Source organism: Corylus avellana, chromosome 2 (genome assembly GCF_965113065.1).
Source record: "Corylus avellana chromosome 2, dhCorAvel1.hap1.2, whole genome shotgun sequence".
In the NCBI taxonomy this organism is placed as follows: Eukaryota; Viridiplantae; Streptophyta; class Magnoliopsida; order Fagales; family Betulaceae; genus Corylus; species Corylus avellana.
The window spans coordinates 20,474,274-20,610,066 of NC_142491.1; the positions used below are offsets into that span (position 1 = coordinate 20,474,274).

The following is a 135,793-nucleotide window of genomic DNA, read 5'->3' on the forward strand; positions in this document are numbered from 1 at the left end:
AAAAAATTGCATGCAATCCATCCATGTTGGATAGACTATGGCATGCAGCCAGCCCACATAGTTGTAGACCATCTATTCTTATGTCAGCATTGGACCAAGTGTTTTAGCTAAGTGGGCTGAGGCCTGTAAAAGGAACAAGAGAGAAGCAACCTGGGCGATCTTTGAAGGCCCATAAAACGAACAGTAAAAAGGCCACAAAATAAAAATTAAGGCAAATCTAAAGGAAATTATTTTTTTAATTTTTTTCAATAGGCTTGCTGAAGTGGGAATCAAAAGGCTCTCCGATTCCATTATTCCTTTTTAACAACTGCCCTAATGTCTTAAAGAACTAGCTCAATCGGCTGGGACCACGCTTAATAAAACGAAGGTCATTAGTTGGAGTCTCATTCCTCCCTCTTGTGCAGACATATTTAAAAAAAAAAAAAAAAAAAAAAAGCAGCAAAAACAAGAACAAGAAAACAACTGCCCTAATGGGTAACAAACTTTCACACGTGTGGAAAAGAGAGAATTAAACACAAGATCTTATTAGTGGCGGGTGGATGTCAGTGGAATAGATTTGATGCTTAAGTTAGTATAGTGTTTGAAAATGAAATATAAATGCACTATGTCGGAGTTTTAAACTTACGACCAAAAGTCTATTTTACTTTACTTAAGCTTTCTTTTTATAGTACTCTTGATGTAACTACTTTTAGCATATGTTTAAGCCTAATCGTGGGGTTTCCCCATGATAGCCTAGGTATTGGGATGCTGCGTCCCTAAATTAGGAATGTATTTGATATAATTAGACATTTGACGGCCAACACTTCACCCTCAATATTGAAGGTCAAATGTATTCTCGATCAAGAGTACATATAAGATTCTCAATGCCCAAGTAGTTGGACAAGTCAGCCATAAGAACGATGAGATAATTGTTGGGAATAAAATTTATCTAGGGCCTACTCAAGAAATGGCACAAGCCTATTACATGGGGATAACCACGCACTACATAAATTATAGATGAATGATACAGCCCTAACTTGGGGCCAATTTTAGGCCAACTTTTTTCTTATTTTTTTATTTAAAAAAATAATAAAATTAATTTTTTTTTTTTTGAATCAATAATTTTTATTTTGGTCCTTCTTTTATTTGGTATAAAAATACCAAATAAAAGAAGGACTAAAATAAAAATTATTGCTTCAGAAACTTTTTAAATTTTTAATTTTTTTATTTTTTAAATTAAAAAATAAGGAAAAATTTCTGAAGCGAAATACAATTTTTATTTTTTTTTAAATACCCAAAAAAAAAATCAAAATAAAAATTATTGCTTCAGAAACTTTTTTACTTTTAATTTTATTACTTTTTAAATTAAAAAATAAGACAAATTAGCCCAAAATTAAACAAAATAGTTATGTCTTTAACGTTATCCTAAATTATAACTGCATCCAAGATCTTCCTATGAAAATGGGTACACACCCCCCATAAGGACAGATCTCTATTCTCTCGACAAAATATATATATAAAACTCAAATCTCTCTCTATTTTTATACTTACGCTTATACTCGCCATGTTTACCTGAAAACTTCTTCATTAAGATTCTTTTTTTTTTTATAAAAAAAAAAAAAAAAAAAAAGGGACAAGATAAGGATGTAGTCATTTTCAAACTTCATCACAGTCAAACCTGGATATTTTTATAATTAAGACTATTGAAAAGTAAAATAACAAAGGGAAAGGAAGACCATGCTGGCAAAGTCATGTGGACCGTCATGGGTGATCGTAATCTTCTATTTTGTACATCTGTCATGTTTGTAGGGTAGTGGCGTGGTTATCCAGGTGCAGGGCACCAAAACTTAATTTCAACTTCAAATAGCAAAATAGTTTCCAGTCTACCCTGTGAAACACGCTAACCAATTAGGGTTGTGAGAATGAGTTGAAAAGTAGGATATGGTCATCTTCATGAAAGGTGCCTTTTGTGGCCTAATTTGATGGGATATTCTCACTTTCCTTTGAGCATATCCTGCTTTTCTTACTTCACTTTTATAAAGAAAATTCATTTTCCAAAGGCAATAGTTTCATGAGAATGAAGTGATTCTTTTGTCTACTAAATCTGTTAGTGTCTTGATGTTGACAAGGTGGTAATAAGCTACAATATATGATTTCCTCACAATAGTTTCGAATTGTATATTGAATGATAATGGGGCAAGAAACCATTGGTTTTCTATTCAATTAAAACCAAAATGAGCAACACTTTTCTCATCAATTTTCAAATTTTGAGGTTGCATCCTTAATTAATGCTGTTTGACACTTGAGATGCATGGAAAAATAAATCTTTTAGCCATGGAAAGCATTTGCGGTATCAAAAATGGCATCTGGCGGTTTTAGATTCTCTCCCTTTCTCTTAGATCGACACTTCCGCCCTTTCTCTTAGGCTTTTAGGGATTCCCGCCAATAAGTTGTTATTAACGTGGAGATTTTCTACCTCATTCTATTGGGAAGGGAAGCATGATGTGGGCATTTGGTTAGTTGAATTGGCAAAGAGAAAATTGGCTAAGAAGCATTACTCTTTTGGAAATTGTGTGCTTTGATGCTAACAGTTAACTAGGTTGTGGGTCGTCGGACTCTTAGGTCATCGGCTCGGTAATGACCCATGATTCTTCATACTTCTGGACATCAGTTGGCTTTCTGCTGGATTGGTACCAAAGAGGTCCGTCAGTATATATCGAGGCCCTCCATCAAGTATCATAATCATTCATTCTCCCAACACTCCGACTCTCATTCGTATAACAGTTCTCATCCTTTAGAGATGTTAGATGGTACCAAAAATCCCTTATCATCTTAAAACCTACAAGACCCTATCATCATGCACTTGCAAGTTGTACCCAACCATATAGATAGGTCTAAGATGGAAATGTGGACACTTAATATACTAGATATCCACTCAATCGACTAGTTTAGGTCGAAACTAGGAATTTGAGGACCCATAATTTGGGCCGATTCTGTGAGGCCCAACTAGTCCATAAGAGTACGCGTGCCGAAACATCAACTGCTTAAAGAACGCTGAAAGTGTAGCACAACGATGTGGCCTTACCCTATCACTAGGTGCCATATATAAGGAGAGGACATTCAATCATTTTAAGTATCATCACACAAACATTCTCTCAATAATCGCTCTAGCTCGCATCCTCAAAGTAATTCTCATCATTTACCTTTATTAAATTAAGCATTGGAGAGTTCTCCCGGCTGCCAACTCAGGACAAATTTCGGACCATTTTATTCTTTCTTTCAAGCGTCCATTAAGAACTACATCGTAGGTTGTACCCAAAGAAAAAAAAAATGTTTACACAATCATTTTTATAAAGGCCCAAAGATTGATATCCATTTGTGTTGAGTGCTGCTTTACAAGCTATGATAATGTTTAATATTTATCTAGAGTAATCATATACAAGAAGTTAAAAAGACTTTCAAAGCCGCCCATGTTCTCCTTTTTTGATCCTTTGTTTACTAGATAAGATGGTAAGTAGAAATCAGCCATCGTTATTGATCAAGAAGGTCCAAAACAATTAAAGATAAACAAACAAAAACTTTAATTAATTATCCCTCTCTGTCTCTGCCATCACCCCCTATAAATACCAAACCACATCAGCCAACCTCCTCAAACATCAACCAGAAACACAGACAAAAATGAAAATGAGGTTTTGGGTTTTGCCAATTCTCTCCTTATTGCTCTCCTCACTCCAAGAAGGCTCAGCTGAGCAGTGTGGAAGGCAAGCTGGTGGTGCTCTGTGCCCAGGTGGGCAGTGCTGCAGCCAGTTTGGCTGGTGTGGCACCACCAATGATTACTGCACCAACGGCTGCCAAAGCCAATGCACCGGCGGCGGAGGCGGCGGTGGCGGTGGAGACATTGGCAGTCTCATCTCAAGTTCTGCGTTTGATAATCTGCTCAAGCATCGCAATGATGGTGGCTGCCCTGCCAAGGGCTTCTACACCTATGATGCTTTCATAGCCGCTGCAAAGTCCTTTTCAGGCTTTGCTACCACTGGGGACACTGACACACGCAAAAGAGAGATTGCTGCTTTCTTAGGCCAAACATCCCATGAAACTACTGGTTTGTTCATACCTATGATGTTTAATATATTGTCGGCATAAACAAATTGTTACACAGATGAAATTGAATTAGATTTGTTTTGTACATGTAGGGGGATGGGCAAGTGCACCTGATGGCCCATTCTCTTGGGGATATTGCTATCTCAGGGAGCAAAACCCTGGATCATACTGTGCTTCGGATCCCAATTACCCTTGTGCTTCTGGCAGGCAATATTATGGCCGTGGTCCTATCCAACTTTCATGGTTAGTTAATTTACTATTAAAAATACCATTTATTATACTGCTACTGTCGTATGACATAACAATGCAAATTAGTTATTGATTTTTTTTTTTTACAGTGTTGACGTTAATCGGAAGGTTAATTTTCAATGTCACATCATCCAACTAGTTGTATAACGGTCTAATTAACAGAATCACAATAACTTAAGAGGCGGTTTTATTCATAAAAACGTATAATTTTGAGAGAATTTTTAAAATTTTGGAGATTACCGCCCTTAAATTATGCATTAGTTTGGCGTGTGATAGTCTAGTAAATAGCATTAGTTTTGCATGTTTGTTTGTACACTAAATAATTGTGGTGATGCAGGAACTACAACTATGGGAGGTGTGGAAAAGCCATAGGGGTGGATCTACTGAACAACCCGGACCTTGTAGCCACCGACCCGGTCATTTCATTTAAGACAGCACTCTGGTTTTGGATGACACCACAGTCACCAAAGCCATCCTGCCACAATGTCATCACAGGAAGATGGAACCCGTCTGAGGCCGACAAGTCGGCCGGTCGGAATCCCGGGTATGGTGCCATCACGAACATCATCAATGGCGGCCTCGAGTGTGGGAAAGGATGGAACGCTAAGGTGGAGGATCGAATCGGGTTCTATAAAAGGTACTGCGACATACTTGGTGTTGGCTATGGGAACAACCTTGACTGCTACAACCAGAGGTCTTTTGGGAATGGTCTCTTGGTGGACACAATGTAGGCCAATCGATGACTTTCTGGATATAGTTTCACTGATGGGAATAATGGTTCTTTGGTCAATGGGTGGTTGATCAAGGATTCGATTAGAGGATGTGTAAATTTTCTGCAATATATGCTTTTGTGAAATGAGAAATTAAGTAAAAATAAGTGGATTGCTGAAGTTATATTACTTGAAAGCCTTGTTATAGAGTGGCAGCCCATTGAATCCCACATCGAAGAGGATGGATATAGTTGCACAAATGCCAGGACAACTCAAAGAGATAGCCTTATTTAATATATACTTAAAGAAGTCATATGTTAATATTTTCTTGCTGCAGTAGTACCTAAGTGGATCTTGGAATTAACAATCAAGCCGTCCTAATTGAGTTTATATAGGAAAAATGAAGTTCAAACCCTATTGAAAAGCAAAATTAACCGACGCTAGTTGCCAAAACGCGATCGAACGAGTTAAAATCTTGTTCAAACAAGACCTTGCGATGAAGCCTTCGGCCGAAAGAGCTTCGACCAGCTAGCAATCGAATGTCTCAAATTGTTATAAGATGCATCATATCGGTCAAACGAACATCAACCGAGGCTTTTCGGTACTATATTCGTATTTCTTTTGACGGTCTGTTTCAACATAGTAAGTGAGAAATTGCAAGCAAAATAGACATGCAATTACAGTAAATCTCAATCTCATCTCCAGATGCCTTCTATTCTCGCACACCCTCTTTCTCCACAAGTTCTATTTGTCATCTCTTTCTTCCTCAACTCTTCTAATTATATGAAAATATAAAAAATATCGGCAACTTTTTATACGAACCAAACATCAAAAAATATTTTATAAATCATTTTTAAGACTACAAACATACAATAAAAAAAATAGTTCTGTTTTTTTTCAAAAAAAATATATATTTTTAACTTAAAATATTTTACGCCCAAATAAACTAGCAACATTTTTATTTAACCCACAGTCAAAATAAAAACCTTATTCTCCCTTTCTTGGACGAGAAAAACCACAAACATTAACAAGAGGGCCAGGGAGGAGGGCCCAGAGGCCCTTTGCTTTCTTCGGGTCTGGGGAGGAGAGGGGCCTTCAGTGGGCCGAATTAGTGAACACCAAGCCCAACTCAGGGTGAAATTTTTATTCGAGTGGACTGTTTCTTGTTTTTCTTTTTTTTTTTTTCTTTTTTTGTGTGTGCATAATTATCCAATTATAGTATTATACTCCTCACCAACCACTCTAAGAATAAACATTTATATCACGGTTTTGTCAATCTCAAGCACTTACTTCACATTTAAGAGCTTCTATAAATTCTTTGTTGAATTTAATATATATATATATATATATATATATATATATATTGTGGTCCGCCTCTATTGTCCAACCAACACAAATAAAGGTTCATTTAGAATTGTGGTTTTAATAAGTGAGATTTTAAAAATTGTGTTTTTAAAATCGCTACTTTGTAAAATCGCAAAGGCGTTTAGTAAAACATGTTCAAAAATATTTTTTTATAAAATATTTGTTATGTAAAATCTTGATTTTGGTTTAAATTTCCCCTCTTTTTTTTTCTTTTTTTTTTTTCAAATAAGCACCTCTAGCCTACTTATAGAAATTACATTTTTTTTTTCTATTTTAGATTAAGTATTTTTTAAATCGCAATGTCAAACGTTTTATATTTTACGACATCTTTTAAAAATTCAGACTATTCTTGTGAAATCACAATTCCAAATGCGCCCTAAATGACAATCAAATCCGAACACATAATAGAGTAGTCAGTAATTGGAAAATAAATGAAAAAGAAATGTAATCCTGAAATATAACTTGTTAAATTGGAAAATGCTCCAATTAAATTAGACATGGAATACAGACCCGTTTTAGTAGAGAAAAGACCAATTAATCTGTATCAAATTTAAGGAAAAGAATTATAAATGAGCCATTTATATATAGATAGAGTTTTCTCTAAATTGAGTCGGAGGAATTTTCTCAAACTCAATCTATAAAAATGACATGTATCCTTTGAACATGTAAAATGCACATGCTTTTTTAGTAACTCGGACACAGTTGAAATAAATTTTATTAAAAACTCATCTCGCATGTTAATAAGAAGATTAGTCTCCAAGAGGTAGCTCAATCGGCTAGGACCACATTTAATGAAGTGGAGGTCACTAGTTCGAATCCCCCTCCCCCCTCTTGTGCGGACATGTCAAAAAAAAAAAAAAAAAAAAAAAAGATTAGATTTAGGAAATTTGCTTCAACCCAATTTGAAGGAAAACTCTACCCTTTATATATATACCCATTTGATTAAATTACAAAACCAATCATTCCAAAACATATTATATATATATATATAAATATGTCGTTTAATTATTTTTGTAAAAAATTACATTTTAAAATCGCAAACTCAAACGGACCAAAAATAGAGAGAAATGTTATTTAATATACTATTATATGACTGTCATACAACTGAGATAACATGATAATGCTTGATTTTTTTTTTTTTTCTTTTTCTTTTACAAGCCCTTACTGATCCAAATGTTAATTTTTATTAGCACGTCATCCTAGCTGTATAGCATTCATATAACAGTCTATTAAATAGCAGTACTCTTAATCATATAATACTTTATTAAATAGCATTACTCTTAATTGTCCCACTGGCGGAATGATATGGCAATGTCCATAAGTTGTTGAATTTTTTGTTAACAATAGCTGATCCTAAGGTTAATGGGTACTACCATAATAGTTCAGTGGGAAGAGGTCGTATTACTCTAAATATAAATGATATATATTGCTGGTTTGATTTATAATATGACTTTACCACATAATGGCAAGGCTAATGTAAATAACATGCATCAATGAGCTAGGAATATTAGTCTAATTAACACATATTTCTCAAAGTAAGTTGAAATATGGTACAACAAAGAACAAATTCTTATTGATTTATGTATATATATATAGGAGGATCGAAAGATGCTGAAGAAGACCCATACACTTGGAGATGTTGCAACTTGAAGGATGAAAACACAAAATCTTTTTTACAAACCTTTTTAATTTGTAAATACTATATATTTACAAACTTTTTTTTTCTTCTTTTAATTTTGAAAAATACTTAGAATATTACAACTTTTGCTATAAGATACTTAACTCGAAGTGGCAGCCATAATTTGGTAAGATGATTAAACTCTTAAACTTACGTGAATGGTGAAAAGTGAAATTGCTTAATCATTTCATGAACTATTGTCTACTATGTCAAGTTTGAAAGGAGTTTATAGTAGAAGTTACAGTGCCCTGATGAACACTCTTTAAATTTAGAACAATGGTATTTAGTAGATTGTTAGAGCATTCTTAGTGAAATCCTCAAATAATAATTAAATTTTGAGGAGAGAAGTTCACTTTTTCAAATTTGAAGAGTCATTTTTAAAATAAACTAAATAGTAAACTCTTTATATATTTATGTACTTTAGTTAGAGCTGAGCGTCAGTCGGTAATGTCGATTTCGGTAGAAAATTTTTATTTTTGCCTTTCGAACCGATAATGTCGGTAAAGTCAGTTATTTCACCGACTTATTCCGTTAAATTTTATTTTATTTCGCATTTCGAACCAAATGCGGTCGGTAAAGTTGGTGTCGGTCGGAAGTCGATAAAGTCAGTGTCAGTTATGTGGAAAAGTGGCAAATTTATCGGTAAAGTCGGTTGGTAAAGTCGGTTCGGTTAAAAAACCTCTTCCGCCTACCGAACCGAAAAATTCGGAATAAAAAAAATCATGCCGCCTATTGTCCGCCATTTAGTCGGTGTCGGTCAAAAGTCGGTTAATCGGTAATTTGCTCAGCCCGAACTTTAGTTAAATATTATTTGCTATTAGTTTTAGAGTATGTTGCATTAAAGTGAACGGAGAGTGAGAGGAATTAACATTTAAAAAAAAAAAAAAAAAAAAAAATAGTAGGGAGTGGATTTTGGCTCTTCAAACGTGGGGTACTAAAAATAAAGAGGAGAATAGAAAGTTTGATGGAGTATGTTTTCTTGTAAATTAGCCCAAATTTGACCAAAAGTGGTATTCAGAAAGCCCATTGTGAATTAATGCTCTTATACGAGCCAGGGCTGTTATACAGCTTAATAATATAGCATTGAAAATCAGTCCTTACATCAACACTTCAAAAAATAATAATAATAATTAATTTTTACTATTATGCGATTACAATTGTACGATAGTCTTATAATTGTCTTTTACCTACCTTTTATATATTGTAATACCTTAAACATGCAAATTTTGTTCAAACATTATTGTCATGTGTACTAATAATTATGACAACTCAGGAACGTGAATTATGGGCAAACTGGAGAAGCCATGGGCGAGGATCCATTGGACGACCCAGTCATTTCATTCAAGACAGCACTCTGGGTGTGGATGACTCCGCAGTCAACAAAGCCACCGTGCCACGATGTCATCACCGGAAGTTGGAACGTGTCCGATGCTGACATCGGAGCCAACCAGTTTCCCGGCTATGGTATGGTGACAAACACCCTGATCAGCGGTGGCGTCGAGTGGGGAAAAGGTTGGAAGTAGAGTTTTATGTGACCTTCTTGAAGTAGACTATATATGGTGACAATCTTGACTGCTACCACCAGATGCCTTTTGAGAGTGAGCTCTTGGTGGACACCGGACACCATGTAGCTCAATTGATGCTCCTTGGATTTAAATGCAAACATTTAATTTCCTTGTAGCCCTGTGCTTAGTGGGTGATTAATGATCCTTTTGTAATCCAATAACTAGTATATCTCAATAGATTTTCAAGTCTAATAAGGATTAGATCTCCAATTGAGAGTCATAATCCTAGAAATTAAAGATCTAATCGTTCTCTCATGTAATCGGTAGTCTCTTGTTCTTCTATTCAAATGTATGGTGAATTATTATTTTTCTATAATACAGTTTACTATGTTTTGAATATTAAGGCTCCATCAAAATAACCATCCGCTCATATCTTTTTCATGTGTATGGGTGGTTGATCATGGGTAAACCGTGAGGATGTGTAATTTCTTTTTCTTTTCTTTTTTTCTCCTTATTGTTTCTTTTGGTTGTTCCTTTTTGATGTGTATGCTTCTGTTGATTAGGCTCTTGTGAAATAAGAAAGCATCCCATTTGGAATTAGATTCCATGCAACAAGGCAGCCTCATGTGAAAGATTGTCTGAACCCTAGCGCGCAGTTCCTTGACGAAGTTATCCAACAACACTATCATGCCTTTTTTTTTTTTTTTTTTTTTTTTAACTTAGGGCCCTTTTGGTTTGAAGAATAGACCCCTGAAATGGAATGGCTATTTCTATGAAATATTCAGTCTTTTGTTTGGTAGGGGTCTATTCCTGGGAATAGTTAGTCCCATGAGAATGACTAATCTCATACACACAGGAATAGTTATTCATCTAAAAAAATGAGTGGAATAGATATTACTTATGGAATTGAATAGATTTTTCAAAAAACCCTTATTATTTTTTATTTTATTTTAACCCTAAAATTTGTTTTTTATAATTTTAAAAAAATTTAAAAATAAAAAAGGAAAAAGGAAAACCTAGAATTTAAGGGGTGGCCACTGGCAAGACCTGGGGATGGTCGCACCACCCCCAGAGCACCTTAGGGTGGACCCCCGAGGTGCCCCTGGGGTGGTGTGACCACCCCCAGTGGATTTGGAGGTGGCCTGGCCACCGCCAATAGCGACGAGGGAGGCCACGGCCACCCCCCATGACGTTTAGGGGTGGCCACAGCCTCCCCCGTGGCCATCGGAGGTGGCCAGGCCACCCCCAAATCCACTACGGGTGGTGTGACCACCCCCAGGTCATGCTAGGGGTGGTCAGCCACTCTAATGAGGTTGTTGGCCATTCCTGCAATTCTAAGTTTTTGCCATTTTTTTAAAAAAAAAATGAGGTTTTTTTTTTTAAAGAAGGGTGAGGTTTTTGGTAATTTTGGTTTAACTTCAATTAGAACACATATGTTGTTACCAAACTATGGAATAGAAATAACTATTTCATTCCATTTTCCTCTATTCTTGATAATAACTATTCATTTTCCTAACGGAATACTAAATTTGCGAATCAAACGAGTCCTTAGTATTGTGGTGTTGTGCTCAAATATGTCAACCCCACATATTGGCCCTTGGTTTGTCTTCTTCAGAGTTACAAAATCGATTACAGCTTTGCGGTCACAAATTTGTTGGTTTTTTTTTTTTTTTTTTTTACTTCCTACCTGTCTTCGATGGTATAGAAGCAATAAAGAGAAGCAGGAGGCTACAAAATGTCAAAAACTAAAAAAAAAAAACAAAAAACAAAAAACAAAGCAAAACAAAAAAAATTGATATGTGGTTTCTTTTTTCTCTACCTTGCGATTCTTGGCTTACTCGTATTCATTACAAATTACCAAAGACGTACGGTCTTAATGGATGTCTATTTCTCTCTTCTCAATCACTATTCCTTAATGTGCAAGTGACTAAAGTTTGAGCTACCGTTGGATCGAACATATGTTTCACCATCGGAGCATCCTTATCATCACAATTTTTTACCCAAAGTAGCTGATGTCCAAGTTATGGCAATTGTAGCCGCTGCCTGCCAATGTCCATGTTCTAGCCATAACAGCCAATGTCAATCAGGGTTGTTGAAGTTCATGTTCCGTTCATGGAAGTAGATGTTCTAATTCATGTCATAAAAGTCATTGGTGGGTTTGTGGGGCATATTAGAACATAATTATTAGAGGATAAGAAGACCACACAAAAGTTCAATGTCTATTACGCTTCGGTTCGTTTCAGCTGTTACCAAAATCTATTCTACTTCATGTTCCAATGGTTATAAAAAATGAATAGTTTCAATTAATGTTTATTAAATACACGTGTAAGAATGACTTTATTTAAATGAATGAAGAGATATCCACCGTTGGTGGTGTGAGAGACAATTATAATCAAGAGTATCTTTTTGTTCTATTAATAGTAATGCAATAGGATAACTTCATTGCATGAAATCCCTGTCCATCCAATTGTATCTTGAGTAGTGCTAGAAGTCTATTTTTTGTCCCTTTCAAAAATGATATACCTCTTAAAATTATCATTGGGCTTGTGATTGATCATCATTATTGAATTTTAATTAAATTGTAATTTTAAAAGCCACATCATTTTAAGAGAGACACATAAAAAACTTCTAAAATTGATCTTGTATCTTAAATCTACATGTATTAGAAAATGAACAAATTGCAGAGGATGGCACATAGTTGCCAAAACGCCAGGATATACAAGTCTAGGAGATAGGCTTACTATTTGCATTGACTGTGACATGATGTTTATATGTAATATAACTATAATTAATGAACAAACTTATATCTTGTTGCGGTAGTAACCATCTTAGCCCTTTTTTTCTTCATTTATAAACAAGATAAAAATACAGAGAACAGAGAATCAAGGGGATGCCAAGGAAAGTCAGTAGCAAGGCCACGGTCCTCAAACTCTTAAGATAGAGTAAATACAGTCGTAGTCCTATTGAAGCACACAATTTAAGTCATTTTCCGGAACTAGAAACTTTTCCGGACGAGTAGTGCAATACTTCTCACCGTCTAGACTTGTTCCGAACAAGCTACCGAATGAGTCGAATGACCATCTCAGATCTCCTATAAACATCTCCTTGTCCAGAATTGTTCCAAACATGCATCTCGGATCTTCATGCTAAACGGCTCGTCCAGACCTGAACTGACCACCATTCCAATCAAAGCTCCCTCAACCCCTTCCTTTCTTTCTTCCTCCCACTAAACATTTTTTGAAATTGACAACCCATTTTGATCTAGTAAATGTTGAAATTGGAAAATATTCATGAAATAGACCTTTGAATAAGCTTCCCAACACAACAAAAAAAAATTCGTCCCATATTGGAATTTCAAAATATGACCGTTTTATTATGATGGACTTGCTTGAAACCTAACCTGCATCCTCCAACATGAGATAATTACAACATGACTATGAATAATAGTGATGCTATTCTTCACAGTATTCAAACTTCATACATCTTTTATTTACCTTCTCAAACTCAATCTCCATAAAAATATCATAAAAAGGATTAACTATTTCTTTCCCTTTAATTTTTTTTTTTTCCCACCATCATGCAAAAACCAACATCTAAATTATTATTAGGAGAACTTGATAGAATTTCCAATCTCAAGAAAATCAACAAAACTAATTTCCTCAAGACCCAACTAAGATACTTCACTCTTTGGAATTTTGTCAAACAAATGATAGACATCTTTCTCTTCAACAAAATTTTATGAGTCAACCGAAAGACTTACTTCCTCCAATGGATCCATTTTGTCAAAATATATATCATAGATTGGTGGAGATGCTCAATTGAAAAGTCTTCTTTATCAAATTTCATCTTCCTCCTCCACATGACATGGATTTGAGGCTTGCTAAGAGCAGTCAAGGTGAAGTACCCCTTGACCTAGTGCATCAAGCCTTACCTACTTTTATTGAAATTGTGCCTCTTCAATGATATACTCGTCATCCTCCTCCAAACGACGCGGATTTGGTTGACTACAGCAACCGTTAGCACCACCCATGGCCGAAAAGTGATCGATGAGCACCTCAAGTTGTGCACCAATTTGATCTCCAAACCACTCCAACTGATCATCAAATCAATAAACTTGCTCCTCCAACATTCCGAACATGTCATGAATTGATCATCATGTGTTGCCTTTTTTTCTCTTATGCACGTCTGTTTAAGCCTCAATGTGCTCCTCTTCGTGCCATGATAAGAAAGAAATCTTGGGCTCTAATGCCAACTAATGCAACAAGACATAGTGGGTCGCAGAAGAAACAACAATAGATTAACAACTTTTCCCAAAATCAAAATCAAGAACAAGTCAAGGATTTGAGGAGAAAAAATAGATTGGAAATCACCCATAGAGTGTTTCTTATTCAAACTAATGAAAATTACACAAATTTGTTGGCCTGTGCCGTCCTTATTTAGTTTATGGGAAAATTACACTTTACCCCTCCAAAGTTTGGGGCGATTTGCAATTCGATCTTCAAAGTTTTAATTTTGGCAATTCACCCCCCAAAGTTTCAAATTTTTGCAATTCAACCAATATTATCCCAAAATTTTCATATTTCTCCTAATTTTTATACTTTATTTTTATTTTTTATAAAATAAATAAATAAATAAAAACAAAAAAAAATTTAGGGGTACAAAAATTGCCAGATGGCCAAAGGGGTGGCTAAAAAAATTATGGGCAATATGGGAAGTCTTGAATACAATTAGTCAAATTGCAAAAATTTGAAACTTTGGGGGGGGGGGTAAATTGCCAAAATTGAAACTTTGGAGGTCGAATTGCAAATCGCTCCAAACTTTGAGGGGGTAAAATATAATTTTTCCTTAGTTTATATAGTAAATAGAATCGCAGCCCTACTGAAACATACAATTACTAACTCGTACAAACGAGCACAATAATGCTCCTCCTCCGAACTTGTTCCGAACAACCATCTTGGATTGGACGTAGTTTTCCTTCAAACTAGGTTGGATGAATTTCCTCCAATCTATTCTATAAAAATTTATGTGCCATTTTTCAAGTGAGAAATACATATTTTTTAAATAGTATGTAAGAAGCACATGCTTCTTAAATAAAATTTATTTCAACTTTGTCCTTATAATTAATAAAAAAATAAAAAAAAAAATAAAAAAAAGTGTTTCTCACATATGGAGGACACATGTCATTTTTATAGAATAGGTTGGAAGAATCCAAGGAAAACACTGTCTTCTCAAATCTCCATGCTAAACGACTTGTCCAAACCTTAATTGACCGCAATGCTGATCGAACCCCTTTCTAGTGTCCTCCTAGTAAATTCATCCAAACTTAATATCTCATTTTGACTTAATAAACGTTAAAATTGAAAAAATTTCATAAAATATGACTTTTTAAGCCTTTGAATAAGCTTTCAAATTCCAAAAGATTGCGTTCATACAATATTGGCATCTTAAGATATGACATTTTTATTATGACAACCTAGTAAATTAAAACCTGTCCCGCATCATTCATGCTCTAATATTACACCAGTAGAATCCACAGGAGTTGTTTGGTAAACACCATTTTACACCTAGATAATGTTCATATTTTGGTGGAAAAAGGAAAAAATGAGAGTAATGATTGGTATAGAAAAGTGAAAAAAGTTGTATTGAAAAGTGAAAAAATTTTATTTTGTAGTGATTTTTTTTATTTGAATAGTAGTAAAAAGTAAATAATGTAATATAAAAAATGATAATGTTTTAATATTAATTTTTTTTGCAAAAATATGTGATTAGTATTTAGGGATGGGATGGTGTTTAAACACCCTCTCATGGAGCTCTTGCTCCCTTCTTCTTTCCCCTCCCCCCCCCCCCCCCCCCCCTATTCCCCTCTTCTTTCCTCCCCCTCCCCTTCTTGTTTTTTTCCTTTCTTTTTTCAGTTTATTTTTTTGGTTTTTTTGACCAGTTCAGTTGCTCCAGCCATCTATTTGCTTATGTTGCGCTGCCTCCATCCGCCCTCCACCGTGTTGTGCCGCTCTTCGCCTTTCCGAAATCAATTGGGCTTTTCGCCTCCCTCACCTCAGTTGTTGTAGTTGTTCGCTAGTTTTTTATTGTGTTTTTGTTGTTTTTTTTAATAAGTGTTTGATTTCTCCTTAGATCTACTTTCATGAGTGATCTTTGGAGTGAAGGTTTTTGTCATGGCCTTTGGGTCGAGGAGAATTAGTTTCAGTGTAAGGGTTTTGCTCTTATGGCCGGAAAAATTAAAGTTGCGAAAATGGGCTAACTATGTATTAGATTGAGTCTGCCTAGAACAAATCTATTCTATAACTGAAGTTTTGACATGGGTTAGCAGATGTTGAAGTCATAGATAAGACTTGATTGTAATATTTTATATTTGTTTATATGACGTTGTAATCTCATAGCTTTAGCTATCATTTATCAGAGCTTTATGCTCTCTGATGTAAGGACTTTATGCTCTTGATCTTTTTTCAATGAATAAATATGAAAGATCCCCTAAAAAACACCCTAGATGATCAATAGTCTTAAACTAACAAAGATTTCATTGTGATTTTCTTTTATTTAAATTGAAATCTACAATAAAAAGTCCGTACAAGTTTCCCCTACAACACCAACCCCCCAAAAAAAGTTCTAACATAGTAAATTAATAAAGAAATGCAACCGCAAAGTAGATAGTAAATTAAGCAACTCTCCAACACCAGATTCCTCAAGACCCAACTAAGATACTTCACTCTTTGGGATTTTGACAAACAAATGATAGACATCTCTCTCTTCAACAAAATTTTATGAGTCAACCGAAAGACTTACTTCCTCCAATGGATCCATTTTGTCAAAATACATATCATAGATTGGTGGAGATGCTCAATTGAAAAGTCTTCTTTATCAAATTTCATCGTCCCCCTCCACATGACATGGATTTGAGGCTTGCTAAGAACCATCAAGGTGAAGCACACTTGACCTAGTGCATCAAGCCTTACCTACTTATATTGAAATTGTGCCTCTTCAATGATACACTTGTCATCCTTCTCCAAACAACACGAATTTGGTTGACTACAGCAACCGTTAGCACCACCCATGGCCGAAAAATGATCGATGAGCACCTCAAGTTGTGCACCAATTTGATCTCCAAACCGCTCCAACTGATCATCATGTGTTGCCTTTTTTTTCACTTATGCACGTCTGTTTAAGCCTCAATGTGCTCCTCTTCGTGCCATGATAAGAAAGAAATCTTGGGCTCTAATGCCAACTAATGCAACAAGACATAGTGGGTCGCAGAAGAAACAACAATAGATTAACAACTCTTTCCAAAATTAAAATCAAGAACAAGTCAAGGATTTGAGGAAAAAAAATAGATTGGAAATCACCCATAGAGTGTTTCTTATTGAAACTAGATGAAAATTACAGAGATTTGTTGGCCTATGCCGTCCTTATTTAGTTTATGGGAAAATTACACTTTATCCCTCCAAAGTTTAGGACGATTTGCAATTTGACCTCCAAAGTTTCAATTTTGGCAATCTACCCCATAAAGTTTCAAATTTTTGCAATTCAACCAATATTATCCCAAAATTTTCATATTTCCCCTAATTTTTATATGTTATTTTTATTTTTTATAAAAATAAAATAAATAAATAATCAAAAAAATATATATATTCTGGGTACAAAAATTACCAGATGGTCAAAGGGGTGGCTATGGCCACCACGAATTTTTTTTTTTTTTATAAAAAATAAAAAAAAATAAAAAAAAATTATGGGCAATATGGGAAGTCTTGAATACAATTGGTCAAATTGCAAAAATTTGGAACTTTTGGGGTGAATTGCCAAAATTAAAACTTTAAAGATCGAATTACAAATTGCTCCAAACTTTAGGGGGTAAAATATAATTTCCCTTAGTTTATATAGTAAATAGAGTGGACAAAGTTTTCCTCCAAACTGGGTTGGAGGAATTTCTTTCAACCTAATCTATAAAAGTGACATGTGTCTCTTTTTTTAATAACATGTGAGATGCATATGTTTTTTTAATAAAATTTATTCCAACTTTGTCCCTACTATTAAAAAAACATATGCATCTCACATGTTATTAAAAAAAGAGACACATGTCACTTTTATAGATTAGGTTGAAGGAAATTCCTCCAACCCAGTTTGGAGGAAAACTTTGTCCAAATAGAGTCGCAGCCCTTCTGAAACATACAATTACTAACTCGTTCAAACAAGTAGCACAATAATGCTCCTCCTCTGAACTTGTTCCGAACAACCATCTTGGATTGGACGTAGTTTTCCTGCAAACTGGGTTGGATGAATTTCCTCCAATCTATTCTATAAAAATTTATGTGCCACTTTTCAGGTGAGAAATACATATTTTTTAAATAGCATGTGAGAAGCACATGTTTTTTTAATAAAATTTATTTCAACTTTGTCCTTATAAAACATAAAAAAATAAAAATAAATAAATAAAAGTGCTTCTCACATATGGAGTACACATGTCATTTTTATAGAATAGGTTGGAGAAAATTCCTCCAACCAAGGAAAACACTGTCCTCTCAAATCTCCATGCTAAACGACTTGTCCAAACCTTAATTGACTGCAATTCTGACCGAACCCCTTTCTAGTGTCCTCCTGGTAAATTCATCTAAACTTAATATCTCATTTTGACTTAATAAACGTTCAAATTGAAAAAAAAAAATTATAAATTATGACTTTTTAAGCCTTTAAATAAGCTTTCAAATTGAACCCCTTCTTGTTTTTTTCCTTTCTTTTTTCAGTTTATTTTTTTGGTTTTTTCAACCAATTTGCTTATGTTGCGCTACCTCTGTCCGCCCTCCACCGTGTTGCACCGCTCTTCTCCTCCCCAAAATAGATTGGGCTTTTCACCTCCCTCACCTCGACTGTTGTAGTTGTTTGCTAGTTTTTTATTGTGTTTTTGTTGTTTTTTGAATAAGTGTTTGACTTCTCCTTAGATCTACTTTCATGACCGATCTTTGGGGTGAAGGTTTTTGTCATGGCCTTTGGATCGAGGAGAATTAGTTTCGATGTGAGGGTTTTGCTCTTATGGCTAGAAAATAAAAGTTGGGAATATAAGCTAGCTATGTATTAGATTGAGTCTACCTAAAGCAAATCTATTCTATAACTGAAGTTTAGATATGAGTTAGCAGATATTGAAGTTATAGATAGGATTTGATTGTAATATTTTATATTTGTTTCTATGAGGTTGTGACCTCATAGTTTTGGCTATCATTTATCAGAGCTTTATGCTCTCTAATGTAAGGATTTTATGCTCTTAATTTTTTTTTAATGAATGAATATGAAGGATCCCCTTAAAATACACCCTACAATGATCAATAGCCTTAAACTAACAAAGATTTCACTGTGATTTTCTTTTATTTAAATTGAAATATACAATAAAAAGTCCGTACAAGTTTCCCCTACAACACCAACCCTCCAAAAAAAAAGTTCTAACATAGTAAATTAATAAAGAAATGCAACCGCAAAGTAGATAGTAAATTAAGCAACTCTCCAACACCAGATTCCTGAAACCCCCTTCTCTCGGTAGAATATATATCCATGGTGTTTTCCCATCTTCAGGTCTTAAAATGTTAGTCGATGAAGCAATAGTTTTCATGTCCATTAGATGATTCTCCAGAGTCTTCCAATGTTCTTGAAACATATATAGAAGAACCCCATTAACAAAATCACAACTTTTCTTCAACCAGAACAACATCACCCTGCTCAGGAAAATGAAAAAGAAAAAAGAAGAGCAACACTTGATAGGGATGAAACAAAAGTCATGGCCAACCACCCAAGTAAACAGTCAGCAGGAATTTCCTTAATCCGGCAGAGGGTGACCGACAAAATTTATCTACAGAAACCTAAGTTTATTGTCTCCTAGGCATAATAAACATGAAGGAATCAGAAATTGAGGATGTTGGCATATGGGGTCAGATTTTGAAGCCAAGGGCTGTTTAACTGGGTCCAAAACGGGTCTTGGGTCCAATCCATGGTCAATTTGGGGACTTGGAGCTCCGGCAACTGGCCCCTTCCAAGTGGGATTTGCAGTGATGTGGAGGAAACTTTGGTTTCCACTCCTCTTTCATCCAATTTGTCTTGTAATCCCGACACTTCCTCTGCTTCTTTCTTGAAGACTATGTTGTGTACAGCAGGCATTGGTTGCTGCTGTAAGTGATGATCCTCTTGTTGGGTGCAGTAAAATGAGCCTATTTCAAGTGATGATGTTGGTGGGGGTGAAGGTGAAGCATGAAAGTTCTTCATCTCTTCCTCCATTGCTGCCCTTTGCTCAAGAACTTTCAAAGAAGTTGCCTTCCTATAGATCTTACACAACACTATGTCCTGCATTTACAAACATAAACAGATAATTAGGAACAAATCACAACTACCAAAAAACTATCTACTGTTTTTTTCTACCTACCAGTAGTGGGACCTATTCAAGCCACTAGGATATATTATTAATTATCTTCACACAAAAAAAACAAATCAATTACACTAAAATTTTCAAATTTTAGAATGTGAAAAGAATGTGGCCATCTTCTCACTGGGTCCCAATTACTTTTATCTATAAAATCAGGGGTGTACGTGAACTATATATATTCTTGACTTATTCCATCACAAACATTTTCATGGAAACTTCTCAATGAGCATTTAGTTTCAAGTCTACAGAGATATTTGTCCTTGAAAGAGATGTCTTCTTGGAACTTTGTAATCCTTTTCCAGTACTACATTTTCTGAAAAATTAATCAAACCCCACGATTTTTCCTGGAAATTAATTCTATGGGGAAGTTAAAAAAAAAAAAAACTGTGATGAAATTGAAAGGTAACAAACAAACCTTTGGCAAGGGGCATGAATCAGGGAAGCGATATTCGTTCATGACCCAATCGGTCTTGCTTCCTCTTGGTGCTCTTCCCCTGTAGAAAACAAGTGTCTTTCTTAAGCCGATAATCCGCTTTGGATCCGATATGCTCACGATTCTCCGGTCAGAACCGGTGGCTTTCCAGAATCCATTTTCAGTCGTCCGGTTTGGCCTTCCGCCACTGCCATGCTTCCTGTCTCTCGGCACAAAAAAGTACCATTCTCTTTCGCCAATCTTCGCCAAATCTATTACAACAACGATAATAAACGTAAGAGAAATGCCATTTATTAAACTGTTATTCAACTGTCATACAATTAAACTGACCGTAAAAAGAAAACTAAGGAAAAAGATTTATGTGTATATATATATATCTACCAGGCAAGTCCCAAGGATCGTGATGATAGATGTTGAGGAAGCCGATGATGTCAAAGCGCAATCTCTTTCCAAACACCATGTTCTTGAGGTAGAAATCAAGAAGTTCCTCCTCTGTGGGGTGGAAACGAAAGCCAGGAAGTTCAAGTTCCATTGTCATTTCATCAATGGCACTGGCCGCCATTTTGTGTAGTGATTGCTGATTACTGCTAGCTGCTGCTTGTTTTTTAAGGTTTTGGTGTGAAATGTTGCTACGTAGGTAAACAATAGACGGTGGAGGAACGTTTATAAGGAAGGCAGAATATGTTGTGGGTTATTTATAAGATGATTGAAAACAGAGGATTGAGACCAAGTCTTCGATGCTGTGGGGGGCATAAAAGTCCATGCAGTTTGGAGCTATTTGAGTCCATTAATGGTGGAACCCACACGGTTATACGTAAATTAATCAGCATAGACTGAACAGTGACAGAGACAGAGAGACATTGACAGGTCTTTCTTCTCTTTGCTTGAATTTTGTCTTTTTCTCTTAGTTTTAGACTTTTACCTGGAAATTCCAGAATATTTTCCAAGTAATGTTCTGCCAAATTATTTCATCTTTGATTCTGATCATGTGAATCGGATTATGGTTGTTTCAAGTTTCAAAGGCAACAAAAACGGTCAGAAAGTCTGAGGACTCTTCTTTTTTTTTTTTTTGTTCGTCTTTCTGGTCGTATGAGGACTCATCAATCCAGCAATGGCAGTTTGATTCAGTCTTACTAATTGGGTCGCCTCTTGTTTCTTGGAATCCAAACACTAATTAAATGAAACATCTCTCAAGACTCTAGTCTGCAGATCCCAACTTCACCGGTTGAGCATTTATGCATCGAATCTAACACAATTTCAAAGAAATTGGTGATTTTCAAAGTATGAAATTCATTTGGGCTCTTCTTTGCATTCAACGGTTTAAAAAATGCTTCCAAAGGGCTTCTTCTTCAAGTTTGAAGAGATGCTTCTTCCTCATAAAATCAAAAAAAACAGTTTCTTATTCAAAACTTCTTTATAACATAAGCGACCAAAAACTCAATAAAAATATACCTAATTTTCTTCGGTAACATAACACAATTTTAATAGGTAGTATTTTTCAAACCGTTTGTTGCACACAAAAGAAAAAAAAACAAAACAAAATAAAAAACGGCTTGAATTCTGTAATTTTAAAACCTACATGATTTCTTTGAAATTGTAGAAGATCTTTATAACTTGACTACTTAGTTCCAATCCAACGCTAAAGTCTTCTAATTAATCAATATTGGTATCATTTCATGCAAAGAATTTAAGATCCAAATAAACGGTAATACATGTCTCTCTCTCTATGTTAAAAAGTAAACATTTTATGGTTTAGATTTTGTTTTGTTTCATCTACTACATAGTTAACGTATGCACCATTAAATTTATAAAATTTAATTTGAAACATAAGATAGATTTTCTCTATTTTACTTTATATGAAAAAGTAATTAAAAGGATGTTGATCCGATTGTGTTACTTTTTTAACATCATTAGCTCATTTATGCAAATGGTTTGATGTGGTCATATTGTTAAAAGCTCTATCTTCATAGAAGTATCATATTGCGAAATTATATAGAAGTATTGAAAAATTGTTAGCTAAACATTTTAGCTATCTATTTTGCATAAACTATAAATATTGGAATATAAATATATGAAGGTAAATAGTAAGTGTCAAATCAAATAGTAATCATTAAAAACATGGTAAACAATTTTGTATTAAGTGATGTCGCCATCCGCCATCCATCATCCATCATCCACGATCTCGAGCTGAGCTCTATCGAAAAACAACCAGCTGGCTTGGCTTAGCTCGAATTCGAGTAGATTTCAACTGGCTCTTACAAAAAAAGGGGCAGAGAGGGGGAGGGGATTGTTTGGAGTTAAAAAGTATATATATATATTTGGCTCTTAGTACTAGCATCAGATGCCATATATATCATTCATTTCCTTATATTTAGAAAAAATTTCAAAAAAAATTATAAAAACTTACTCAAATCAGATTTCCTACATTTAACCAACCATCAACCATCAGGTTGGTATAGTGTTTCCCAATGTGTAGAGAACCAAAGTAGTTTCTTATACATTATTTTAATATAAACATTTAGAGAAGTGTTAGATAGTCAAACAAATGAACCCAAAAAAATTTCGAAACTCACGTGGATATGGTTTTTAAATTAAAAAAAAAAAATGCAATTCTCTCTCCCTTGTCTGCAACTCACGGTCTGCCACGTCAGTTTGAAAATTTTTCTGGGTTCATTTGTTTGGCTCCCTAGCACTCCTCAAACATTTATCTTTTCTCTCATCTTTCATCTTTTTGTCTTTAATTGGAGATTGTGTTGGGATTTTGTGAAAAAAGTTAGGGTAAGTAGAGAACTTATATTTTGTAAAGAAATAATATTTTAATGGTATAAAAAAATGTAAGGGAAGCTATTATAAAGTATATTTTTATAGGGAAGCAAAAAGTAGTTTTGTGTCCTAAACTAAGGAAAAATTAAAGGGAAGTTACTGTTAGTGGTCTAACACATTTGTTGTCCATCTTCCTACAAGATATATGCAAATTCACCATTAAATCTCTAAAAATTTCAAACGCATCTCAAAATCAAATAGAGTTTTATTATGTATCCGTTGGTGCATTATGTGTTTGTAACTTTGTATGAGAAACATTATACCCGTTGGTGGTGGTAGTGGTGGTGGCCCAAAAAAAGAAAAGAAAAAAAAGCCAAAAAAAAAACGATTGATGGTGAGTCGTTTCTTTATTTCAAAAAGTCATGTGACGGAGAGACCACAAAACAAGAAGAAAGAAGATTTTCCAAAGCTGTCAAATCAAAAAGCTAACAACAACGCGTAGTCACACTTTCCATACAATGAAAAAAATATTAAAGAACAAATGATGAGTAATTTTATTTGACTTGGAAGTCTTCCCCAAAGACCTGAAGAAGTCTTTTGCCCTATCAATCAACCAAATCACCAGAATCTCCCTAGAAATAACTTTCCAATCTTCTTCATCGCAATTATTATTTTCTTTTCTTTTTTCTATATTTGTTGCTTTATTAAAAGTATATTCGTACATATTAATTGTTTAAGAAAAAAAAAAAAACAAAACAAAACAATTAACAAGCAAAAGTTGCTTTCCTTGCTATTTCCTGGAATTTTCTCATGTATTTGGCAGAGCACTTGTTGAAATGGTCTACTGTCCCGAGTACAACTGATAGTTTTTCTTCCCTCTGTCTGACAATCTCATGTGATTATACTTTAATTATAATTAACCATATAACAAAGCTTTGCGTTAGATCTACCATGAGTAAAATTGACGTGTTAGTTTTAACCAATTTTTGAAACAGTTTTTTAGCTTTACTCTAGATTTACTATGATCGATATAGGGACTGAACCAAAAAAATTTCAGGGGGGGGGGGGGGAAGCATGAATTAAGAATTGGGCATAATTTTGATAAAGACTAAACTTAATTTTTAAACGATATATATATTTATATAGAGAAAACCTTTTATCAGGACCATCCTGATAACACTCATTTTACAGCTCCGAATCAATAACAGACACATAAGCAAAAATATAAAAAGTTCACAAAAATAAGTTGGACTAAAATACACAAGATTTTAGAGTGATAAAATTCCTAAATGGTTAACCTTTTACCACTAGATTTAGTTTTGAATTCAAAAACTAGTTTTGAGACATTAGAAATAGGTTTTGGGGCATTAAAAACTGGTTTTGAGGCATTAGAACCGGTTTTGAGGCGGGTCACGGCCAACAGGGTTTGAGGCGTTCACCGCCGGCCAGACTCGTGGGTCCGTGGGTCTAGCGATACCCACGCATGGGTCTGGCCTGGGTCTTGCCGGCTAGAGTTTTTTTTTCTCTGATTTAATGCGATTGTTCTCACTTTTATTTTTTTTGATGTGTCACATGGTAATTGGAGGTTGCAAAATGGGTGTTATCAGGATGGACATGATAGTAAGGGCTCTCATTTATATATATATATAAACTTAACACCCAAGAAATCACCCACCGAAGAAAAAAAAAACAAAAAACCCAAAAAATCTGGTGGTTCTGTTTATTATGAAAAGGTCATAAATTTGGAAGTAAATGAAAGAGAAAAATGACAAAAAGAAGAAGGGTGGTGTCCAGCATATTAACTTGACTAGAGAAGCTAAACTTCAGGCGCAAATGGAGTTGGAATTAATACTAGAGATTCCAGTACAACCCTCAATCCTCATTTGATCCAGATCGTATGCCTCTTTTTGTTCTTTATCAAATATTAATTTATTCCAAAATAAAAAATAATCAAGGAAGAATATTAAATTTTGAATATATAGACCTCCTGCCTGAGAATTTAGTTTAGAAAGGCTCATATACATTTCCATGGTTAATGCCGATTGTCCAGTTTTACAAGAAAATCATTTTTAGAGGGAACAAAAAAAAAAAAAAAAATCAAAATTTTATATAGTGCATTTACATACTTGTAATGCCACATAACTATAGGAGTTCTTCTAGGACTATTATGGATTTTACTACAAAATTGTTGGCTACAATCCATCATGGCACCCCAAAGGCTTATGAGGTGTTTCGGCCACCTCATAGTCGGCTAAAAGAGGTGGCCAATCACCTCTGATAGTCTTAGAGGTGGTTTGATCACTCCTAGAATGGATCGCTTGGTAGGTCAAACCACCTTCAAGGGCTCATGGGGTGGTTCGGCCACCCCATAATCGGCCGAGGGAATGGTTGGCTATTACCAATGGCCTTGAAGGTGGTTCAACCACCCTAAAACCGACCGTTGGGGGTGGTTCAATCACTCCTACTGTTAAGTTTTTTGTTTTAAAAAATTAGGTGTCAAAACATATTAGGGTGCAAGGTTTAGGTTTAGAATTGAGTCAATATCTAATGCAAATCAAGAAAATACTACAGTTGAAGTTTAGAAGGCTTCAATCGAAATTCGTTCAATCAAACCAATCCATCATGGCTCAATTCTAAAACTCAAGAGGTTCGGTCAAAAGGTGGATCGCATCTCATTCGAGCAAAGTGGTGTAGTGTGATTTTACACTTAAATTCGAGAGCCTCGATCGATTGAACTTAACCTTCGTTTGACCGAACTAGCTACTTCCAGTTTTAATTGTTGCTGACTCTACTTTAAAACCTTTACTTGTTTTTTTTTATAACTATACAAGCCTAATTAATGACCTACGATTTTCATATGACCCATAGCCTATTTTTCATTGTTCTTGGAGAGGTTCCTAAACACCTTTGAGCCTAAACAATTTGATTTCTTTTCTTTTCTTTTCATCAAACAAACCAAAGAAAATTTTTCAGCCACCTGAGTTTTGAGTTGTAGCAAACAAGATTTTTCGTTAAGATAATTCTTGTAGAAGGAGACCAAAGGTTCTGGAGCCACTGCGATATGAGGTGAACGAGTTGTTTGCCTGGATTACAAATTAAGTTGTGAGTTACAAAGGTTCTGTAAGTTGATCAATTTGTAATATATATCTTCTATAGTGGATGCCTTTGAGGATAGCTGGCTTGCATAGTAGTTTTACATTTTAAAAGTTCTTCACAATGAGGTTTCTACTTTGTCATCAAATGTTTATGTTGATTTTGTTTTCTGCTTATTTGGATTGTGTGATTATAAATGTGGTAATTTGCTTGTTCATTATTCCATTGGTTAAGATGATGAATAACAACTTCGGCTCTAAAATGTACTTTTCACTGATAATCATGACCACCCTAATGGCCTTGAGGGTGGATTAGCTACCCTCAAAATGGATTGTTGGTGGTGATCAAAGAGAGGGGGTGGTTGAACAATCCCCAAAAGCCCTTGGGGGTGGCATGGGGGACTCTTAACTTTGGTGCAGTGGTTGTGTTTCAGGAGATGCAAATGTGGAAATCGATGGTTGCATAACCGTGCGGCAATGGGTTGAAGGTGGCGAGGTCTCAAAATGGAAGAGAGGGTTAAGGCTATGTGGGTAACATATAAATGTCACGTAAATTGTCACATGGTTTTCAAAAAAAAAAAAAAAAAAGTTGTAATTCCCTGAAGATTTTCCTTACTATAGATGTTGTGAAGAAGAAGAATCTTGAAAAAAGTTATGGTTTTTTTCTTTGCCATCCAGACAACCGTGATTGAAGGGTAAATCAAGGGCAAACTGCATAGCACTATCATGGCAAGGGAGGGCAAGGAAACTAGCATTTGACAACTTTCCAATTATGACAAATAAGAGAAATATATTAGTTGAAAGATATATAATGGCATTCTTGGCTTGCAACAAAAGTGTATAATCTTAAAAAGGTTGAGAATTTTAAATTTTTGGGAAATTACAATATATAATCCTTAGTTTTTATCATTTTTCCAAAGGATCCATAGATTTTATTTTATTTTTTTAATATTAGTGTTGTTTTTAAATCATTTTTCAATCAGCCATCCAGATCCTATAAATTTAATCGTCAATTTCTTACTAGAAGAGATGTGAAATCTCAACTCTACCCTATATATATATATATATATATATATATATAAAAAATTAAATTAAATAATTAAAAAATTAAAAAAATTAAAAGTTGTTTGGAAGTATAACTGACAATATTTCACAGAATTTCTGTTAGGAAATTAATAGAAAATATGATGAAATTGTCTGATAAGTCTATTGAACATAAATTTCCTCTAAACTGGTTAGAAGAAATTTCTTTTAACCTATTATAATAAGTGTCAAGTGTCATCTCTCATATATTTTTTTTTAAGCCCGGTTAAAAGTGAAAAAGAGGCGGGCCGGGCTAAACTTGGTGGACATTTTAGTTGGGTTCGGGTCAAAAAATCTAAAACCAATCAAAAAATTGGACCATTGTCACGCAGTCCAAGAGAGGTGGACTGCGTGATCCACTATCGTGGATATTGACCAGACCCACGATAGTGGCTCACGCAGTGGGTCTAGTTACCCACCGACTCACCAGACCATTCCTTTAAAAAATAAAAAATAAAATTTTGTACGTGGTAATTTTCATGCCCTCTGTTGGAATTTAACCAAAAATCCTAACGGAGAATTGATATTAAAAAAATTTGAAAGTTGAATACAATCAATTAAAAGCTTTTACATTTTAAGAGAGGGGATTCAAAAATAATAGAAGTTCAAGAGGGTTATGTAAAGTTTTTTCTTTTTTAAAAAAAGGTAAATGAGCTATGGTAAAAAAAATTTTAGCATCGCAGTTAGGATTTCAAATATGTGACATTTTATGTTCGCTAACTCGATGTTGTAAACAATTTAGATGCAAGTTGATCAAAGTTTGTTAGGCTAAGTTTTATACTTGGGCTAGTTTCAAAATGTTGTTTTTTTTTATGGGAAAATTACCCTCTTAAAGTTGGCAGCGATTTTCAATTCAACTCCCAAAGTTTCAATTTTTGCAATTTACCCCCCCCCCCCAAAGTTCTAATTTTTTTTAATTAAACTATTCCGTCAATCAAAGCCGCTTTGACTGACGGAACAATGATCACATGTGACTCATGTGATCACTGTTGGTTTTTTTTACCCAAAATGCCCCCTTCCCATTTTTGTCTTTTTCTCTCTCTCTGGTTCTATAAAATCGAAGCATCACACAAAATCCATCTTCTCCTTATAATAAACTCTCTCTCTCTCTCAGATCGGTAGTATATAAAATTTGTAAATTGATTGAGTTTTTTTTAAAAAAAAAAAATCTTTGTTTGGTGGAAAGGAAAGAGGGAATGAAAATTGAAAATTGTTCAGTCCTATATATCCTTTTGCTGTGGTTCGTGTGAAAATTTGAATTCTCATTTGAAATTTTGTAGATACAGAATCTTGGGTTTGGTTAGTTGAGGAGGTGGACGAAAAAGGAAAGAGTTTAGGACGATTCAGAATGGGGAATTATGGTGTACCCATTTTCACCGTGCCTATTATTTATGCAGGTTCAATCATTTAGAACCCATTTTCATGGCTTCTTAGTAATCCGATGAGGTGCCCTGGGGCTATGCATTTTGTAGAAAGAAATGCTACTGTAACAGGCGTGCGTGTTTCTCTCTTTGCTCAGTCCATCAAGGAAAAAAGGGTAAAGTCCACTTATCCCCTTCAAACTACTACCCCAATGACAATCTACTCCGCAAACTATCAATCACGACAATTTACCCCATAAACTACCAAAACAATGACAATGTACCCTCTAATACTAGCAAAGTGATGAAATTACCCCTATATAATATAATTTTCAATAAGACAAAAATACCCTTAAAATTTTGAAAAAATAATAAATTTTAGTATTTTTGTTTTTATTTTAGTAAGGGTAATTTTGTCATTTTGTTAAAAGTAGGGGTACATTGTCGTTGTTTTGGTAGTTTGGGGGGTAAATTGTCACAATTGATAGTTTGGGGAGTAGATTGTCATTAATTAAGGTGATAGTTTGAAGGAGTTAAGTGGACTTTACCCAAGAAAAAATCATCTGAACTTACATTTGATGTGGGTTTGCAAAGAAAGGGTCAGGTCAGCCAAGAGGAAAGGCAAAGGGAGAAGCAATTACAGGGATGAGGGCATTTTAGGGGGGGAAAAAAAAAAACCAACACGCACGTGATCACTGTTCCGTCAGTCAAAACGGCTTTGACTGACGGAATGGCTAAATTACAAAAAATTAGAACTTTGAGGAGGTAGATTGCAAAAATTGGAACTTTGGAATTCGAATTGAAAATCGCTGCCAACTTTATGGGGGTAAAGTGTAATTTTCTCTTTTTTTATTGGAGAATTGAGGCACTCAGTTGGAAGACTTGTTCGAAGCTCAATCGAACAAGTAAGTTCAATGTTGAACTTTAAGAAATCCCAAGAAGCTCGGTTAGAAGGCTCGATCGGTATTTGTTCGAACGAGTATGTTTCAATGAATTTCAAGCTTACTCCCGAGAAGCTTGGTCGCAAGGCTCGATTGGAGAGCATCCAAACAAGGTCAAGATCGCAAAGAGGCAGAGAAGCTTGATCGAAGCATGTCTGATATAAGTCATCCATGAAACTCTACTAGCATTCGAACTGTGAAAATACAGACTAAAGAAAGAAAGTTTGTAAAGAGAAGAAGAAGAGAACACAAAGGACTACATTTTTATTCAATGATTTGAATGTTACAAGATAGAACAATATATAGGCATATGAAGGGAACACATCCCATATATCATGGCGTGAATCATGGGTTGTGATAGAGACTAATATGCAATCCCATGAAACATGGAGGAGTAAATCATGAGATTGTTGCCTTCCATGGATATGCTTGACTTGATTGATCAGATTTTATCTTCTAACACTCTCCGCAAACTGATGGTAGGAACTTCCTTCAGTTTGGTAAACAAAAACAAATAATTGACCGTTTGTCGGTTGAATCTTACCATAAACCACCGGGGGCAGTCGGATCTCGCCACATAAACACAAAGGGGTGGTTGGATCTCGCCGTAAAATACCAAGGAACATTCGGATCTCATTGCAAGTTTTCAAAGGACGGTTGAATCTCGCCGCAAATACCAAGGGGTGGTCAAATCTCCCCGCAAAACCAACAATGGATGGTTAGATTTCACCGCAATGACCAAAGGTTGATGTCGGTGTGCAGTAACTATGGAGAAGGAGTGAGCTTGCAACATGTGACTGAACAAACATATGTGATGCGGCTAAGGTGCTTGATGAAATGACTCAGAGAGACAGCGGAAAAGGAACTAGAATGACGTTAGTCGATTTATTGCTCTGATACCATGTGAAAATACAGACTAAAAGAAGAAAGTTTGTAAAGAGAAGAAGAAGAAGAGAACACAAAGGACTACATTTTTATTTAGTAATTTGAATGTTACAAGAGAGAACACTATATAGGCATATGAAGGGAACACATCCCATATATCATGGCGTGAATCATGGGTTGTGATAGAGAGTAATATGCAATCCCATGAAACATGGAGGAGTAAATCATGAGATTGTTGCTTTTCTTGGATATGCTTGACTTGATTGATCAGATTTTATCTTCTAACACGAACAAACTAATTTATTGGTTCAACAAACGGGTCATTTGTAAATTGATTATATAATTAATCTCATATAATGAATTGGTTTCCAAAGTTTGGCTGTTCGAAGTGATTTTACGTATAAAGAGTTTGTTTCATTTTGTCACCAAAATTGTTGTCTTTATTCTTTTTATTGATTTGATCACTTTTGGTAACTAATTATGTGGTTGCAATTTTCTTTTGATCTTATCAAGTGTTAGTTATTTGGAGTTGTTGGGAGCATTTCAAATTTTGATCTCATATCATTCACTCCATGATGATTGAAACCACAAGTGACCACCTAGCTAGTTAGGAATTAGGATACACAAAAAAGCCAGAGAGTAAATTAAAGATGTTGCAATTATTAATGGTATGCCCGATTACTATTTGAACTAAAGCTTTTGTTTGTGATTGAATCAGAGAGAGACTCAAGAAACAACTACAGCATGGCCACTCAGTCCCAGCTGTGAATCTTCTCAGTGTTGTCCACTTTTTCACTATTTGAACGAAAAAGTTTTACACAGACTTTTCACTATTTGAACTGATGTTCACAAAGGCTTTTCACTGTTTGAAAAAAAGCTTTTGTGGGGATTGAAGCTGCAGAGTAACTATTCAGTTTTGAATTAAAAAAAAAAAACTATTCAGTTTTGAATGGTGATCAGGTGTACGGCAAAAGAAAGGGAAGGAGACAGAGGAGTGGGGCAGATGTGTTGTCAGCTTGAGAATGGTGTGGGGGGGGGGGGGGGGGGGGGGGGGTGGGGGTAAATGCAGAAGACATGCATCTTTTACATCAGTAGTAGTTATCTACAACATTCTTCAACTAGTCTGCCATGGGAGTTGTTAGAGAGTCGTACCCATTGACAAGTTGTGAAGGAAGAGCTCCATCACTCATTCACTTGGTCTAGTTTGATAAGTTCTTCTCACTTCTTATTACTGTTTGCATGCAGTAATTAACAAATTAAATGGTCTCCAGCTAGAGATGACTGTTAACTTATAGCTTGTATAGTCAGATGTTCAACTTGAATAGATATCTTTTCTGGCCTCTGGCAGATGCTTTAAAACCTTTATATTGGTGTATGTTTAACTAATTTTGAAGCAAAATATTTAAAGAAAATAGAAAATCTGTTGAAGTTTGTATTGAAAAGCTATAAGTAAAAGAGAAGGATAATGCTTTCCGATTAGCTAAAATGCATAACGTTGCTGAAAATGCTATTATTCGTTAGCGGAAAAACCTGAAAGTGAGATGAGATATCTGCAAACTTTACTTGGAAAATTCAGAATGAGATTTGGAATCTAACAGAAAGCTCTGCAGAAGTTCATTGGAACCCTTTTGGGAATTCAGGGTGAAATTCTTGAAATGTTGACTGCATGCAGTTTACCTAGCTAGGAAAACTGATTCGCAATCCGTCCCAAATGTAAGCGATTCTCAATCCTCCAAACGCTCAACCTAATTTAGAGGAAAACTTTTATCTCCCATCGAATTCTGCTTTTTCATATGGTAAATTAGAATTACAAGTTAGTAGCATGGTCCCCCCCTTTTACAGTTGGAGCAACCACCCATCTCTTGCAGTTTGACCTATAATTATCAAAGTGCCATGGGACAAAGCCTTCAAGGGCGGCACTCAATGAATCATCATTGCCCTTGCAAAGGGAATGGACCAACACAAGAAGAAAAGGCAGGGCAAACCGGTCCCCAACTTGGTCACAATGTCCAAAAACCTGGACCTTAGCATACTGCTTTTGGTAACCCATTCTAGAGCTTTATACAAGCATTTATGGACCAGCCAGAGAGAGGATGGTACACAAAAGACCATCAATGGCTCCTTATCCAGAGGGCCAGTGTGCCCCCACATGTTCAAGGCCAACAGACAGCCGAGTTGCCCATTATTATCTCTACATTACATGAGGCTTATATAACATGCTATCACATTCCGCATTCTGCAACCCTACATTAATGGCTAGCTCTGGCTCATGCTATTGATACTGACTTGATACTAATCATTTCTCTTTTGGTTGCTCTATTCACGTATAGGCCGCGTCCTTTGTGATTCAACCACAAAGTTGCAATCTATTCAGTCCCACGTGAAACCTAGTTTTGATACTGAGAACTCAACCTTAAAAACTAGTTTGCAAAGAGAGGGTGCCTCGTTAAAATTGCACTTACGTCATGTGGAACACTTAATATCGTAACATAATGCAACTTTAGCTTAATGGGAACATCCTGCTTGATTGAATTCAGTTTTACAAGTTCGATTCATTAAACATTCCATAAAATAGGAACCAAACCAAGCAAGTTCCATTATGTACTAATGCTTAAGGCCCATGTCAAGAGAACTACAAGGCGAGGGATTAGCTTTATGTGCTAACAATATCAGGCCCAAAGTTCAATTTTGAAGACTTTCAAAACCTAAAATTTTGGAATCATTTAGCATACATAATCTATTAATTAATTAAACTATGCAATTATTACATTAAACTGATAGGATCAGCATCTTAGATGAGCAATGCAAATAAATAATGAAAAGTGCTCCATGCACTCTTAAATACATGCTTCCGCTTTCTAATGTGACAGTAAAAATCTATCACGTTAAAAAGTGTTTATTTGAAACTTAAAAGAGCATATAAAAATCTATCGCGTTAAAGAGTGTTCATTTGAAACTTGAAATAGCATGAATATTAAGTACTTGCATCCTATTACTTGGTGGGAACCATCATCAAGAATAGCTCTACAAGCAACTAAAATAAATTCATTCTTCGTGAAAAACGGCTAAACAAGTGTCTAATATTTTATTAAAAAAAAGCTCTAGACGAACACTTAAACAACCTTACAATATCACTTGCTTGCGTCATTTTCTCAACCATTAATCATTTGAATTTTGGTTCTCCTTGATTTTTTGTTTTCCAGTGGAAATTATTTTCCTGGAAAAAAGAAAGATCCAAACAGAATCTCATAATGTTTCCAACAGAATCTCTCATATTATTCCTATGGGATAGAAAAGATTCCCCATAAGAAAAACCATAGTCAAGTTAAAACCATTTTCATAGTACTTTCAAATAACAATTTGTCTCTTTTGAACATTTGTGTTTGTTAAATTGTCCCCAAAACGAAAGACATACAAAATAAATAAACAAATAAATAAAAATCTCTTTCTTCATATATTTCAAAAGAAATTGCTACAATGATTCTACATATATGAATAACCTCGTTTTATTTTATTCATTTCTTTAAGTCTAACAAAAACATTCTTCATTCTTTTTTTTCTTTTCTCTCTCTCTATTTCATTCTTTATTCTGTTAAAATACTCGCAGCTTTTGTAAAGAACCAAACAAAACTCAAAGACAAAAACCCATCTCAACCATTTGAAGTGTCTTATCAAAAACCACGTTTTTAAAAGCAAAAACAGAGTTACTGAAAATTTGTCACACACACACACAAACACTCCTTTCTTTAAGTCCCATACCCAAAAATACATAAAAGAAACTCCAAAGTCCCATCCCAAGAGAGGGCAGGGGACCTATATCCCACAAATCAACCAGTCACTGCTGAGAAGCCTATTGTCATTTCAAAAACAAGAAGGGGGATGGATAAGAAACCATGGGGGGTCTCTCTGAAAACTCGGAAAAAGAGTTCCGCAGGTGCCATGATTGGCCAGTATTTTTCGTTTTCAGCCCTCATACCTCCTTCCTTCCCCCTCTCTCTCTCTCTCTCTTTCTCTATCTCTCTCTACAGTGCTTTTTCAGAAAAAGCCTCCGGCTACAGTTCAAAATCCCTGTCCTTGCAAAATGAGCTGTAGGTACTCTACTACTAGCCTTTCATCCCCCCCATCAGGACTCAGGAGCAACACAACAAATCAAACAAGGATGGAAAAACCAAAAAGAAAAGGAAAAGGAGGCATACGTCCGCCCAAATAAAGGCCTCATCCAACGTAAAATCCCCACCACCAATACCATGAAATGAAAATGCATAAATCATCACACCCCCCACAAACAGTACCTTAAAAACTGGCAGAGCAAAAAAGAGAATTATAACACGCCACAGCAAGCCAGGCATGCATGCTCTTCAGCAAAGAAACGGAGAGAATAAAGCTGCAGCTAGTTTTTTGGATGCTACTGCTTGTTCTTTCTATATAATCTTTTTGTACATAATTCGAGGTTCAAAATACAGGCTTTAATACCCAAGATAGGCCTTCCTTTCTAATTCCCACCACACATACAAAAAGACCCAAATCTTTTGGTCAAACTGATTTTTTTTTTTCTTTTTTTTTTTTAGGAGTTGGGCTGCATCTCCCTTGGTCAATCGAACCCTACAATTCCATTATGGCATTGGTTGGTATATGACCCAAAATCTGAGCAAAAGCAAAGAGATTAATAAAGCACCTTTTCCCCAAACTTTTTTTTTTCCTTCTTTCTGTTCACATGTCTCTCTTTATAGAGCGATCTCAGTCTGCAAAGTAGTGGCATTGAACCCCACCTGTTGTTGCTGCTGCTGCTGTGGTGGTTGCTCAACCTCCCACCTTGCCTTTGCTATGACTCCATCATGCACAGGCACGTACTCCTAATCAAAACAAAACAGTGTCATCATTTGCAACAAAACAACACTCATAAGAACCTTACATCAAGATGGTAATCTGAGAAAGATTCCTTCTCTAAAACCCAGATTGTCTTTTTCATATATGAGAAATTTTCAAAATTAAAAAACACACCCAAAGAAACAAAACTGGCCCACCTCAAGTTTTTGAACAAGCTCTTTAGCATTAGGAGCAGACACTATGATGTGGCGCTGAGATGGCTTGATGAACCCATCATCCACTGCTTTGTCAATGAAAGTGAGAAGGTAGTTGTAGTACCCATCAACATTCAACAGACCCACCTTCAAAGTTTCAAAAATCGATGAAAATTAGGGTTTGGGGGAAAAAGAAAAGGACCCAACAACAAGTTTAATCAGTACTTATTGGGTACATATGCTTACAGGCTTGTCATGAATACCCAGTTGAGCCCAAGTGATGACCTCCAACAGCTCTTCCAAAGTTCCATACCCACCTGAAACCAAGGTATATGTGACAGAAAATTCCATTGATTTTTCAGGGAACAAAAAGGGTAAAGTGTATGTCTGTATAATATTAGTATCTCTTGGAGAGAGAAAAGAGAGAGAGATGGGACCTGGTAGGGCAATAAAACAATCAGAATGGCGGGCCATTTCAGCCTTTCTTTGGTGCATGTCGGCTACTGGCCTTACCTCCCCAACAGTTTCACCCGTTAACTGTGGCTCCACCACAAACACACAAGCATTCTCAGAAACTCCATGAACCATAAAGGTCTCAACTTTAAACCAATACTATAAACATTCAAGCATTTTCACAGACACAATGAAGCCTAAAATGAAATGAAAAAGAAAAACCCAGTACAAAATCCAAAAAGAACCCATGTGAGATCACGCACCTCTTTACACATTAGAGTCCTGGGGATGATCCTGGGAGCCAAAATCCAAAAAAGAAAATAGTGTAAGCCATGTGGAAAAAAAAACAAAAAACATAAAGGACCAACAAAATTTCATACATTTCAAGAAGATGACACAATTGGTTTGATAGTTGTACATACCCAAGAACTTTCCCCCCACCACGATGCACAGCTTGAGAAACCAGACCCATTAGCCCAATACTCCCACCTCCATAGACAAGCTCCAGCCTCCTTGACACCTTCACATTCACCCCAAAAACATGTGAAAAAGGGTTTCAAACGAAAGAGAAAATCAATAAAAATAAATAAAAGATAAAAAAATCACTGCATAAAGCGGGTAAAAATCAGTTTCATGAATCATTATGGAAGTAATCAAGTACCAGCTCTTGGCCTAACTCAATGGCAGCATCTCTATAGCAGTTTCTCTTCCCAGTACTGCTGCCACAGAAAACACAAACCCTCTTGAATCTAGAACTCACAAGTTTTCCTTCCATCTCGCTCCTCAGGATTCTCACTTGGGCGTTTGGTTTCCAAGCACAAGAACAAGAGTAAATGATGAAGATAAAGGAAGCTTCACCAACAACAGAGTACCGAGTGAAATGGAACAGCCACTATATATAGACTCCAAAAAAATATTATTAAAAAGGAATAGACTTTACAGAAATCTAAATACAAAAAAGCAAAAAAGAAAGAAAAAAATATATATATTAGAAAAAGCCTACTGTGAACGGATAGGATGAAGTAAGACAAAAAGGCAAAGCATAGAGACAGTGGTGTAGTGCAGGGAGCCCGTACACCCGTTGCCACCCTGTGGCACACACGTGGCTTCACAGAGTGGCAGAACACAGTGGATTCGTCCTCCACTCGGTACCCTTAGCATTCTCAATTGAAAACCATTGGAATTTTTCTCATCCTCGCACACCACCCAGACCTCCATCGTGTCTTTCTCTCGATCTGTCTCGTATTTAATGCACGCAATCATAACCTGATGGCTAAAACACGTGCAGAGCCTCTCACTGCATCAAATCAAGATTAACAACACTATAATATTAAATTATTAATCAAATAATATTAATATTAATAATAAATTGAAGTTATTTCTCAGGATAATTTGTCTTTTGGGTTCCGTACACCAATTTGCCGTTCCCATGAAGAAAAAACCCACAAAACCCAAAAAGCCTATCTATCTTCCCCCACTGCCCCCACTGGAGTAGCTTTTTAGCTTTTTGTCCACACACCAAGCAATGCCCTCTCACAAGAAATCCCTCTGAAAAAAGAAAAACAAAAATACCCACCATTTTTCTACAGCTGTATTTGTAAGGAGAGCTTCCATTTCAGGCATTTCAAGGGGACTGCAACAACAAAAAGTATACAAGTCTTATACACCAAATTGCTTAATGCTCTCGCAGAAGTTAAAATTATTTTTTTGCGTGTTTATAGAGTCATTAGCATTAGCATAATAGCAACAACTTTTACTTTTCGTTCCTTTTAACTCCGAGAGTCATTATTAACATGCAGAAGCTTTAAATTTTCTCTAGAACATTAACGTCATCATAATTAAATACTACGTACCATAATTGCCAGCTTCACGTTGATCTTTATGGTGTTGGTACCTTTATGTAATTTTTAACTGACCAATTTTCTAAATATATACCTTAAAAATTCATACGCTCGTGTCTTTTACTTAATACATTCTTTTTTAATTTCTATTTATTTGTATTGTTCGCTTGCCCAACTCTTTTTATTTATAATTTTCATTCCTCTCCTTCCCTTATTGTAATCTCAAGAAAATATAAATAAAAAATTACATAATTGGTGATATATATATATATATATATTAAAGTGTCCTATTCAGTATAGTAAAGGATTGCAGCGCCGCCCATCTAAATTACTTACTAATCTTTTAAAGCCAAAACCTATCTAGGAAAATAGTAGTTGGAGTTTTATAGAAATGGAGTCGAAAATTCCAATGAAAATGATGTGTGTAACAATCAATTGGAATTTGAACAAGTGGCGCCCACACGCTTTTACAAGGCACAATTTTGTTATTGGATGGATTGGGGCCGCTGTGGGACCCACTTTTCCCACTGGGTCGTTTTCTTTGAGCTCCCACTCCACGTAGGCATACATATGCCTTTATATTGATTGCGTCCCCTCCGTCCCCTTCTTTTAGGAAAATGATAGACTTCCAACTTACTTACTTGTCCAAACTTAACTTTAATTTTTATTTTATTTCTTTATTTTTTTTCAAAAAAAAATTAAATAGTAAATAAATAAAAAATGTGATTCAATAATTTTTATTTTTTATCTTTCTTTTATTTAATATTTTTTTTAAAAAAATGAAAATAATATTTCTTTTTTCATAAAAATTGTCATTTTTTTTTTTAAAAAAAATCATTTTGTATTTTTTAAAAAATAGATATTATTTCTTTACACATTTTTTTATTTGTTATTTATTTATTTTTTAAATAAAAAAATAAGGCAAAAGTTGAATAAGTTGAGTACCTACCATTCCTCCTTTCTCTATACCCTATAGCTTAGATTGTACACGTGTCAACCATCTAGCCGAAATAGCAGTGATAGAAGAGATAACTAAAGATTCAGGTAAGCCTCGGTAAATTGAATGTTTTGACGAGGTTGTGCGAGAAGGAAAATGCAACTTTTCTTCTTTCTTTTTCCTTTTATTTTTTTTCATTTTTTTAAAATTATTATTAAATATGTGTGATTAATCCTACAAATTTAATGATAATTTTAAAAAATAAGAAAAAGATGAAGGAAAAATATGTAGCACATCTAGTGGGAGAATGTCTCATGATCAACTCTCAACTACAGTAATTTAATTTTGTGGGATAATTACCTTTTACCTACTTGAACTACAGCGTCTTGACAATTTTTCTTCATGAACTATCAACTATGACTCATGATCCCATCAAACTACCATCTTAAGACAAAAAGCCTACTTCTGTCAGTCAAATGGGTTAAAATTGACCGTCAACGGTCATGTGCCATTTTAATTTTTTTTTCTTCCACTTTTGCCCTCATTTTAAATTGTTTTTATGTGTTGGATTAGAGTTTATGAGGATATAAGCATCATTTTCTTGGTCTAAAGTGAGGGTAAAAGTGAAAATAATAATAATAATAATAATAATAATAATTTAAAATGGCACATAACTTGCACATGACCGTTGATTATCAATTTTAACCCATTTGACTAACAGAATGAGGTTTTTTGTCCTAAGATGGTAGTTTGATGGGATCAGATGTCATAGTTGATAGTTCATGAGGAAAAAGTACTAAGGCGCTTTAGTTCATGGGGGCAAAAAGGTAATTACCCCTAATTTTGTGGTGTTAATAGGTATTTTATCCTAGTATTTAATGTTGAATAATGCTGCACCTTTTCTTTTTTCTTTTTTTTTTTTTATATGTTCTAGGGAAGAGGAGATTTAAACTAGTTATCTCATCTTCATGAGGCATGATCCCTAGAGGATTGAGGTATCCTTTGAAGACAAACAATGTTACACCTACTTTGACTTATTTATATAATTTTTTTTCACACCTATATGTAGCTTTTAAAAGCATCATTGAATATAAGATGGATCTTTATTTAATTTTGATCCAATTGCTATGGGACAACCCATCTCTTTGTTGAAGATTAGAGTAACTTGGCCAACCCTAAAAGCCAATTTGGGGGTGATTGAACCCAATGCCGACTCCACCATTAGGCGGCCACCTAAGGCCCCCTTCCCCCCCCCCCCTCCCCACCAAAAAAAATAATAATAATAATAAATATTAATTAAAAAAAAATTAAAGCCCTAATTATCGTTCATATTCTTTAATTAAGGCCTTCCTAATTATGATCAATAAGTAATTTAAAAAAAGCCCCCAATTTGATAAGTCCCCCACTTAATGAATATTAATAAAAACAATTTTCATAAACAAACAAATTATAGCCCGGAATAGGATCCTTTCTATTTCAAATGAAATTGAGAGTATCCATTTAGTATAAAAATATGGGTAATGATGTAAATTTTGTTCTTCATCTTCAATGTTAAGACAATATTATCTCTCATTTTACACTAAATGAGTATTAAGCTGCCAAAATTTCGGACAACAAAAAATTAATTGCCAACTGGATCCTTTGCATGAGAAATGGGTTGCTTCAACATTCAATCCTAATTATGCTACAAATGTCCACACACACATAAAAAAATATAAAATTTATTCCAACTTCCAAAATATAGGAATTATTTATCTTCTTCTCAATAATTTCATTATTTGCCAACAACTCACTCTTTAAGTCATTAAAATCATTCCATAGCCGATCATCGATAAAAATAAAAATAAAAAATAAAAAAAGTTAGTTACCAAAAACTCAATCAATCACTTACATTGTTGTTGTTGTTTTTTTTTTAAAAAAAAAAAAATTTACAATTAAGAACAACAAATTTATAACTAATTTGTATTTCTTTGCGCAAATTGAAAGTATTAGACCTTTACATCTCAAAACACCCTAGCCGCCATGGAAATATTATAGGAGGAAGGAATTTTTTCCCTTCTCCCCCGACTCTTCCTTCTTTTTTTACCTATATAATACAATGGTAAGTTTGGTGGCGCTTAAGCTCTGCAGTGATTCCAGTTTGTCTTCTTTGTAGATTTGCGTTCAATAGTGATCTACGGGGTGAATTTTTTTTTTTTTTTTTTTTTGGGAGGGTTTCGATTACGTTTAGTCGTTTTCCAAGGTTTTGTTTACACGAAACCTTTAGAGCAGAGATCTTAGATCTCTGGTATGTCTTTTGTTTACTCTCTAATTCTTTCATGACAACAAATCAATGATAGATGGCGGAGGAATTATCAAACATATCGAAGAATTGTCGCTTATTGTAGAAACAACGAAGAAAATTGCGTTTGTTGAATCCAAAAAATGAGTTCTAAATAAATTTGTTATTAGCAATGAACAAAATATAGAGTATAATTTAGGTGAAAAACTCATAAATTAACAAGAAATTCATAAAAAAGAATTAGAAGATAATGAAATAATACAACAAAAAGATAACATAATCATTAATTTTGAAAAGGGGTGTTAGAAAATCTTAAATATAAAAATTTAATCACTAATTTTGCATCTCAAGAAGTGATAAATAATGATTTTTAAGTAAAAATATAATATTTAACGATTTTAAAGAAATTCATATAATTTTTTAATAATAAATTAAAAAAAAAAAAAAAAAAGTTAAAAGTAAAAAAGAAAAGTAAAAGGCATGGAATGAAAGACGTGGACGTGATTTAATATACAGAAGTAGCATCCCAAGGGTTAGCGTACACCTTTCGATCTCGTAGTTTGGTACACGGCAACGGTGATCCGGATGGATGGATCATCGATGGATGGTGGTGGGATGATGTCCATGTCCATCAAGACAATGCGTATCGTAGGTGAGGTGAAAAGGCTTGAAATTAAGTTGAAAGGCATGATGATGATGACCATTCGAGATGGCCGCTGGCTGCCGGACGCCGGAGAGAGGCCACAATCATATGACGAGACCACAGTGGGTGGTGTTAAATGCCCCCCGTCGGAAAATCCTGGCAGAGAGAGTTGAAACTTGAAAGAGATGGGCAATGTGCGTAAAGTGGTGCGGCGCAATGATTTTCCTGCGCCGTCCCCATTTATACGCAGTGTATGATTGATTGTACCACCACTTACTGCCCCCTATGTTATCCTATAATTTCCTCGCCTTTTTTGGAAAATGCTACCTCTTCATCACCTCCCCCCTCCCCCTCCCCCTCCCCCTCCCTCCCTATTCTAGTGTGTCCATTTCCTAATCATAGGCCACGAGGAGAAGTTAAGCCACCTACCTTATCCCATCAAACTAATGAATACAAGATTATAATAAAATAAAATAAAATAAAAATTTATAAGATTTAGGGTCGGTCAAGATTTAACTTAATTTTCAAAAAATACCTAGGCTGAAAATTTTCAATTTTTTAATTATTTTCTTTTTAAAAACAAGAGGGTATTTCGACAAGATTAAACTAAGTATGAGGAAATTACATTTTATCTCTTAAAATTTGGAGCGATTTTTAATTCAACCTTCAATGTTTCAATTTTTGTAATGCGCCCTCAAACTTTCAAATTTTTGTAATTCGACAATTTTGACTTTTTTTTCCCCAAAATGCCCCCCATCCCAAGTTAAAAAAAATTTTAAAAAAATAATAATTAAGGGGTGGCCGGCCACGCTAGTTGGCCCTTGGGGGTGGCCGAACTGCCCTTGACCACCCCTTAATTTTTTATTTTTTAGTTTTTTTTTTAAAAAAAGAACTTGGGATGGAGGCATTTTGGGAAGAAAAAAAAAAGTCAGAATTGTCGAATTGCAAAAATTTGAAAGTTTGGAGAGAGAGTGCATTGCAAAAATTGAAATGTTGGAGGTCGAATTAAAAATCGCTTCAAACTTTGGGGTGATATAGTGTAGTTTTCCCACGAAATATTCTATCAAAGGGAAACATTGCAAAAAATTGAAAATTTAATATCCAAAACAGAAAGTTTTCGAACATTAAAAATTCATGAGAATTTTGTGAAGTTTTCTCATATATTTATCATGGAAGGTATATTTTTTTAAAAAAAGCTATAATTCAATTAATTTAGGAGAACTTCACAAAGGAACACTGAACTACCACGCGATTTAAAAGTATCCCATCGAATTTTAAAACTCCTCAATTTCACCCTTTAAACTTTTAATTTGCTGCAATCTATCTCCGTCAATTTTTGGACATTAAAAATGATAAAAATAACCTTTTTATATCCCTAAAACTTTTATAAAAATCCAAATTTACCCTTAATTTTAAATTAAATTTTTTTTTAAAAAAAAAAAAAAATTGAGAATAATTTGATCTTTTTAATAGTTTCCGTTAGAGTTTAACATAAAAAATTAACAGAAGGGTCAATTGACAAAAGCGGAGTTATCCCATTAATTTAATTTTCTCCTAAATGACAGGAATTTAAATTTATGGCATTTGCTTTATTATTAATTTCTCTTTTCTTTTGAAGTCCCTATATATAACCATATATGAGAATATCTTCAATAGGGTCGATGCACAAAACCCATGTTTTGTGCACACCATTCAGCAGTTGACACATCTGCCTATTATATAAACTTAAAATGAGAACAAAATACCATAATAATTCATATTCTCACCGTTTTTTTTTAAAAAAAAAAAAAAAAAAAAAAAAATTAGAAGTGGCAGCCTTGGAGGAGCATCAGCGCATGGGGGTGGCGGGTCACGGTTAGACCCACGGGTCTGGCCGTTTCTCCGACACCGCAGTTCTTTTTTTTTCCAACCTTTAGGGTGATAAAATCCTTAAAGGATTAACTTTTTACCTCTAATTTTTAGTTTTTAATCCAAAAACGAGTTTTGAGCCATTAGAATCCGATTTTGAGGTATTAGAATAAAGGATTAACTTTTTACCTCTAGTTTTTAGTTTTTAATCCAAAAACGAGTTTTGAGCCATTAGAATCCGATTTTGAGGTATTAGAATCCGATTTTGAGGCATTAGAATTTGGTTTTGAGGCGGGACATTACGGTTTCAGGCGGATCATGGCGAGACCCACGAAAGAGACCCAGCAGCCCAACAACCGCTGCTGGTGTTGCTTCACGATCCACCATTGCCAAGGACCTAAGCCACCCTATTAAACCTCCAAATTGGACTGCAACGCTGCCAATTTCCACGACCGCAAAGCCACCGATCCCTAGACAATTGGAGCCCCAGCCATGCTACATCGCCGATCGTCGACCCGCTGCATTGCCGGACCTCCAGACCTGCGGCATCGCTGATCTCCAAACGGCTGCAGCACCACCGGACCTCCAGACCCGCAGCATCTCGAATCTCCAAAACAGCCATAGCATCACCAGCCACCCAATGGCCTAGGGTGGCCGCGCGGTCCACCCTAGACGGCGCCATCCAGATCTGGCCGAGGGTGGCCGCGCGCCAGCCCAGAAGACTGCCGGATCTCTCTCCCTCTCTCTCTGTCGGGAACTTATCGGTGGATTGGGCATGGTGCCGGTTGCTGGGCGGGTTGGGCGGGCTGGGCGTGGGCTAGGAGGGGTGCCGGTGGGCTGGGTGGGGTGTCGGCGGTGGGCTGGGCGTGGTGGCGGTTGGGCGTGAAGGACAGTGAACTGGGTTGGGCGTGAAGGATTTTTCTTTGTTGGTTTTGATTTATGATGAATTGATGATAGTATAATCAGATGTATGCATACCTATTTTCTAATTTGCTACATGCTGAGTTGCCATTCATTGTGTGGGTTGCTTTGTGCAACGTCCACACAGAAGGCGCACTCAGTTGAGTTGTCATTCATTTTTCTTTTTCGGACGTTAAAAATTTTAAAATAACATTTTTATACCCCTAAAACTTTTATAAAAATGTAAATTTACTCTTAATTTTAAATTAAAAATTATTATTATTATTTTTTTAAAAAAAAGAATAATTGAGAATAATTTAATCTTTTTAATGGTTTATGTTAGAGTTTAACATTAAAAAAATTAACAGAAGGGTCAATTGACAAAAGCGGAGTTATCCCATTAATTTAATTTTCTCCTAAATGACAGGAATTTAAATTTATGACATTTACTTTATTATTAATTTCTCTTTTCTTTTGAAGTCCCTATATATAACCATATATATAGAGGGATGTGGAGAAGATTGATCAGACTCTCGAGGTCGAGGAGATGTAAGGGTTTGTGAGAGAGAAGACGTGACTTGATCAACGTTGGGATTTGAAAGAGCAATCAAGGCCGTGATTACCGCATATCATACGTCTATTACGTCTTGTACGTAATAAACTTCCTGCCAGTTTCATCTTTTAATGCTACATGCGACCTTATTGATAACTGTTCTCTCCATTTTATATTTCTTTCTTAGTTTGAATTTTAAAATTAATTTATCTAATTCTATATATAATTTCACGTTATTTAAATTCTTTTAAAAATAGGTTCTAACGTTGCCTAATTTTATATTCAGACCATGAGATAGATAATATCTATTTCATGAGATAGGTTTTATGTCTCGACACGACCTAAATTCGACATATAAACACGAATTGTCACTCCCTCGTGTCAAAGACTTTCCTCTCAAGGCCATTCCTGAAAGACTTACACTGATGAACAGAAATTTCAATTGACAAGTGAGGAGGAAAGCTCTTGGTCTTGATGGCTTTAACATCTATTTTTATAAAGAAGGCTCGGTGATTTGGCCGGTGTTAAGGGCGGTGAAATCTACCGAAAAAAGTAATAATAATAATTATTATGTAACCCTCTCTTAGCCTCTATCCTTTTTCTTTCTTTTCTTATTTTAATTTTTAGGTTTTTTAAGCAAAAATATGTACATTATGGTGATGTTAAAGATTTTTTTTTTTTTTTTTTTTTTTTTAAGGAAAATCATTCTTATCTTATTAATAGAGGAATCAAGAGTATTAAAACTCTTACAATCACAGAACATAACGTTCTGAAAAATTCTAGCCGAAGCTAAAAGATCAAAGTCATAACTAAAAGATTACACATCAAAGACGCCAAACACTCGCTAACCTATAATTAATATTTAGTTGGAATAACAGATCTGCGCTAGACAGACACAAACTAATGCATAGGATTTCCATATAAATCTAAATAAATCGGATTACACATAGTTCCCATGTAATTTATTATTTTAGCACATAAAGACATAAGATAATGAGATCATGACACATCCATTTGGATTCGAATTTTTGAAAGAAAAAAAATGCATAGGATTTCCATATAAATCTAAATAAATCGGATTACACATAGTTCCCATGTAATTTATTATTTTAGCACATAAAGACATAAGATAATGAGATCATGACACATCCATTTGGATTCGAATTTTTGAAAAAAAAAAAAAAAAAAAAGTACCTTTAAAGACAATAATATTATCTAATTCCAAGTTGCTTGCTTTAGAAATAATTTCAGTCTGATTTTGGTTTCATCAACGTAAGGTTCCACAACTTTTGTGCAAGGAAGGTGTTATCTAAATACGTGGTTGAAGTTTATCCTGAAGAAATTGGTAGGAGATGGGAAATATTTCAGATAAAATAATTCTAAATACTCCTTTTTTATTCCAGCCTTGTAAAAGAATTTGGTAGTATCCCTATGTCTTTAAATATATATATTTTTTAATAAAGACGAATCCAAATGCACATCAGCCTATTAATATAGAAGAGTATATAGTAGTATGATTTAGTTATGTAACGTACTCTCAATGTGAAAAATGAATAAAATACACATAAAACGGCTGAAAAAATTTAAGCCGTCATGATATAAGTACGTTGTGTCGGTTGGAGTGGTGGTTAGCTGCCCTATCGATCAGTGCACTTAGACCAACTTATTTTAATCCAAGTCTTATGGGTTTTATATGTAAACATCCTTCTGATCCAATTGGTGATCAGTGGTTTCCGACCCCTCAAATAAATTTTTTCTTTCTTTAATTTTTGATTTACTCATTAATCAACTTGGAAATTAATTATCCTAGAAGTACATGTTTATTTTTCAATTAATTTGATTGATAAGTGAGTTATATGGAGAATCAAGCCTAGCTAGCTAGCACAGCAAATCCTGGCCATCAATCTGGGAAAACTATCTGCCATTCAAAGGGCACTTCGTCTCCTTAAATTGATGGAACCCTTTTTTTTTTTTTTTTTTTCTCCTGTAACTTTAGCCAGGAGTAACGATAACCTGAACCATGGTCCCTAAATAGTAACCTTAGTTTTGTTCAAACCAAACTACCTCAGAACTCTTCTTTGACTTGCCTACATTTGAATGTGTCTGTCTGTGTAAGAGAAACATGGAATACTGTAGCTAGTGGCATGGTTTACGTATTCTACTTTTCCAAAGAAAAGGAATTCTAACCACCTTCCCATGAAGCATTAAGAAAAAACTCTCCCTCAAAAGATGGCTTTATTGAGAGATATTTGTTCATAAGTGGGTCCTTTTACTTTGATTCTTTGAATAATCATAAAGTTACTTTGCCTACAAATTGCCTTGTTCTTTTATTGGTGCAACGTGCCGTTAGCCAAACTTAAAGACTGCGTAATCACGATAGATTGCTATCTTAAGTGTTTCACATGATTTAAATACAATTTTAATTACGTGTATATAAGTTTTTGGACTCATTTTCCTTACAAATTGGTTTTCAAAGATGAGTTACATCCAAAGTTTATATCATTTGGTATTAAAATGTCTTTATACTATTGAATACTGATAGGTGAGTAGAACTGCTAAAAAGAGAAAATGCTACGATTGGATCAAAGTGAGTCGCTGTGAATGTCGGACACAAAGCGTGATAGTATGTTACGATCTTAAGTGTTCCATATGACCTAAGTACATTCTTAATAAGTTTTTGAACACCCTCTTTTTCTTGGCCAATTTTTAAAGATGAATAATAATGACTTGGGTAAGACCAAAAATTGACTTGTTCAAAGATGCCATGTTTAATGGGTGTTGCTACCTACCTGAGCTTAAAGTGAAGATAATGATGCCCAATTTGTTTCATACCTAATTTCAACTTTGAAACAGATCTGAACTTAGAATGTGCCCATAAACAGAGTTCATATGTCTCTTTCAATAGGGAATTTTAGGAATATTTTGGTATTTTACGTCATATGTGGCACCTGACCAAGCCAAACCCAACCATACAATTAATAGAGATGCAGAAAATGACTTTGTTTTAACTCATTTTTCGGTGGTTTGCTTCCGTGGAAAGTTAACTAAACTTTCCGAGATTGGCTCTTATCGGTGGAGGAGTCACTTGCCGACGGACGGCGATGATTAGAGCTATGCCTGTCTAAAACTAGGCATGCTTTTAAGGCATATGCAAACCATGGTTGATTTTTAAAATAGCGATTTTAATGGCTTTTAAAATTATACGTTTTCTAAAAATTCGCTGCTTGCTTGTATGCGGTTTTCAAATCGTTATTATTATTATTATTTTTTTTTTTCAAACGCACTAACAAATAAAATACTTTTTGAGATTTTGTTTAAAAACGTCCCTCTTGAGGATTCAAAGGAACTCTATGTTTCATGTGTTGTCAGGAAATCTAATATCCAAGTTAAAATCAGTCTTTTGTGGAACATTTACCTTGTTGAATTAGGATTCTCTAAATGAACTGGAGAATATTCAGTTAGTTATATTTGACGGATATTTTTGTCTTTCTTAAAAAATGAAATGACAAAAATATTCTAGGATACGGTTACTTCTTGTTGGTCTCTCTGAATGTATGACTTCTTTCTGTTGGTCTTATTATAAGTTAGCCCAAGCAGCCAAATCACCAATGGATCTAATGTTTTGGGTCATGCAAGTAGTCTGGGTTCTAACTGAACATTTTCAATACCAGTTGAAGAAAGAGAATTATTTGTTTTTTTTTTTTTTTTTTTCTCTTTTTCTCATACAATAATTTTATTATTATTTTTTTTAAAAAAAAATTAAGTGGATCAGTAGGGCCTACACCTTCGCTAATCACCCACGTGGGTTCTTCAGATTCAATTCTGATTTTTTAAAAAGTTGTATCGGAGAAGGACACAAGAATGACCTTTAGGCATTCTCTTGAAGAAATGGTATCCTACTAAAATATTTTTCCTACAAATTGAGTTGGAAAAAATTCTTCTAACTCAGTCTATTAAACTGATATCTATCCTTGAATATATACATTTTAAAAAATGTATGTGAGAATCACATTCTTTAAAAATATATGTTAGTTTAAAAGATTAAGCCTCCGTTTGTTTCGGTGTAAAATGATTTCTAAAAGAAAAAATTTCGTATTTTTTGGTGTTTGATGCGACGGAAAATAATAGTTAACGGAAAATATTTTATGTTTGACCGAAAAAGCTTATTTAATTTTCGTAAAATGGTTTCTATTTTTGAAAATCGTAAACCATTTTTCGAATTTGACATTCTCATTTTTAAATTGATGGATCCAACCGGGACCCCACCAGAATACGGTCGGGACTCAATGGGACCCTCTAATGTCCAATCAGTTTGAATGAAAACTTTGTTCTTATTCTATCCTATGGGCCTATGAAGACCAAGGAGATCCCAGCTTTTCTTTTGGGTAAGTAAGAACCATGCTCAAAAGGCCTTTATTCGTTTTTTTTGAAAGCCTGCTGAAGAGAGGAACCAAGTAAACTCACGAAAATGCCTTTAGGGACTCAAATATCTTAAGACCCAATTGCCCCAAATAATGCTCAGGTTAAGGTTTTTCTGCTCTAGCATAAAAAGAGGCCTACTACTTAACAGGTTGGGCTACTTCGATCCTGCAGTACAAATGCTCAACGAAGCCATTTCTTCTCCTTTTCCATGCTATTAAATACACCACATCCAACTACCACTTCTTTCTAATAAGGGAAAACCAGGGAAGGGGACTTACAAAGAGGCCCTTGCCACTCTTTATGCGAAGAAAAAAAAAAAAAAAAAAAAAGAGAATGTTTCCAAATACAAGGTGAGAAATTGTCCATTTAGCAATATAGTGTCCAACAAAGTTGACATATTTAGAAATCTTCAAAGCCTTCTAAGCCTTCTATTATGAGATGAAGAATTGAAATATCAACGACTATCGGTTCTGATCTCCCGTCAGAAAAGAGGCAAGGATCTTTGATGGAGAGAATAGGGATCAAGGAATCACCCTGATGCAGGAGAAAATTTATAAAACTTCTATTTTAATTATGCATGTGTGTTTTAATTTTTTTAAAAAAATATGGATTGGGAAGAGAGAAAGGAATCACCCTGATGTATGTGTGTTTTAATTTTTCTTTTAAATAAGGATTGGGAAGAGAGAAAATAATTTAATTTTTCATAATTAAAATAAAGTAGAAAAAGACAACAGAAAGATAATTGTAGAGAAGAAATTTGTATTTCTGATATGTGTTAAATTGTACAATAGAATGACCAATTTATAGTTGAATGAGGCCCTAAAAGAAAGGAAATACAATAATTACAAAATAATATAAAATCAACATATTTACAATAATGAATACGATATCAAATATTTCCATAATATATTGAGAATATTACGGGAATATAATATTGCGGAAATATAATATTCTAACATCCCCCCTTAAACTTTAGGGGGCGAAGCCAACTTGAGTTTGGAGATAAGATTATTGAGTCGTCTCGATGGATGAGATTTGGTAAAGATGTCAGCCAATTGATTTGCAGAAGTGACAGAATGAAGATGTAAAATACCATGCTGAAGATGATGGCGAATGAAATGACAATCAATCTCGATATGTTTTGTGCGCTCATGGAAAACATCATTATGAGTAATCTGTATGGCACTCTGTCACAATAAATAGGAGAACTAGTGGACTGAAAAACATCCATGTCGGACAAAAGCCATCGTAACCAGAGAAGTTCAGATGTAGTGTCAGCAAAAGCACGATACTCAGCTTCAGTACTAGATCGAGCAACAACAGATTGTTTCTTACTGCGCCATGAAATTAGAGAAGTTCCAAGTAAGAAACAATATCCAGTGGTAGAGTGATGATCAGTAGGATCACCAGCCCAATCAGCATCAGAGTAGGCCCGGAGCTTAAGAGATGAATGAGAAGAGAAGTGAATACTATGAAACATAGTGCCCTTGACATAGCGGAAAATGCGAAGAACAGCAGCATAATGAGTAGAACGAGGTGCACTCATAAATTGACTCACCAAATGAACAGCATAGGCAATATCAGGCCGTGTAACAGTAAGGTAAATGATACTACCTACTCGCTACCTATAGAGAGTAGCATCTGATAAAGGCTCACCATCCGTGGCTAGAAGTTTGGCATTGGTCTCAAGGGGGCTGCTCGTTGTTTTACTATCTGTCAGACCTGCTCGAGAAAGTAGATCAGATGCATATTTGGCTTGAAAGAGATAATAACCGTCATTACTCGAGGTAGCCTCAATACCAAGGAAGTAACTGAGTGTCCCCAAGTCCTTCATTTCAAAATTTTGGCTAAGGAATGATTGAAGAGCATGGATGCCTGAAATGTCATCACCAGTAATAATCACATCATCTACATAAAGAAGGATAAGGATAGTACCATTATCAGTAGTACGAAGAAAGAGAGCTGACTCATAAGAACTAGAAACAAAGCCTTGTTGAGCAACCACTGAAGTTCACAAACCAAGCACGAGGAGCCTGCTTGAGACCATAAAGTGCCCGACGGAGTCTGCAAACTTTGTGTGGCGGATGATGATAGCCAAGTGGAGGGTGCATATAGACTTCTTCTGTAAGATCACCATTGAGGAATGCATTTTTAACATCCATATGAAATAACTGCCAATGACGAACAACAGCAATTGCAAGTAAGGATCTAACAAAGGTCAATCTAGCAACTGGAGCAAAAGTCTCCTCATAGTCAATACCATACTCCTGAGCAAATCCTTTCGCAAGAAGACGAGCCATATAGCGTTCCACAGATCCATCTGCATGAATTTTAATTTTATAAACCCACTTACATCCCACTGCAAACTTCCTAGGAGGCAAATCCACCAAGTCCCATGTATGGGTTTTAGAAAGGGCATCTAGTTCATCAGACATAGCTTTCTGCCAAAAAGGGTCAGCACTAGCCTCACGATAAGAGTGAGGTTCATGAAGAGTAGCAAGAACAGAAAAACAATGACAATCATGGAGATGGGCAGGTGGTGCTCTTACCCTATCGGAGCGATGAGGTTCATGAGAGGGCGCGAGAGTGTGTGATGCAGCAGGAGGATCCGTAGTCGAATCAGGCAAATTAAAAGCAGCCTTAAAAGGTTCATCCAATGAGCTTGAGTTATCTGCAGATGATCCAGGAAATAAGACAATAGAGGGGTCAGTGAAGACAGAAGAATATGCAGAGGAGGAATGCGGAAAGTGCATTTGACTGGTGACATTTTATGTTCCTAGAACTCCAAGTGGCGAGAGATCCAAGTCGTCGGGCAATAGGGTCATAGCAGCGATAACCTTTTTGAGTGATGCCATAACCAAGGAAGCAACACAAGCGAGAGCGGGGTTCAAGTTTAGTACGCTCATGTGAAGGAAGAGTGACAAAACAAATACATCCAAAGACGCGAAGCAAAGAATAGTTAGGTGTGATACCATACAAGCACTCATAAGGAGTTTGGTTGTGAATAGTCGGGGAAGGCACACGATTAATCGTGTAAATAGCAGTGAGAACAGCCTCACCCCAAAAGCGTTCAGGAAGTGAGGCAGAGATGAGAAGAGCTCTTACAGTGTCTAAGATGCGATGATGTTTGCGTTCTGCACGCCCATTTTGTTGAGAAGTGTAAGGACAAGAACGATGAGAAAGGGTCTCATTTTGTTTAAAATTTTTTTGAAAAGATTTCTCATTATACTTCATAGCATTATCTAAACGAAAAATTTTGATGGTACGAGAAAATTGGGTTTGTACCATTTGATGAAAATTTTGATAAACTTGAGTGAGTTCAGAGCGATGCTATAATAAATATATCCAAGTATAACGAGAATAATCATCAAGAAAAATAACAAAATAGCGAGATCCCCCCTCAGTGGGAACAGAGGCATGGCCCCAAATATCAGAATGAACCAAATCAAATGGTGCAGAAGATGAAGACTTACTTTTATTAAAAGATAAATGTGTTTGTTTTTCAAGATGACAAGAAACACAATCAAAAGATTTTACATCTACTGATCCTATATGACCTTGAGATGCAAGAAGTTGGACACGTGGTAGAGAGGCATGACCCAAACGTGAATGCCATAAATTGGAAGAGGCAGTGAGTGTTGTGACAGTAGCTGCTAAGTGAGTAGGAGTTTGCAAGAATGAAAGCTTAAAAAGACGTCCAATCTTACAGCCTGTCCCAATTAGTTGACCCGTCTGTGGATTCTACACATCAACACCCTTGTTAGAAAATGTCAACTCCAAACCTAGTTCACAAAGTTGGCCAACTGAAAGAAGATTTACTGGCAATTAGGGAACAAGATATGTGTTATCAATAGACAAATTAGGTGAAGAAATAGATCCACTATGACTAACACGTAACCTAGAACCATCAGCAATATAAATGACAGGTTTGGGAGAAAGGGCAGACTTTTGGGAAAATAAAGTGGCGTCACGGGTCATATGATTACAGCAAGCAGAATCGATGAACTATGAATTTTTACCTGATGTGACGGACAAGGCAGTAGAAGAACGAGATAGAACCTAATGGATTAATGCCTCAACGTCAGATGCAGTGAGAGTAGAGGATTGAGATGGGTTCTCAGTGTAAGATGCAGATTCAGACGAACCAGATGAAACAATTGCGGCTGTTTGTTGGAAAGGAGCTCGTGATTGGCGTTTATTTTGGAGCTTATAGCAATTAGCAACAGAGTGACCAGACTGCTTGCAATAGTTGCAAATTATCTTCATGGATGAAGACTGTGGTGTGGATCGTCTAGGAGGAAATCTAGGAACACTCTGAGGTGTAGCAGCAACAACCATATCTGGAGAGTGCAAGTGCATAGTGGATCGTCGAGTCTCTTCAGAAATAAGTTCTGTTACAGCAGCTTCCAACATGGGAAGAGGATTGCGGTGTAAGAGAGAAGCCTGAGTGGGTTCAAAATCCGCACGAAGAGCCATCATGAAATGCATAAACTTTCGACGATCCCGATACTTTGCAAATATTTCCACATATTCAGGATGCTTCAGTTGAGGATTTGCAGCGGTTAATTGCTCCTAAAGACTATTAGTTTGAGAATAAAAATCAGCAATAGACTGACATGGCTCCTGACGTGTCTGATAGAGTTTAGTTTCAATCTGAAATTCTAGTGAGGCATCATAAGTACAATTGTATCGCTTTGCCAAAAACTCACAGGCAGCCTTTGCATTTCCAAGCTTGGGGAGCAAACTGTGAATGGAAGGAACTGAAGTATTGATAAACCAAGAAATAATCCTATAATTTGCACTATCCCAATCTTCAAATCGGCTGGCAAATTTGTCGGCTGACTCACCGTCTTTTTGTGTGGGTGCAACAGTTTCTCCACAAACATAACGTCATAATCTCCTCCCTCTAAAAAAAACTTCCATATTTTGAGCCCACAACATATAATTGGAACCATCTAAAATATTGTCAATGGGACGGACAATATTATCAAGATTGGTAGACATTTTTTTTTTTTTTGGAAAATAGAAAATATTAAATAAATAAACCTGAGGGCAGTAATCCGGTGTGGTGGAGGTGCAGGTACAGCCTCAGGGAGCGATCTGGTGTGGAGCGCGAACAACAGCTATGGTGCACCCGCGAGCAATGATCCAGTGTGACACGGTACACTGGAAGGAATGCCGACTAGCAGGCAACAATCTGGTGTGGCGCAGGACCATAGACCTGGCGCGTGGAGCGTGTGCGACACGTGTGGCGCGTGATTTTCACGCTCAAACAAGATCTTCGACGCGTGGCAGCACGTTCTGGGTGGTGGCGGCGCGTGGCGAACTTCGTTTCACACAAATATTTCGATTTTGAATAACAAGACCTCTACAACTTCCGTCACATACAAAAATAACCGCAACAAGCTTTTGGTGTATTGTTGAAATAGAAAGGAACCACAAAAAAGAACGCTCAAACGGAAAAACAAGAAAATTGTACGGACAAGGAACGAAGGCTTAAAAGAGGCACCAAGAAAAATGTGGCTTTGATACCATGTAGAAAAAGACAACAGAAAGATAATTGTAGAAAAGAAATTTGTATTTTTGATATGTGCTAAATTGTACAATAGAGTGACCTATTTATAGTTGAATGAGGCCCTAAAAGAAAGGAAATACAATAATTACAAAATAATATAAAATCAGCATATTTACAATAATGAATACGATATCCAATATTTTCGTAATATATTGAAAATATTACGAAAATATAATACTGCGAAAATATAATATTCTAACAAAAGTTATGTCGATTTTCTATCGTAAATCACACTCCCAACCACCACTTAGTGTTTGTTGTGTGAACAAACTAATTTAGTACAAATGTAGTGTGGTCTATTCTGCACTAGATTGGAGATCAAAGTGAAGTGAAAGTGACAAGTTGCAGGTAGATAGACATACTTTACTAGTATGTCAATTTCATACTAGGGTTGCTGCTTTGCAAAAATCATCAAAAAATACCCATTCAAAATTTCAAAGTAAAAACATCCCTAAAGGGTCCAATATTTTTAATCAAATTTTTTTTTTTTTTTTTTTTTTTTTTTTTTTCAATATCTTAGATCAATTTTTAATTATATTCTTTAACATTTTTAAGCAATAATTTTAACTCCATCCTTTAATCTTGCCCCCGTTAACCAAAATCCTGTCTACGCTACTATTAACCATATAAGAGAAAGAGTGGAATACTTGATTATAACATTGAAAGAAATATGTTAGACATGACATCAAGAACATTGTATGTGACACGTAAGGAATTGTCCAAAACGTACATTCCAAATTATTTATGAAGTTTGTATTTCCTAAACTTCTAAATAAACCAACCAATCAAGACCTATAAATATATGTATTCACAGTAGCAGTGACAAAAAGATCTCTCATTTCCAATTCCCATCATCACATGGAGAGCAACCCTCCTGTGCAATATCGTTGATTTGAACTCCTGAATCATATATCACCCCCGTTTTCCAGTCTGCCGGAAGGACATTTTTCCGTGCCCAAATCCACTTCCCGTCGTACCCGGCCGTCACTACCAACCGGAATTGCAGCGGCCCCGACGGCACTCTGCTTGTGTCCCACACCGCCCCATGATTTCGACTCAAGAAACCCCAGTTCGAAGAACCAACCTGCACCAATGTTACATCAGCACGTGTCGCACAAAAGACAATCACACACAATAACACCAAAATTTACAATATATAAGCTTTTGGCTCACCTGAGCTACATCAACACTAACAATTTCTGTTTGACCACCCTGATACAGAAATTTGATGGCCAAGTAGTTTGGCTTCTGGCTTGATTCCTCTACTCTCACGGCCAAATTTTGATTCTTGTATTGACAAGGCACCCTGGTTGATGCAAACAAATAAAGAAGTTAGATTTTTTTAGCTCCATGCATTAATGTTTTCCAAAGCATCTGATGTACAATCATATGATTATGTTATGCGTATTTGACCGTTACTGTCATTTAATGTGCTTGGTTTTTTGTCCAAGGGGACAGTGGATGACTTGGCTGGGCCTACAAGTATTATTTAATGTTGGTCCACATTTGGACTTTTGTATATGGTGGGTATAACAAAACCTTTCACTAAACCAATCTTTCTTTCTAAAAAGTCAAATCGATCTATTGTTTATGATTTTGGCCTATGATAGAGCTGATAGGGAAATCTCTTATAGTCAGTTTCGGATTGCGTTAAAGGGCTTATAAAGTAATTTTAATACTTTGTACGAAATAAAGAAATAATTTATTTTTTTTCTAGGACTTTCATATCCTCACCTCTTGTATTCCACGTCTACAATCCCAAGCTTCAAAATGTGCTGGTCCAGACCCTTTTGAGCCATAGCCGTGAAAGCTCTGCTGGTGAGAACAAAGTCTGTTTGGTTATTGTTATTGAGGTCGGTCAAAATCACTCTGGTCCCTTCTCTGCTACAAAGAGTTGTGTTCTTGCATCTTATCTGCAAGAGGGTGCCTCCGATAAAAAAAAATAGTAGATAAAAAAAGCATAATTAACAAACAAAAGAAAGAAGGTGTATTGTATAGGCACCTGAAAGCATGCTCCACAGCCAGCTCCATCTTTGTAAAGGGAAGGAACCCCAGCTGCAAGGTTTCCACCGTTGAAGCCTAATGCCAAGGACCCATACCCACAAGCCCCAGCTGCATCAAATCCACAAAACAAAAACTACCCACTTAAAATCTCACAAAAATATCATCTGGGTCAATGCCACTTCGACCATTTCAAGAATCAAATCAATCAAACAAATATGAGAGAAACTAAACCAGAAGCAAAGAAGAAGAAGAAAAATTGAATCTTTTTACATGAAAGTGCTGATGCTTTAGAGAAATAGGCAGCCCTGGTTTGGTGCACGCAACGATCACAAGCAGTTGCAGATGAAATCAGAAAGAAAATAAAGCAAACGAAGAAAGCCATTTTGCTGGTAATTTGATCAGAGAAAGAGTGTGAAGGAGGAGCAATATATAGACAGAGAGTAAACAAGCAAGTAGTTGTAGATGAGTGTGGACTCCAGGTCAGATCCTTTGATATGGTTCAAGGGATTTGAATATATTTATTTTGTCAGACAATTACGTGTGGGATGGATTAAAGAAGGAAAAGCATTTGTGTGCAAACGCGTTGGACAAACAAAAATGGGATGGGGCCTCTCACCGACTCTCTGCCTTCGCAAAAACAGCTGTGCTGTGGGAACATAAGACGGGTGCTGTTGCTGTGTGATTGGCATTTATGTGTCTTTCCGACTCTCTCAATGGGTGTGTTTCTGAGGGAACAAACTTTTTGCTGTTTGAGACAACTTTACTTCCCTTGTATTCCCCAAACTCCAACACTCTTGAGATTTATTACTACTTTTTATTTTATTTTTTCTTCAACTTTTCTTCTTTTAATTTCTTTTGCACCAGAGTGTTACCAATTTCTTTTGGGGTATGGCCCCTAGGCCCTCCTTAACTAGGGTGGCAAAAAAAGTACTTGGTGGGACTTGGGCAGAATTTCTTTATGTTTGGTGATTAGGACTCTGTTTCAAGTGAATATGTTGGTACTACATTTAAAGGGGGAGAAAACTTAAAAGAAAAAAAGTTGGGTGGTGAAAATTAAATTTTGCAAGAAACATACTTATAAAAACATATATTTTAGGGTTAAAATTGGGAGTGGCCGAAGGCGTAGCACCCATTAAGGTGTTTGTGCCCCAGGTCTAACCATTGCATGAAGAGGTAATATTTATATGATGACGTGAACAAAATAATTGTTATTTTATAACAATTGGGTTATGCATGACTCAACCCTAGAGATAATTTAACTCGGTGAAAAACGCCACTTCTACTGCTTCACAAAGCTATTTATCGTGTTACGTTTAAGTCGTGTGAAGGCATTGAAATAAGACTATATACGTTAATCATAGTTCAACCGATTTGATTAAATGAGTCAGACCTTTTAATCATAACCCGTTAATTTTGTGTCGGATTCGTTGGTTGTATAAAAGATTATCAACTTAGGTGTCGCGTGTCAGGTTTAAATCGTATTGATGCATTGATATCTTGATCCATTTAATTAAACGAGTAAAACCCCTTATTTATGAGTCGATCAAAACGCTCCGATGAGCGCTTGATTTTTCTAAGGTGCTTACGTGTATGGTCCCAAGAAACACAAAGAAAAGAAGAGTTAAAGTGGATAGGTTTGGTGAATAAGATGATTCTTGTTAATGGAGTGTTAAGATAAGAACAAAGTCTACACAAACCCCACATGTAAAGCAAGAATAATGCCAAACTTCAACAGCTGTGGTGGCCTTCCTAAGGGAACCTTCCATTTATTTATTTTTATTATTATTCATATCATCCTTCTGATTTTGGTTCCGGGTTATCAGGAATTTGCAAGCAAAGCAATTAATTAATATATAATATAGTTTAAAAATACATATAAAAATGTCTACATTTTTAACAGAGAATCACACCTACATTATTTCACAAGGGGTTTTCTGTGGTCTTTCCTTGAAGTCAAAGCTTTAAGGTGTCGGCGTTTTCAAAACTTTTTCAAGGACGGGTGGGTGTTGGTGGCATCAACATCATCATCATCATCATCACCACTTGTGTCAATGGAGTCTTGGGTGTATATCACTGCAAAGCATCATCAATTCAGAGCTCCAAGATCCAGCTGCCATTACTTTTTGGTCTGTCCCTGGAGACCAATCTTGTTCCTAAATTACATATTATATCAACTATTTAAATCTTTGATTCGGTTTGTTAATGCTTTTTAAATGATGTTTTTTTATTAATATTATTTGAAAGTAGTCTTAAATGTTTGTGTTTTTTATTATTTGTTAATATTTTTGGTTTTAATAGAGAAATCAAAAGCGAAAAGATCAAAAAGTTTATCACCATGAAAAATTGGTGTAAGCAAATAATACACTCATGAATCTCAACCTCATGTAGGAAAAATAAAACTAGAAGTTAAGGAGATTTCTCAGGGTGCTCTATTGTGACCTAAGTGCAAGATGTTAGGTTAGAATTCATTTCATACAGGAGAGGACCCAGAGTTTGTATTGTGGAGGGACGAACTTACATGAATACATAAACACATAGTATCTCTATATATGTATTTGTGTATGTTTATATAAATTAAATATAGATCAATATCGATAGGTCTTAAATTTAATTTCATAGTAAGTTATTATTGCATACTAAAGTTATATGTCTTAAAATAAACTAAAAATGATTTATAGGATAAAAAAAAAAAAAAGAGTACATTTAGTGTGAACTCTTTCTCATAACGGAATCACTTATAGCTCTTAAAAACACTAAAGTCAAGCTAAAATAATATTGTTGCAAACCAAAAATTACTAATTAATTTGGGCATTTTCAATTTTTTGAGACTAAAAGAGGGGACAAAACTAAAAAAAAAAAATTATAAGGGGGCAAAAATATAATTTTGGGGGGACAAAACTAAAAGAAAATTTTAAAAAGGGGGCAAAAATATAATTTTGTGGGAGTAAATTAAAAAAAAAAAATTAATAACATTTTCAAAAGGTTTAGGGGGGACGAATGCCCCCCCCCCCAAGCCTCTACATGCATCTGCCCCTGATTTCATAGTTTGGTTTGAATTTCACAGCATCTAACTGTGTATATGTTATCACATTATTTAAAAATTTTAAATAACATGGCACTAAGTAGTCATGTACACCGTTAAATGCAATGTAATATGATATTACATATAGTTCCGTCAATGAAACAAAAACAAAGATTTTCTTCAAAGGATTGTGACTTTTACATACTTTTTAAAAATGAATATAACAATTACATATTTTCAACATAAATATCAATTTAATAGATTAAATTGAAGAAGTTTTTCCGAAACTCAACTCCAAAGAAACTTTCTTTTCAAAACAAAACTCGGGGCAAAGTTGTGGCACCACACTTGAAGGTTCACGTGTTGAATTGTGTGAGAAAGCATCCACCATGCCATGATTTGATTAGGAAATTGGCATGTTTTGGAAGTGGAGAGAAGATATAATAATTATATAAAGGGTTTGTGGAAAAGACCAACTGTGGAACCTATAAAATGGCCATAACCAAAAAGCATGAAGCAATCGTAGAATATGATTAGAGTTTGATAATAGGGTAATCCTAGGATGACCCTAGGCCACATCAATAGAGTTGGTGAGGGGGCTATCGTGTCCTACTCCAACTGGTAACTTACAACCACTACAAAATGAATATATGGACACTTGTCCTCATCTGGGGCCAGTCCAATATTTGGTGCAAACTCCACCAATTTCACTCAGAAAGTGAACAAATGGCGATCAGTTTCTTTTAACAGTAATTCAAATGTGACTGGCGTTTTTCTTGGATTATAACGGTTTATCGTATTCTCGTAGTTGAATATACCATTTTCACTTGTTGAACTAACCCTGCAAGCATCATTTAATTTGAAACACCATGAAAGTATGATTGAATTTGATCACAGGTTAGAATGGAAACAATATTTGTCAAAGTTGGTAGCCTTTTATTTTTGAAACTAATAATTTTCCATATATAAAGTATCACAAGACCAAGACTTTTGAGGGCCTAGAACAAAACCATGACATAATGGAGTTGATTTTGGCTTGCTAACTGCCATGTCCTGTCACTAGAACCTAATTGTGTGAAACCAATCAAGCAAATCTGTACAGGCTCTACAATTTTTTTTTTCCTAGTCCAAACAGAGGAGGGTTTTGTCACAATCTACAGCCATGTGTGTGAGAGATAAACAAAGAATTGCTCTGCAGCCTTGAGGAGGAGCAAAATTTTTTGTCTTGTGTAAACTTGCCACTTAGAAAATGTCAGCTTGCCTTCTCAGTCAGGATTGAAACAAGCTCTGACTGTGCTTTTTCCAGAGCACTTGACAAATTTTCAGGCTTCCTGCCGCCTGCCTGAGCAAAATTCGGCCTGCCGCCCCCTCCCCCACCGCACAACTTAGCTATAGGCCCTATGAACTTCCCTGCCTGTACTCCTAAATCAACGACTCCAGGAGTGAATGCAGCAACCAGACTAACCTTCCCTTCACCTGGACAGGAGCCCAATACAACAGCTGCTGGATCTTCTAGCGCATCCACCAGATACTCCGCCGCGCTTTTTAGTGAATCAGCATCAGTATCATCCATGCACTCAACTAATACCCTGATATGAAAGGATTTCAAAGAGAAAAAGAAATAAAAATCATAATATTTTCTAAGTGTAAATGTTATTTTGATACTTTGGAGGTTATACTTTATATTAAACTTCGAAAACAAGAAGATAAGGAGACATTTGATGTATCAGGCTACTTCACATCTGTAGTGTTTGAGCTCACAAATGTTTTACTAAGAAACTATAAATGATGATGGCGAAATTAATACTTCATCAAGAATGTTAGGTTTCTTGGCCTATAATGTGCATACCTTATTGAATAACTTTATATTACGCTTCCGTCACTTCACATCTATTATTTCTAGGTGAGAACTTGTACATAAAATTTAATAGAAAACACGAAGATCTTCTCTTTTGGGGTGGGGGGTGGTCGGAGAGGGAAAACTTGAAGAATGACCATGTATGTATGCAGGCACATACCTTATCTTTTTTGAGGTTCCCACTAGGAATGCCTTGCTTGCAATAATTGATGCTTTGTATTCTGCTGCTTTTGATCGCAAAGCAGAAACTTCATTTCTTGCCATCCGTAACTCCTCTAGGAGGTTTTCTACCCTGGTTGTTACTTCTTCAGCTTTGACCTACAAAAGGAAACTTTGAAGTATATTAGAGATCCTAGTTCTATTCACAAAGGGAATGTTTTAAGCACTGGATAGCATTCAAAAGCTGGTGACCCGAAAAACAGAAAAGTGAAAACTAAGCCTACAGAATCCCTAGTACAATCAACTAGAATTAGAAAACAGCCGGAGGAAGACGGATAATGACAATGCTTCTATTTATTAGTTTCATAATGTCAGTAATTTTCAGTAGGTTGAGGATTTCAACAAAGTTTGAACTCACAATTAGAACACAGACAATAAAGCAATTGTTCACTTGCCGGTCGATGAATATTGTTTGAATGTCAATTAAAAGATTGAATTCATCATTTCCTGTCAACTTAATCTTTTAAGACAACTTATAATTTAATCGAGCAGTGGTTCTGAGTTTAATCCTGACTCCATAATTTATTTCTTATTTCAGTTGGATATTATTCTTATTAAGCTTCACTTATTAAGGAAAAGTTTGAGCATATATGTGAGTAAGAGTCTTAAAAATTAATTAAATGATTAAATTTACTATTTTCTATCATCTCAAGTTTTTTAAATAACCGGTGATTTAATGAATATTTTAAATGGTTCTCTTAAAACATACCATGCATTTCCAGCAAAACAAAGAGAGGATTGGCATAAGTTTTATATTTGATAATAAGAGAGTTCATAATAATAATTAAAAAAAAAAAAAAAAAAAAAAAAACTTACTTTGAGAGTCGAACATAGATTTTTCATATGGTAATCTCTAGCATTGACATATTCAATGAAAGCTTCACCAGCCACCGCTTCTATACGTCTAATTCCAGATGCAATACCCTGCTCTGAGATTATTTTGAAGCCACGTATCTCAGAGGTATTGCTAACATGGGTCCCACCACAAAGTTCCATTGATACTCCTGGGACCTCTACAACACGCACCTATAGCACATCAAAGTATTAGAAAAAAGAAAACTAATAAACTGGTTTTGTATTGCATGTCCAATATGTCTCCAAAATGTCCTGTTGAATGTTGAAATAAATATATATTGCCATGACACAACTACCTCTGGAATTTTTTGAAGTATAAAATTTATACTAAACAGATGCTACAGAAGAAGACATCATAGAGACAATTAGTTAAGAGCATTGAAGAAACACAACAATTCAAGGGAAAAGAAAATAAAAACACTACTGGCCAAGGGTTATGCTTCTGTAATCAGGACTGTTGATTGCTATGTCATCGTGCTCGTATAAACTATAAGCTGGTAAGATTGATCAAAATTAACATTGTTGAACCAAGAATTAATAAGAACAAAAGCATCTCAAGGAATAGTCTCGAACCCTTTTATTTTGTCCTAAGATGTTACACTTTCTCAAACACGCTCTTTATGAAGCATTTATGGAAGCAGCTTAGCTGAACTAGTACACAGGTAAGCCAGTGATGTTGGCAAAATTTTGTTATTAAAACATCGAAGAAGTTCAAACCTGCTCTCCATACTTTTCCCCAAACATTGCAATAGCCCCTGCACTTTTTGCGTCAGCAAGAGGAATGACTTTGGTTTGAAGAAGGGTTGCATCCCCAATCCATCTGTTGATTAGTCCTTCAATTTCCATGAGCTCACTGTCAAGAAGTTGTCGGTGGAAGTTGAAATCAAATCTGAGACGATCAAAAGATACCAATGAACCGGCTTGTGATGTTTCCTGCCCTACAACTTTCTTAAGTGCAGCTTGTAGCAAATGAGTAGCAGTATGATGAACCTGAAAAATACTAAAGAAATTTAGATAGCAAGCCAAAAGGTATGGCAGAACTCTATGCCAATAGTGAGTACCATCTATTAAACTTAGAATATTTTAACTTTTCTACCTTCCAAATCAATTTGAGGTTGAACAAAAGCGTCAGTGAATGATAACTAGTTAAACTCCCCTCTAAGTGAATAATAACTAGTTAAACTCCTCTCTAAGTCTGAAGAATGTGTTATAAACTTCATAATTTTTGGAAATAGAAAAGTTGAACCCACAGTTGAGGTTGTACCTTAGCTCGCTGCCTAAGTTTAGCATCTACCGCTGCTTCCACTTCTCTACCAACCTCTAGAACTCCCTCTCTAATAGTACCCTTATGAACAAATATGTTACCAAAGGATTTTTGGACATCTTTTATCTCTACAACAGCTTTCTGTAGGCTTTCACCATCGTTAAAATATAGAAATCCATGATCTCCAATTTGACCGCCTGATTCAGCATAAAATGGAGTCCTGTTTAGCAGAACTTCTACATCACTTCCTTCAGAAACCTGTATCACAGGGTTCCCGTTCACCAGAAGGCTTTCCACTACAGCTCTAGCAGAAAGGTTGTCATATCCAAGAAATTCAGTGTCAGGTACATTTTCTGCCAGGTCTGCACCATTTCCAACTGCAAGTTTAACAGCACTATGTGCAGCCTGAGATTGACGCCTTTGGTTCTCCATTTCAATATCAAAACCATCCATATCTATAATGGCGCCACGTTCTTCAGCCACTTCTTTTGTTATCTCAACTGGAAACCCATATGTGTCGTACAAAAGAAAAGCGTCCTTTCCAGACAAACAAGGTGCAGTTCCATTTTCTTTTGCACTTAATAATGCATTAGCAAGCATTTCATCCAGCAATTTTTCTCCTCTCTCCAATGTCTGTACAAAACGAAGTTCTTCCCTTCTCAATTCCTCAAGAATACGGGATGCTATGTTTTTTACATCCGCATCAATAAGGGTGCTTAATTCTATTACTTTTTCCGCAACAACTGGTAAAAATGCTCCTTCAAGGTTGCCCCTACCATCCCCCTTTATACCAAGCAACCTGCCAGTACGAACAGCCCTTCTGATGAGGCGCCGAACAACATAACCTCTCCCAATGTTTGATGGGAACACCCCATCTGATATGAGATATACAATTGCACGCAAATGATCTCCTATAATCTGATAACGAAAATAAATAATAGATCAATATGCCAAATAATAGATAAATATACAGAGGAGTCATGCACATTTCTTATGAAAAGAGAAAAAACATATATGTTGACACAAGAACTTGAAAGAATTTGCAGCTTCAGAACAGATAGCATACTTTAAGGTTCATCTTGGTATAATCATCAGCAAGAGCATACGACACATTTGCCAATTCTGAGGCCTTCTCTATAATGGGATAAATCAAGTCGGTTTCGTAGTTGTTTGGAACCTGCAGGAAAAATATGATTTCCATGAATAGAAGTTTTGCTGGCTGGACAAGGTCCATTGATTGAAAATTTCCACTCCCATTGAAGCAGTAATTTTGCATTGACATGAAAGGAAAGAGTGTCCATTCATTATTTCTGTAATGAGGCAAACACAATCAATACCTTCTGAAGGATGCGAGCCAAACGCTCTAGACCAAGCCCAGTGTCTATATTCTTCTGTTTTAAGGGATCGAGCGAACCGTCCTCCTTTTTGTTGTATTGCATGAAAACCAGATTGTAGAACTCTATGAACCTAGTATCATCTCCAAGATCCTGCAAATCAAATTCATCCCATAATGTAAAAAAATAACGAAAAAAAAAAAAAAAATGAAGAAGAGCCTATGAAAGAGTCACTTGAACTTATCCAATACGCACAGTGTCTAAAATTCCCCTCTCAGGATGGAAATCATAATAAAGCTCTGAGCATGGACCACAGGGACCAGTAACTCCACTATTCCAGAAGTTGTCATCTTCACCCATCCTCTTTATACGCTCCACAGGAACCCCCACCTGATGCAAAAGCCACAGTCATAGAGTTTACACGACCATAAGTTCATACAAAAAGAAAAAAGAAAGTCATGTTGGCATTTATGAGGATTATCACATTCTTCCCACCAAAAATGATAAGATACCAAAAAAAAAAGAGCAATTACAATGAGACTTTATCACGTCTCTTTGTAAAATACAGATTGAGATACATACAGAATTACATGGAAAAGTGTATGCACACCCAACAAATAATGTTAGAGCATATGGAGAGAAAAGCTTAATATGGGGTAATTACATATAAAAACATATAACTAATTATGATATCTTGTTTGACTGACCTCATCACGCCAGATTTCAAAAGCTTCATCATCGTCTTCGTAAACACTAATCCATACCCTGTCAGCTGGCAATCCAAATCTGTAACCAAATAAGTACTTAGTTAATGATTTTCTTGCAGAGAAAACTAAAGTATGATGAAATAATGTACTAACTTTTCCTTTTGTTCTGGCAGAAAAATAAAAAATGCCTGAGCACACACACACACAAATTGGATCTTAGCAAGAAATTGCTTATATCCTTAAGAAAGTCGAGCACATAACATTCACATGCACACACATTGGATCTTCGCAAGAAAACATTTATATCCTTGAGAAAAAGTCAAGCAAAGCACTTCTTTCATCAAGGACATTTCTGTGATGAGGACTTGATTTTCAGTTGAGACTGGGATGTCCCTGTTATAGAACATGAATATCCTGCCCTTGCTTAATTCAGCATCATATTCAATGTGCATGCACACACACAGACAAGTAGCCTGGATAATGTTTCTGTTGTATATACTAACTAGTGGGTGTGGGCACGAACAAACACACACACGCACAAGCAGCCTGGATAATGTTTCTGTTGTATACACTAACTAGCAATGAAACCTTCAGCATAACAACTAGAAATCATGCTTCAAGCAAGAAGCACAACGTATAAGTTAATGAACCATTAGTAGCACAAAAATTCATGCATACTCCACTGTTGAAAGCTCCCATGCCCATTTAATTGCTTCCTTCTTGAAGTAATCTCCAAAACTGAAGTTTCCAAGCATCTCAAAAAACGTGTGATGTCGAGTGGTTCGACCCACATTCTCCACGTCATTGGTACGTATACACCTTTGTGCAGTCGTAGCACAAGGAACCTGTCTGGGAACCTGAAAAGAATATGCCAACACTGTTTAAAAAAAATAAAACTTAAAAATCTCTTCAAAAGTCCTTCATTCCAATTAAATCATTTGATTCTGAGAGTTAATATTGCCTTCTTAGATTGTTCCTTTTGATTTCAATGGAAATATTTTGCGAACCTGACATTAGTTTAACAAGTTTCTGCTAACCTTTCCAAGGAATATAGGCTTGAATTGAAGCATTCCAGCAATTGTCAGTAGAACTGTTGGATCATCCGGCACCAGAGAAGCACTTGGAAGAACCTTGTGACCACGGGAAGCATAAAAATTAAGGAATCGACGGCGTATAGAATTCCCACTTACAGGTAGATCCTTGGATGCCTCCCCCATCAGTTCCTCAGTCATGGGCTGTATTGATGCTGAAAAATCATGCAGTAAATTTCATATGCTTCAAAGATGGAAGCAGAAGGAAAATTTAGAAGCCCTTAATAAGAAGTTATTACACTTAAATACAGCAACCTGATGTACTGCGAGAGTGAAATTGCATGCGCCGTGCTTCCATGAGATCACAATGACCACAGGGCAAAATACTAGGAGAAAAAAGGGTAATGGTTCTCGTAAAAAGACCTGCATAATCCCAAAGATCAATATCAAAAAACTCATTCATCAACCTGAATACCTTAGCAAAATGATTTGAAGTTCACATCAATTAATTATAATGTGCCACAACAAAATCAATTATTTAAGGGAAAGAATTATAGTGTAAAAGCAGATTCCTAAATACCAAGCAAGTACAGCAGAGAACACTCTCCATAGAGAGAAACCCTATTCTATAGAATTCCAAAGTTAAAGGGAAACAGTAACAATGACTCGATGAGCCCCACCAACCCCCCCCCCCCCCCCCCAAAAAAAAAAAACAAAAAAACTCATCCAATCTTTCCTCAGCTTCCTTTTCCCACAAACTACGAATCTGGGTGTTTTTTTCTTTTCTTTTTTTTCTCTGAATTACTTGATATACTACTTTTCAGTAAAATTTTCTAGTGGGTACAATATAAATTTTACATCAATAAAATGAATTCCAGTCTTAACAATGATTGACATCAAAATATGAAGAACACCAACTTCAAATTATGAACAAAATAAAATACAAAAAGTACATCTTTTATGGAAAAGAATAAAAAGCAGGACGGAGCTCATTGAGTAAACAAGCAGTTGATAGTTTTTGGTCAAGTGGGTCTGCCGAAAATGAAACAAATTAAGCTCAAACAGCAGTAGTTATAGTAAAATCTGTAATTGGAATGGTTTCTAATCAGAGAACGAAAGGACAAAGAAAAAAGAAGCAGAGTTGGAGAAGAAAGTACCCGTGGAAAGCGCAAATTGGCGGTTTGGCGGTTTGGGAGACAAGCTTGAAGATGGAAATGGGATGAGAGCCTTGCCTCCATGGCTGCTGAGTAAAGAGTGTGGGAGCTTCAAGCTTTCCATGGCTGTCTCCCTGTGGTTAGTTTGGCTTTGATTTTCAAATGGACGTTTATATACGTTGGTGCGGATGGAGGTGGATAAGCGGCTTTTGAGAGGTTCACATTTCCAGAGCTAATTCAATCTTACTTACCCAAAATAATAATAATAATAATAATAATAATAAAGAAAAAGAAAAAAATAGGGTTGTTTCTTTTTATTTATTTATTTTAGGTATAATGTTATAAATTGTATTTTTTTCCGATAATTATTTCACAATGCTCTAACAATTAAATTAGTCATAGTAAAAATAAAAATATTTTGTGGAGAAGAAGAGAAGCTTGACTGAGAGAGAGGAGCTGTGCGTGAGTTTTGAGCGTGAAGGGGAAGATTCCGTCGGGTTTAGGGTGAGTGTGTTTGAATGAGTTTGGGAAAAATGATTTACGAAATTAAAAAATGTAAACCGTTTTTCGAAAAATGTAAATGCTTTTTTATCAAACGGAAATCATCTTCAGTTTGCCTTTTATTTTACAGCACACCAAACACCGTAAAATGCCAAATACATTTTTTGAAAAATATTTTACGCCAAAACAAATGGAGACAAAGAGTTGGTTGTAGCTGTCAAATTAACGTTGTTAGATAATTGTGAAATATAAATATGATATATAGCATTTCTCTTATTTTTTTCCCCTTTTAAATTTTTTTTCCTTTGTTGTTTTTCCCCTTTTATTCTTTAATTAATAGAACTAGCTTAGAGCCCGTGCTACGTGCCGGGTTTTTTTTTTTTAATTTTGTAATTTACTCAAAAATTCTTTAAAAGATTATCAACAACAATTTTAATTTTCTTCTCTTAATTAACTAATTAGCTACTAAAAATGACAAATATTCATAAGATCCTTTTAAACCATACTTTTACTCAATACATATCTAATAAATTTAAAAATTCATAAATTTTAGTTCTTATAAACTTAAACATATTAAATATTTGTTCCCATATATGTAGTTTAAAATGAAATATAAAGGAAAAAAAATTCAAAATAAAAATATAGATTAATCAATTATACAAAATGATTGATTAATCATTTTATTCCAACAATGACACCACTTCTCCTCCACTACACAATCCATTATGGTAAACTTTTGTCTTTCAGGAGTTGAACTTTCTCCTCATAAACAATTTTTTTGAGAAATTTTTCTATTACACTAACAAAAATAAAGAAGTGTTCTAAAATATATGAGCATATTGATATTTGATTACAGTTATGTTTACTAATTTTGTAAACAAAAGAATGTTGGTAGTTTAATTTTTCTTTTTAAAAATGAAAGAGATAAAAAACATTGGCAGGAATATTGACATAATCTAATTATACATCGTACCAAAAATAATGATAGGAAATTTTTTCACTATCATTTCCCTTAATTCAACGTGAAATTTACAAAAGAAAACTAATCAATTTGAAAAAATAATATATAAATTAGTATAAATTTAAGGGAAAAAAATGGAAGAACATAACCAATTTTTTTTTTTTTTTAACAGCCATCCTTCACATATATAAAGTAAATGAAACTAATTTTAAGACATACAGGAAAACAAAGACGAAAAAATCTACACAATGAACATTGACATAATCTAAAAAAGCATCCTACACCGTACCAAAAATAATGATAGGAAACTCTTTCACTATCATTTCCTAATTCAATGTGAAATTTACAAAAGAAAAATATTCAATTTGAATAAATAATATATAAATTAGTAGAAAATTTAAGGGATAACAATGGAAGAACATAAATACATTAAATAAAGATAAAATAAAAAACTAAAATAAAATTTTAATATAATTGAAAGAATTGTCTTTTTCTACTGTATACGTTTCCCAATGAAACCTTAAAAACCAATGTCATCCATTAATTAAGCATGTAAACAGATAAAAAAAAATTAAATCACTCAATGAACAACAACATGTACAAACTAAAAAATTATCAACCAAAAATAACGATAAGAAACTCTCTCTCATTATTATTTCTTGAGTTCAATGTAAAATTTACCAAAGAAAAGTAATCATTTGAATCAAAAATAATATATAAATTAGAAGAAAAAAATAAGGGACAAAAAAAAAAAAGGAAGAACATAAGCACCGGAAATAAAGATAAAAAAAAAGGAAAAAAAAAAATACTAATTGAAAATAACTATTCTAGATTAAAAAAAAAAAAAAATTGTAGTATAATTTTTCATTAAGAAACAACGATTGAAAAATTGAAAAGAACTATTCTAGAAAAAAAAAATATGTAAAAAAAATAACTATAGTATAATTTTTCATTGAGAAGCAGCAATGCAAATCTCTTTCTCTCTCTCTCTCTCTCTCTCTCTTGTCTTTTTCTAAATTGATTGTAAAATTTACAAAGGAACATTGAGATATAAATAGAAAGTAAGAGAAGAAAAAAAAAATTAGAAAAAAATATAAGGGACAAAAACAAAAATGGAAGAACATAAGCACCGAAAATAAAGATAAAAAAAACGAATAAAATAAAAATACTAATATAATTGAAAATAACTATTTTACTCTTCATTGAGAATAGTATAATTTTTCATTGAAAAACAACGATTGGAAAATTTAAAAGAACTATTCTTGCAAAAAAATAAAATAAAGAAAAGAAATCATTGAGAAACAACGATTAGAAACTCTCTCTACCTCTCTCTTGTAGTCTTGTCTTTTTCCTGATTTGAGTGTGAAATTGACAGAGGAACATTGAGATATAAATAGAAAGCAAGAGAAGAGAAAAAGAAAAATAAACAGAGAGAGAAATAAAGAATTTGGGAACCTTTTGTTTTCTTCATTAAGACAATTAAATATATTACAAATAAAACTCATATATTTTAATTGTCTCATATTGAGATATAAACATAAAGGAAGAGAAGATAAAAAGAAAATTAAATAAAGAGAGAGAAATAGAGAATTTGATAACCTTTTGTTTTCTTCATTAAGACAATTCAATGCATTATGATGATGATGAATATATATATATCTCACATTAAGATATAAACATAAAGCAAGGGAAGATAAAAAGAAAATTAAATAAAGAGAGAGAAATAGAGAATTTGAAAACCTTTTGTATTCTTTATTTATTTATTTATTTTTTTTTGATAATGCCAAATTTCATAATAAATCAAGCAGCTAGAGCAAAATGCTCCAGGTGCAATAAGTCTCTGATACATTCTGGTGGGATCACCCACATTTGTTCCGCCTCAGTCTTAGTTGCATACTTGGCCAGTACATGGGCTATATTGTTATCTTCTCTCCTAACATAAGTCATCTTCCATTGCAACCCAGTGCACAGCTCAATCTTCAGGTCCTCCAGTACGATCCCCAGGCTGCTCCGATTGACCTCTTCACGATTTACCTCATCGACTACACCTTTTGCATCTCCTTCGAAATGGACTCGATCAAATCCCATCTCCTTGCACAACCGAATCGCCATCAATGCAGCCAACGCTTCCGCCACCAAAGGAGTGGGATTTCCTTTTCGGATAGAGCATTTGGCCACCACCAGCCTCCCCAAGTGGTCACGGACTACCACTGCACTTCCCATCAAGCCCTTCTGAAAGTCCAGTGATGCGTCCCAATTGGCCTTAAGCCAACCCGGTGAAGGGCCTGACCAACCAGTCAGTATCGGCTCCATCATAACGAGCAGAGGTGACTCTCGCAATTCTTGAGCTTGGGTATAATCTTCAATGGCTCTATGGGTAGTCTGCAGCAAGGACTGAGGAGAGGTCATAGACCCCCCAAAGACCACTGCATTCCTCCTCAACCAGATTCGTCTAGCTAGCCCCGCAAAAATTACCAAGTCCGCTTGATCACATTTTTGAAAGAAAAGCTCTAGCACTTGCCTGAAACAGGGCACTGCAAACGAACTCTTTTGAATCTTCATACTGCACATAGACCACACATCCATTGCAGATGGGCATTGCCAGAGGATGTGAAAAGCGGTTTCCTCTTCCAGGCCACACAGTGGACATAATGAATCGGGAGTGATCTTCCTTCTCCATAGATTCCCCTTCGTTGGTAAGATATCATGGCTGGCACGCCATAGAAAATTTTTCTCCGTATTGGGTATTGGCAGGTCCCACAACCTTTTCCAAAAACCAGATGAGTCCATACTTGAAGAGCTAGCAGCCAACTCACGGTTATTCACCTCCTGTTGTATAAAGTACGCACTGCGCACTGTGAATCTACCATCTGCCGAGCCCCTCCAAATGAGAGTGTCCGGTTGGTCAGTGCTACTGGGTGGTATAGACTGAATCAAACGCACTTCGTCCGGAGTAAAGATAGAATCCAATAATTGGCTATTCCACCATTTCGATTCCCCTTCAAGTAAAGCACTTACCGTCGCATTCGGGTCCAGAATGGACGGCGGAGAACAAATGCGATAAGTGTGGGGATACGGCAACCATTTGTCTTGCCAAATCCTAATTTTACAGCCATTCCCAACCCTCCATACGAGTCCCTCCTTTAGGAGAGCACAAGAGCTGTGAATGCTGCGCCAGGCATATGAAGCTCTTCGTCCCACATTGGCTTCCAACAAAGTTTTCCCGAGATAATATTTGGTTCTCATCAAAGTTGCCACCAAACTATCCGGGTCGTGCCATAACCTCCAACTTTGTTTGGCCAAAAGATCTTTATTGAAACATGCGAAATCTCGGAAACCCATACCACTGGAGGATTTGGAAGTACTCATACGCTGCCAACTCATCCAGTTAACCCATTTATCCTTCCCTTGCTGACCCCACCAGAAGTTCCTCATTTTCGAATTGATCTCCGAGCATAAGGTTTTTGGAAGGAGAAAGAGACTCATGCAGTAAGCAGGGATAGCCTGTATCACCGCTTTTAATAAAATCTCTTTGCCCGCTTGTGAGAGAAACTTCAACTTCCAATCCTGGAGGCGCTTTTGGACTCTTTCAATTATACCATTAAAAGCTGCAGTACGGGATTTACCCACCAAGGCTGGGAGGCCTAAGTAAGTGTCAAAGCGCTGTGTATCTGGGATCCTCGCCTCTTCTAAGATTGCTTCCTTATCCGCCAGTATGGTATTCCTACTAAAGAAAATAGATGTCTTATTTGCGTTAAGACATTGACCCGAGACTCCCTCATAGCACCTTAGCACACTTGTCAGAGAGTGCCATTCTGTCAAGTTGGACCTGCAAAATAAAAGGCTGTCATCCGCAAAGAAAAGGTGGCTTACACGAGGGCCCCTCTTGGAGGTAGGAACCCCTGTTAAAACCCCTTCTCCATTTGCCTTTGTTAGCAACGAACTCAAAGCCTCGGCACATAAAAGGAATAAATAAGGAGAGATCGGATCCCCTTGTCTCAATCCTCTCTCCGGAGTAATGGACCCATACGGTGTGCCATTCACAACTACAGCGTAATGAACCGTCGTAACACACATCATAATAAGATCAATCCATCTCTGGTCAAAGCCCAACTTTCTCATGACTGCTTCTAAGAATCTCCATTCAACTCTATCATATGCCTTGCTCATATCTAATTTGACAGCCATGAATCCCTTTTTACCGTGCATCCTAGTATGCATTGTATGCAAAGTTTCATATGCGACCAAAACATTATCCGTGATCAACCTCCCAGGAATGAAGGCACTTTGTGTAGGGGAAATAATGTGTGTCAAAATTTTCTTCAGTCTATTGGCTAGAACTTTAGAAATGACTTTATAGAGTACATTACATAGGCTGATAGGTCTAAAATCAGTCACCTTAGTGGGGTTCTTCACTTTCGGTATTAGAGCAATATTAGTCATATTCAACAAAGAGGGCATTGAACCAGAATTGAGAATACCTAGCAAGGCTTTACAGATATCATCTCCCATCACATCCCAATTTTTCTGAAAAAAGCCAGCTGGTAGACCGTTCGGACCCGGTGCTTTTGTGGGTGCCATTTGATGGAGAGCAAAATGCACTTCCTCCGCCACAAAAGGTTTGAGAAGTGCTTCATTCATTTCATCGGTGATCCTTCTCTCCATGGAGTTTATACATGAACTCATGTCCCCTGTAGAGGAAGCAGAAAATAAACTTTTGAAATAAGAGACAAAAGCCATTGTTACCTCCTCTTTCGAGTTGCATGTCTGATTATCTTGGTCCAAAATGCTTCGGATCATATTTTTCTTTCTACGGGTCGTGGCACACGCATGGTAGAAGCGAGTGTTACGGTCTCCACTTCTCAGCCAAACGGTCTTGGCTCTTTGCCTCCAGTGCATGTCTGCCCTCTCCATAAGCCCTTGTAGCTCACGTCTCAATGGGAGCACCCGTTCGCTACACGTAGCATCTGCACTGTCCAGCATTACCAGGAGCTGCTTATGGAGATAAGCAATTCGGGCAGTATGGGACCCCTGCTGTCGCGCCCTCCAATGGTTGAGTCCACGCCTACACTGTGCCAAATTGGACTCTATACACGCCCAACCATTTCCAGGATCAGACTGGTGAGTCCAAGCTCCTTCAATGACCTCCCTGTAGCCCTCATCCATTGCCCATTGAGCTTCATATCGAAAAGGTTTGAAACCTGTTCTGTCAACTCGTTCCGGCTCCAAACAAAGTATCAGAGGGGAATGATCCGACCAAACCGCCCCTTTTACTATTACTTCTGCGTCCGGGAACAGGTCCTTCCATCCCTGGGTTGCCATCCCCCTGTCAAGACGTTCCTTGATAAAATCCACTCCTTCCCGAAAGTTGCACCATGTAAATTTTGCTCCCCTATACCCAAGGTCAGAAAGTTGACAAACTTCTATCACTTGTTGGAAAGCAAGCATCTGACTTGAAGGTCTTGCACCCCCTCCCCATTTTTCAGATGAATAAAGTACTTCGTTGAAGTCACCGATACACACCCAAGGTCCGGGGTTCAAGTGTCTCAAATGTTTAAGCAAAGCCCAAGCTTCATGCCTTTTGGTTGGGTCCGGATGCCCATAAAATCCCGTAAAGCTCCATGGCTCGCCGCCCCCCGTCGTTTGAACCATTCCGGTAATGTGGCGTCGGCTAAAGTTTTGGAGTACCACGTCGACGTCGTCACCCCACATTAATGCCAGTCCACCACTTCGTCCCTCGCTATCCACTACTATCATACTCGAGTAGTCCAGCTTTGATCTAATAGCCTCCATTTTTTGTCTCCGTAATTTGGTCTCCATTAAGAAGACCATAGCAGGTCGCTTATGCTTCACCAAAAGGCAAAGCTCCCGAACTGTCGCAGGGTTCCCAAGCCCTCGACAGTTCCAACTTAGTATGTTCATTGCGGTCGGCGGGACTGCTCCGCAGCCACCGCCAATCCCGAACCAATACTATTTTCTTTGCTGTCACTCCGGCTCCATTCATTTTGAGACTCAGCATTTTGTTCTTTTTCAATTGTGTCTCTCTTCTTCCATTTCCCCTGGGCTGCTCTCAAATCATCTACTCCTTCAAGGTCCCCCTCAGCCTTTCTTTTCCATGAAGCTGCGGCTTTCATGCTCCCCTCTCGCTCCAACACAGCGTTGTCTCGCTCCCCCAATTGTTCTCCTTGTAGGACAACTCAATGCATTACAAATAAAAAATCAAAAAATTGGTTCAAACATAAATTATGGGAGAGAGAGAGAGAGAGAGAGAGAGAGAGAGAGATTTAAGACATTTAAGTGGAGAAAATTATGGGAGAGAGAGAGACAAAATTATGGGAGAGAGAGACAGTTAAGACACTTAAACCATATAATTAGTTTAGAGAGAGAAGAAAAGGTTCAAATATAAAATTATATTAAAAAAAAAACGGTTGAAACATAAATTATGAGAGAGAGAGAGAGAGAGAGAGAGAGAGAGAGAGAGATTATGGGAGAGTGAGAATTATCACAATTAATTAAAAAAGAATTCAGATATAAAATTATGGGAGAGAGATTTAAGACAATTAAGTGGGGATAGAGAGAGAGAGAGAGAGAGAGACAAAAAACGATTGAAACACAAATTATGGGAGAGAGTTAGCACAATTAATTAAAAAAAAAAAAAACTATTGAAACACAAATTATGAGAGAGAGATTTAAGACAATTAAGTGGAGATAGAGGGAGAGAGAGAGAGACAAAAAACGGTTGAAACACAAATTATGGGAGAGAGTTAGCACAATTAATTTTTTTTTTTAAAAAAAAACCATTGAAACACAAATTATGGGAGAGTGAAAGTTAGCACAATTAATTGTCTTAAACCATAGAATTAGTTTAAGACATTTAAATTGAGATAGAGGGAGAAAGAGAGAGATTTAAGACAATTAAGTGGAGATAGAGGGAGAGAGAGAGAGAGAGAAAGAGATAGAGACAAAAAACGGTTAAAACACAAATTATGGGAGAGAGTTAGCAGAATTAATTTTTTTTTAAAAAAAAAACGATTGAAACACAAATTATGGGAAAGAGATTTAAGACAATTAAATGGAGATAGAGGGAGAGAGAGAGAGAGAGAGAGAGAGAGAGAACGGTTGAAACACAAATTATGGGAGAGAGTTAGCACAATTAATTTAAAAATAAAAATAAAAAACGATTAAAACACAAATTATGGGAGAGTGAGAGTTAGCACAATTAATTATCTTAAACCATAGAATTAGTTTAAGACATTTAAGAGGAGATAGAGAGAGAGAGAGAGAGAGAGAGAGAGACAAAAACGGTTGAAACACAAATTATGGGAGAGTGAGAGTTAGCACAATTAATTAAATGTCTTAAACCATTGAATTAGTTGAAGACATTTTTCTCAAAAAAGTTTAAGACATTTAAGTTGAGATAGAGGGAGAGAGAGAGAGAGAGAGACGTGGGAAATAGAGTTAGGAGGACACGTGTCGCAATTCTAAGCATTCCCTACGTCAAAACTCGGCTTTTATATATATATATGAATATGATTATAACTAACCATCAAGCATCTACAAATGAAAGAGTTTCTCTGGATGGTGCAAGCTCAAATGAAGGGCCTATTCGGCTTCTATATGACTTTTTCCCAATTGAGAAATATAAATTTCTTTACACTTGACCCGAGTTCTTCTAAATTAAGGATATGAAAAAACCAATTAAAACACTTTAGGTGTTTGAACTATTTATTGTTGAAACTTAAGCATACTAACTTGGATATTGTCGACAAATATGCTGAACACACAAATGTAGAAGTGATAGGGCGAGATCCCGTGTAATATGATTGTCTTATTGCACTCGGATAGTCCTATTGCATGGGATCAGAATCCAAAGAGATCAGAACAAAACAACATAAATAACAAGAAACATTCATAGCCTACCTTGAAGTGTGGATTGCTTAATAGAAATCCGACATGCCCACAACCCCAACATCGGTTTGGTTTGGATAATCACATGGACATGCATTCTATCAACCTAACACAAGGGAAACAGTAGTTTGTGATGCTGTCTGGCCTTGTGGACATATATATATCATAGCCCTCCATGGCTTTCTGCAGACCACAAGATCAAGCAGTAAAACATCACCTCCATAGCTCCTCCTCCTCCTTGCTTGTTCAGATCACCCCCATTCTGATCTACAGCCATGATCAACCCGAAAAGGCTCATCGCAATGGCGAAGAAGTGGCAGAGAATTGCTGCTAACAAGCGCAAGAGGATTTCATATCCAAAGCTGAATTCTCAGAGGCTAATAAAGGTCATTTTGTTGTTTACACCACTGACAACAAACGGTTTGTCGTTCCCTTGGAATATCTCAGCCAAAACGTCTTCAGAGAGCTCTTGAGAATGTCTGAGGAGGAGTTTGGATTGCCTGGCAATGGACCTATCACGCTGCCCTGTGAAAGTGTTTTCATGGAGTATGTCGTTTCTTTGGTTCAATGGCGGATGCCTGTAGATCTAGAGAAGGCTTTGCTCACTTCTATGGCAACATGTCACAGCTCCTCATCATATTCTCTTGCTCTAAGACAGGGCCAACAGCAAACACTTATTTATGGGTTTTGAAGAAATTCTTTTTTGTATGCCAGAGATTTCAGTTTTGTAAATTTAGAAGCAGAAATTTTAGTCCCATTAAACGACATAGCTTACATCCTTCTGTAATCAACAATGTTCTAACACATTTTGTATTTAGTAAAAACAGAAATTTCTCAACATATTCGGCTTACAAAATGCTCCAATCTCCCACCCCAATTAACCCTCACTCGAAATAGGGTTGGAAAAATGTTTGGAGGCTGAAAAGCCACCACAGAATGAGGCCCTTTTGTCATTTCTCTAGGGTTCTTTTGAGGTTCTTTTGAGGCTCTCCTCATAGCCTTTTGACACAACGAACCTTGAGGGGTTCTCCATGGATGATTGGATTAAGAATATCATTCGGCCTTCCCCTTTCTCAAGGTAAAGGAGGGCTCATATTACCATTTCCAACTCTTAATCCCCCACCCATTTTGGTGGGTTTCTAACAGAGGCCATGTTAGTATTTGTTTGATGATGGGTGACCTTTTTTGCCATGCTAAGTGAAGAAAACGATAGCTCAGAAAATCGACCTAAAAAAGGAAGAAAAGGATAAACTTGTTCTAAGTGGGTAATCTACGCTATACATGGAGATGGAGAAAAGAATATTACGTAAAGACAACTGTTAAAATCGTAATGGCAGGAATGGATTTGCGCAAAAGTACATGAGAGAACACTAACAACTAGGACATATTGAGGCTTTAATAGCAGATTTGATTTTCTGTTATTGCTGATAGTAGATTTGATTTTATGGCATAGACAATAGTACTAAATCACAAATTATGGAGATGACAAGAGCACTCTTCAAATACCAATCACCGACCCAGCATGTCGTAGAGAAATCCATGTTCATTTAGCTATTTGGGAAAGCAAACTCGGGTCATCATCAACATCATTATTTGAAACTGATACAAACCTCATATAGAACACAACCTTGAAAACAACTTGCAAGAGGAGGGTGTCCAAGAGTATATATATATATAGTTAAGCTATGTAGAACACATAAGATCGTCACAAACGTTACCCACACATCCCCCACAAACACACAGCGCGAGAGGAAAAGAAGCCCCAGTATTTTGATCATATAGTCACTAATTGGTGCTAGTAAGAATTATTAATCAAACAAATATAAATAAATAATACCACAGAAAACTCAAACCAAAACTTGAGATAATGGGCCATAACACAAGCATCACGCTTTGCAGCTTCATTTCGAATAAAGCATTTCTCAGCATCAAAAACATAGAAAAATATTCTACACAACCAGAAAATGTAATACATTATTACCACATCAAACATCAAATGTACAGAGGCATTGTGCACTGTGCAGCATCTACTAGTCACCGTAGGTATTCCAATCATATTCTACAATTTGCAGCTGAAAAAGAAAATAATGCAATCACATGTTAAAATATGTTACTTGACAATGCATATATTACAAACTAGTACACCTTAAAGCAATGGGTTGGACTCTTCCCACTGTTAGGGAGAGGGCCTGTGAGGTCTACTTGATTCTTTTTTTACTTTAATCCAAAAGATAACATGAGTTTCAGAACCAAGCAGATCATGGATGAGATCCATACGATTGAAGAACCCCAAATCAAGGTAAGGAAGTAAACCAAAGGCAGGTGATACAAAGAAAATTTGACTGCTTTTATGATGAAAGTAACTGACACATCCAGGTATAATTTGGAAAAGCAGATATTTTTAGGCATTGATATTCTTTTTTTTGCCTCAAAGAGCTGAACCGATATGAAGGGCTAAAGGGGTCGTGAAAAGTAGAAAAAGTTAACTGTCTTAATGAACAAGTGTGTGTGTATATATATATATATATATATATACACTTGTATATATTTTCGCATAAGAGAATTGGTGTACTCACTGCAGTAGACAAACTGGTTGAGATCAAGAGTCACCCTGCCTTGCTTTGCTGTATCAAATGAATTGAATAAATTCCTGAAACAAACAAGATTATAAGAACATAACCAATGTGGCAAGTAGCATTATATATTTTAAGACTAGAATATGGTTTGATTTTAACTTATTTTTTCCAGATTCAATGGGTCTCACTCCAGGTAAAGCACCTCTAATGGCATAGGAGTTTACATGTGCCAATGTGGACAATTTGTTAGAATTAAACCTAGAAGAGTAGTATCAGACCAATCAAATATAAGTCTAAAACCAGCCATGGGCACCATGTATACCGACCACACAATTGCATTATATTATCACCCACATTACACTAAGTTTAAAAGATGCAATATCAAACATACACTTTGTGTGAACATAAGGATTATTTACCGAGCGGACTGTAAGAATATACAAAGAGATATGAAGTCATCCAGCCGAAATCGCCCATTCTTCTTTTGATCAAAGCTCTGAGAAATCAAGGAAAATCTTGTAAGCATTTTCAACTTAATCAAACCAACTTAACACTTGGATCTTTAGATCATATTCTCACCATTGGAAGTAGTTACATGGATTTTTTTTTTTCAGAGATAAACAAAAAGACATAGAAGGAAGTATTCTAACATAAGCCATTTTAAAATTGCACAACAGCTGAAAATTTAAAATGTGGAGAAACGAAAGGCAGAGCATTAAACAGTTAAAAGCATAATCAGTAAAAATTAAAAAGATCTGAAAGGTGCTTGCATGTAAATTCAAAAAAGAAGAATGAAAAAAAGTGTTAACATAAACATAACTGAGCTACAATTTCCAATATCCCTATTTTTAAAAATAGTAATAATTGAATAACCTCCCTAGTCCTTATCCTCTTCATTGGAGAAAAGATGACAATACAGGTCAAGAAAATAATTATGAATTAGGTCCAAAATCAAACTTCTGAATCATGATTATTTGAACTTAAGAATATTTTAGTTAAAGATATGCCACATGTAGCAATGATGTAGGACAAAGAGCATTGACACCAAATCAGATGTAAGATGGCAGGGACCAGATGTTTCTAGGGTTAAGGTTCTATTCAGGCTACAAACGTTCGAACTTTTTTGAACAATTTTAAAGGGCCGAAAATAGGAAGCAAAGTTGCAGGAGTTTCTGGGAAAGGAACTTGTTGTAGGGTTTAGGAAGAGGTAAGGTAAGGTTTCATGGTATTAAAGGTGGGTAAAATAAGGGAATCCAGGGTTTTTTCTAACACAGCAAGGTATAGGGTAGGGTTTGGAGGAGAAACAAAGAAAAAAAGTCAAGTTTTTGGGCTGCTATTCTGTGGTTGTGAACAGTAAGCTGGGAACAGTATGATTGAATTCTTTGGTAGTTTAGAAGCAATTTAATGCATAGGCGATTTAGGGTTTTATAGCTGGAATCTTAGGGTTTGATTGGTGCCTGAATCAAGCACTGAAAGATTGTGCCCACTCATTTGAACGTGTGCCAACATGCGCTAGTCTGCTGTGCAATGACTGATGCCCAAAGACATGAATGTTATGACTTCATCATTTCAAATTCCTATCATCAACCCAAAATTTATGCTATTCAAAAGATAAATCTCCCTAATACATTTCCTTGAGCAACTGGGGGGAAAAACTAACAGTACAAAAACCAAGACCCTTAATCAACATAGTTCTGGACATCATTTTTCGTAACAAAAGTTTCTATTCTTGTTTGTCAAAATATAAACTTTACCTCACAAACTGAGTAGAAAGCAGGCGAGTCCAATGAGAAACCAATCTTCACCAACGCCTGTAACCATTGAAGTTGACAAAAAAAAAATGATATTTTGGCAAAAAATATAGGAGGGGAATCACACTGTTTCTCATCAATAGCAACAAAATGAGGTACAAGGAAACCTCATTGATTCATCCAACCAATTGAGATTTTACATGTCTACAAGAAACTACCTCATTTACGTCACCCGGAACAATATACCCACGACCCCTGGAACAATGACCAAATATGACAAGACAGTTAGGGCAAAAAGATTATACTTCATTACATCACATTACATTAATTGATACTACAAATCATTTGAACATGTTAATACAATGTTGAGCACAAAACCGAATAAGCTTCTAAAAGCAAGAAAATCACCTCTCCAGGTCAGAGAAGGCCTGTTGAACCTGCGAATGACATGGATAAATACTGCAAAACTTAATAATCCAATTTGGTTAATGAAATGGGAAACGAACTGCTGTTAAAAAAATTCTAACACCTTAAGAAGGAACTTGTTGAGCGCAATGAATTCTGAGAAAAACACAAATTTACAACAATAGAATTAGAAAGACAATCAAGTTTAAAACTTAAGCACCAAAATGAATCAAAGTGCAAGAAAATCATCATCAATCATTTCGCTCACCATCGAAGCTCATCGTGCCGTTCCTATCAAAATCGTACATCCTGCATCAACCACAAAACAAATCAATCTTATACTATTCGTCCGTACACACATACATGTATATATATATATACACACACAGTAGAATCAGACCTGATCATCTGCTGAACGACGGAGAGAGAGAAGTCGAGGTTCCCAACCGCCAGAGCTCCCTGGAACGTCGTCGTTTGGGTTAAAATCAAAATCAATTGGTTAGTAAGCACAGAGGATTAGGGCAAAGAAGAAGAAGAACCTTGAGCTGAGGAGCTGTCAGGCTTCCGGTTTTCTCCGAGTCCACTCGCCCGAACCACTCCCTCAGAATCGCCGTGTTGTCCATTTCGGTGGATGATCTCCCTCTCTCTCTCTCTCTCTAGTAGTACTTCTAGTCTTCTATACAGTAACCGATTAGCTGTTAGTTATATTCATTGTCATATTTTTGAGATGGCGTTATAATAAAAATTAGTTTTTAATTTTTTTAAGTGTAAATTTAATGAATAATTTTTATTTTCACGTCATTAAGACGTATACTTGTATTATAGTAGTAAAATGGTCAATTAAGAGGAAAGCTAGACTTACAAACAAATTTTACAGAAAAGTTTTAACAATCTGATGTGGCACAATATGATTGGATATAAGATAATTTCAAATTTTGAAAAACCTAATCAGGTTGAGCCACATTAATTTATAAAAAAATTTCAGTAAAATTTGTTTGTAAACCTAGCACTCCTTGTCAACTAAATAACATTTTTTCCGTACAACAGATATACACAAAATGAACATGTATAGATCTCATTAATTCAAAGAGTCGGTAGGAATTACCACGTCAGTAAAATGAAATAAAATAATAGTTTCTAAACATTATTTCAAATAAAAACTGGATTTTATAGGAAAATACAATTTTGAAAAACTAATTTTATTATTAAAATTTCAATTTTGTAATGAAATAAACACTGCAATATTTTTATGATCTTAAACATTATATATTTAATAAAATACTTAGTCGATTTTGTTAGAGAATATGTGGGCTTGTCCCACATTGCTAATGTACGAAAGTTTCTCTCCCTTTGGCTTTTATATATTGAAACATCATATGTACTTTCAAATCATTAAATAAAAGTAAGATATAACTTATAAGGCTTTAATGTGTGAATATAGACATATAGTCGAACCACCTTAATCTTGTTGTCACTTTTATATTATTTATTATTCCGCTTTATATTTCCACATTATAAAATGTTTCAAACATTAGCAATGTGGAAGAAGCCCGATTTTTCATTTTCTAATTCTAATTCTAAAGCCCTAGCATCATATACTATCCACTACTTTTCTCAGTTTCTTCTTATGAATTATTTCATAGAAACTTGCTACATGTAAATCTCTGGTCTATTAGGTCTTCCGGATCCTATGGTTAACCAGAAATGTACTGAAAAGATGTAAGAAAAAAAAGAAAAGCATTTTCTATGTTCCACATTCATTTTTAGTTCTAAGTGTTTTTCCATTGTCACAGAGAAGAAAGATCCTGCTCTACTCATTGGCTATGGCAACTGTGGTAGACTTTCTGTCTCTTTACAACTTCGAGTCAGTGAAATGTTTTTTTCTTTTTTTTTTTTAAACTTTCACTTCCTCCATGAACTTACGCGCCTTTTGTAAATACCTCTCAATATTCAAAGTCTCTCACTTTCGTGTATCGAACTTTCGTTTCGTTCTAAATACCCTCTACCGTTAAATATTACAGTTAAATTAACGGTAGAGTGAGTAAAAAACCTGTATACCCCTAAAATTTTTTGAAGTTTCAAATTTGCCCATTATTTATAATTTTTTTAAAAAATATATATATATATATTTTTTAATAAAAAATAAGGGTATTTTAGTAATTTCATACTCATCTGTTAGGATTTTCAGACAATCCCAACGGAAGGGGAAAAGTGAAAGGAAATCAAAGTTCGATACACCAAAGTGAGAGACTTTAAATATTAGAAGAGTGCTTGCAAAAGGCGCATAAATTTATAGGGATAAGTGAAGTTTTTTTTTTTTTTTTTTTTTTTTTTTTTTTTTTTTTTTTTTCACTTAGCAAATATACATGTTTGTTGTTACATATGATCATCAACTTTGAAGAGAAAAATACCACAATGAAACAGATCTAGGCATTGATCAGTGGCATTTAAAGATACCCAATCCAAAAGGACCAAATCTAAAGAATAGAAATAGAGTTTAAGAGTTGACAACAACAGAAATCCACCGACACCCATATGGGTTTTAGCCATGACAAGCTTGACTTCCTCGAGGCAACTTCTGTTGCTACATACAAAGATACTAACTTTTGATCTCCTTTCAGCTCTGTCAAACATTTAGGAGAAATCGAGCTGGTTCAACTTTTGCTGCATAATCAAACTTCCATGAGCTGTACTTCCTATGAACAGCATTAAGTTTCCCAGTTTCAGCCTTCTGATGGAAAGTAACCATCAGTTTTGAGCATTCTCTGTTAGCACATATCAAAAGTAAACATCATTAAGAATATAGATTATATTTGATTTCAACACTAAAGTGTTCAAACTCAAAGAAAAGAAATCAGAAACAACTCACAGAAGCTGATCTTCAGAGTAGTTAGAATACCACTCGCTAGTTTTACTCCATTGCTTGATGGAGGGGAGGTAAAGACTACATTGAGCAGTGTAAATTGCTGCAGCAGCTAGCAGAGATGGTGGGAACTTGAGCATTTGGTACTCCACCAGGCATAGCTCAATGATGAAGAAGGATAGAATCTCAAGCTGATTCAGTTTCATGTTTGGAGTATATCTTTTTAGTATCATATTAACCAAAAAAAAATCTAATTTAAATCGATATGATCCATTTATTAACCTTTTTGTCTGATTGAGCTGCCTTGAGGAATCTTCTCATAAACACATATGGGGTAGGCACCGAGAAATCAAATTGTAAGGTGTTCACCATTAGCCTCTCCTATGGCCAAAGGAAATCATTATACACAGTTTAAGAGTGAGGAGGAAGAACAGAAAGTAGTGAGAAACATTGAAGGATATTACCATATCAAGAACTTCTTCTCTTGAATATGCCTGATCTGATATCAGAACAAGATCCTCCACCACAGGGACAGCAACCTCCTCATACTTGCAGGCCAATAGCATGGCTGTCACCCCAACCAATTGAAGCCTCTTTCTGGGAACTGTTTGGCGCTCTAAGAACCTGTCTACAAGGTTGACAGTGAGGAATAATGTCTCCTCCATAAGCTGAAATTTGTAGTGAACCTGTCAATTCAAGCAATCCCATCAGTCATATGGCCTTATCACGGGCAATGAATCCCTCTCCATGCATGTAGGAATTTAACTTGTTTTAAATGGCAATGGAAAGGCTTTCAAGTGCTATGTAAAAAAATTTCAGTCTCACTTAGATGGCCTTATCACAGGCAATGAATCCCTCTCCATACATTTAGGGAGTTATCTTTGTTTAAAGTGGCAATGAAAAGGCTTTCAAGTACCTCTATCTTTCCCTTCAAAGAAGCAAATCAAGAGCAGAATTGTTTACCTCAATAAGCCAGTCAATAAGGATAGCCCTCATTTTCTCGTTGATGTCAAATTGAAGGGCCATGTAATTTGGAGAAACACAGCTAGAATTCTGCATGATTAAAGTTCAGTGAATCAAAAATAGAAGATGCTAACCGCCACTTAACCACGTGCTATAGTAGATTATAAACTTTCTCATAAGTTGCTAACTCTCAAGAAGGATGCACTTCTTTTGCAAAACATTGATTGACATGGTGACAACCAATAAAGAGAATTTCAACTACATAAAAAAAGCGCACATTTACGCTATAACCCTAAAATGACTAGTCAAATTAGAACTTTTTTATTATCACTTCTAAAACCCAATTTCAAAGTAAGCAATGTGGGACTTCATATAAACTGCCCACTTTCTATGTGGATTATTTATCTTTCCAATATAGGACCAAGGTGTTACAATGTGAGAATGATCTCCATTCTCCACCTGCTTTACATTTTACAAGTATGTGTTTGAAAAAAAAAAAAAAAAAAAAAATAGTAAGTACAAAACTTACCTCATTTTTCCTATAGTAAGCAATTATGTCATCTATATACTCAACAACTGCAAGTGGATCTTTCAAATCGCTGCTGTCAATATCAATAACCAGGTCCTCTTCATATTCCATTTCATCCTCTTCCTACAGGAATTCAATGCAAAATTTGAGTAATTCTGCTTGGCCAAAAAAATATTTTCAAACCCATTTCAACAGAAAGAATGTAAGGATAACTGGATACACATATGGCATACCATTCGATCAACTTCATCTAGCATGGCTTCAGTGTGCTTCACAAACATTGGAACCCCATCATCACTAGCATCATCATCATACTCCTCCACATCAATGACTATACTATCTTCAAGGGTATTTGGGTTCAGAGCCAATGAGGCTAGTTTCTTAGTTTCCTAATAATAGAACAATTAAAAAAATCACAATTACCTTCTTTAAACTTTAAAGAACAGAAAAAACAAAAGAAATCAAAAGATCTTCTTGGTTTATACAGAGAGGTCTCCAAGGCAGTGCTGGACCGTTTGTTCTGCAAACTTCCTAAACAAAGAAAGGAAAAAAGTTAGCACTGATGAGAAATTATCAGAAAACAGCAAAATATCACAAGATTTTGAATGGTTCTTCTGCCAAAACAGATGAGTTCTTAACTTCTCATCACACATCTTTCCTAAACGTATACTGGAGTTTACCTGTCAAACTCTGCTTTATTGGGTATATGAGAATTTAAGGTAGCTCCAAAAACATTCTGATCAATGCCGCTTAGAGCTTGTCGACGATTGTGTCCCACTTCCTTCACAAACTTGGCACCCTCCATTCTTGGACTTTCTTTAAAAGTGGAAGATATATAATAAAGTTTTGCATTCTAATAACATGCAAGCAAGAGTAACAACAAGAAATACAAGAAATGTTGAATTTGTATTGAATTTTACCTCGAAAATATGAGGGCCGAATGAGGGTTGGATAGTTCTCCTTTGATGCATCCATTTTAATCACCTTCGAGATTAACAAACAAATTTTGAAAATGAAACAAACCCACCAATCTTCAACAACGAAGTTCCTTGTGTCCCTCAGCTTCAGCGTTTAATCACAAGACAGAGACGAAATATGTATGTGTGAAGAAGCAGAAATAAAGGGAAAAAGAAAATGGTAGAGAAACTGAGAAGCCTGTCTACACACTACTAATTTTTTTGAAACTAACGGCTACTAACTAATGGCCGTCGGATCTAAATATAATGAAAGGTTGCGATGGTTCGTCTAACGGTTCATTGCTTTTGTTTCGAATATTATTACTATGGGCCCAGCAAAAGTGAATTTAGTTGAGTCTTTTCTGTGGGGTTGGGCTTGCAATTAAAGCCCATTAACGCTCTTCGGCACTCAGATGTGGGGTTTCCTGAAAGCTTCTTCGAATTGGAATAATAATATCATTTTCAGTCTATATTGGATTGAAGAATATTCGTTTATGATTAGAACTATAAATAGGATACATGTCTACTAACAAAAAATAATACTAAAATATTATTTTAAATTTTTAAAAAATAAAAATAAAAAATTAGAAAATATTTTAAAAAAAACTAAGGGTGGTCCGGCCACCCCCTATGGCCAAATGATTTTTTTTTTTTTTTTTTCTAGTTTGGCCGTTGGGGGTGGCTGGACCACCCCGTTGGGCCCAACGGGGTGGTCCAGCCACCCCTAGGGCAAAACAATTTTTTATTTTATTTTTTTTAGTTTGGCTGTTGGGGGTGGCCGGACCACCCCCATGGGCCATGAGGTGGCTTCGGCCACCCAAGACCGGCTGGTCTGGGGTGGTCGAAGGCACCCCAAGCCAACATGGGTGGTCCGGCCACCCCCTATGAGCTGGCAGGCCATCCTTAGTTTTTTTTAAAATATTTTCTAATATTTTATTATATTTATTATTATTTTTTTATTTTAAAATAATATTTTATTATTATTTTTGGTTAGTAGACAGGTGTCTTATTTATGACTTTAGGATTTTTAAGAAAAAATTATAACCATAAACTGAATATTCTCCCGTCCAAAATAGACTGAAGAGGATCCTATTCCCTTTGAATTTGGTGGCACAATTTGTGCAAGATCTATGCCCTTTTTCTTTTTCATTTTTTCATTATTTATTTATTTATTTATTATTATTATTATTATTATTATTATTTTTAATGTTGGCCTCAACAAAATAGTCAAAAAGCTATTTTAGCTAGTTTTATAGCAAAATTTATCAAAAAGACCTGACATACAGCTTTACAAAATGGCTAAAGATTTTGTTAAGATTGTAGTATAACAAATCCTTAATTATATTAATAATAAAAATAATAATATTGTTCTTTTTCTTCTTTGGCAATAAGGAAAATAGTTAAAGAGATAATATTTTAAATGAAAAAGTAGAAAAGCGGATAGTTAAAATGCAGACGTGAGATACTTTAGAAAAGTTGATAACTAAATAGAAAATGTATTTTTTAACTAAATATTTAGATATGAGTGCTTTAAAATATTAATGTAAAGATTGATCTTACATGTTTTGTTTGTCTTTATCACGCACATTTCAAATTAGAGTAAATCTAAAGAGTCATCTTTCATCTTATTCACATACCTCCAATGGTTGATAGGTACTGTCACATTAGGCCAGTGGTATGGGAGTGGGATAAGAGACGAGTATGTAGCATGACACCTCAAATTAATAAGACAATAGTTTAGCGTTTCATTTTTTTTTCTTTTTCTTTTTTTGTTTTATTGGAAAATGCAATTTCAATTTTCCATAAGTTTTTAAGGCTAAAGTTTTCTTTCAAACTATATTAGAGAAAATTATTCCAACACAATTTATTAAACTGACATATGTCCTTAAAGTATATAATTCTCACATATATTTGTTTTAATCTTTCTATTCTATGGAAAAATAATATTTGTCTTTGCAAAATTTCCTGAATTTCCAACTTGAACCCAAAAAAAAATTGTAGTTACCAATCAACTTCATTAATAAGCTCTTTGGTTGTTATATAAAAAGTGTTCCCAAACATTACTCATATTAAAACATACATATAAGAATCACGTGTTCTAAGAATAGATATCAATGTAATATATGTAGTTATCAATCAACTTAATTAATAAGCTCTTCAAATGTGGTAAAAATTAAAATTGAGTCTCATCTAAATGTGGGAAGGGGGTTGATTTATTTTTATTTTTTTCTGAGCAGGAAGGGGGTTGATTACATCTAATTATATAATCCCTGAATTCAATAGACCTCTATTTTTTTTTTTATTAAAAAAAAAAAAAAAATCCCCATTTTTTTTCATCTTTGTTTAGTGGAGATTCGAAGGCAATCAATCGGTTAAAGACATTGGGAAACCTGATATTTTTAGTGGGTTCATGGATTATGGACCCAATGGGGCTTGACTTGGTAAACAAGATGAGTTGGCAGCCATAAATCAAATGGGCATTGCCACCCTTTTCTTTAATTGATGGCCCCATCTTCCCTCTTCTCCCACCACGAAAGGTCAAGGAAATGCCCCCCCCCCCCCCCTGACGGTGCATCCTCCACCACCCATTGTGGAAGATATACCTTAATTCACATCCTTTCATATCTACACTAGTCTCTCTCTCTCTCTCTCTCTATATATATATAAGTATAATATTTCATGAGTTGAAGTCAATATGACGTATAGACGAGTGTAAGGACAGGCTAAGTCAGGTGCCGGAGAGTCGTGCTCCGTTAATACAAAATGATTGATTTAATTATTTAATTAATATTTTAATATTTTATTTTATTTGTAGGACCATGATTGAAAATAATAATTGAAGAGGTAATAAAAATCTTAATTTAATTATGAGAGCTTAATTCCCAACAAGTGAGGAGCATTTCGTTGATGGTGATGTTTGGTGGTTTTTCCTGGAGCAAGTAAAGGTTAGGCAATTAAAGTTCGTAGCACTAAGGAAAAAGAATAAAGTTGTTGGTTGGTAGCGTTAAATATTATAAAAATATAACCACTTGTAAATAATCTTTGGTATTCTTGAAGGGTTTTTATCCTTTTATCACTGTTTTTTTTTTTTTTTTTTTTTTTCGATTTGTATTTTTTGCCTTTAAAGAAAATGAAAAGTAAAAGTATATATATATATATATATATATATATATAATTGAGAGATATGAGCCTATGTGAGAGAGAGAAACCATATTGATGAAAATCTAACAAAATGAACATGCAAGATTTTTAGATTTCAATATTTATCTAAAGTGTTAATTTATATTGCAAATAAAACCATTATTAATTTTATAATGGTGAACATTTAAACATCAGTTTATATATTATCTTAGTACATAAATCTAATAATAACCTTTGGATAAGGCTTGCGAGTGTCAGTCACGTTAGTAATTGGGGACGTTTGGCATCTTCAACTTACATTTTATGTGCATAAGCACATGACACAAATTAATACTGTTTTTAACGGAGTACTTTTAAACACCATTTTATATATTATCTTAAAAAATACAATGAGTGCACGTCACGTTAGTATTCGGTGATGTTTGGTATTCCTAGCTTGCATCCTATGCGCACAAACACATGACACAAATCAATACCGTTTTTAACGGAGTAATCACAACTTTTTGATAAACTTGAAGATAGGTTTAAACTTGAAACCTTTTGACAAACTTGAATCTAGCTAGCTAGGTTCAAGCTACAACCAATCCAAGACTTTTTCCCTACCAACAAAACCCAATTTTTTTTTTTTTAACTCAGAAAAACAGAGGCTCCCCCAAGTCCACCCTACAATTTCCTGGTCTCAAAAGTCATGCAGACAACACAAAAAAAGGGTCGGAAAGATTCAAGAAGGGGACCCATTTTACCCAAAAACAAAAGCGTGCAAGAAGAAGCAGGCAACCAATAATTGAGGAAGAGCAAATAAGGATGGATGAGAGGTAAAAACATTAACGTAAAAAAGAAGTAGAAAAGCAGAGTGGATAACAGTGTGGAATGGACCCTAACGTTGAAGAATCGAAAACCGCAGCACGTGAAGACGCGTCAACGTTGTCACGTAAAACCGCGTGAAGCCGCCCCATGTAACACGTATTAACTGTTTTTTCAAACATTTTCCTATATTTAGTAACCGCCAAACATAGTAACCATAATAACCGCAAAAAAAAAAAAAAATAAAAAAAAAAAATAATCCCCTCTAGCTATCAATGGCCTTTTAGTACCGCTCCACCATAATTGTTTTCTAGGGAAAATCAGAGACCCTTTTGAGAGATTCAAGTGGTGAGCTTAGTTGTACTAATTATTGGGTTTGGGTAGTGGAGATTATAGTAATGGAGGGAAGAGAGAAGGTGGGGGGGATTAACGTTTCGGTTTCATCTAAAGGTGGAGATGAAAGCAATGTGGTTAGGGAATTGATGGGAGTGATTGAGACCGTAGGATCGTACGCGGGGTACCGGAAAACGCAGAGGAAGGAGTGTTTGAGTTTGGTCAGGAGGTTGAAGCTGCTGGTGCCTCTTTTGGAGGAGATTCTGGAGCTTGGTACGCCGGTTTCCGGCGAGGCTTTGAATTGTTTGGCCGATTTGATGAAATCACTTCTTGCGGCAAAGAAGTTGCTCAAGCATTGCAGCTATGGAAGCAAGATTTATTTGGTCAGTGTGTTCTCTCTCTCTCTCTCTCTCTCTCTCTCTCTCTCCCTCCCTTTCTTTTAGTTCTCTGCTTCTCTTTTTTTATTGTTTATTTTTCCCATTTATCTTTTAACTCTAGCTGCATTGAATTGTAGGCATTGGAAAGTGAGGCAGTCATGAGTAGATTCCACGCTGTTTATGACAAATTAAATCAGGCTCTAGATGGTATGCCTTATGATGAGCTCGGGATCTCTGTTGAAGTGAAAGAACAAGTAAATTCCTCTCCTTTCTTGTTTTCTTCTTCTTCTTTTTAAGAGGTCTCTGCCTGTTGGTCAGATCCAATGGTTAGAGGTAAAGATTTCCACAATGCGGGTGACATACTTGTTTGGGATTGTGTTAAAAAAACACTTCTTTGACTTTTTTGCTCTAAAAAAGCCTAAAGTTGTGTTTAAGGGAAGCTTGAAAATGAGGCTTTTTCTAACAAGTTCTTTCTGGGTTTTTCTATAGACAAAAACTCTATTTACCAGCGCGGTTCTAAACGAGCTCTTAAGTATTTGTGCTTGACTTTATGAACTCCATATGAAGTGATAGTTGAGTTGCTCATATTTTGGTTTCTTTTCTGTTTCTTTTTAAGGTTTTGTTTGTGTTTTTACAAATTAGGCTGCATAAAGTTCAGTGTGATTCTTTTACTTAAACTAAGTAGGTAGCAAGTACTATAAATCAAGTTTGGTTTTTATATTAGATTTAGAGAATGTGATAGTGATCAGAGTGTCGCTTTTGAGACTTGATTGAAGAAGGAGTACTGATTTTCTTCAAAATCTCATAATACGTAGTTGCTGTGTATCCTGATGATTTTGACTGCTGTTAATTTGGTTGAGATGATGATGCTTAGATAGGATACCATTTGTGGATGTATATATATATCCTAAGCTGAATGTACTCTCAGAGAGATTTGATTCTTTAGTGGAACAAAAAGCTTTTTGGGACGGAATCTTTATCATCAGAAAGTGTTTGTTGCTGTGTCTGTGTGAAGATTATGCCCACTAGCTACCATTAAAAGAGACCTATTTGTATCAAACAGAAGATACACACACACACACATCATATATGTATATGTGTGTGTGTGTGTGTTTGTTGCTGTGTCTTGAAGACATTGAATGGACATTCTGTAGTTGAAAGGTGGTTGGTTTTTGACTTTTCCTCGTAGTGAAAACGTACTTGAACCTTTCAGTTGATTAATATATTATCACAATAGAGTCGGGATTTAAACTCAAAACCTTTGCTCTAAAATCATGTTTAATTACCGGTTGACTCAAAAGCTCAAGCCGATAAAAAATAGTGAATGTCTTTTTTGTGAAATTTCCCATTTCCTCATATATTTGCATTACTTATTTGCTTTAGGTTGAGCTCATGAGGATGCAACTTAAAAGAGCACAAAGAAGAGCAGATACACAAGATATAGAGCTGGCAATGGATATGATGGTAGTATTATCTAGAAAAGATAACAGGAATGCAGACAGTGCTATACTAGAAAGAGTGGCAATCAAATTGGAACTGCATACTATTACAGACCTGAATGAGGAGACCCTGGCTGTTAGAAAACTAGTTAAAGATCAAATAGGTGGTGGGCGAATTCCTGAGAACATCCAGCAAATGATAGATCTTTTGGGCAGATTAAAACAAATTGCAGGCATCAAAGAGACAATTGCACTTGATGGCCCTATTTCATCTAAAAGCCTAAGGAGGTGTCAGTCTTCATTCATCCCTCATGAATTCCTCTGTCCAATTACACTGGAGATCATGACAGATCCAGTTATTGTGGCAACTGGACAGGTAATCTCCCCTTGAAAATAACTATTTAATTACATGCATATAACAATTATTAAAAGTGAGAAAATCTTTATTAAACCTGTCTACAATATGGTCCATATTTTAATTTTCTGAGATAAATTTAATTGATCATATGCAGAATTGATCACCCTGTTCTAATAGGGCTTTGTTATGTGTACAATTTTCTGTTCATTCTAATACCAACATTTAACAGAGAGATCAAATTGCAACATCTAACACCAAGCCAACTTCTGTTGGGAGTCATAAAATGCTTCTGACTTCCAACCCTTTAATGCTGAGGCTTTTTTTTTTTAAAAAAAAAGAAGCTAATTTTCACTATTACATTGTCCCAGTTGTATGTCAGTATAGTAATATAATAAATAGCGTTATTCTAATTCTAAATTTGAATCCCTTATCATGCATGCTCTGGGACTGAGACAATTTTTTCTGCTATGTTTGAAGACATTTGAAAGAGAAAGCATAAGCAAATGGCTGGACTCTAATCATCAAACATGCCCAAAGACTGGACAAACTTTGGATCATTTGTCACTAGCACCAAATTTCGCCCTCAAGAACCTTATTCGACAATGGTGTCGGGAGAACAATTTTGAACTGCCCAAGAAAGATGCTTATGTTGGCTCTGATGCCTCTAAGACTCAACTCATAAAGGAAATCTCTCTCCTGATCCAAAATCTATCCTCTTGCCAGCTTGATGTGCAAAGAGAGGCCATTGTGAAGATACGTATGCTCTCCAAAGAGAACCCAGATAACAGAATTTTGATTGCAGATAATGGTGGAATCTCTCCTTTGGTTGAGCTCCTGTCCCATCAAAATTCCAAGATTCAAGAACACACTGTAACAGCACTTTTGAACTTGTCAATCGATGAGGCAAACAAACGAATCATAGCCAGAGAAGGAGCTATTCCTGCTATAATCGAAATCCTGCATAATGGAACAGATGAGGCTAGAGAGAATTCTGCTGCAACCTTGTTTAGCTTGTCCATACTTGATGAGAACAAAGAATTGGTGGGCATATTGAAGGGAATACCTCCCTTGGTGCATCTTTTGCAGCATGGAACACTCAGAGGTAAAAAGGACGCTGCTACTGCCTTATTTAACCTCTCTTTAAACCATGCTAACAGGTACAGAGCGATTAAGGCAGGTGTTATAGCCCCATTACTTCATTTGCTTGAAGATAAGAACTTGGGCATGACTGATGAAGCCCTCTCAATCTTGTTCCTCCTTGCATCGCTTCCCGAGGGCCGGACCGAGATCGGAAAGCTATCTTTTATTCAAACTCTTGTTGACATTATTAGAAATGGTACCTCCAAGAACAAGGAATGTGCTACATCAGTTTTGCTACAGTTGGGGTTAAACAATTCGTCTTTGGTTTTGGCTGCACTTCAGTATGGTGTGTATGAGCATTTGGTAGAGATTACAAGAAGTGGAACAAATAGAGCACAAAGAAAAGCAAATTCCCTTTTGAATCACATGAGCAAGTGTGAACATATTCCCTGATATTTCAACAAGTTGTTTTCTTTTTTCTTTTTGGTTCTTCTGGGTGATGCCTAATTATGCTTATGGGGAGCATACATCAAATTTCAAGTTGTGTGCTTTCTTTTATAATATTATGCCTTGGCTTCAAATTCAAACATACTAAGAATTGTACAGAGTTTAGATTTGATTATGTTATAAGAAGTTGTCGGTTGTTAACAAGTTAAACAAATCTACAAACTTTGATCACTTTATCTCTTTCTCGTTTTCACTAGAAGAAAATAATGAAATAAAACAAATCATGGACATTGCATTTATGTGTAAGACTCTCTAAAGTTCCCAAGATAGAAAGGAAGATGATGATAATGGCTAAATTCAAGTTAGCCAGGCCTCCCAAACTACAAGATAATTAAATGGCAAATTTCACATAACCCCCCTTATTCCACATGTTTTAAATCCTTAATGTAATTAACTCCATTAGTCTGCTCTAATTTGAATTAAAACCCAACTCCCCTCTATTGAACCCAATCCACCAAATTTGGGCTTCCAAATCTCAGTCCCAACCCATTGGCACTTGTAAAAACAGACAACTGAAATCACAACTCACCATCCAAACAAAAAAAAAAAAATCCACCCAAAGGATACAAAGTTAATATGTTAAGCACTCGAGAACAATCATCACAAGATACATACTAAGAACAAGCTCAGCTCATTGCTTAATGGAAGAGATAAAAAAAAACAACAATTTTTTTCTTCTTCTTCAAATAAGGCCAAAGACTTGATTTTTATTAAGTGAAAAATCTCCAATATTTATAAGTTACAACTTGTAATCCTTTACGTAGAACCATCAAACCCTAGAGAGAGAGAGCATAGTAGAGTTGGGGGAGGGAGTTACGACTCTCTCCTCCACGCCCCCTTTCCTTATTTCCCCTCATTTTTTTACCTTCACTGTAGATCGACCGGGGTGCATGTGTCAATAGCCCTTTGAGTGTTTTCTAGCGGCGCGTGGAACACATGAGGGCGTGTTGGGTTTTTGTTGTTTTTATGTAGTTATTGCATTTTCATTATTTTAAATAAGAATGTCTTCTCTTTAGATTTGCTTTTAATAGGGATTTATGGGACGAAATTTTAGTCCTTTTCTTAGATTTTGTTTTCACGAATCCTTAAGAATAATGGAATTAGTTTCCGGTTGGTTTTGTTGTTTTCTTATAGGTCCTTTTTTAGAGCAAACCATAGCCCAATAACTGAGGAGTTATCTGGTATAAAGAAGAATTGTCACTATAGTAGAGGCAGCAAAAGTGATTGTGTTTGATAAACCATTAGTAGTGGAAATGGAAAAAACCAGGAAATCAATGACTAACCCCTAACTCTTAAATTCTTATTAACAAAGATTCTTAATTATTACAAATAAAAATTAATAATCCCTAATGAATAAGGATTTCAATTTTCAAAGACTTTTAAAAACGAAAATACCTTTAAAAAAAGAAAAAGAAAAAGAAAAAGAAGACTAAATATATAGGCTTTGTTTAATAACGTTTGTTGAGAAATGTAATTGCCCTTTAGGATTATTATTTTTTTTTTTAAAAAGTATTAATAAGCAACTCCAAACACAAAATACTTATAAAAAAAAAAACTTAAAACTACTTTTACTTTTATATCACGTCAATATATTTATTCAACAACCAACCTATAATTTTGGTGATGAGCTTGAAATTATCATTTAAAATGTGAATTTAAAAAAAATCTTAATAATTATTTTTAATTAAATGATAGGCTATATTCGTTTATATTTTAGCCTTTTATCTATTTTTTTTTTTCAAGAAAAATGCATTAACAAACAATTTAAAATGCAAAAACTCCTCAAAACAATTTTCTTTTCTTAAAAAAAAAAAAAAACTCCTCAAAACACGTTAATTAACATTTTTTGTCATTTCATTTTAAAGAAATTCTTAATTTTTTTTTTTTTTTGTCAATTCATTATAGTATCTTATAATTTAATTAATTAAAGAATAATAGTAAATTTTGAGAGGCCCATCCCAAGGGAACAGAAGTTACCGTACAATAACCCAATCCTTTAGCTCGCAGAATATGCTAACCAAACCGTACAGAATCTCCATTTTCTACTCCCCCAAAAAAACAAAAAAGAAAGAAAATTAACGAAAAAAAAGTAAGAGAAACACACATCTCTGGTCTCTCACATTGGGCACTCAAACCCCACAAAAAAGCCTCGCTCTTTCTCTCTCTCTGTCTCTCTCTCTGTTCAATCCAAATCTTCCTCAATCTCTCTTGTGTACAAACAATTCTATTTTTAATTTTTAATTTTATTTAATTTTATTTATTTGCCATCAATTTTTTTGACCATAATCGTGTTATATATATATATATATATATAAAAAAAATTTCATTCGGTATTACCATTCGCTGCCTTCTAATTACACAGAGACAGGAGCATCGATTTGGGGGTTTTTGATTTGTTTTGGTTTTTCTAGGGTTAGGGTTAGGGTTTTCGCTTTCGCTTTTTGACCGATCGGATTAGTATGGGTGCGGAGGGTGATTCCAGCGAGCCGAGAGTGAGTGCAGGCGGGGGAGAAGAAGAGCAACAAGCGGTGGTGATCAATATCCGCTGCTCCAACGGTTCCAAGTTTACGGTGCGGACGAGCCTTGGGTCCGCGGTTAGCGCATTCAAAGTGGTTCTTGCTCAGAGTTGCGATGTCCCAGCTGATCAGCAGAGATTGATTTACAAAGGTCGCATCTTGAAGGATGACCAAACCCTAGAAAGCTATGGTACGTGTATCAATTGCTCGCTATGCCTGTGGAAGTTCTTGTTTTTTTTTTTTTTTTTTTTAAAGAATTATTAATTGGGTTTTTTTTTTTGTTTTTTTTAGAGTGTTTTTCTATTTTTTTTTCCCTGGTATTTATGCTGAATCTATGACCTTAATTTATCTTAGTGTATAATTTTAATTTTTTAATATTGGGTACATTCAATTATTTTATAGTTCAGTGACAATTGGATAATAGTTAGTTTGTTGTACCTTTACACTGCTGGGTTATCTGTTGAATGTCTGTATTGGTAGGAAAGTGGGTTTGTGTATAAGTTTGTACTTCCGCAAATAGTTTCTTTCTTTTCCTTTTTCCGTGTGTGTGTGTGTGTGAGTTGCACGGTCAAATGAATTGGTTTTCCTCGGTAATTTGTTTGAGCCTTATTTGCAGTAGTTTGTATATTGGGAATCAATAGAAGAGTTTGATCTTTTATTATTTTTTTTTTTTTCGTACTTTTGTTGAAGGCTTGAAAGCAGAACACACTGTTCACATGGTTCGTGGGTTTGCTTCAGCTGCGTCAACACCTGCTGCTGCAAATGCTACTGCTACTGCTAATGCTACTGCTAATTCTGGAAGCCCCAACAGTGCTCCAGGTGTTACACGGGGTGTTGGCTCAAACGAAGGTGGGGGCTTGGGAAATGCTGGTCTTGCTGCATCTTTATTTCCTGGACTTGGTCTCAGTGCGCTAGGCAGTGGAGAGGCACCTGGTTTATTTGGAGCTGGACTGCCGGAATTTGAACAAGTGCAGCAACAACTGACTCAGAACCCAAACATGATGAGGGAAATAATGAACATGCCCGCCATTCAGGGCCTAATGAACAACCCTGACTTAATGCGAAGCTTGATTATGAGCAATCCTCAGATGCGTGAGATCATTGACCGGAATCCAGAGCTTGCTCACGTACTTAATGACCCTGGCATTCTCCGACAGACAATAGAAGCTGCGAGGAACCCTGAGCTCATGCGTGAGATGATGCGAAACACTGACAGGGCGATGAGCAACATTGAATCGTCCCCTGAGGGATTTAACATGCTCAGACGTATGTATGAAAATGTTCAGGAACCGTTTCTGAATGCTACAACGATGGGTGGAAACACTGGAAATGATTTGGGTTCAAACCCGTTTGCAGCACTTTTGGCAAACCAAGGCGGGACGCAAGTCAGGGATGGTTCTAATAACCCTTCAACTACTGATTCTGAAACAACACCAGGGCTTAGTTCTCCAAATACAAACCCACTCCCAAATCCTTGGAGCAATACAGGTGGTAAGCTTTGCTCTTCTGTTCTCTTTCGCAGTTTTTATGTTCCAGCTCTGGCATTCGTATCTACTTAAGTAGTATTATAGAAAAGAAAATCAACACACAAAGGAGAGGCCTGTTGTCAATTGTTGAAAAGAGGATCTATAGCTTTGCAGTCAGACACATGGTTCTGATGCACCAAACAACTTTGGTTCTGCAAACTTAATTAATGGATGTGGAATGTCAATACCAATCTATTACTTGCCAATGCCACTCTATGGGCCCCCTGCACTCTTATCTATGTGGTACATGTTTCTTCTTGCGCAAATCTCAAATGTTATGTTATTGGATCTATCCACTATTCTTTTCACACTCGGTTAGAATATTGCAAGAGCATTATATTACCTGAATAACTCTCATGCCTTACTTGAGTGTTAGTGTAGTTGGGATTAAGCTGGACAATTGGGCAGACGAGAATATCTTACATTCCCAGTGGAAAATCGTTGCCTTTATGGAATTATTTTTCAAAATAGTTTGGGGTGGTTATTAGAATCTGTTAATTGTGAATGTCACTAGCCATATTTCTCATATGTATTAATGTACAAAATGTCAGGTGGTACTCAGACAACGACTACAAGGCCAAATGCTGCTGGGGAAACAAGGCCCCCTGGAATTGGCGGCCTTGGCGGGCTTGGTCTCCCTGATATGGAAAACATGTTTAATGGCCCCTCGGATGCTTCTCTTCTGAATCAGTTTTTGCAAAATCCAGCTGTATCTCAGATGATGCAAAGCCTGCTCTCCAATCCTCAATATATGAATCAGGTACTACAACTAGGAAGATTACTTGAGCTGATTATCATATTGTTTGAGAGTTGGGCTCTTTCATGTATTCAATAGTTTTTTTTAAAAAAAAATTTCAGATTCTTAGCCTCAACCCACAACTTCGTGGCATGGTTGATATGAATCCTCAATTGAGAGAAATGATGCAAAATCCAGATCTTCTACGTCAGTTAACTAACCCCGAGACAATGCAGGTACACTTTTGCAAACATGGTCTCAATCTTTGTCTCTTTCTCTCCATATATATATATGTAGAATCAGTAAATTTTTATGCATGAGTCTGGTTGTTTGTATGTGATATTTTGATTGAACTAGTTGATGCCACTTAATATTGAGATTGAGTTTTAGGTGGCAACAATCTTACATTTTAGGTGATCATGCTCTCTATATTTTCACTGTGAAGTTGAATTGTGATTCACCCATGCTTGACCTTCTTTTGCTCCTTTCCATGCTTCCTCTTGCAGCAAATGCTATCTTTACAGCAGTCACTTATGTCTCGGCTCAATCAACGGCAATCAACCCAGTAAGTGAGGATGTATCTGTCACTAACAGTGATTGGTGCTGTTAGTTTGTTTTTTCAAGTTTGTGATGGGTTCATGCAGGTTTTGCTCCCATACAATTACCTGATGACTTATCATGATTGTTCTCCAGATGATTAGTCAGTAATTGCTAGAAATTCAGTGAATTACTTTACGTGGCAACTGATTTCTGTCCCTCTGGATGTTCTGTCCCTCTGGATGTTACAAGCATTTAAATGAGTATCATGAACACTTTTCAAACAAACAAAACACAACACATTTTTTTGAGAACTTTTTGCACCTTATTGAAATATTTGAGAAAGTAGGTGCTTGTTATTTTAGGTGTAGAGCTGACTTATTACTTAAAAAGAGAGAGGTTGCCACACGGCCACCTCTGTCCTGGTCAGGGGTGGCCGCACGACCACTCTTTTCTTTCTTTTTATTTTTTTTGTTAGTAATAAGTCACCTCCATATTTGCTTGTGTTTCCTCAAAATAAACATGTTTAGTATTTGTTTCTTTGAAAACACAAAACACTTTCCAAAAAATTTACCATACAATTTTCATAAGTGGACCCCACATTTTTTTCTTCTCAACTTTATATCACCTCAAAAACCTTTTCAAATCACAGCAGAAAAAACACTTTTCAAAACACTCAACATGCATACACTTTGTCTTGATGCTTGTTATAAAAGGTAATTATTCTTGGGCTCTGAGAAATGGCCTCCTCTTTAGCTTAATTATATTGCCTATAGTGTCACTAGTCTACTCATATGCCCATGGACTCATTCAATTTCTCTGCTACTTGTCAAACACTCAACAAGCATACACATTGTCTTGATACTTGTTATAAAAGATAATTATTCTTGGGCTCTGAGAAATGGCCTCCTCTTTAGCTTAATTATATTGCCTATAGTGTCACTAGTCTACTCATATGCCCATGGACTCATTCAATTTCTCTGCTACTTGTCAAACACACCATTGTTTTGGATACTTGTAAAAGATCATTATCCTTGGATTTTAATAAATGGCCACGTCTTTATCTGAATTATAATTATAGTGCTACTACCCTATTCTCATCTCCTCCGATTGATTCAATTTTTCTGTGGCTTGTCAAACATTAGGTATGTAAAATTTACCGAATAATGTTACTCTTCACACTTATTTATCACACCGGCTGACGTGGTATGTTTTAATGACTTCTTATGTCAGTTACTTCAAAAAAAATTAAAGGAAAATCACTTACAAACATATCACGTAAGCATGTGTAAAATGAATGTAATAAATGGTTGTGATAAATAGCATTTCTCAATTTGCCATATGGCCTTACAAACTGTGCTCTTTGTAGACGTTTATTTGCATGACGTTGACCAGCATTTAAGAATTCATGTTGTTGCGCTCTTATGAATCATTTACTTGCTCTCTTGCAGGGATCGAGCTCAGACTGGTGGGACTACAGGTAATTCAGAAGACAAGGATTTGGAATTTATGTTTTTATTAATAATCATTCTTTTTCATGTTTTTCTATCCCAATAAGTTTGCATTGATTTAATCTCTTGCATTTAGCAGGAACACCTAATACTGCTGCTCTGGAGCTGATGATGAACATGTTTGGTGGTCTTGGAGCTGGCAGCTTGTCTGTTCCAAATAACCCCAACGGTTAGAATTATTGAATTGATCTCATTTTTTAGGTTAATCTAGCTGTTAGGTTGCTACTGAAAATTTATGTTTTGTTTCTGTAGTGCCCCCAGAAGAAATGTATGCAACCCAACTTTCACAGCTCCAAGAAATGGGTTTCTTTGATACTCAGGAGAACATCAGGGCACTGCGTGCTACGGCTGGGAATGTCCATGCTGCGGTAGAGCGACTTTTAGGGAATCTCGGGCAATAATTTTTAGGGTTTTTTTTACGTTTTTCATAGAAACTCATTTGGACTTTGTATGAATAGTATCTTCCAAAGGCATGCCATGTGCTGACATTCCATTTTGGGCGTGTTAATAAGCAAGGACACGCTGTGATAGAGCTGTGAGCTTGTGGATTATAAGCGTATGTGCCTTACCGGATTATTTTGGTGCCTCTCTTGTCTCTCGTGTACATACACAATTTTCAAATATGTTTTTGTGAGACTATTTCAATCAGATCTTGTTGGAATGTTGAATTTTTACATGTATCTTGGATTGGCGATAAGATTGTCACATTAGGCATTTGCAATTTTCAACGAACATTTTCTAGAATCCCCTTTTATAGTAGGAGTCATTTATTTATTTTTATAAGATGTTTACTCTCTATCTCTCTCTCTCTCTCTCTCTATGGATAACTTTGTGCTGAGATTTATACGCACTCTTAAAAGATTCAATGCAAAATTAGTGAGTTAAGATTAATGGGTTTAATCTATTTAATTAAATGAGTCAAGTTAGGGTTAACTTATATAGTTTTATGTTTATGTCTCGACACAATCTGAATTTAATAGATAAACACGAATTGTTACCCCGATGTATTCGTGTTTATGGGAAAGAAAAAAATATATATACTCCTCTCAAACTAATATTTTATTTGCGATGTGCCTCAAACAAAAGATTGCATCAATGTCGATTCTTCAATCTACCAAAAATTTAATAGGTCCCCTAATTTCAAAATAACATAAATACCCTTAATAATAAAAAAAAAGAAATGGTAATAGACTCATGGCAACTAATCAGATCTACGGTATTGTCTTGGGTCACAAGACTCACGAACACCGTGGATCTTCGACTCTTTGCAAAATCCATAGTCGTTGTGGCGCATAAGACCCACATTTTTTTTAAAAAAAAAAAAAAAATTAAGGGTATTTTTGTCTTATAACATTTTAAGGCATTTTTGTCATTTTGTTGGACAAAAGAGGTACATCGCAAATTTTTAGTAGTTAGGAACAGGGTGGGTGAGGACATTGATGCAATCTTTAGTTAGAGAAGGATATTGCAAATTGAGCGTTAATTTGAGGGCATCTATGTACTTTTCTCTATAGGAAAAATGTCCAAAAAAGTCTTTGAGTTTTTGCCTCTATACAAAAAAGGATATGAATTTCTAATTTTGATAATTAAAAGTCTTGAGTTTTGCTTGAGCCTTTTTGTCTAATTTTTAACTGAAAACTTGTTACTTGTCATATTGTCTACGTCAAACCAATGAAAACGTCACACATGTATTCAGACATACGTCATCTTGCCATGTAGGCAATTACACCAAAAAATAAAATACACAAATAAAAAATAAAATAAAATAAAAAAAGAAAGAGAAGAGGGAATGGAGATCCACCCAATTGCCACCCTATACCCCCACAAATGGAGGCATTGTATTGTGGCTTCACGTCCATAGAGAGGGGGTTGGGTGGCTCCACCCCCACTCGCTTCATAGAGGGGGTGATGAGGGTGGCTCTACCTCCGTCCATCCCCCATAGAGAGCTGGCTGGGTGGGAGTGAATTTGTATGAGATACATAAAAAATTTAGTTACGCAATAAGAAGATAGATTGTTCACATTGAGTAGATGGATTATAAAGTTACTTATGGGTGCTAAATCTCATATTGATTCCTTACAAGTTAAGACTAAGTTTTATTGGTGATTATAGGGAGCTCCAAATGTAACTTGACTATTACTTTTGGAGCAATAATGCAAATGTGCATATTGCTTTTCTTAAGTTAAATAATATTATAAGAACTTAGTAACATTATGTTGTATAGAGATAATAGGTATGAAGCCACCTCATCTATGACAATGTAGAGTCACCCCCACATAGGTGTGTGGAGGTGGAGTTCATTGCCCCTTTATCACATGGGCGGGGATAGAGCCACCCCACCGTTACGTTATGGGGGCAAAGCTACTCTCCACTACTTCTCTCTGTGGGGTGAAAGGTGACAGCGGAGATAATCTCTATTTTTTTATTTTTTTATTTATTTTTTTAATGTTTTTTTTTGGTGTACTTAAATACATGTGTCATGTTTTCATTGATCTTACCTTAACAAATTGTTTTCATGTTTTTATTTGTGACTCAAGCAAAATTCAGGACTTTAATAGTGTAAATTCAAAATTCGGGTCCTTATCTGTCACAAAACTAAAACTCAAGGACTTTTGGCAATTTCCCGTGTATATATATAGCCTAAACTTTCGAGGCTGATTGTAATACTAAATAATTTCAGGACCAGTCTCAAAATTCGTAAACGTACAAACCCGAGGGACTAACTGACAAATTCTCATATTGTTAGAGCGAAAGCTACCAGCTTTGAAACATGTTATTCTCTTTTTCGCACAGAGCGCTTCCAATGAGCTAAGGTAATAATAATGCTCTTCGTTCTCTGCTTTGATCCGAAATCTTCTCCAATTCGTAGTTTTCCTTTCTGCGTAGAGGTTTACTCTGTTGAATTGGTTGTTTCATTTTGTTGGTATGCATATTTAGGCGTTTTTGTGGATGATGATCAAGAATTTTGATTGCATGTGAATCTGTATGTGGGAAGCTCATTTTGAAAATTCATTCTAATGGGTATTGTCTATACTTGATTTTAATAGAACCCGTGTTTCAAAATTTGGAAATTTTATGTTTAACAAAGCATTCTGAATGATGGGTATTGTGTTTTCTGCATTGTTGTCTTGAATTTACTGAAAGATCGAAAATGGAGTGATTTAACATGAACGGAGATAATTACTGGACTATTCTATGAGTCCTTGAATTGGTACTTCCCTGAAAACAGTGTGCATTGGTGTATTGGAGCGCGTAACGGTTCAATTGTTCGGTGCTACAGTAATTCCATGTAAGGGATTAGGGATTTTCTTGTGGTGTGAGTAAGTTTTTTTTGTTGCATTTCCATTTTATTACGTAGAATTTAATTTTCACACCAGGAAAATGAAAAAAAGAGAGAATTCATTGGCCAATGCGTGCTTAGCCTATGCCATTGACGGTGTTTCCTCAATTTTACTCATTAATAGCTTGATTGTGTCTAGAAATCCTTAATTGTTTCCATTTGTAATTACCTTGGCTGTGTAGAATAAAACTTGTTCGAAGATGTAGTCAGTCCTTTACATTTTTAAACTACATAATAAGGCAACTGAAATATCAAGAAGAAAGTTATAGATATGTGCATAGTGAAGATTGTTTGACTATTTTTTCGGGCATCAAATTGTGGTGCTGCTTGAGGAAGTACTTATGCACTAGTTAATCGAGAAGAGTAATGGTCTAATTGGTGGATTGCCTTAATTGGATTTTCTTGTGGATTTGCTTTAGAGAAAATTATATCATATCCAAATTTCAATTCCAAATTATTATGTTGCTTCACGTACTAAAGAAACTTCTTGAGGAATTCTTCTAGATGTTATCAAACTGTGACTTGTAAGCTATTACACAGGACAACTCTAATATGATTCTATTAACACTTGATTAAGTTATTTGCCGGCTGTTTCTCTTAGTCACTATTTCTACTTGCTTATAATTTGTAAGCATGCCCGATCCCATTATCATCTGTATGTATTGGTGATTAGTTACAAATTACAGCTCCGGATGTGCTCAGTTTTCATTGATCATTATATCTGTTTCCATTATTCTGATGATTGAAAGTTGGTCAATTACAACTTATTGCTAATTGGTGAGAGGTTTCGGTTAATCAAAACTTTTTCCATTGCTTAATCACTAGTCAAAATGATCTAGAAACTTAATTGATCTATGGTTATTCCTGGGGAGTGTGGGTGGTTGAACTTGATTGAACCATTATTTACTTTTTTTTTTTTGCTATCAATTTTATTGAATGCCAATTTGTAACCTGATAGGGATAAGATAAGGTTAAGTTGGAATCATTAGGATTAGATTAGATTAATAGTTGAGTTAAAATAGGATTTCAATTATGTAGGATTAGGTTTATTTGAATATTTGATATGTTATCTTTTAGGTGTTATTGTGTTGTCATTGTAGTCTTCTCCTACCCTGAGTGGAGTATTGTGGTGTTCTTCTACCCTAAGTGAGAGTTGTTGTCTCTCCTACCCGAAAGGAGCTCTCAAATCCCATCTCCCGTCACTACCCAACCTCAGGTGCCTATCATAACCTGTGAATCGTCATCATCTTATACATCTGGGCTTGTTGCAAGCAGATGCTTGAAGATGTCTTGGCTAACCTTTAAGCATGCACTGTAGGTGTGTGAGGTGTAGATCTCATGTGTTAAAAACATGTCTGCCCCTAGACCATAAACTTGAAAGTTGGAGTATCTTATCCTTTTCTTTTTGTTTCTCTTTCGTAATAAAAACTTGATCTCTGTGTATATCTAATTCTACAAGTTCTTATAATTTTTGCAAAACACTTCACGTCAAAGAGACTAGCATGCTGTCTATTGTTTGAGTATCTTATTTGCATCTCTGGTGTTTGCTTTTCATCTTGTATTTTTTATTATTATTATTTTTTTTTTTGAGAATGATGTGCATTTTTCCTTTCATTATGTTGTTAGTGTGCAGTAAAATGTGGTAGTGCATCTTCTTGCTTGAGCTATTATAAGAAGCTAGTTTTCTTTTTGTTTCTTGCACATAAAATCTTGTTCACGTACTCAGATCCTAAATGGAGGAAAAGAGTTTACTTGCATGACATCTTTATCTGCCAAGCCTTGTGGGAGTAGCACATCTTTTAATCGATACTCATTTGCACTGGGACCAATATCAAGGACATATACGAATTTTGTGCCATCCAGCTTGTATTTCATATAAGTCATCTCCTGTGTTTCAGTCATTTTCTGTTGTTTAGTTTCAAGCTTTGTCGTTTTGACCTGTAATTTTTGTATTTGTATTATGAATTTCTAAAATATTTTCTTTTGAAGTCAAGTTGATTCAGATGGTTCAACAGACAATAGACTCAAAATTCAGTGAATATGGGATGGCAAATACCGAAAATGACTTTCCTACTCATGATAAGCAATTGCCTGGTGCTGCAAAGAAGATGGCATTGAGAGATTTGCAGAATGATAATAGAATTATGGTGCCCAACTCTACTGGAAACTCTCCACTTTTGAAGGATAGAGGTCCAATTATTGATGCCATTAAAGTTTCTGGTGCCAAGAGGCCCTCACTTGAGTGCCCTGTGAGCCCCCCTCACCACCAATCTCCTTGCAGCAATGCTGCAAATGGGCATCTTGTCTATGTCCGTAGAAAATCTGAAGCAGAATTAGGCAAGAGCGGCACTGGTGATAGCACAAGCATTAATGCTGATTGCCTGCAGTCAAGGCAACTTGCTCAGGAGGAGACCACCCAACCCAAATCCCAGGTGGAGGAGCCAAAGGTTTCTTGTTTTCCAGCATTTGCACCTTTTCCGATGGCAGCACCAATAAGCTCGTCTGGAAAACCTTCAGTTCCTCATTCTCTTGGAAAGCCTGGTATGAGGTTAGCAGCAGCGGAATCCAATTATCATCCTGTTGCTTCTGCTGTCCCTTCGTTGAGTAATCCAAAGGGATTGAAAAATCTACAGTGGGAAGATCGATATCATCAACTGCAGATGTTATTAAGAAAGGTGGATCAAGCGGATCAGGAGGATTATCTCCAGAGTAAGCCCTTCTATGTTAAAGAAGTCACCATAAGATGGTTTATTTTGCTGCCTACTTAAATTCTAATAGAATTTTTTTTCCCTTCAATTTTGTGATTCTTTTAGTGCTTCGCACGCTCTCTCCAGTTGAACTCAGCAAACACGCTGTTGAGTTGGAAAAGAGATCGATTCAGCTTTCCCTGGAGGAAGGTAGGATGAAATTGTGGCTTTTCCTGCCTTTTACTTTTCAACTCTCTTAAACAGAATCTTCCAGATTATAGATATCTTCCTTTTTGTTGTCTTGCATTTTTAGATGATTTATTTGACGATATTTTTGGATGATTTATTGTCTAGCATTCATTTTTGTTCTGGATAGATGGTCTGATCACTGTTCCTGATTATCGATATCTTCTCCTTGTTAGACTTCCATTAGGGTAGTTCACAAAAATGGACATTTTTAGCTTTATAACTTGCTTTATGACCATTGATGATTTTAGGATCTGCTACAGAGTTATTTTCTCCTACTGACCTATAATTATGTGTGTAAAACATGGGCAGAAGGTTTCTAGGAAGGCAACTTTATAGAAATTTGAATAGTGATATAACTGTTAACATGACACGAGCTTCTGCGCAACACAGGTATGAAGCGTCAAACTTATTAGAGGGTGAAAATGCAGTAAATTATTCACATTTTTTGTCACTCCATGGCCATAACGATGAGCATTAAATGTATCATAGTGTGTATTCATACGTGTTTTATGGTGGCAACATTAGTTACAATTGGTTGATGGTGTTAGATAGCGATGTTCACAAGTATTGTAACTTGTTCTATTATGTTTAGAGCCGACAATTTTTGACATGACTCGTGAACACGAACCCAACATGTCGAGAGATTTAATCCGTTTAATTAAGTGGGTTGGGTTAGAATTGATGGATTTGATCTTATATCTATGCATCGGCACAACTTGAACTTGATATGCGACTGCAAACTGCTACTCCTAATTATTATGTCTTTGTCCAATGTAGCATTTCATTTGTCGAAAATTTTCTTTTGCCATTAGGTAGGCCCTCTATTTCATTATAATTTGTTTTATTTTCGTCGCAGCAAAAGAGTTGCAGCGGGTTGCTTCTCTGAATGTCCTGGGAAAATCTATGAAGAATTTTAAAGCACCCTCTACTCATCAAGACCGGTTAGAGAAGATGGGATGAACGCCGTAGTGTTCATTTCATGGTGTGTTGGGCAAAAGATGGTTTGCACACAACTGAGCTGACTTTTTTTTTTTTTTTTTTAATTAATTTATTTCCCTGGCATTTCTGCAGTAGTCATCCTCCCCCTTGTTTCCACTTGTTTGATTGGTAATCACTGTAATATCTTGATTGCCATTGTATTTATTCATGTCAAATGCAAGTGAGAGATGCTGTTGACAACATGTGAAAACTTGTTACTGCATCAACTGTTGAGGCATTGCTTCTTTTCTGGTTGGCAGTATCTCATCATCCTTAACTTTTTTTTTTTTTTTTTTTTGTATAAATGCAAGTTCTTCAGAGACTTATCTGATAATTGTTATTATTTTTAACTCTAAATTAGTCTTAGTTGACTTAATCCAATTGATTATTGATTAAAGTTAGGATGATGAGTATAATTGGAGATACCATTTTCTGGTACAAAGTTTCTCAACTTATACGCATGCAACACATTTTTTATTTTTTATTAAAAAAATCACATATTAGCAAGCTTACCCTCTCTCAAACTACCAAGTAATTAATTTGCAATATTCCTCCAAACTTTCAATTTTCAATTTCTTTTCAAATTACCATAAAATTGTAATGTATCCATTTTGTACCAAATATGACAAAAATATGCTGGAATTTTTTTTTAGAAAAAAATACAAAAAAAAAAAAAAAAAATTCAGAAAATCATAATTGTTTTAAAAAAAATTGGCGACCCACCCACAGATTGTGGAAGGCTGGAAGCACAAGTCGTTTGATAAACGATTTCATTTCGGTTTTGGTTTGATAATGTAACAAAACTTGATTGATGTAAAAAAAATAAGAATTTAAAAAAAATAAAAATGAAAGAGAATATTAGGTATGAAAAAATAAAAAAATTTTGTTTTATAGTGATTTTTTTTATTTGAATAGTAATAAAAAATGATTAATGTGATGTAAAAAGTAAGATAATGTTATAAAAATTAAAAAATGGAATGAATAGTATTGTGCGGAAATCATGCCAAAACTGTTTATCAAACAGACCTGAAAGTAGAATACCTGATAAACAGACCTGAGAGTAGAATACCATTTGTATTACAAGAACAAAAAAAGAAATATATTTTTCCTCTTTGTTATGTTGGACAAAATATATTGAAGTGTTAATGGGCCAACGAATTCCTGGCCCATTAAACCAAGGATCATAAAACTTACGAGCTGCTGTCCAAAACAAGCTAATTTCACAACCCCTTCTCTTAGGGCACCCTAATAACAATATCTTCATTCTCAGTCAGCCTTAACTTAGACTAGAAAGTAGAAACTAGGGTTGTCAAATTTTAACAAGATTTTTAATATAAAATTAAAATGTTAGGGTCGAGGAGTTTGACTCGTTGAATTACGATCCGAACTCGATAATATCTTGTAATTTTTGACATAACCCGTGAACTCGACACGAACCCATTACAAAATTAGAGAGTTAGGGTTGAGGGTTTGACCTGTTTAATTAAATGAGCTAAGTTATAGTTGATACATATAATCTTATATCTATATTTTGACACGATCCGAGCCTAACACGCGAACACAAATTGTCACTGAAACTCACAATAAGCTTCATTGCTTGTGATTAGTTTCCTGAATTTAATTTAAATCTTCAATAATTGAATTTCCAAAACCTATGATTGGAATGCAATCAAAAGATAATTTGGTTTCTAATAAAACTCTAATGCAACAACCATAATTTTGTGCGCAAAAAGGCACAATGACTGACATTGGCCACGTGTCAGACTTTGAATATTGAAAATCCCGTGATGATCGTACAGGATATTTCTTTGCCCCCAAGCAAATACAGCTAAATTACCATTCGACCCATATCAATCCCCAACCCCATGAGGGCAACCCAGTAATTCAACGATCCAAGAAAAGATAACTACCACTCCCAGTCGCAATCACAACTCAACTGAAAAAAACCGCCCGATTCGAAGTGTCTCACACTCTCGCAATGCTTATGGTAACCGCTAACCCTACATATACAAACCCTCCACCGTTGTCGCACTTTTTTTTTGCCTTCCCATAAACAAATCTCTCTATGACGACGACGGCGAGCGACGCGGATATCCGCTTACCCTCTTCCCCGCCGTTTTCCCACGACGAGAAGAGCCGCCGCAAGAAGAGGTCGAAACTGATGAGGATCGATGACATGAGCGGCGTCGTTTCGAAGCCGAAACTTGGGATTCGAAAACCCGACCCGGGTGCGCCGAAGATCACCCGGCCGTGCACCGAGTGCGGCAAGAAGTTCTGGTCCTGGAAGGCCTTGTTCGGCCACATGCGGTGCCACCCTGAGCGCCAGTGGCGCGGGATCAACCCCCCGCCGAATCTGCGCCGACACATCTCGCCGCTGCCGTCTCCGTCGCCGTCGGAGGCGGTGAGCGGCCTGGAAGGGCTAATGAGCGACGAGGATCATGAAGTTGCCGCGTGTTTGTTAATGCTGGCCAATGGGGTCGTTTTTCCTCATCATCAAATGGTTCAAGAAGTTAAAGAATTTGATGGGTTTGTTCGGGTGGCCGCGGCTGCGGCTGAGGAGGCGGGCACGTCGGAGACGAGCTGCCGGTTCGAGTGTTCGAGTTGCAAGAAGGTGTTCGGGTCGCACCAGGCGTTGGGAGGGCACAGGGCTAGCCACAAGAATGTCAAAGGGTGTTTCGCCATAACGAAGAGCGACGGCGATCCGGCGGAAGACGTCCACATTGGCGGCGGCGTCGGTGATGATGAGAGGGATAGCGTGGAAGACAAGGTACTGATGGTTCTGGGGACAGGGCACAAATGCAGCATTTGCTTGAAGGTGTTTTCTAGTGGTCAAGCATTGGGTGGGCATAAAAGGTGCCATTGGGAGAAAGGGGAGGGAATTTCTGGTTTCGACTTAAATTTGCCTGCCCCACTTGATCAAGATGGGCCCTCTTCTTGTGGATTCACACTGGATTTAAGGTTGGGATTATGAAACAAAGAAAGAAAGAAAGAAACATAGATAATATTTTGTAACCTAGCTAGGGCTAGTATATTCTGTAACAATATTCATAATATTGTCTCTGACTTGATGCAAAAAAAGCTCTTGTTTGTTTTGGCTCCAAAATTGGGAGACAGAAAATTTGTGTTTCATAGACAACATGGAATGACAACAGTTTATTAATCTCTCTTTCCTAATTATAAATTCACAAAGGTTAATCAGATTTTGAGGTTGCTCATCAATCTTTCTTGTTTGGGCCACCTTTGATTGGGCTTGCAATGCCAAAGGTGTTTGAAATGACAGGTCTTATTATCACATGCATACTACAGAAATGGCAGGGATTTGTCAAACATATTTAAGGTTAATTATAGTTTCTGCAGCATATTATGATAATAAGACTGACCAATATGTTCTTTAATTACCCTTTATATATATTCACTATATCTTGAATATGGTTCAGCATTTGAACACTTGTCCTGACTAAATATGATCATACTTGGCTAGCTATCATATCATCAGATCATCTCTTGGGGTTTTGAGTTTCAACTGCTATTATTGGTTCCATTTCTTGGATTTTGAGCTGCAAAATTATGAATTATGTCTGCCAAATAGTTTAGGTCCTGTTTGACATTGGATTGCGGTTACTGATCCATCTGATGGATTTTGAGTTACAAGCTAGCTCTCTATGAAGGCCAGGAGTCTACTATTTGGTTTACTTGTCAGGTCCCATCTGACTGCAGTGGTATGCAGCTAGCTGATCCACATCTCTAGTGCTCACTCTGATGTAGCAGCCATATCATAGATATTAGGACCGACAGTATTTGATACCACCTAAAGTAACAAGCTTAAATTAAAGAGTTTGACATGTTTAATTAAATAGATTATGTTAAAGTTAATATATATATATATATATATATATATATATATATATATATATATCATGTCTTGACATGATTCAAATTCAACACGCAACATTTAAGGTTGTCAATTTTTAACATGACTTATAGACTCAACACAAACCTAATATAAATTAATTAGCGAATAAGGATTGAAGAGTTTAATTAAATGAACTATATAATCTTATATCTATAATATCTTAAACACGAATAGCTTATATATGAATGTTGAGTTAAAAACCGTGAGAATGTAATACTACTATACTGTTTGACTAGTTTATTAATAAGGCACTGACTGGTGAAAAACAAAAGACAGTAAAAATAGCTTGTGAGTGAGGACTTCTGTTTTGACACAGGTTTGTGATAGAAAAATCTTGAATCAATGCCACTTGAATACTAATTAAGGTACATTAATCATTATAAGGAACACAGAATAGCAAACAACAGAAAATCAGAACAAATTAAGGTACGTATATGAAACACATAGACATCAAGACATTCTTTAACTCCTAGGCCCCAGCATTTTAACCCAATTTTGAATTAGAATTGTAATCATTATTGAAGAATCTTTTATAAAGAAAAACTTGATGTTCTTTAGCAGTTCTTGTTGCAATTCCTGCAGAATATGTTTGGCGATTCTTTTTTTCAAACATCTTTGGTGCGATTAAATGAAGGGATGGTGGGAGTACACTCTTACGTACACGTTGGCCGCCCTTATTACTACCATAGGACGAACGTGTGTTAATGTTGAAGTGACAAAACATGTCAACTAGACTTCAGCAAGAGATGCGGCAAGTTTTAAGCTTATTCTCTCTCTCATATCTTCCCACGCGTGGCCTGTTTTGTACATGTGAGCTAAGTGTTGCCATGTAGGAAAGAAAATGCTGTTATTAAAATATACTAATCGCCTCTGCTTATAACCGCTTATGCCTTTAGCGGTTATTAGCTTCTTAAATAATTTTTTATTTCTATTTTTTCAAATTATAAAGTTCAATTTTTTTTTGATAATAAAAAAAAAAAACAAAACGACATCGTTTACATGGTAATATGATAATACCCTACTACATATGACATTATTTCTAAATTTTTATATATATTTAAACACAAAAACGATATGGCTTCATGTATATATAATCTATATACATAGAGGCGGTTAGTAGTTTTTTCAAAACTTGAAACCGCTAATTGTAACGGGCTAAGCAGGTAGTGGTTTTTTCTAACCACCTTCAAAACCAGTTAGCGGTTAGTGCGGTTATAACTGCTAAAGGCCACCTTTTCACCCCTACCGTAGTAACATGACCGAAGAAAAGAATTAATTATATTTGCGTTATCACTCTCAAAACTAATCAAGCTCAATTTCACATAGTAAAATCAATATGAAATTTAGTACGTAAATAAATAAATAGATACATATAATCCATCAACACGTTTATGTAAAATAAAAGCAGACAAGTTTTTAACTTAATTATATTCTAAGTTATAAGTTATAATTGTATATATACATAAGTTATATGTCTGTAAAATCATCTTTAAATAGAACTTATTTCTTTAACACAAAAATTTTCTAGTTTGCTATAGACATTAAAAAAAAAAAAAATTCCAAAAATGAACTTGGTATTTCTTTCGAGTTATATATGCTCGATGATGGTATTTCATGGAATGAAATTCATCTGCTACAAATGATTATAAGGGGCTTTAATTGCAACTTGATTAACTATTTTGGAGTGATAGTATAAATATAGTTTGTTGGAAATAATTCCACTCTATTAGCCCACAAGATATATCATGAGCCTCAAGACCAATACTAGCCCATCAGAAGAACAATGGGCTACAACTCTCAGCACTTATAAGGCAAGTTGAGATAGAATACTTGAGACTCAATTATTGGATATTGGGCAAACTTTTCTCAAAGTAACTAACTTAGGCATCGGAGTGAGACCTATCGGCACCCCACTAGCGAGTTCTCTTAAAGAGCGTAAAGATTAAAGATCAAGAATGCCTCGAAGAATGCGAAGAACGTGCAGATCTCACCAATCAGAGACTGTTAGACCAAAAAATGTCCAAACATAGTTAACACTTTTCCTGGGCCTTTCAAATCTCTTTTCCACATGGCATGGCAAAGTGATGACCATGCATACATGCATATTTGCGAATAATATAATCTTTGGCTCTATTTATTCTTTATTTGTGAGTGAGAAGAAGGAAAAGAGAGCTACAAGTGAAGGGCCCTTCTCCTAGATCAGTGACTAACAAATGGTAAAAAATCATATAGGAAAAAAAAGATATTCAAAGGTCCTTCTCCTTAGGTGTTAAAAGCAGCAAAAAAAAACAACCTCCTTTTATTTTCCAACATGAGTCCTCCTCCATCCAAAACATCAACTGATGAATATATATGGAAAATTCTCTAGTTAAAAACCCTTTTCTGAGTACCCTCTTAGATCAACATTGATCTTATCTTAGTAAGTAGAATGTTACATCAGGTTTATGTAAGGAAACCACTTCACCCATCAATGACCTCAGCCCCCCATAAAAAATAAAAAAATAAAAAATTCTTTATTCAAAAGGGTAGGGACGAATATTGACCTCAAAATGGTGTCCAGGTGAAGAGGAGATTAAGATATGTTCCATCTTTTGATACTCCATTTCAAATTTAAACTCAAAAAGTATATAGTAATATAGTTAATATATAAGTCTCCATCCTTTATGTCTTTCCACTTTCCTTATATTTTTTCTCTGATACTTGTATAGCAAACACTGAACAATTCCATGAATCTCTTATGAGTGTTATAATGAGCTATTAAGAACATAGGATCATGTGCTGCTTTTTACACCTTAGTGGCTTCCCATTAATCCAGCTGAGTTTACCCACTATGACTTTAGATTAATCCAAGGAACAGTAAAAACTTCAAAAACATAATTTTTTAACTCACAGAAAGTAGGGCTTGAGCTCGACAATCTCTCAGTAACTCATTTTCAATGAACTCAGCAGCACAACTTTCATAGTGCCTACTTTAGATTATTAGTCTTTGCACTAAAAACGGGATATGCAATATGGTAAAAAAAATTAAAAACCAATTACCAGTGAACACATCTTTTCATTATCATAATTATATAATCTGCTTTTACAGATTGAAAAAAAATGGATTTCATATGCATAATGCTATAATTGACAGTGATTGTGGGAAGAAATATATGGTCAGATCCTCAGTATGTACTGTGGAAAGGAAATTAAAAGAAAGTTATGGCCCCAATATAGGAGGCGATCGAACGTCAGTCAACTTTTAGTTTCTCTAGATCTATTACTGACGTAAAATAATTAAGTTCTTCTCTTCCTCTAATCATTAAATTTATAGCTCTGTTTGGTTCAGAGAATGTTGATTAATTAACCCATTTTATAACTTCCACAAGTTTTCTCTAATATTTTATACCAACTTTCCTTCCTAATTAAAGAGCAGCCATAATCCCCCCCCCCCCCCCGCCCGGCCCAATTTTTTTTTTTTTTTTAAAAAAAAACTTTCACAAAACTCTCATTAACTTCTATATATACATTTGACATTATTTTCCAATATTTAAAAATTCTCAATTTAAGGTATCAGAATTACAATTTTTTTGTAATGTCTCCTCCTCCATCAGAATTTTTCGTTAAATATTATCAATATTTCCAAACTGTCCCCGTTTTTTTTTTTTTTTTTTTTTTTTTTAATTATAAAAAAGTAAATAAAATGGCAAAATTTAACAAAAAAATCATAACGGAAAAGGACATTGCAAAAAATTGAAAGTTTGATCTAAATTAAGAGTTTTTGAACATTAAAGGAATAATTTCAAAAAGCGTGAAAGTTTAGGAAGGTTTTATAAAGTATTTTTATTTTTTAAGTCATAATGTTTGTTAAATGTATGATCCATATATATTATAATGAAGTGGATATATCACTTATAGAAGTATAACCTTTATAAAGTTCAAAAGTATATGATTAAAACTTCCTCGTGTGCTCTCAATTAAGTTTAGTTGACAGTTACAGTTGATCGGATCAAAGCCATTGCCTGCTTTAAAAAGTGATCCAACCCTACACATATATATTCTAATAAATAAACTTCCATTACCTGCCATACACATGAGCAACGCACTAATGGTATTTGTTGAACCAACTGTGACGCTTCATATATATTCATATTTAACATGTTTATTTAATCTTAATGCTCTTTTTTGCATTACTTTTCTTCTAGTACTCTTTGAACTCTCTATATATATATATAATCAAACATTACTACGAAATAAATATATATGTCTCACATTGTCACATTGAATTTTATATATATATATATATATATATATATATATATATGTCCCTACCAATTACACCAATAATTACACCTTCACTGTAACATAATCCGTTCACATTGCCATAAAAAACCTGCCCGGGCCCTCTAAAACTAGCACCACACAACAACAAAAACGAACATGCCAATGGCATATCCGATAGTTTTTCTCTAGGGTATTTGTTAAATTACGAGCGCTTAAACTGATAGGAAGAGGTAAATGTAATCACATAATCATTACTTTAACACTCCTCTTGACGTATGTGCTCCAACTCCCTTTTAATAGGTGAAATCTAATACGTGGAATATTTTATTTAAATGGAGGGTGAGAATTGATGGAGTCAAGTTTCGAACAGGACCATTGGCTTTGATACTATGTTAAATTACCAGTTGTCTAAAAAACTTAAGCTGATAAGAAGATATAAATTTAATCACTTAATCATTACTAGCTAGCTTGCAGAGACTCCTGATTCCATAGATAGAAAAATAAAATGGTAGTGGTTGAATTTTGAGCCACCGACCTACGTCAAATATTTAACATTCTAGCTCACCCACTCACTATGCCCTTCACAAGCTAGGGTTTATAAAACAACCTCGACCATCCTTTTTGTAGTAGAGACATCTCACCAACTGTGTCAAGTTTCTGTCTGAAGGGCAATTCCCCATCTGATTCCTTTGTCGGGAATTTTTAATCAAATTAGAGCTTATTTAGATAGCAGGTGAAAGAATCTTCCCTGTTCCTATATTTTATACTAAGGTTTTATTCAAAATCCTCCTGGTTTTTTGCCTTGAGATTTAATTATTAATTCCATGAGATCCTGTTGAAAAGTAGAAGCTAGTCTTGAGGTATCCATGGCCTTGCAAACATTGATTCATGTAATTATAATGGGTCCAAAATAATTGGGTTTTGACTTTGGAGGTATCACTACTATCATAATTCCATCATATCTGTCTAAGACCTAAGTGATCTTGCCCATATAAAAATTGAAACTAAATTCAAGCATGCTTTTATTCTTTATGATGGTTTCCTTCTAGCTTTCCTTGATTCCTTCTTGCATTATGACTTTATGCATTATATTATATATGAATTCTATGTGAAACACAAAGGTAAGAAATTAACTATATATTTTTCATTAGACACTCCCGTAATCCATGAGCATTAAGAATGCGTTTTGTACGCAGATATTAACTCATTTCGAGTAGGAGAAACCACAAACGAATCTAATTAGAGTTGGAAACAAACCACAATTTCTTAATAATTCTTCATTTATCATTTTTTACACTTGTCCCCTTATTTATAATACCACTTAGAGCATGCTTGAGATTGTGTTTGAGAAAGAAAGCTTTTAAGTCAAAAAACGCTTTTTGTCAAAAACTTCATTTTTAAGCTTTTGTTAAAAGTGTGTTTTTGTCATTTTTTTGGCTTTTTAGACCCTTAAAAGCGCTTTCCAATTTTTTTTTTTTTTACTAAACGAGTATTTTTTTTCTTCAAACAAAATTTTTAAATATTAAAAACATTTTTTAAACCCCTCAAACGTACACCCAAACAAGTCCTTAGTCTATAAAAGAACTATGAACACAAGGAAAAATTACGGAAAAGAAAGACAACTATGAGTAGACTCAGACTAATATTGCAATAACAAGTAATATATACATATAATTGAAGACTTAAGACTAAAGGAACAATAGGACTTCTAGGAACAATTCTAGATAGGAAGATAAATACAACTTATAATATTACTAGGACTTAATTTGAATAGTAGTACTTCTTTAATTGTACATGGAACTATGTTGTTTGGTTAGTTTATTATTCACGAGGAAATAACTATTCCACACGAAATGAAGAACAGTTATTCCTCAAAAAAAAAATGAAGGGAATAATTATTCCTTTCCTCTTGAGAATAACACCCTAATTATATTTTGCACAAAACCCTCAAGTCTCAACTCTCTCTCTCTCTCTCACTACCACAACATGGCATGCATTGTCAAAAAATATAAATTATATAGATGCATGTTCTGAAACTGTAGGATTAAATATTTTTTGAGGACTTAGCAATGGATTTGATTGGGTTTAATTGTTGACCTCGTTTTCTTTTGCCATTTTTTTCGCAGTCCTACCATTTTTTTCTGGTGTTACTTCCCAATGATGTTGACGGCAATTGTTTAAATTAACCATGTATATGAAGTACCTGTAGTCTGGATGCAATTGCTCTAGTATATATTCACATGCATATATTATATATATATATATAGTACATGTTTGATATGGGTTATGAGATTTTGTTGTGTTTTTCATTTGCTGAATATATATATATACTTGATTTGATCTGTTGTGTACTATAAGGGAGGGATTTTTAATTGCTTTTTTTTTCTTTGTTTTAAACGATAAGGGTTACATACCTCATACTCCCTTAGGGTTTGCCAACTTTATTTTTTTCCTCCTGGGGTTTCATTTTTATCACAGGACCCCCTTGGGGTTTTGATAAAGGACCAATTTAGTCAATCCGTTAGTTGACCGTTAAGACTGACACGTGGACCAATCAGATGTTGACACGTGGCATATATATATATATATATATATATATATATATATATATATATATATATATATATATTTTAATTTTTTTTTTAAATTGTATTTAAAAAAAAAAAATAATAGAAAAGGAAAAAACTGGGGTGGCTCGGCCACCCCCATCTGGCCGGATGGGGGTGGCCGAAACCACCCCCAACCACCATTGGGGGTGGTTTCGGCCACCCCTAAGGCTCCATGGGGGTGGCCGAGCCACCCCCAGTGGGTACTGGGGGTGGTTTCGGCCACTCCCTTGGAGCCCAAGGGGGTGCCCAGGGGGTGGCTCGGCCACCCCCATCAGGCCAGATGGGGGTGGCCAGGCCAAAGGGGGTGGCCGAGCCACCCCCAAATGGCCAAGAGCCACCCCCAGTCTTTTCCTTTTTTTTTTTTTTTTTTTTTTTAAATATAATTTTTTTTAAAATTTTTTTTTTAAAATTAAATAGGTGCCACGTGTCAACATCTGATTTGTCCACGTGTCAGTCTTAACGGTCAACTAACGGATGGACTAAATTAGTCCTTTATCAAAACCCCAGGGGGGGTCCTGTGATAAAAATGAAACCCCAGGGGGAAAAAAATAAAGTTGATAAACCCTAGGAGGGTTTGAGGTATTTAACCCAAAGGATAATTGGTAAAACTTGCATTATGAGCCCAAGAGTCTATGCTTGAATTGGATTTATATTGGGCATTCTTGCATGGCAAGAATTGAAGAAGAAAAAAAGGTCCATAAAAATGTAAATTAGAATTATATTATAAGGATGTTTTTGGAAATTTGACTATAATATGATTCTATTCATTAGGGGTATTCAGGGTAAATTCCAGTGTTACTACCAAACTAAAGAATAAAAATAGCTATTTCATTTTAGTTTTTTTCTGTTTACAACAATATAGTAGTTATTCTTTTCCACGGTAGAATAATAATTCCGCATACCAAACGTACCATAAGAGCATGTTTGAGATTGTGTTTAAGAAATAAAGCTTTTAAGTCAAAAAACGCTTTTCGGCAAAATCTTCATTTTTAAGCTTTTGCCAAAAGTATATTTTGGCCATTTCTTTACCCTTAAAAGTGTTTTCAAATTTTTTTTTTTTTTACCAAACGTGTACTTTTTTCTTCAAACGAATTTTTTGAGTGTTAAAACACACTTTTAAGCCTCTCAAACGCACACCCAAACATGGCCTAAGTCAATTAAGTTAGAAAAATTCCCCGACTTTAGAAGTTTACCTATTGAAATGTGTTTATTAATTACACGAAAGTTATTGGTAAAAGATCTCAAATTGAAGTAAGTATTCGATAACATGGTATAGGTACTCAAGAGAGTAAAAGCCAAATAGCTAGAGCATCAAATTCAAGAGCAACTTCCTTGCTTTTGCTTAATTCTTCTCTTTCCTTCATATTCATGTAATCTTCCTACCTACCATTAGCTAGGAAGTTTGAAGGAAATATACCCTTAACCTAAAAATCAAAAAGTGATCATTCCTTTAAATTTTCCACCATGTAATTTAATATAAACACTAGTCAAGACTTGGCTAGCTCATCCTAATTGTGAAGTTTGAAGGACTAATTAATATAAAGATTAATTAGTCCAAACCCCACACATAATTAGTCATGGCTTGTAGAAAAGATCATAGAAAGTAGAAAGAAAATCTAGAATGGGCACATCAAAGATCTAGTTTTATAATTTATCTGTTTCTTTCCAACCAAATTAAGATAAACTTATGCACTAATAATAAGTAATTTGTGAAGCAATATTATATACAAGTGAAAGGATGCAACTAGAAATATAAAATTGAGAGTGCATGAATGTTGCTAATGAATGAATTCCCTTATCGGTATATATCTTGCATTGCTTCTCTTGGGTTTGAAACCCTCATCCTTGTTTGTAATTGTTTAATGAGAATATATATATAAATTATATATCAAAAAATACATGGTCTCTTTCATCCAATGTACCGCTATTTCCGGTGGCTTTTTTAGTAATAAACTTTAAGATTGACATTCAAACTTACTTTGCATGCCTTTTAGACTCTGCTTAAATTATAACTTATTGGAGATATTTGCAAATTAAAATACATGATGCTTTAGGGTTTCTTAAAATATTTTGATTAAATATGGAAAGTTGAGTAAGTCTTGAAAGGAAAAGAAATATATAAGAAAATGAGAGATTTCTTTTTATTTTTTAATTTTTTGTAGAATTCTTTCTTTGAAGGTTTACTTTGCACGTAAACATCGAGGACTATCTTCCCTCCAAATCAAATGTTTCCAATTTCTTCCCATTTTTTTTTTTTACTAGATTTTAGACGTGTCAAAAATAAATCTAAAGGTTAAAATTGATGATCACCCGTCAATGAAGCTAATACTATTAATGCATTTAGAGCATCTCTAGCAGAAGTAGACAAAATAGCAACTGAAAAAGTACAATTTTTTACTTTAGCTACTCATTTTTTAATACACACACTACAAAAAATTATATTTTTTCTGACGAACGTTTTCTGACGGGGCCTTTCTGACGTGTTTCACGCATCGAAATTATAGGTGTCAGAAACGGAAAATTTCTGACGTGCCAGATTTTAGCACGTCAGAAATTTCTGACGTGTTATAATTAACACGTCAGAAATTATTTTCTGACGTGCCAATTTTTGACACGTCAGAAATTTGACGGGTCAAATTTGGCATGTCAGAAATTTTTCTGACGTGTCCAAAATTGGCACGTCAAAATTTTTTCTGACGTGTCAAAAATTGGCACGTCAGAAATTTTTCTAACGTGTCAATTTTGACCCGTCAGAAATTTTCCTGACGTGTCAAAAGTTGACACATCAGAAAATTTTCTGACGTGTCAATTTGCTGACACATCAGAAATTATGGTTAGTTTTTAAATTTTTTTTCACACCCCCCCCCCCCCCATATATTTTTTTTAATTTTTTCGGAACTATACCCAAATTTTGGATTACAATTAACCTGATATACAATTTATCCATCAATCATTGCAAATAATTCTAGCTATTTTTCTATCAATCTATACAAATAACATAAGTCATATCCATTAACATCAAGACACACAAAATAACATATATACCAAGTGCGAATAACCAACCACAAATAACATAATATACACCAATTTAACTATTTATGTTATCATCAAAAAAAACTATCATAAATACAATTACATCAACAAAGTAACTTTTATTCAAGTATGAATGGCGAACCAGACGTTCAATGCTGATTATTGACATTCATAGCATCCTCTCCATGATGTCCATCACCTGCAAATGATAAAAACAAACAATCACCAAACAATATTGATCACTATGTAAAGTAAAAGAAATAATGTCTAAATATTCACCCAATTCAGTTGTTGAGTCTAACACAGTAAATGATATAACAAAAATAGGTAAAACGATGATGAAGTTAATTAGCAAAAAATGCATATAAAAAAAATTGTTTAAAAATTTATTCCACAGAGCAATCAATGCTTTTGTTAAATTTATAGATATGAGCAGATGCGCATCATTTTTGCCATGGCAAATATGTGAGATATTAACATTTTATCTTGTTGAGGATATTAACACATAGGACTTTACATATATTCAAATCATGTTATATTAACTACTTAAAATTATGATATTCATCTAGTAAAGACTTGATCGTTTCATACCCTCACACAATCACATACACTAGATTGTTAATATTCTACAAGGACCATAGTGGTCCATCGATCTCATAATACCAATAAAACACTTCAAATGCAAAGCAAGTACATACCCACATCAACCACCAAACCAACCATGATATATAAATCAAATTCAACAGGATTTACATCATTAATTAAGAGAATGACTACAACATATCCAAACTCTAAATTTATAAGTTCACATATATATTGGTTTTAGAAGTTCACATATATATAGGTAAAGTTCTAAAAACACATTGACCATTAAAAAATGTCATTACCTAATCCAATATCGATCGACGATGGCACCACCTCAATGGGTGGGGAAGCTTTGTCTGGTGCGGAGCTAAACCGCATCAATTCCTCGATCTGGCGCAAACGGGCGTCAAACATTGCCTGACGTGGATTGTTCACAGCCACCAATGCATCTATCTCTTCCTTGTACTTCGCCCTCTCCGCCTCATGAGCTCTGTCAAGCGTTTCTTGTGATATCATGGAGTGGCTGGTGTTTTCTGACCGTGCTTGTGACGGTGTATAGTATAAGCGTATGGAACCCTGCACGGGCAGAATATTCGATCCAGCCTGCCGAACCCTACCGGCGTACTCAGGCTTATATCCAAGCGCCTGTGCATACGCGTCGTTTGGCACCCACTTGACCGTTCCCTCTGTGACGCTAGACGACACTGCAGGGTCGGTGGGTATAAGCTCCTTCATTCTTTCTGTATGTTACATTAATTATTGGGTCAGTGGGTCATACAACTGTTAATTGCAAATAATTTATCAAATATATAAACGGAACAACATATGAAATGTCAGTAGCCTACACATCTCTCTTCCACTATATCATTCGGATATGTACCGTCCGTCTTGGTGTGCGTGCGGATGTAACTCTGTGCACGAGTAGGATAAGTGCCCAAACGTATGGCCTGCCGAAAAAATAGGACATACAGATATTTTTAAATATATGAAATGCTTTGTTGTTTACATGGTAAATTACACACTTACCTCCTCATGTGTCGCCCTGGCATAGCTCTTCGATCCGGTGCAATGAGGCGTATTATTTAATGCTCGCAAGCTCTTCATTTTTGCCGCATAGTCTTACACAGTTACCATTATTGATATGTTAATAATCTAAGGAAATTTGGTTTTAGTACTATTTATTTGTGACACTACACAATAAAGAGGCAATTTGGTTTTACATGACACCCATACATGTTAATAAAACCAATTAATGACACTACACAAAATGAAGAGTTTAACTCATAACCTACCTTATTCTGACGAGTACACCATCTCTCCAATAAGATCTCCACGTCTTCGGCATTGTACTAAGAGAGTGTTTGTTCCCCCACTCTTGCCCGTACAGTAGCCGGAGTATCTTCCTCCGTAATGACACAAACTTTTTTAAGCTCATACCTCCAGGTCCGCAGCTTTGATCCCATATCCCGGAATGCTTCATTCTTTACGGCTTCCAAATTGAATTCGGGCGGGACGAAAAAGTATGCCTGCACATGTTCAAAATTGTTAAATTAAAAAAACCTAAAATATATGTGTGCAACTTAGAGCGTATATATACATATATACATTATGAGTGTTTTACATAATATGCAACACATACCATCAAGGCGTCCCAAATATCCTCCTTGATACGCTGCGGTACCTTCGTCCAATTGTCCGGTATTCGGACATAATTGGAGCTCCTTATTACGTCTCCAGCCATCCGTTTAAACCTCATATATGGAGCTAAAGCCGACGAGGCTGGCATGCTGCATTGTACTCCAGTATGATCCGTTTGCCGGCGGGGACTCCCGGCAACCTGTGCGAGTCAAGGACGGTAAACACCTCAATAATGGTGTTTCCATTTGAATCGGTACCTAACAGATTAAAAATTACCGATGTAAGTTATGTCGAATTCAATACTAATTACAACTAAATTAAGACATATATACACGATATTCGAACATATACACTTACTTATGGTCCGGATCTGCCGAGGGAGTAACTGGTCGTTGGGAGCAAGGTCGGTGGGCTGCGGGTCAGCCGTGTCCTGTGTCCCACCAATCATGTCTTCATCGGCCTGTGTCTCACTGTCTTCAGGACCTGCGTTGTATGTTTTTTAGAATATTTAGAATTCTATGAAGTTGTAGTTGTAGTTAAATAATATAATTGATATCGCACCAATATAGTTAGAAACTACAAAAAAACTTGCAATCTTTCCAAAAAAACTTTCGGCCGTACCTGCGCTATGGTGGCTGTCTAGCTGCTCCACATGTCCCTGAGTACTCTGTCCAAACTGGCTGGCTGGCAGATACTCCATCTAGGCCATGCCTGCCCAACCGTATGGATTATGGGTAGGGATCTCCTCTTCCATATCACCTGGAAGTACCGGTCAATATCCGTCCTGCATGACCATAAGCTGAGCAACGTCTTGTTGCTCGCTATCATCAAGATGGTCTGAGGGAGACTCATGCGACATAGACTGTCGCACTACAGACGAGCCCCTGCGTGATCTTGTCTTCCCCCTATGACTCATAGTAACCTGCGAAAAATACCACAAACTCAATTAATCACGTATACAATGTGTGAAATATTCACGTATACAAACTCAATTAGGTTAGTTATTTAATTAATATTCATATCCAATATTCATGGATATGAATTTGTTATATAAGGGGATAGTACCAAAGTGTGTATTCATTTGGAGTATCTTTAAGTTTGACAATGTTTGCACTTTTGCCAACTTTTTTGCCCTTCAAATCCATGAAATTCGAATTGAATCTTCGCTACCATGAGAATGTATAACTTACAAATTAATAAGAGATTTAATGTACGTTTATGATGTTGGAATATTAATCATTCATTTCAATATTAAGTTTAGGGTTAAATTTAAGTATTAATTAAACAAAGTCTGAAATTAAATCTCTATAATTATCACCACGTACTACACGTACTTAGAAGGTCAAATAATTAAAATTGAAATAATGTTGTATAAATTCTTTACTAATTAATAAGCCAACCTTTTTCAGCTAAACAAACAAAAAATAAAAAAATAAAACAAGAAGCCACATTTAAAAAACCTATTATATTCTGAAACAAAAACCTAGCTACCATGAGAAACATCATCTTGCATGCATGTGCATATACAACGAACGTACACATAATAGATATAAAAAAAAAAAAAAAAAAAAAAAAACAAACAAACAAACACCTCTATCAATTACATGCTCACAAATACTCAATCCAGTGTATTAACGAAACATCATATGGATTCATGACAAAATAAAACATAAATTTGATAAAACAACACAATATATATATATATATACCTGCAGGAGAGATGGAGTAGATTGACGGTTTCGTTTCGGCCGGAGACGGCAATGGCGAAGTGATGGAGCGGGCCGCCGGAGATGGGGAGTGAGCTCGAGAGGTAGAGAGCTAGAGTGTTAGCTGAGAGAGAGAGTTGAGAGAGAGAGAGCGCGCGCGGGAGATGAGGGCCGGAGGAGCTAGAGAAGAAAAGAAAGAAAAAATGGGGGAGGGAAGAACTTGCCTAGCGCGGGAGAGAGGAAGAGTAATTAATTAGGTTTAAAGGGGAGAAAACCAAAGAAGAAAGAAAGAAGGCGTGGGCGATGGGACAGCCAACAGGCGCTGACCTTCCCAAGGCCACGCCTTATGTGCCACTTGGCACGCCAGGAATTCCTGACGTGCCAAGCTGGCACGTCAGGAAATTCTGACGTGCCAAACATGGCATGTCAGAATCTCTTATCCGAATTTTTTTTTTTTGGGCAAATTCTTTTATTTAATTAATAAGGTGATGGTAAAAATTAAATTGAATAGACTACATAATATTACTGAAAATATGAATTCACTCAATAATTAAGATGTGGTTAAGCCCTTATTCAAACAAAAAAAAAAGTGATTAATTAACCCACCTTTTTAATTTGAGGAGTTCACTAATTAAGAATGCTATGACAGTTTACTAATTAAATTAATACCATTGTTATAAAATTAAAGAGTGTTCATCAATGCACTATATATAACTTCGACTATAAACTCCTTCCAAACTTGACATAGTAGACAACAGTTCATGAAATGATTAAGCAATTTCAATTTTCACCAGTCACGTAATTAAGTTTAAGAGTAGTTTAACCATCTTACCAAATTATGGCTGCCACTTCGAGTTAAGTAACTTATAGCAAAAGTTGTAATATTCTAAATATTTTTCAAAAATCAAAGAAGAAAAAAAGGGTTTGTAAATTATTAGTATTTACAAAAGATTTTGTGTTTTCATCCTTCAAGTTGCAATATCTCAAATTGGATGGGTCTTCGATCTTATGCATCTTTCGATCCTCCTATATATATATATTTGTTCTTTGTTGTACCAGATTTCAATTCAACTTATTTTGAGAAATAAGATGATGTGGCAATGAAAATTAACATTTGGATCAACAAGGGCTTGTAAAATTAAAATAAAATTAAGCATTATCATGTTATCCGAGTTGTATGACAATCGTATAATATATAGTATACTAAATATTGGTCCATTTGAGTTTCCCATTTTAAAATGTCATTTTTTACAAAAATAGTTAAACGACATGTTTAAATATAAAATATGTTTTCGAATGATTGGTTTTGTAATTTAATCAAATGTGTGTATATATATATAAATGACAGAGTTTTTCTTCAAATTGGATTAAAGCAAATTTTCCAAATCAAAGCTATAAAAATGACATGTGTACGTCAAACCTAAATTAAGGATATATAACATTATCCTCGTTCATTTGGAATCTCCTTAAAATAATAAAATTAAGTAACATTAGGCATATTAAAGTATATATATATATAAAATAAACGTTGTATAAACAAAAAAAAAAAAATTAATAATAATAATAATAAAAGGAATTTCTGACGTGCCAAAAATGGCACATCAGGAATTTCTTTTATATTTTTTATATTTTTGGCAAATTCAAATTAATAAGTAAGGTGATCGACGGTGAAAATTAAATTGAATAGAGTAAATAATTTAATGTGAACGAAAAATGTATCGACTCAATAAGTACGATGTGGTTAAATTAAACCACACTAATGATCACTAAATTGATAATAATTTAGTGACGTGCATGTGGTTCAAACTTAAAGGATATGTAACATTTTCCTCTTTCATTTGGAATCTCCTTAAAATAATAAAATTAAGTAACATTAGGCATATTGAAGTATATATATATATATATATATATATATATATATATATATATATATATATATATATGTTGTATAAACAAAAAAAAAAATAATAATAATAATAAAAGGAATTTCTGACGTGCCAATTTTGGCACGTCAATAATTTCAAATTCCTGACATGCCAAAAATGGCATGTCAGGAATTTCTTTTATATTTTTTATATTTTTGGCAAATTCAAATTAATAAGTAAGGTGATCGACGGTGAAAATTAAATTGAATAGAGTAAATAATTTAATGTGAACGAAAAATGCATCGACTCAATAAGTACGATGTGGTTAAATTAAACCACACTAATGATCACTAAATTGATAATAATTTAGTTACATGCATGCGGTTCAAACCTAAAGGATATGTAACATTTTCCTCTTTCATTTGGAATCTCCTTAAAATAATAAAATTAAGTAACATTAGGCATATTGAAGTATATATATATAATAAACGTTGTATAAACAAAAAATAAAATAAAATAATAATAATAATAATAAAAGGAATTTCTGACGTGCCAATTTTGGCACGTCAGTAATTTCAAATTCCTGACGTGCCAAAAATGGCACGTCAGGAATTTCTTTTATATTTTTTATATTTTTGGCAAATTCAAATTAATAAGTAAGGTGATCGGTGGTGAAACTTAAATTGAATAGAGTAAATAATTTAATGTGAACGAAAAATGCATCGACTCAATAAGTACGATGTGGTTAAATTAAACCACACTAATGATCACTAAATTGATAATAATTTAGTAACATGCATGCGGTTCAAACCTAAAGGATATGTAACATTTTCCTCGTTAATTTGGAATCTCCTTAAAATAATAAAATTAACATTATTCATATTGAAGTTTTGACATATATATATAGGAAAAATATATGAAGTTGTCATCGTTTCCGTTGTATATATAACTGTTTGTTGTACACTAAAACAACTTTATAAAATGGTCCGATTGAATGACAAGATCAAAATGAAGATGATCAAGACAAGGAAGAAAGAATTCATGAATTAAGAAGAAAACCTAGCTATTTGGATGCAACGACAAGTTCATTTCATGTTTGTTTGTTTTATCTCCAATTAAATAGTGTTTTTCCGTGAAAAAAAAAAGACATAGAGATAATTAGATTTTAATTTCTATACTAAGCGAATGAAGAATAATAAATCAAAGGCAAGAGCAGCATTAATATTTAGAGGTATGATACAAGCACAACTTAAACCCAACTTTGGCCCAACTTCTAGACTAAATTGTGCCTTTATCATTTTCCTAATATTTTTATTTAATTAATAAAGATCTGGAAAGATTTTGAGTCTCATTTTCATTTAAAATCCTTCCTAATAAAAAACAAAAGTTAGATTAAATATATAAAATATATTATAAACATGATATTAAACCGAAAAAAAAAAAAAAAGATTATAAGAAATTCTGACGTGCCATATTTGGCATGTCAGAAAGTACTGACGTGTCAAAGAGACACGTCAATAATTTTCTGACGTATCACTTTGACACGTCAGAAATTTCTGACGTGCCACTTTGACACATCAGAAATTTCTGACGTGTCAAAGTTTGACAAGTCAAAAAATTATAAAATTTAAAGTTATTTAAATAAATTGTTTAAAAATTAAATTGAAGTAAAATTTACTGACATGTCAAAAGTTGACACGTCAGAAAATTCTGACGTGTTATATTTAACACGTCAGTAAATCCTGACGTGTTAATTTTGACATGTCAGTAAAAAATTTGTTGACATGCCAATTTTATCACGTCAGCATTTACTGACGTGGCAAAAAATAGACACTGTTTGCCACGTCAGAAAATGACCGATTTTTTGTAGTGACACTGCAACAGATTCTCTATTCTACTATCTATTTTCTTTAAATATTATTTTGTATGGGAAAGAGTGTGAAAGAAAGAGGAGGAGGAGGAGAGAGAGAGAGAGAGAGAGTAAAAGGAAGAAAGGGAAACAAAAATAATAATAAACAAAGTTTATAGTGTAACTAGTAAATAGGCTAATCAACCTATTTACTATTCATACTAAAAGAAAAAAACTGTAAAATAGCTATTCTGTTGAAGAGAAAAAAATGCTAATAATAGTCGAATCTGACTATTATGAAGGATTTTCCTATTCTCTTATAGATGCTAAACAACCAGAGCTTGGTTAGTTATGCCTCTCTAACCAAACTCCCAACCAAATCTGCAAAGAATTCTTTGGCTCATACTACTCTATGGTTTTAGCATATAGCGAGGAGATTTATTTACTCATTGACAAAAAAAAAAAAATGGTGTACCTATTCCAAGTAGGACCCTTCTTGTGGGCCACATATTGGTTCTTGTGGGGCCTACTGATGAATCCAAGCCTCTCCCTAATTTAAATTAATGATTAAGGTGTTAGATTTGCTTAGAAGGCCGCCACCACCAAAAGGACCTAAAATACGAAAATGCCCGACGACCAGCTCAACAGTCGATGCTAATTCACTTTTAGAGAGCATCTATAACACCGACAGGACGCGCCACAGTCGATCTCTTCCCATGCTAGGTTAGGTAATAGATTTCAACACCAGAAACCATCTCAGTATTCGCAGAAGGGAATACCCACCCCTTGGCTGCATGACCATAACAATCCTCGATTGCCTCAACAAAATGCCATGTAGCTAGAGGTTTCTATAGCCACCCTAGCCTCTAGGCCAAAGATGGAAAGAACGCCATGTTAGAGAATATTAGGGAATTTTATTATACTCATTCCAATTACCAGACTCATAAGAGCCCGGTATTGTTATTTATTGTCACTAAATAACCCGTGTCAGGATTGCCAATCAAATCTCCTAATATTCTCTAACACGCCAACCTATAAATATAAGGGAAGACCCTTCCACCAAGTACACAATCTCTCTCTTATACCTACACTCTACTAGTATATTTTTCCTTTCTCCTGTTGGAAATAATTTTGGATGGTGCACAAATTCTCATTGATATAAAATCATTACAATCTAAAAATTAACAATAAAATAAATAAAATACAAGAGATGAATGTAAAATATGGAAAGATCTCACAATGTTATAGAATCACGCAAGAGCATTGTCCTTAAAGGTTGATTCGTGCCTCCCGGAGTGTATAACTCGGTGCGATCGGATCCTTTGACACGCAACCTCCCAGGATTAGACTATAGTGTCTACCTTCGTTAAGGACGCACTTCCAAGAACGAAGACTAATAGAACAACCCAAATCTTTTCTTGTAGAACAACAATTCCATAATTGAAAAACATGGAAAATAACATATATATATATATATATATATATATATATATATATATATATATATATATATATCTCAAGTACTCTTTTTGAGTCTCACATAAAACTGGAAAGTTGGCTTAATATATATATATATATATATATATATATATATATATATCAAGTTCTATATATAAGCTAAGTGAACTTCATTTCCTTCTTTTTAACGTAAGACTGCCATTATTGCCATAAGTTATTTTTCTAAGAAAATCTTTATGACCAATGGTCAAAACGTTTTGCAATTCTCTCTTTAAAGCAACAATCAAAACGTTAGAAAATTAATATGCAAGGATCAAACGGTCAAACAAAAATCAATGAAAACATCATTCCAAGCGGTTAAAACAAATCTAAGATTTGTAAAAGACCCAACGGTCAAAACCGCAAAAACCCATTAAAATAGAATTTGTTTTCCTTCATTAAAACTCATGAAAAGTTTTAATATCAAACGGTAATAACAAATATTAAGTAATGATAAACCATAACTGAATAACAAAGATTGTTTGTAACATCACAACATCTCCTACACATTATGACTTAATTATCGGAGGTGGTTCTGCAGGACCTTCAATGGACCTCTCCTACTATTTTCTTCGCCTGCAAACTCCCCTTGGTGCTTGGAAATATTAGAATTTAAAAACTTTAAAAAAAAAATAAAATGAAAACCATGTCGCATATGATGATAGGCTAAGCACTATAGAACCCAATGATCAGTTGCGAATAACATTGGAAGTCAAAATGTAGCTTAAGAACGTATAAAATTTTTAGGGCCAAAACGCTTAGTTCGGACCAATAAATACTCTCATTCAAACAAGGCATGCGAAAGTGGTTTTAAAACAAATATGCATGAATCACATTCGGATGGGTGAGTTGATTCGACCGAACGAGCGTGCACCACATCAACGACCAGGATTCACTCACATGCAAATTTAATCGACGGGATGGATATTGTAATGCGACCTGACAGAGGCACAACGTCTAGACGAGATAAGGTCTTTGGCTAAATGACGAAGGATCTCCGCATGTCAAAATACGTTGTAATGACATGGTTGACGAGATTGACATTTATGGGTTTTGACCCAAGCTCATCTCAACCATGAAGAAATTCATAATACTATGAAAAATTAAATGTAAAAGCGGAATAAAGAGAAAAACTGAGACGATATTTATGGATGGGTTTGTGTTAGACACCAATTTCTTGGTAATCAATTACAATGCAAATATCAAAATCAATTACCTACAATTAGATTTTAATACAATCAAATATGATCATATATTCTAACAAATTTTCACAACTTTATAAAATAGTAAAATTTGAGAGTATTTTAATTTATATATCTTTGTTTGTGAACATGTAATTAAACATCATATGACTTCTAGATTTCACTATATATTGGAGACAAATTTGCTTTAACCATACGTACATATATACCAATTGAACATGGTAGAAGCTAGTTAACAGAAGTGCAAACTTCTGCGCCCATCATGTGGCATATAGGGCCGCGGCAAGAGTTATCTCGGGCTGCATTCCCCCCTTATTTTCCCATCCTCTCTCTATTCCCATTTGTAGTGGAAAAAATCCACCCCCTTCTTTCCCCTCCTTATGAGGGTTTTGTTCTGTTGGTTTTTTTCTATAAAGTGGTTTGTTACCAAAAAAAAAAAAAAAAAAAAAACATGGTAGAAGCTAGCAAATATCGTTTTAAAGAAAGCAATATCCTATAATTGCCTTGGAACATTTTGACATCATCTTGAGAGATAGAAACTTTGCACCAGCATGCATAACTTAATTACAAAATTGTCTCTTTTCACGAAATCTTATAGAACTAATTAAAATGATACACACACATATATATATATATATATATTAGTTCTGGTCAAAAAGCTAGCCATACATATTTTAATTGTCAATTTTCACACAACCTTTGATGTTCCTATCAACAGTATAAAAAATGGTTTGATAAAGGAAGTAGGTACGTACCTTTGCTTTTTTTTTTTTTTTTTTTTGACATGTCCACACAAGAGGGGGGAGGGAGATTCGAACTAGTGACATCCACTTCATTAAGTGTGGTCCCAGCCGATTGAACTACCTCTTGTAGACGTACCTTTGCTTTTTTGGTGTGAAAGGAGGTAAAATGGCCGTCTCTTGGAGCGAGGTTTGCCAAAGTTTCCACATTTATGATTCTTCCACAAGTTACCACTATTTTGATATAACATATTTAAACTTTAAAATTGATCAATAGTTTCCTAATAGTAGTAATTAAAATTAATATATATATATATATATATATATCTCAAAGGCCCTACAGATTCTCTTAATGCTTATTCCCCAACATCTTTCCTAATCCAAGATTTTACTTGCCTTTAAAAGTATCAATTTAGAACAAGAAGAATCTTGAAGTGATCAAATTCTTTCAATTGGTTTATCGATGGAAAGAATACAATTCTAGCTTGGTTGACAAGATAAGGAATATTAATCTTTTCCTAAATATATATAAATTATTCAGCAGAATCTTAATTGGATAGATCCAACCTAAAACTTAATAAATAGATTTCCAAACTCCGGTAATTAATTTCCAAATCTTTCTCAAAAAAAATAAAAAATAACAAACAAACAATGGGGATACCTAGACTGGCCGGGTCTGGTCGTTTGAGGAACATATTTTCCACGACATTAATTTAGAAATTAGAGCTCAACTTTTACATATATATTGTCTTGCCGTTATCATTGAAGATGGAAGTCTTAGATCACATAAAAAGTTATATATATTTATATATATATATACAATTAATACTTTAATAAACAATGTCAGATTCCATTGCCGGCCATGGAGTTTAAAAACCATTTC

The 135,793-nt window shown here is 35.2% G+C and overlaps 11 protein-coding genes and 3 pseudogenes across 16 annotated transcripts; 6 read left to right on the forward strand and 8 right to left on the reverse strand.

Annotated features, from left to right (window-relative positions):
* Positions 1-3,615: 3,615 nt before the first annotated feature.
* On the forward strand, positions 3,616-5,228 carry HCHIB (basic chitinase). The gene is made up of 3 exons (XM_059575557.2): positions 3,616-4,081; positions 4,173-4,323; positions 4,667-5,228. Exons 1-3 carry the CDS (start codon positions 3,658-3,660, stop codon positions 5,058-5,060), a joined length of 969 nt encoding a protein of 322 aa, XP_059431540.2. The 5' UTR covers positions 3,616-3,657; the 3' UTR covers positions 5,061-5,228.
* A 13,704-nt stretch (positions 5,229-18,932) lies between these two features.
* NAC036 (NAC domain containing protein 36) lies at positions 18,933-21,080 on the reverse strand. Its single transcript, XM_059577715.2, has 3 exons — positions 20,813-21,080; positions 20,414-20,682; positions 18,933-19,919 (listed from the first exon to the last, which is right to left on the reverse strand). The coding sequence occupies exons 1-3, from the start codon at positions 20,991-20,993 to the stop codon at positions 19,482-19,484; spliced, it is 888 nt and encodes a 295-aa protein (XP_059433698.2). The 5' UTR covers positions 20,994-21,080; the 3' UTR covers positions 18,933-19,481.
* A 13,777-nt stretch (positions 21,081-34,857) lies between these two features.
* Positions 34,858-36,955, reverse strand: LOC132190329 (cytokinin riboside 5'-monophosphate phosphoribohydrolase LOG5). Of its 2 annotated transcripts, XM_059605294.2 has the most exons (7): positions 36,692-36,951; positions 36,453-36,550; positions 36,294-36,324; positions 36,015-36,114; positions 35,824-35,894; positions 35,581-35,724; positions 34,858-35,409 (listed from the first exon to the last, which is right to left on the reverse strand). In XM_059605294.2, exons 1-7 carry the CDS (start codon positions 36,803-36,805, stop codon positions 35,281-35,283), a joined length of 687 nt encoding a protein of 228 aa, XP_059461277.1. In that variant the 5' UTR covers positions 36,806-36,951; the 3' UTR covers positions 34,858-35,280. The 2 variants fall into 2 exon arrangements, with proteins under 2 accessions (XP_059461277.1, XP_059461270.1); XM_059605287.2 differs by having other exon boundaries at positions 35,824-36,114; positions 36,692-36,955.
* Positions 36,956-53,514: 16,559 nt separating this feature from the next.
* LOC148587458 (uncharacterized) lies at positions 53,515-54,459 on the reverse strand (annotated as a pseudogene).
* Positions 54,460-55,669: 1,210 nt separating this feature from the next.
* On the reverse strand, positions 55,670-57,614 carry LOC132192007 (expansin-like A1). Its single transcript, XM_059607185.2, has 5 exons — positions 57,305-57,614; positions 57,033-57,142; positions 56,765-56,943; positions 56,204-56,336; positions 55,670-56,114 (listed from the first exon to the last, which is right to left on the reverse strand). Exons 1-5 carry the CDS (start codon positions 57,414-57,416, stop codon positions 55,866-55,868), a joined length of 783 nt encoding a protein of 260 aa, XP_059463168.1. The 5' UTR covers positions 57,417-57,614; the 3' UTR covers positions 55,670-55,865.
* A 3,363-nt stretch (positions 57,615-60,977) lies between these two features.
* EMB1030 (Alanyl-tRNA synthetase, class IIc) lies at positions 60,978-68,628 on the reverse strand. Its single transcript, XM_059572983.2, has 13 exons — positions 68,482-68,628; positions 67,640-67,747; positions 67,331-67,539; positions 66,972-67,150; positions 66,294-66,372; positions 65,842-65,976; positions 65,590-65,739; positions 65,319-65,429; positions 64,253-65,170; positions 63,706-63,978; positions 62,950-63,159; positions 62,075-62,232; positions 60,978-61,645 (listed from the first exon to the last, which is right to left on the reverse strand). The coding sequence occupies exons 1-13, from the start codon at positions 68,600-68,602 to the stop codon at positions 61,309-61,311; spliced, it is 2,988 nt and encodes a 995-aa protein (XP_059428966.2). The 5' UTR covers positions 68,603-68,628; the 3' UTR covers positions 60,978-61,308.
* Positions 68,629-78,123: 9,495 nt separating this feature from the next.
* On the forward strand, positions 78,124-78,539 carry LOC132167878 (auxin-responsive protein SAUR64-like; annotated as a pseudogene).
* A 1,184-nt stretch (positions 78,540-79,723) lies between these two features.
* Positions 79,724-83,253, reverse strand: LOC132191667 (uncharacterized). The gene is made up of 10 exons (XM_059606763.2): positions 83,120-83,253; positions 82,981-83,039; positions 82,849-82,889; positions 82,705-82,736; positions 82,584-82,612; positions 82,394-82,430; positions 82,179-82,235; positions 80,844-80,920; positions 80,425-80,498; positions 79,724-79,920 (listed from the first exon to the last, which is right to left on the reverse strand). The coding sequence occupies exons 1-10, from the start codon at positions 83,201-83,203 to the stop codon at positions 79,901-79,903; spliced, it is 510 nt and encodes a 169-aa protein (XP_059462746.2). The 5' UTR covers positions 83,204-83,253; the 3' UTR covers positions 79,724-79,900.
* Positions 83,254-84,929: 1,676 nt separating this feature from the next.
* On the reverse strand, positions 84,930-88,065 carry LOC132163724 (G2/mitotic-specific cyclin-2). The gene is made up of 10 exons (XM_059574096.2): positions 87,856-88,065; positions 87,616-87,751; positions 87,421-87,466; positions 87,169-87,324; positions 86,936-87,058; positions 86,407-86,496; positions 85,908-86,129; positions 85,726-85,824; positions 85,450-85,634; positions 84,930-85,345 (listed from the first exon to the last, which is right to left on the reverse strand). The coding sequence occupies exons 1-10, from the start codon at positions 87,908-87,910 to the stop codon at positions 85,207-85,209; spliced, it is 1,251 nt and encodes a 416-aa protein (XP_059430079.1). The 5' UTR covers positions 87,911-88,065; the 3' UTR covers positions 84,930-85,206.
* Positions 88,066-92,124: 4,059 nt separating this feature from the next.
* Positions 92,125-96,057, forward strand: LOC132162573 (U-box domain-containing protein 15-like). Its single transcript, XM_059572829.2, has 4 exons — positions 92,125-92,552; positions 92,684-92,800; positions 93,930-94,361; positions 94,821-96,057. Exons 1-4 carry the CDS (start codon positions 92,235-92,237, stop codon positions 95,874-95,876), a joined length of 1,923 nt encoding a protein of 640 aa, XP_059428812.1. The 5' UTR covers positions 92,125-92,234; the 3' UTR covers positions 95,877-96,057.
* Positions 96,058-97,981: 1,924 nt separating this feature from the next.
* Positions 97,982-103,430, forward strand: LOC132180503 (ubiquitin domain-containing protein DSK2b). Of its 4 annotated transcripts, none has more exons than XM_059593362.2 (8): positions 97,982-98,636; positions 99,137-99,937; positions 100,524-100,732; positions 100,831-100,944; positions 101,215-101,273; positions 102,697-102,725; positions 102,833-102,925; positions 103,009-103,430. In XM_059593362.2, the coding sequence occupies exons 1-8, from the start codon at positions 98,390-98,392 to the stop codon at positions 103,155-103,157; spliced, it is 1,701 nt and encodes a 566-aa protein (XP_059449345.2). In that variant the 5' UTR covers positions 97,982-98,389; the 3' UTR covers positions 103,158-103,430. The 4 variants fall into 4 exon arrangements, with proteins under 4 accessions (XP_059449345.2, XP_059449361.2, XP_059449353.2 ...); XM_059593378.2 differs by having other exon boundaries at positions 99,137-99,934; XM_059593370.2 differs by having other exon boundaries at positions 97,983-98,636; positions 102,836-102,925.
* A 2,073-nt stretch (positions 103,431-105,503) lies between these two features.
* Positions 105,504-110,301, forward strand: LOC132191961 (integral membrane hemolysin-III-like protein). 2 transcript variants are annotated; one of them, XM_059607124.2, is made up of 4 exons: positions 105,504-105,569; positions 108,086-108,805; positions 108,910-108,993; positions 109,889-110,301. In XM_059607124.2, the coding sequence occupies exons 2-4, from the start codon at positions 108,100-108,102 to the stop codon at positions 109,990-109,992; spliced, it is 894 nt and encodes a 297-aa protein (XP_059463107.1). In that variant the 5' UTR covers positions 105,504-105,569; positions 108,086-108,099; the 3' UTR covers positions 109,993-110,301. The 2 variants fall into 2 exon arrangements, with proteins under 2 accessions (XP_059463107.1, XP_059463098.1); XM_059607115.2 differs by having other exon boundaries at positions 108,091-108,805.
* A 1,774-nt stretch (positions 110,302-112,075) lies between these two features.
* LOC132169440 (zinc finger protein ZAT3-like) lies at positions 112,076-112,981 on the forward strand. Its single transcript, XM_059580476.2, has one exon. The coding sequence runs from the start codon at positions 112,076-112,078 to the stop codon at positions 112,979-112,981; it is 906 nt and encodes a 301-aa protein (XP_059436459.2).
* A 10,996-nt stretch (positions 112,982-123,977) lies between these two features.
* On the reverse strand, positions 123,978-126,751 carry LOC148587459 (uncharacterized; annotated as a pseudogene).
* Positions 126,752-135,793: the final 9,042 nt, after the last annotated feature.

Coding starts and splice junctions, on each gene's coding strand:
- HCHIB (XM_059575557.2), top strand. CDS start 3,658: ATGAAAATGAGGTTTTGGGTTTTGCCAATTCTCTCCTTATTGCTCTCC. Junction 4,082..4,172: donor AACATCCCATGAAACTACTG/GTTTGTTCATAC, acceptor TTGTACATGTAG/GGGGATGGGCAAGTGCACCT. Junction 4,324..4,666: donor GGTCCTATCCAACTTTCATG/GTTAGTTAATTT, acceptor GTGGTGATGCAG/GAACTACAACTATGGGAGGT.
- LOC132190329 (XM_059605287.2), bottom strand. CDS start 36,805: ATGGAAGGAAAACTTGTGAGTTCTAGATTCAAGAGGGTTTGTGTTTTC. Junction 36,115..36,293: donor GGACTCTAATGTGTAAAGAG/GTGCGTGATCTC, acceptor GTGGAGCCACAG/TTAACGGGTGAAACTGTTGG. Junction 35,725..35,823: donor TGGGTATTCATGACAAGCCT/GTAAGCATATGT, acceptor GAAACTTTGAAG/GTGGGTCTGTTGAATGTTGA.
- EMB1030 (XM_059572983.2), bottom strand. CDS start 68,602: ATGGAAAGCTTGAAGCTCCCACACTCTTTACTCAGCAGCCATGGAGGC. Junction 67,151..67,330: donor AGCCTATATTCCTTGGAAAG/GTTAGCAGAAAC, acceptor TATTCTTTTCAG/GTTCCCAGACAGGTTCCTTG. Junction 65,430..65,589: donor TGGCTCGCATCCTTCAGAAG/GTATTGATTGTG, acceptor TTTTTCCTGCAG/GTTCCAAACAACTACGAAAC.
- LOC132192007 (XM_059607185.2), bottom strand. CDS start 57,416: ATGGCTTTCTTCGTTTGCTTTATTTTCTTTCTGATTTCATCTGCAACT. Junction 57,143..57,304: donor TAAAGCATCAGCACTTTCAT/GTAAAAAGATTC, acceptor GATTTGATGCAG/CTGGGGCTTGTGGGTATGGG. Junction 56,115..56,203: donor TTAGTGTTGATGTAGCTCAG/GTGAGCCAAAAG, acceptor ACATTGGTGCAG/GTTGGTTCTTCGAACTGGGG.
- LOC132191961 (XM_059607124.2), top strand. CDS start 108,100: ATGGTTCAACAGACAATAGACTCAAAATTCAGTGAATATGGGATGGCA. Junction 108,806..108,909: donor TCAGGAGGATTATCTCCAGA/GTAAGCCCTTCT, acceptor TGATTCTTTTAG/TGCTTCGCACGCTCTCTCCA. Junction 108,994..109,888: donor TCAGCTTTCCCTGGAGGAAG/GTAGGATGAAAT, acceptor TTTTCGTCGCAG/CAAAAGAGTTGCAGCGGGTT.
- LOC132191667 (XM_059606763.2), bottom strand. CDS start 83,203: ATGGACAACACGGCGATTCTGAGGGAGTGGTTCGGGCGAGTGGACTCG. Junction 83,040..83,119: donor TGACAGCTCCTCAGCTCAAG/GTTCTTCTTCTT, acceptor ACGACGTTCCAG/GGAGCTCTGGCGGTTGGGAA. Junction 80,921..82,178: donor CTTTCTACTCAGTTTGTGAG/GTAAAGTTTATA, acceptor TTGATTTCTCAG/AGCTTTGATCAAAAGAAGAA.
- LOC132163724 (XM_059574096.2), bottom strand. CDS start 87,910: ATGGATGCATCAAAGGAGAACTATCCAACCCTCATTCGGCCCTCATAT. Junction 87,467..87,615: donor AATAAAGCAGAGTTTGACAG/GTAAACTCCAGT, acceptor TTCTTTGTTTAG/GAAGTTTGCAGAACAAACGG. Junction 86,130..86,406: donor TTATTGACTGGCTTATTGAG/GTAAACAATTCT, acceptor TTGAATTGACAG/GTTCACTACAAATTTCAGCT.
- LOC132169440 (XM_059580476.2), top strand. CDS start 112,076: ATGACGACGACGGCGAGCGACGCGGATATCCGCTTACCCTCTTCCCCG.
- LOC132162573 (XM_059572829.2), top strand. CDS start 92,235: ATGGAGGGAAGAGAGAAGGTGGGGGGGATTAACGTTTCGGTTTCATCT. Junction 92,801..93,929: donor CTGTTGAAGTGAAAGAACAA/GTAAATTCCTCT, acceptor TATTTGCTTTAG/GTTGAGCTCATGAGGATGCA. Junction 94,362..94,820: donor TTATTGTGGCAACTGGACAG/GTAATCTCCCCT, acceptor CTATGTTTGAAG/ACATTTGAAAGAGAAAGCAT.
- NAC036 (XM_059577715.2), bottom strand. CDS start 20,993: ATGGCGGCCAGTGCCATTGATGAAATGACAATGGAACTTGAACTTCCT. Junction 20,683..20,812: donor CGATCCTTGGGACTTGCCTG/GTAGATATATAT, acceptor TTGTTGTAATAG/ATTTGGCGAAGATTGGCGAA. Junction 19,920..20,413: donor ATTCATGCCCCTTGCCAAAG/GTTTGTTTGTTA, acceptor TTGTAAATGCAG/GACATAGTGTTGTGTAAGAT.
- LOC132180503 (XM_059593362.2), top strand. CDS start 98,390: ATGGGTGCGGAGGGTGATTCCAGCGAGCCGAGAGTGAGTGCAGGCGGG. Junction 98,637..99,136: donor CCAAACCCTAGAAAGCTATG/GTACGTGTATCA, acceptor CTTTTGTTGAAG/GCTTGAAAGCAGAACACACT. Junction 101,274..102,696: donor AATCAACGGCAATCAACCCA/GTAAGTGAGGAT, acceptor GCTCTCTTGCAG/GGATCGAGCTCAGACTGGTG.